The sequence below is a fragment of the Helianthus annuus genome, chromosome 7 (genome assembly GCF_002127325.2).
Source record: "Helianthus annuus cultivar XRQ/B chromosome 7, HanXRQr2.0-SUNRISE, whole genome shotgun sequence".
Classification (NCBI taxonomy): domain Eukaryota; kingdom Viridiplantae; phylum Streptophyta; class Magnoliopsida; order Asterales; family Asteraceae; genus Helianthus; species Helianthus annuus.
In genome coordinates, this window is record NC_035439.2 from 143,004,438 (window position 1) to 143,142,282 (window position 137,845).

General features: G+C 36.7%; 7 protein-coding genes, 5 long non-coding RNA genes and 1 other non-coding gene across 16 annotated transcripts; 8 read left to right on the forward strand and 5 right to left on the reverse strand.

The window, feature by feature from the left end:
• Positions 1-23,133: 23,133 nt before the first annotated feature.
• Positions 23,134-26,872, forward strand: LOC110867086 (long chain acyl-CoA synthetase 7, peroxisomal-like; the record flags this gene model as incomplete). Its single annotated transcript, XM_035975074.1, has 11 exons — positions 23,134-23,211; positions 23,368-23,433; positions 24,095-24,150; positions 24,238-24,356; positions 24,571-24,694; positions 24,790-24,876; positions 25,452-25,555; positions 25,646-25,731; positions 25,989-26,075; positions 26,558-26,660; positions 26,794-26,872. Coding segments are annotated over 10 exons (846 nt in total), but the record flags the coding sequence as incomplete, so codon positions are not given.
• Positions 26,794-27,743, forward strand: LOC110868952 (long chain acyl-CoA synthetase 6, peroxisomal-like). The gene is made up of 4 exons (XM_022118236.2): positions 26,794-26,871; positions 27,060-27,163; positions 27,260-27,313; positions 27,398-27,743. The coding sequence occupies exons 1-4, from the start codon at positions 26,864-26,866 to the stop codon at positions 27,517-27,519; spliced, it is 288 nt and encodes a 95-aa protein (XP_021973928.1). The 5' UTR covers positions 26,794-26,863; the 3' UTR covers positions 27,520-27,743.
• Positions 27,744-28,548: 805 nt separating this feature from the next.
• On the forward strand, positions 28,549-30,062 carry LOC110867422 (retrovirus-related Pol polyprotein from transposon RE1). The gene is made up of 2 exons (XM_022116454.2): positions 28,549-29,599; positions 29,827-30,062. The coding sequence occupies exons 1-2, from the start codon at positions 28,609-28,611 to the stop codon at positions 29,865-29,867; spliced, it is 1,032 nt and encodes a 343-aa protein (XP_021972146.1). The 5' UTR covers positions 28,549-28,608; the 3' UTR covers positions 29,868-30,062.
• A 9,116-nt stretch (positions 30,063-39,178) lies between these two features.
• On the forward strand, positions 39,179-40,037 carry LOC110868953. Its single transcript, XR_002552883.2, has 2 exons — positions 39,179-39,354; positions 39,430-40,037. It is a non-coding gene; the product is annotated as an uncharacterized LOC110868953 (long non-coding RNA).
• A 1,754-nt stretch (positions 40,038-41,791) lies between these two features.
• On the forward strand, positions 41,792-47,338 carry LOC110868954 (coronatine-insensitive protein 1). Its single transcript, XM_022118237.2, has 3 exons — positions 41,792-43,283; positions 45,226-45,697; positions 46,404-47,338. Exons 1-3 carry the CDS (start codon positions 42,787-42,789, stop codon positions 47,196-47,198), a joined length of 1,764 nt encoding a protein of 587 aa, XP_021973929.1. The 5' UTR covers positions 41,792-42,786; the 3' UTR covers positions 47,199-47,338.
• Positions 47,339-51,397: 4,059 nt separating this feature from the next.
• Positions 51,398-52,955, forward strand: LOC110868955. The gene is made up of 3 exons (XR_002552884.2): positions 51,398-51,434; positions 51,946-52,012; positions 52,631-52,955. It is a non-coding gene; the product is annotated as an uncharacterized LOC110868955 (long non-coding RNA).
• A 227-nt stretch (positions 52,956-53,182) lies between these two features.
• On the forward strand, positions 53,183-54,727 carry LOC110867087. Its single transcript, XM_022116226.1, has 3 exons — positions 53,183-53,638; positions 53,735-54,305; positions 54,414-54,727. The coding sequence occupies exons 1-3, from the start codon at positions 53,183-53,185 to the stop codon at positions 54,725-54,727; spliced, it is 1,341 nt and encodes a 446-aa protein (XP_021971918.1).
• A 9,814-nt stretch (positions 54,728-64,541) lies between these two features.
• LOC110868956 (transcription factor DIVARICATA) lies at positions 64,542-66,412 on the reverse strand. 2 transcript variants are annotated; one of them, XM_022118239.2, is made up of 3 exons: positions 66,238-66,412; positions 65,479-65,829; positions 64,542-65,024 (listed from the first exon to the last, which is right to left on the reverse strand). In XM_022118239.2, the coding sequence occupies exons 2-3, from the start codon at positions 65,814-65,816 to the stop codon at positions 64,730-64,732; spliced, it is 633 nt and encodes a 210-aa protein (XP_021973931.1). In that variant the 5' UTR covers positions 65,817-65,829; positions 66,238-66,412; the 3' UTR covers positions 64,542-64,729. The 2 variants fall into 2 exon arrangements, with proteins under 2 accessions (XP_021973931.1, XP_021973930.1); XM_022118238.2 differs by lacking the exon at positions 66,238-66,412 and having other exon boundaries at positions 65,479-65,879.
• Positions 66,413-68,102: 1,690 nt separating this feature from the next.
• TRNAR-CCU lies at positions 68,103-68,175 on the forward strand. The gene has a single exon. It is a non-coding gene; the product is annotated as a tRNA-Arg (tRNA).
• A 1,016-nt stretch (positions 68,176-69,191) lies between these two features.
• Positions 69,192-73,317, reverse strand: LOC110868957 (sedoheptulose-1,7-bisphosphatase, chloroplastic). 2 transcript variants are annotated; one of them, XM_022118240.2, is made up of 8 exons: positions 72,976-73,317; positions 71,807-71,926; positions 71,510-71,695; positions 70,950-71,031; positions 70,587-70,808; positions 69,849-69,949; positions 69,681-69,752; positions 69,192-69,583 (listed from the first exon to the last, which is right to left on the reverse strand). In XM_022118240.2, exons 1-8 carry the CDS (start codon positions 73,090-73,092, stop codon positions 69,305-69,307), a joined length of 1,179 nt encoding a protein of 392 aa, XP_021973932.1. In that variant the 5' UTR covers positions 73,093-73,317; the 3' UTR covers positions 69,192-69,304. The 2 variants fall into 2 exon arrangements, with proteins under 2 accessions (XP_021973932.1, XP_035831271.1); XM_035975378.1 differs by having other exon boundaries at positions 72,960-73,307.
• Positions 73,318-88,160: 14,843 nt separating this feature from the next.
• LOC110868959 lies at positions 88,161-90,557 on the reverse strand. The gene is made up of 4 exons (XR_002552887.2): positions 90,112-90,557; positions 89,887-89,982; positions 88,778-88,870; positions 88,161-88,681 (listed from the first exon to the last, which is right to left on the reverse strand). It is a non-coding gene; the product is annotated as an uncharacterized LOC110868959 (long non-coding RNA).
• Positions 90,558-98,613: 8,056 nt separating this feature from the next.
• LOC110867423 lies at positions 98,614-99,517 on the reverse strand. Of its 2 annotated transcripts, none has more exons than XR_002551590.2 (3): positions 99,204-99,517; positions 99,063-99,136; positions 98,614-98,949 (listed from the first exon to the last, which is right to left on the reverse strand). It is a non-coding gene; the product is annotated as an uncharacterized LOC110867423 (long non-coding RNA). The 2 variants fall into 2 exon arrangements; XR_002551589.2 differs by having other exon boundaries at positions 98,615-98,949; positions 99,063-99,130.
• Positions 99,518-108,100: 8,583 nt separating this feature from the next.
• On the reverse strand, positions 108,101-109,699 carry LOC118480487. The gene is made up of 3 exons (XR_004862926.1): positions 109,532-109,699; positions 108,566-108,810; positions 108,101-108,136 (listed from the first exon to the last, which is right to left on the reverse strand). It is a non-coding gene; the product is annotated as an uncharacterized LOC118480487 (long non-coding RNA).
• Between the last annotated feature and the right edge of the window lie 28,146 nt (positions 109,700-137,845).

The window sequence follows — 137,845 nt, forward strand, 5'->3', positions numbered from 1 at the left end:
ACTGAAATACTGTTATTGAGTATTTTATATATTGACTAGAATACATGTAGATTTATTATTTTTTTAAATATGATAATTTGAGTCTTTATCTAAATGCATATGTACACATTTGTATACTTAAAAAATCTGGAGATATATGATAAAATCAAAGAAAGAGCAGTAGAGAAAAATAAACTATGTTTTTATACTATATTTCCATTTTTTATTATTTTTTATGGCATCCTGCATTTTCATTGAAACGCAATATACATACACATGCTTATTCAGTTCATACAGTTTTAATACAATGTTGGTTTTGAAATGAACGAGCCTTGTTCAATATATTGATTATATTATATAAAAGTTCAAAATCTTACTAAAAAAAACAAAATAAAACGACAATAAAATAAAATTAATAAATAATATAATTAGCGCTGGCAATTTCAGACACGAACACAAAAACACGACACGACCTTAGCAGGTTCGTGTTTGACCTTTAACATGTTTCATGTTTCAAACAGGTCGACATGATAAGACATGTTAATTTTCGTGCCGAGTTCGGGTTTACCTATTTCGTGTTCGTGTCTTAATAGGTCGTGTCTGACACGATAGGCCAGACTTAGACTAAACACTCCACCCTCCAGGGCGAGTTTGTGTCTTATCAGGTCGTTTCATGTCTTAACAGGTCGTTTGATACACTTGTAAAGGGCGAGTTTGTGTCTTAGCAGGTCGTTTCGTGTCTTAACAGGTCGTATCATACACTTGTAAAGGGCGAGTTTATGTCTTAACAGTCGTTTCGTGTCTTAACAGGTTATGTTCATGTTACATGTTCATTATCAGGGAGTTTTTTTCTAAAAGAGTGTTGGTCAAAAAAGTATTTACCAAAATTGTGTTGTTTTAAAAATATTTACCAAAATGTTGTTTTAGTTGTAAAATTCAAGAAAAATGTAAGCTACAAGTTTATCACTCCTAATTTCATTGGAGAACTTCAATTCATGGAATAATTACTGATTTAATTAATTTTTTAACATGAGAAATTTGTTAAAATATAAGATTTTTTTTGTTGTCACTAACATGAGGAATTTGTTAAAATATAAGAATGTTTTTTTTTTTTTGTTATTACATTCTCTAGTTCACCTCAAATATTTACTCAAAATTGTAATTTCACTTGTACTAACAATGTTATTTTTTACTATATGATGAAACAGTGAGTCTATAAATCGATTAAAAAACTGAGTTCGGGACTCAGAATTCAGTTCGGATCATCAGTTCATTATCGTGTTTTAAACAACTCATTATTCGAATGGGACCTGAAAACAACAAAATATGAACGGGACGGGACGGAACCGAATTTGAATAACAATTTTGAATCCAGGTTGCAATTAGCCCACGTAAAATACAAAATCATATGAAAAAAATTCACATTATACTTCTTTACGTACCTGCGGAACCTCAAATTAAATCATTCTCACGCTAACAAATGAAATATTACTTGTATGTGTAAGATTAAATATATTACATATTGATATTTAATCTATAGCCATCATAATCATTTACATTATAGAGATCAAAATATATTAGAACCTATTAAATAATTAGTTGGTAATTGTTGATGGACCATATTACCCTTATTAACTAATTAGGTTTCCTCCGGGTGCTTATATAAGGAGAGTTATGTGGAGGTTAAGGGGTTACTCAGTTACACAATTACACACATCCCATTAGCCATAACATCATAATTCGACCTCCTCTCCTATAGCCGATATCCCTTTTCGGTTTTTTAAGTCCCCATCATCAGTTAGCATCCTAAGGATGAACCAGATCACGATGACAAGCATGTCGAACTCCATTACTGGATTCTCCAACGCACTGTCTGCTATAACAGGTATGTTTTACAGTTTTCCTTCATGCACAAACAGAACTGAACCAAGATGTGGTATCAGAGCATATGTTGATCAGTCAGTTCTGTTTTCGTATCCGTAATTCTGGGATTGAAACTTGGAAAACGGATTTTTTACAACTTCAAAACCGTCACAGCCGGTTTCGAGTCATGAAGATCGACTCGAGATCATTGTTTTCGGAAAAAGATTAATCAAAGGTTCATTCGAAATTAACTAGATTATGTTTTAACCGAAGTCTTTTTAGAAAAATTATTAATATTCAGGTTTCGGGTTCCAGAATTTATGTTTTATGTTTTTAGGGTTCATCATGTTCTTATGAAAATTCGAAAATTCTATTATGTTTTGGAATATGATTCGGATTATTAAGTGTTTTTCCTGTTTTTGATCTGTTTTTGTCCTCTAAAGATTTTAGAAAACTGTTATTAGATAAACGGTTACAATCTTTTCGAAATATGTTGATAAAATTAGATCATCTTAAAACAGGAAATAATATCTCATAATCCCTTAGATTTCGAATTTTCAGTTACGTTATCACAATTAACAGCTGTTGACAGGAAGCTTCGAGATCATCAGACTACGACTCGAGACCATAGGGTCTCGACTCGAAATCATCAGGTCCTTAAAACCTTCACAACTCGAGACCAACAGATCTCGACTCGAGACCATAAGGTCTCGACTCGAAATCATAAGGGTTTAAAGGTCTCGACTCGAGACCATAACGACATAACTCGAGACAAAGGTTACGACTCGAGACCATAACGTCATAACTCGAGACAAAGGTTGCGACTCGAGACCATAACGTCATAACTCGAGACCATAAGGTTGTGACTCGAGACCGTGGTTGCGACTCGAGACCTCATCATGACTCGAGATCTCATAACTCAGTCGAGACCTGACTCGAAACCTCATTATTTTATGCTGTTTAAATGTGAACTAAGAATTTTTTCGGGTAGTTTGCTATTAAATAATTGGTTTTGTAATTATTTAGTTAATTAATCAGAATCAGCTAATGTTTTGCAAAACCAAAATAGCTTAACTTGAATGAGCTCCTGATGTATCATTTCTGGCCAAAGCTGACTTGATACATCTACTTATCATTCAAGTATTACGAAAGCTATGTTAAGTGTGCATCATAAGCATGAATGTCTTAATATCTGGCCAAAGCTGATTTAATTCTTTCATAAATGGCATACTTAACAAGTGCATAATTAAAGTGATTGTTTCAATTTCTGGCCAAAGCTGATTTGTTACAACCGAGTTTTGTAAGGGCCAGGGGATTGTAAACCAATACACCATGACTGGTACACCTCAGCAGAACGGTGTCGCTGAAAGAAGAAACCGTACCCTTATGAACATGGTGCGCAGTATGTATTATTCCTCTGGACTGAAGCGTTAAAAGCAGTTGTTCATATACTCAATAGAGTTCCTTCTATGTCTGTCCCTAAAACTCCTTATGAACTTTGGACAGGAAGGAAACCGAGTCTTAAATATATGAAAGTATGGGGCTGCATTGCTGAAGCAAAACTTTACAATCCTTTCCTAAGGAAACTTGACCCTAAAACAGTTACCTGTTTCTTTATCGGGTATCCTGAGAACTCTAAGGGTTATCATTTCTATTGTCCTTCCCATGTCACCCGTATTGTTGAAACCAAGCGTGCCGCGTTCCTGGAGGATTTCAAGGTCAGTGGGAGCAGTACCAACCCTTACGAAGAATTGTAAGAAGTACAAAGACGCGGGGGGGAGAGACTCGTCGCTTACCATTACTCCGATTACTCCTCTTGTACCCAATGCAACTACTACACCTGAAGCTACCGCACCAACTCCAAATTCACCTCTACAATCAGAACCCATTATACCTCATGACGAAGGCACATCAAACGCTCAAAACCAAGACAACGCTGAACCCGATAATCCACTCAGGAGGTCATCTAGGCAAAGAAGGCCTACTAATTGGGATGATTATGTTACCTACCTGACTGAAATGGATCCCGGAAAGCTCAATGATCCTATCTCTTACAATGAAGCCATTAGCAGTGATCAGTCTTCTGAATGGAATAAAGCGATGATTGATGAGCTTGAATCCATGAAGAAAAATGACGTTTGGGATTTGGTAGAATTACCCAACGGAGTCAAACCCGTAGGATGCAAATGGGTGTTCAAAACAAAACTAGATCCGAATGGGAACGTTGAACGCTACAAAGCGAGATTGGTTGCAAAGGGCTACACTCAGAAAGAGGGAATTGATTATCAAGAGACGTTTTCACCTGTCTCTCGTAAAGATTCATTAAGGATCGTCATGGCCCTAGTAGCTCATTTCGATTTAGAGCTGCATCAGATGGACGTTAAAACCGCTTTCCTTAATGGAGATTTGGACGAAGATGTTTACATGAAACAACCTGAAGGCTTTAAACCTAAAGGTCAGGAGCATCTAGTCTGTAAGTTGAAGAAATCCATTTACGGGTTGAAACAAGCATCACGTCAGTGGTACCTCAAGTTTGATGAAGTCATGAAGAGGCAAGGTTTTATGAAGAATCAAGTGGATCAATGCACCTACCTCAAGATGAGTGGGAGTAACTTTACTATACTTGTCCTTTACGTAGATGATATTCCATTGGCAAGTTATTATAAAAATCAAACTGAATGCTAAACAAAATGCTACTAATAAAAAGAACAAATACCTTGATAAAATATTACTAAATAAAAATAAATACTTAAAATGTTTCAACTATTATTCATCATAAGTTTCTGTTAATATATCTAAATTGATTAAAAGCGTACATTATATAAAGTATAGGGTTGAAGCCGGAAATAAAAAAAATGAAAATAATAACATAAGAAATTCGTTTTACTATTAATCATGACTTTCAATTCATATATATAATAATAACTAGGTTATGACCCCGTGTATTACACGGGTTGATTAATAAAAACGATATATTTTATTATTTGTTAATACTTATTATTTTTAATCTACTCTTAATAGTTTTGATTGAACATATATGATAAATTCATAAGTTGTCATTAATAACATTGAATTTTATGGGACAAACCTCTAATAACATTGAATTTCATGGGATAAACCTCCTAAAATAATAAAATAAAAAACAAAGTCATCAAAATTCACACCAACAAAACTTGGGAAAAGTTGAATTAAAGAAAGGAATGTTGGATTTTAATAATCTCAATTATTCGTTGTTGCCCGCTAACAGTTCCAATTTAAAAAATAACCACTGGTTGTCCCAACTATTAACATGTTGGCTTCTAAGAGACCCTGACTAATAGAACCCTAATGTTGTTAGTCGCCGATCGCCGGAAAAACGTTTTTAGCCGGAAAAAAGGTTCCTAAAGGTTCGATATAAGGTTACAAAAAGGTTTGGGTTTCAATTTCAACCAATCAGTAGTTGATAGCCAAGGCCGTGTTATTAACACTTGGGCTGATATCATTAACCGTGCTAACCTTGGTATGGAAGTTATACATGAATGCCATGGATGCTTAGTGGGTCATAATGAATGACCAGATTCCAATTCAAATGGAATATTTCAACTAAAGCAATGAGATGCTTAAAAATAATATATTTTTATTTAAATCTTATTAAGTAATATTATCTATATCTATTTATTTAAACGGGAAAAAATAATTGAGATCACCTAATAGAGCGACATGTGTCCCCCATATGATTTACTTTATTATATGTATAGATAGATGTATAATATTCACTTTTTAATAAAATAATACCAAACAAAATTACAAATATAAAATCATTGATTTTACTAATATACCATGGTAAAAGTTTTAAGTTTATTAGAGATAATTACATCATCGAAAAAAATAAGAGTAAATTTGTATATTATAAATAAAAAGTAGGTATCGGTCAAAAAGAAGTAATAATTTGGGTAAAAGGAAACTAAAATTGTAGCTATTATATGACACCTTAGGTAATATAAACAATAAAGGTAATATGATATAGAAAATCAAATAAATAATATTACAAATGAATTTGGGTAAAATGTTAGTGCATGCATCTGTCGACTTCGTCTTGTATCGAGTCTTGTACTAGATATGTTTGATCAGGGCACGTTGTATGAGAAAATAGGAAAGTTTTAGGTTAAAAGAATGTGATTTCGCTTGAGATGGTAATTCCGCTTGAAATGACATTGGTCAGTTTCAAGCGGAATCAACAGCAATCATATTCCGCTTGAACCATTTCAAGCGGAATCAGATATCTATATATAGGGCTTGTGTCATGTAACACTCTAACTTAAAATGCCCAATATTTATACCGACTAGATAAGAAAGATCATAATCATTTAAAACATTTAGTACATAAGTGTTTGAAAACTACCACTAAACTTAAAGGACACATAGGTAATCTTTTCATTACAAAATTATCACAAATGAACTTCTAAGACAAAAGTGAAGATCATCTTCTTGAGTGTGTTCGGTTCATAAGTCTTGTGTTGATCGCCATCTGCTTGATTGACTTACTTGAAAGCTGGAAATTTAACAAAACAATAATGTTAGGATCCTTCAAATTTCACATAAATAAGTGTGTGCTTAAAACGAATTCGATATACGCAGTTTTGCAAACCAGACAATTTTGGCAAGGCTCCACCGTAAATTACGGTGGTCACCGTAATTTACGGTGGGCGCTGGGCGTTTATGGTTCCACCGTAAGTCAGTAGAGAATTGCCGTAAGGATTTACCCTACACCGTAAATTACGGTGGTACCGTAATTTACGGTGGCTTCTGCATATTCTTCCTGTTTGCTGTTTTGACCCGTTTATACCAATTTCTGCACTTTTCGGCCATAAAAGCGCAGCACGGGGCATTCCTTTGCAACAAGCACGACCCGTTTTGGATCCCTTGTTTCAACACACACGCTCCCATTATCGGTTTGCGTGATACTAATATTCTTCCCATTACCCGACACACGGGTTTATGGTCTACGGATGAGGTACTTCCGTTACCCGGTTTGTACCCATCAATTTTAACTCGTTTGGGGTTGCCATTATGAAGTCCCTCATTTTAGACAACCAAACCAACACGATTCTAATTTGTTCAAACTAGCAACCCATTAATATGAAAACTAAATCATCAATATTATAGTAGCGTTAACTACGTACCTTAGAGCTTTCCCTTTTGGCGAGCGTCCGCACTGGCTTGACTTCCCGACGCCTCACTCGTGTTGCCTAAAACATACAAGCCAATTATCATTAGAACCATTCGGCTCATGATTAAGCTTGTTACTTTACCAACACCACATTTGTGTCGATCAATGTCTTTTAGGCATTTTATCAAGCATCTTGTGTGCATAATTTCTTACAATTTGTAATTAAGTTTAACATTCATCATTTAGCCATGGCAAACATCAATTTAAGCAATTTCGCTAAATTTTTACATCAATAGTTTCTGAACCTTGTTCATAAAGCTTGAATTACTCTAGGATACATCAAAATCCTAATGTCTCATACTTTTCTACAAAAAACCCACATATCACCTCTAATGGTGATCATGAACTTTACAAGAATTAAACCAAATTTCAACAAGAAATCTACTAGGGTTCATCCCTATACACTATTTCAATTAAAACAAACATCATGCATGCTCAGATTTGAACCTCATGATTTTATCTAAAATCTAAGGTAGAACCAAATCATGAAATTTTGCATACCTTACGATCCCTTAGTCAAGGTGATCACAAATCTATATTCAGATTTCAATTCGGACTCGATTTGAACCTTCAATTGATGGATTTTGTGAACATTAGGGTTTGAGGGGAAATCCCCTTTGTTGCCTGCGTTTTGATCGATCAAACACACACTTAGGTGTGTGTTTGGTGTGTTATTTTTACTAATAATAAATTAAGTTCCAGAATTGACAAGTTTGGTCCCTCAATTATACATGGGCTATAGAACAAGGGTTTTTAATTATACTTTGTCATATTATGTTAAGATTTCTACTAACTAGGTTATCTTTCCTGGTCTTTTATCTTAACTTACTACTGGTATTTAGTTTAAAATGTAACATTAATATTTCCGGGGTGTTACAAGTCATTCGAGCGAAATTAGTCTGAACAGTTCTTGAAAATCATACCGAGGTGTTGCCGGTTTGATTCTTGCATGTAATCGGTGTTATATCAATCTACAAGGTGTTTAAAGTGAATTGCAAGCTGTATCTAAGTCTGTTTCTTGTTTTCCGCACCTGAAACAGATCAAAACTTCTCTGAACGACTCGTTCGGGTCAATTACACGATCCTACAAGTGGTATCAAAGCACAGGAGGAGGAGTTCTACAGATTACAGCTGATTTTCATTGTGTTTTCTGACTTCTACACCTTCTTTTCAAAAACTTCAAGTTTTCATGGTTAAAATCGGCCAAATTTTTCACAGACTGTGTAAAACTACATATTAACAAACCCTTGAAAGTTTCACATTAAAATTCAGCTTAAAAATGATTAAAATGGACCTTCGGTGTTATTCCGCTTGAACGAGCAGCTGTGTTTCCGCTCGAATTGGCCTTATTTCGCTTGAAGATTTCAAGAGAAATTTGTTATTTCGCTCGAGACTGTGTTGATTCCGCTTCGAAGGACCTATTCCGCTTGAAAATTTTCAAGCGAAATAATTGATTTCGCTTGAAATACCTGATTCCGCTCGAAAGGTCTTATTCCGCTTGAATTTCAAGCGAAATCAGATCATTTTGCTTAGATTCCTTATTCCGCTTGAAACTACTGATCTCGCTTGAAGTTGTCTTTTTCAGTGATTTCGTTTGAACAGGTGTTTGAAAGGTTGAATTGAGATATTTCGCTTGAACTTGTTGTGAATCATGAGTGACGAATTTTACAACGCGTTTGCCACATCTTCGATTAATCCGGCTTCCATTGCTCAAAACATGAATCTGGAAAATGAAACCGGAACTACACAAAAGCCCCCGAAGCTAATGAGCATTGAGGAGTACTACGGATGGAAAGATCGGTTCGAAAACTGGGTTCAAGCTAACCATCTAAGATCGTGGGAGTGTATATTGAAGAGATATGTTCTACCACGTACTGAATTGCAAACTGAAAAACAAATTTCTGAGTTTAATGACAAAGAACGGGAAATGTACAGAGCTGAAAAAATTATGATCAGTTTACTTCAGCAAGCTATCAAAGAAGACATCTTTGTGTTGCTACAACACGACAAGACCTCAAAATCAATCTGGGATGCTCTTAAAGTCAAGTTTGAGGATAGTGAGAATATGATTAAAAGCAAAAAGGCACTGCTCAAGAAAGAATTTGATCTTTTTACAAGTTTGCCAGGGGAAGATACAAAGAAGCTAATTGAAAGATACTGCCACTTAGTTCGATCCATGTCGATGCTGAGCATAACAAAAGATCGTGAAGAGTGGGTAGACAAGTTAGCTGATGCTTTACCTCAAAAAGAGTGGGGTACTTACTTGATGATCTTGAAGAACACTGGAGTGTATGATGGGTTAACAATTTCTCAGTTCATCGAGAAAATTGAGGATCAAGATCTGGAACAGCAAAAGATTGCGAGGATGAATAATCCGAGTAGTCAACAAGACGTAAAAATGTATTACAAAGGCAGTGTTCCAGAAGTTGAAAGAAACCCGAAGATTCAAACTGCTTTTAATGCTAGAAATTCATCAGAAAATATTGATCAGAGTTCTAAAAACAGCAGTGGTTTCTCTTCATATCCAAGTGTTAATCCAAAAGATAAAACATCAAGTTTTCAGCATCAAAGCTCAAAAAGTGGAAATGGTTGTGTGATACAATGCAATATTGCTTTGAACCTTCCTGATGGTCAAAGTTTTTCTGAAGAGGTTGCGAAAGATCACATGGCATTACTTGGTTCCGTGCTTCTATCTTATGAAGGATTGGTTGCAGGGAGAATCGGCAATCCTATGCTAACAAAGGAGGATTACGATCAGATAGAAGCTGAAGAGATGGAACTAATGGACATCAAATGGTGTTTAGCTAGTGTCCTTAGAAGAGCTGAGAAGTTTAAGCTGATTACTTGAAGAAATGACTTTCTTGATGCACATGTTTCAACTTTGGGTTTTGATAAATCTAAAGTTACTTGTTTTCGATGCAGGGAGAAAGGTCATTTCAAAAGAGAATGTAAGAACAGAGAAGCAAATGATGCAAAGAATCCATTCGGAAAAGATGACTACTACCGGAAAGCCATATACCAACAAGTTGGTCAGCAACAACAACAAGAACCACAAGTGGCTCATGGTAGAAAAGTGATTGAGGATTCAAAGAGAGCATGTTTGGGGAATCAAGAAAGTTTTAACTGGAACAAATACATTTCATCCGACAGCAAAGCATGCCTAATCAATCAAGATGATGAAAGGCTACCTGAAGCCTTTAGCTGGGATATGTTTACGGATGAAAAAGGGAGAGTTTAAAGCGTTCATTGCCAAGATTGTGAAAGACCAGACATGTTCACCGAATGGATGAAATCTATTGGAGTTAATGTGAAGAATGAAGATGAAAAGTCTATTTCATCTAATGAAAGTTCATAGAGTTCTGAAGAAAGTTCAGAAAGAGAAGTTGTTTTTGATCAAACACCATCTGATTCTGGTTCTTCGGATGATAGTTCTGACAAATCAGTAGAGTTTGATCAATCACCAACTGATGACAGTAGTGATGATGAGGAAGAAAAACATATTAATATTGCAAAATCTCATCTCTCTCCTGAAAGTTTTCATTTTTATTTTGCAGATCGCTTGAAGAAGCTGAAGGAGAGAAGAGCAGCAAAAGAGCAAAAGCAGGAGAAATCTGAAAGTGTTGCTCAAGAAGATGAGACTGTTCAAAATGAAGAAGTTAAAATTGTTGCTGAGGAGGTTGATGAAGCAGAGAAGGTGACTGAAGCTGAAAAAGTTGTTGAATCTGAAAAGATTACTGAAGTAGAAAAGATTGTTGAAGTCATCAAGCCATGCTCAAAGTGTCTTGAATCTTGCAAAGATTGTGCAGTAAAAGATGAAAAGCTGGCTGAGCTAGAAAAGATGAAGGAACAATTACTGTTCAATCTCAACTACGTGAAGGAATCTTATGATGTTCTGCATAGAACAGTAACTGGTCTTCAAAAGACAAATTCTGAGAGAGAAGACGCTTTGACCATGATGAACGCAACAATGATGACGAAGCAAAAAGCAATCAATCATTACATTGAAGAAAATGCTAAGCTGAAGCAAGAGTTGGAGTCTGAGAAAATTGAGAATGAGAGGATCAGACGTTTAATACAAAGTTATTCTAGTTCTGATTATCTTATTGATCGAATTTATCTGACTGTTGCAGGTTTCGAAGTATTCAAAGATGACAAGCCAAAGAAGAAAGATACTGGTAAGAAACCGACTGTTAGCTATAACAAGTGTCCGCCTCCAATCTGGGAAGGTTATTCTCCCAGAAAACCAAATGAGGAGCAAGTCGAAAAAGCAGTCAATATAAAGTTAAAAACTGATACAACTGATGAATTATCAGAAAACATTGACGTCACGTTCACCTCGTCTGACACTGATCATGAGTCTGAGTTAATCAAAAAGGTGGTCGATCAGGTGTTGGATACTGATGAGGAGTCTGAGTTAAAGTCTGAGTCTGGAGGGTCAAGTTCGTCAGTCAACAGTTCAAAACCGATGGTTAAACGGGCATACAGTAAAGAGTTTTTGTTATCAAAATCAAATTTGGATGATGAAACATTTGAAGTGGCATATACTTTAAATGATTCGGACAAATTATATTCTGACAAAAAGTTTCCGATAAGAAGTGTTCGTTTTGACATGATCAAAAAGGTTTTCAAAATGACAGAAATTGATATTTCTGAAATAAAAGATTTAAATCTTACTGGAAAACCTAAAAAATACACTTCAAGAGTACAACAGCGATTAAACAAGAAAAAATGTTACAATTCTGGTTCTGGTTTTCAAAAGAAACCAAACCATAATGGTAATTTCAAAAAGAAAGGACTTGGTTTTATTCACCAGAAAATTATAAAAATGAGAAAAATTCTAAAACAAAAACAAAATTTGTTTCAGGTGGAAGTGCTGAGGATGAACAGAAAAAACCGTTCTGGAAACAATCAAACCAGGAGTTTCTTGCCGAGAAGAAAAGAAAAGGAACTAGAGTGTTTCATCCAATAGAGACTCGAATCTGTTTCAAATGCAATGAAGTTGGTCACATTGCATCAATTTGTTCTCAATCGGCAAAACCAAAACAGGGAGTTTCTGAAAAATTAAAAGAAAAGGTTGTCGATGTTGAACCACCAACTGAAAAATTCAAAACTTTTGAAAATTCTACTTCTGAAGTTGGTGAGTGTTCAAAGAAAAATTTTTACAAAAAGAAAGCCAAGGACAACCAAGTGTGGATTGTCAAGAAGTGTGATGTAAAAGTCGGCGATGATTCTGGTTCCACAAAGCCAAAAGAGCCACAGGTTGAGATCAAAGAAGAGAAATCAGTATCTTCAGTGAATGATGATGATTTTCCATCACTGAAGATTGAAAAAGTTAAACAGAAAGTTGGTAAGGTTGAGATCTCGGATCAATTTTACTCCGAGAAGAAAGAGTTTGATGTCGAAAAAACATTCAATGGGAATGTTAAGAAAATTTTTGGGAAAATGGTCGAGGGAAAGGCCAAAGGGGTTAAAGATTTTTACGCTACAAAGAAAGCAACTTATAACCCAACTGAACAAGAGTTGAAAACACCCAAGGTTGGTCAGACTTGGGTGGAAATTCTTTTCCCTTGAAAAATCTGACTTACCGGAGATCCCAAGTTTGTAATCGTGGATCAGGAATCGACATCTTTCTTGATAAAATTGTTTTTGTAAAGAAGTTTAAAATTGTTTAAAATTTTACAGGTTAAGTGTGACTTGCCGGAGCTTCCAGGTTGGTAAGTGTGAAGCAGGAATCGGCATCTTGATTGGTAAAATGGTTTGTGTAGATGTTTTATTCCTACATGTGGTAAAAGTGATAAGACTTACAAGTGGTACAGAGGTTTGATGGTGCATACTTGCAAGTGGTAAATCAGGGACATTAAATTGTACTTGATTTATTACAAGTGGTTAAAAATGAACAAAATGATGAACCAGTCCCTACAAATGGTAAAAACAAACGTATTTTCCGGAAAAATCATTTTGGTTAAAACAAACTTAAGTGTTTTGAAATCATAATGAGGAAATAGTTTGTTGAAAGGGGGAGTTCTGATTGTTTATGCCAAGTGAATGGCGAATTGAAGCAATTCGATATCGGTTGTCATTTTATTTGTATAGTTTGTTTTTAACATTTGTTTCTACAAAGTGGGTCAAGAGCTCAGTTTGTTTTTCAAATTTCTTTAAATGTGTTTGCATTTTAGGGGGAGTAAAATTTTCAGAAAATCCAAAAACATTAGAAAATTTGAAAAAAAAACCCAAAAACATGATAAAATCAAAATGAGTTTTGGTGTATAAAAGAGGAAATGATAGTACATCAGTGGACTGTCACAACATGCTAAAGAAATGGAAAGATAAAATGTGATAAACAATCTCACTGATGATATGCCAGTAGGTTTTTGCACATTTAGTAGATTGTGACGAGATATAAACCTAAAGATTCAAACTTGCTTATATCGTGGGGAACAACTTCTTGGATATATGGCTAACCCCTGAAATCTTGTTTGAAAGGTCCATCTTTCTGAGATACTAGGTCTTTATACTCAGTGATATCTAGGGTATTATTCCGGGACTCCTGCTGAATGGAAATTCTGACCTAGTCCCCGTATAATACTTTCCGCAATGCTTGAAATACAGCGCCGTCCCCAGCAAAATGATGAAACAATAAAATTGATAATCATTGCTGTTGAAGAAAAGATCCTCTAAAGGGGACACACTTAAAGTCGAACCGTCATCTCTCTGCTGAACGGAAGTTCTGACCTGAGCTCTCATGGTTTCGCATCTAACCCCTTTACAGATATCATCTGTGGTATACTCACCTGTAAGACTGAATATTAGGATCTAGATATGAGAGTATATTCAAGTGGTGGGACACTCGAATAAGTTTAAGTTCTTAAGACATTAATCTAATATCTCGAAACAGTTGAAATTTGTGTGAAGATTTAAATGGATCTATATACTGACAATCTAGGTGCATTGTTTAGAACTTAAAATGAAATGAAGCTTAACGGTGTTGGTGATTTGTCTCAAAAACTGATATGATCCTCTTACACAAACTCACAAAAATATTGTCTGTAAATATTTCTTTATTTCTTTAAAATCAAAAATCCAAAAAGATTTTAGTGTGTTTTAGCATAAATTTTGAAAAATACAAAAAGATTTTTGACAACTGGTGTTGAAAAGCTGATTTTCAAAAGTTCCAAGTGCTAAACATAATGACATCTTTGTGAGAGGAAGTGTACCATTTGAAACAAATGTATTTTAATCAAATTTTCAAGTGGTTCATCATGAATATAGTTAAATTTGAGGAAGAGTCTATATACCTGAATTTGAAATTGTGAAGTTTACTTTGAGGAAGAGATTGTGCAGGTGTAAGTCTGAGCCAGGATGGTGATTCTGAGCTGGATGAGAGCCAGGGTACGATCTTGGAACAGCATCAAAAAGTGTTTGGATATAGAAAAGCCAGGTTGATCGATCCTGAGAAGCTTGTGTTTAAAGAGCCATGTTCCGATACCTGAAGACTCGGTGGACAAAGTTTGAGCCAGGAAACGATCTTGAACCTGTGAAAGCCAGACTACGATCCTGAAGCTGATGATGCTGATGAACTTAAGGAATGCAAGCACATCGTTAGGGGGAGTCTGTTGATGCTGATTGAAAGAGTGAAGCCCAAAGACGGATCAAGACTGAAGTTGCAAAGACTCGACAATGTAAGACTCGTCAACATCTGAGGGGGAGTCTGTTAGTGCATGCATCTGTCGACTTCGTCTTGTATCGAGTCTTGTACTAGATATGTTTGATCAGGGCACGTTGTACGAGAAAATAGGAAAGTTTTAGGTTAAAAGAATGTGATTTCGCTTGAGATGGTAATTCCGCTTGAAATGACATTGGTCAGTTTCAAGCGGAATCAACAGCAATCATATTCCGCTTGAACCATTTCAAGCGGAATCAGATATCTATATATAGGGCTTGTGTCATTCGAGCGAAATTAGTCTGAACAGTTCTTGAAAATCATACCAAGGTGCTGCCGGTTTGATTCTTGTATGTAATCAGTGTTATATCAATCTACAAGGTATTTAAAGTGAATTGCAAGCTGTATCTAAGTCTGTTTCTTGTTTTCCGCACCTGAAACAGATCAAAACTTCTCTGAACGACTCGTTCGGGTCAATTACACGATCCTACATAAAAGGAAACTAAAATTGTAGCTGTTATATGACACCTTAGGTAATATAAACAATAAAGGTAATATGATATAGAAAATCAAATAAATAATATTACAAATGAGAGGTATACATTAAATCTATCTACTATAATAAAAAAATCAAGTTTTGTACACGTGTCATTCATAGAAGGCATCCTTAAATCTATACTTATCTTATATTAACTAAATAAATAAATAATAAATTAATATTAAATCTTATCATACTTTAATAAAATATTATCCTCAAATCTAAATTGTTAATTTAATATATTTTTAAAATAAATACGTCTCTTTCCTACTTATCTTATATTAAATATATAAATAATAAATTAATATTAAATGTTATCCTAATTTATTAAAAATATAACTTCTTTTTATTAATTGGTATACAAAATTATATTTATTCAACTCGTGTAAAACGTGGGGTTTTTAAAAATATAACTTTTATTATTAACTATACAAAGTTACATTTATATAACACGTGTAATACACGAAGTTTTTAAAGATATAACTTTTTATCATTTGCTATGTAAAATTAGATTTATTTAACACGTATAATACACGGGGATTTTAAGGATACAATTTTTTTATTATTTGTTAGATTTTTCAACTCGACTATACACGGGTTTTTTAAAAGATACGACGTTTTTAGTATTTAATATACAAGATTACATTTTGGTAGATTTTTCAACTAGATTATACACGGGTTTTTTAAAGATACGACGTTTTTAGTATTTAATATACAAGATTACATTTATTTAATATGTGTAATACACATGGTTTTTAAAGATATAACTCTTTTTTAGATCTATTCAACACGTGTAACATACGGGGTTTTTAAGGATGTAATATTTTTATTATTTGGTAGATTTATTCAACCCGATTATACACGGGTTTTTTAAAGATACGACGTTTTTAGTATTTAGTATACAAAATTACATTTATTTAATCTGTGTAATACACATGGTTTTTAAAGATATAACTATTTTTTATTATATGATATATAAAATTACATTTATTTAACCCGTACAATATACGAGGTTGATAAAAATATAACTTTTTATTATTTAATATATAAATTTATTCAACCCGTGTAATACACGGGATTCTAACCTAGTTTAAACTAAATAATAATTATCTATAATTAAGTATTAAACTAAATAATATTTAGTAGCTAAAATTTATCAATAACTTTTTAGTAGGTAACTTTGAACTTAGGGGAATTTTGACCTAAGAAAAGTAACAAAAAAGTTTACAATATAAGATTTTAAAACCCATTATAAGTTTAAAAATTACCTACTTAAAAGTTATTGATAAATTTTAGATGAATCTTGAAAATATTCAAAAATTAGGTTCGAAGTTATGAAAATTTGATTATTTAAGTTTTTAATACTCTATTTCATTGTACCCTTAGGTTAATTGAACTAGATCAAATGGTTGGTTGTTTTTTGGGTGGGGAGTTGGGTCCAAGTGATAAGTTATTGGGATTAAGGTGTTGATCACTTTGAGGTCAATGGTTTAGGCTCGTCAAAAACATTTGTGTAAAAATTTACTGTTAAAAAATGGTTGGAATTTACGTAAATATAAGTTGGAATTTTGTCACTACTTAATCATAAGGCCGCCCGGGGCGGTGCGTTATTTTATCACGAAAACAAAAGATAACGCGTGATATCCACCCCCACAACAAAGTTCCACGCGTGATATAATCACGGTAAACCCATTTCGTTGATTTCAGGGCCGTGATAGTTTTTTTGTAAGGGTAGTTGTTGGTTGGGGGGGAATTATTGGGTGTGGTGGTGAGTGATGGAAAACTGGTTGCTGACATGGCGGAACATGATTGGATATTGTGAGTGATAAAATTTTATCACTAGTGACCACCCCCTCCCCTAACCAATAAATTAGTGATCATAAGATCTAAAATCCATCATACACTTCTCAGCAAATAACTATTTGTATTTGATCCTCCCTTAGTTCATCTAATACTATTGTGATCATGTTTATAATTAACTGAAATACTGTTATTGAGTATTTTATATATTGACTAGAATGCATGTAGATTTATTATTTTTTAAATATGATAATTTGAGTCTTTATCTAAATGCATATGTACACATTTGTATACTTAAAAAATCTGGAGAGATAAGATAAAATCAAAGAAAGAGCAGTAGAGAAAAATAAACTATGTTTTTATACTATATTTCCAGTTTTTATTATTTTTTATGGCATCCTGCATTTTCATTGAAACGCAATATACATACACATGCTTATTCAGTTCATACAGTTTTAATACAATGTTGGTTTTGAAATGAACGAGCCTTGTTCAATATATTTATTATATTATATAAAAGTTCAAAATCTTACTAAAAAAACAAAATAAAACGACAATAAAATAAAATTAATAAATAATATAATTAGCGCTGGCAATTTCAGACACGAACACAAAAACACGACACGACCTTAGCAGGTTCGTGTTTGACCTTTAACATGTTTCATGTTTCAAACAGGTCGACATGATAAGACATGTTAATTTTCGTGCCGAGTTCGGGTTTACCTATTTCGTGTTCGTGTCTTAATAGGTCGTGTCTGACACGATAGGCCAGACTTAGACTAAACACTCCACCCTCCAGGGCGAGTTTGTGTCTTATCAGGTTGTTTCATATCTTAACAAGTCGTATGATACACTTGTAAAGGGCGAGCTTGTGTCTTAGCAGGTCGTTTCGTGTCTTAACAGGTCGTATGATACACTTGTAAAGGGCGAGTTTATGTCTTAACAGTCGTTTCGTGTCTTAAAAGGTTATGTTCATGTTACATGTTCATTATCAAGTTCGTGTCCGTGTTTGTAAAAACTCACACGATAAGATTTTATATCACATTCGTGTTTACCTATTTTGTGTTCGTGTCTTAACAAATCGTGTCTGACACGATATGTCGGCCCTGAATATAATTGATGAAGAAATTTAGTATTTTCTTGGAATAAAATGTCAAATAACCACAGCAACGCCCTATATTTTTAAGCCAAAAAGTGTGAGTGTGAAAGTGATGTCCTTTTTTATTTAGAAGAACTTCCTTTTAGCTTTAGTTTTAATTATTAAACTTGTCTATATAGTTCTCATGAGGGATATTTCACAAACAAGTAAAAATAGTAATTCCAGTTTTAAAAATTCATTTTATTTGCTCGAGTGGCTATAAAACAATTGGTATAAATTCTTGAGGACATGGTCTTTTTGTTGATTTGAATGTTTCAAGCATTTTTCTTACTTTACATCCCACCGTAAACATATTTCGACGATAAACATAATGCGTATACTAAGCAGTATACCAAGCAGGTGTTCGTGTGATGTGACGGGGACACAAACATTGATAATCGCATAACATGTTAAGTTTTTTAAACTAAAAAATAAACTATAGTAATATCCCCATCTTTAATCAATTGGCCGATAGCACTCCTAACTTTCGATTTGTAATACAACACTCCCAACTTTCAACTTATTTTCCTCTAGCACTCTCAAACTAGTTGAACTCTAAGAGCATTCACATCTATTCCACCATATTTTCACCCTAAATTATACTAAAAAACACTGCAGTTTCTCTCTCCTGTTCAATTAAATAATATTTTTTATACTTTTATCATTACCGTTTCTCTCTCCTCCACTCACAACCACTTTCAAAATATATTAAAAAATTATAGGGGGTGAACAGTGTCCCTTCAAATATACAGATGAACAGTAACATTTTCTATCTCCTCCACTCACAACCAGTTTCTATACTCTTTATCATGGTTGTAGAAATCGCTAGTCGCTAGTCGGTCGGTGAGGTGGGGACTAGCGATTAACCGGGGATTAACCGGGGATTAATCGGATATAATCGGGATTAATTGGAATTAATCGAAAATTAATCGAGATTAATCGATGATTAATCGGGGATTAATCGGTTCCTAGTCGGGATTTTTACAACCATGCTCTTTATATTATAAAAATCCCACTCACACCATTTGGTGGAATGGATGTGAATGCTCTAACCTAGTTAGCTAACGTCAGATGCCACATCACTATTCAAGTGCCACAATAGATGTCACGTCAACAAAATTGCCACGTCGGATGTCACATCAGCAAAAAACTAACTGGGTTAAGGTTCAGTTAGTTTGGGAGTGTCAGAAGAAAATAAGGGGCTTAACACTAGTTAATCTTAACCGTCTAAATTATGTAATGATCAATGGTTCAAGAAGAGTTTGCGTTATATAAAACACATTTTTGTTTATTTGGGGTTTAATCAACTTATTGTTGTAAAGAAATACATATATAAAAAGTTATAGAACAACTTGATCAAGCTATCTTTTTCAAATTATACGAACGATCACGAATTCACGACAAAGAATTTAAACCCATATACCATTTTGAAACATTCATTATCCTCCTTTTATTAAAGTTTCCATTTTTAAAAGAATTGTTCAAAAAGTAATATTTATATATAATTTTCTGTGCTAAAAACAAATTGATTAAATCATAGTCAGTTAATGCATTCAGACTAGCCCAAATGAGAAATTAGATGTTTCAATATCCTCCTTTTATTAAAGTTTCCATTTTTAAATGTTCGAAAAGTAATATTTATATGAGTGGAGATACAATAGGAGAGTTTATTTGGCTAGGAAGGATAGGAAGTGATCTTGACCATCCATTAAGTTAATCAAGGACTAAGATTAAATCAGGGAAATTGAAAGGAAGAAAAGAGGCGCGTGAGTTTGTTCAAGGGCATTCTTGTCAATCCAAGCCAATAGTTTCTCTCTCATCCAATTCCCCCCCCCCCATTTTTTAAACGTTAATAACTCTTTCATACGACATTATTTTTTTATAAAAATTGCACCAAAAAAACGAGCGTTTTTTATCTTTAAAACGAGTATACTATTGCTATATTTAAAAAAAAAATTAAAACCCAGTTGCGTAAAACGCAATAGAAAACCACCAGTTACGTAAAACGCAATGAAAAAAAAAAACCTAAAAATGACATTTTTCTAAAACGCAATGCACCAAAAACACAAAGAAATGACTTATTTGTAAAACGCAATGGCCAGAAAACACACAGAAATGTCTTATTTGTAAAACGCAATGGCCAGAAAACATATAAAAATGTGTTTTACCTAAAACGCAATGCACCAAAAACACAAATAAATGACTTATTTGTAAAACGCAATGGCCAGAATACACACAGAAATGTCTTATTTGTAAAACGCAATGGCCAGAAACCACATAAAACTCTCTTATTTCTAAAACGCAATGGACACATAAAACTGTCTGTCACTGTGAACTGTCTGAATTGTCTACGAATTACTGTCTTCGAAATGAGCCAATTTCTGGAAAATTAATTTTTCTGATGCGTTTTTAGTACAGCAATTTAGGTCAGCTCAACCCCAGCCAGGGGCTTTGCCCCTTGGACCCCGCTAGGGGCTGCCGCCCCTGGGACCCCGCTACCGGGGGCTGCCGCCCTCGGACCCCCGCAAAGATCGTAAAACGCAATGACTAAATCAAAAACCCAGATCATGAAAATGAAATTAAAGAATTTTTTACATGGATTGAAGCCGATTTCTTCATCAATTGACAAAATTTGAATGATAGAAACACTTATCAACGCTCGAATCGAACGAATCGAGTGATTATCTCCAAAATCACCTGGAAAACGAGATTTTTTTTATGAAATTAAACTGGGTTTTCTTCAAAAAAAAAGCTGAAGAACACGTTGATCGGGTTCTGAATCATTGATTGGTGATGAAAATCGCACTATAATGTAGTGATTATTGAGATAGAAAGTGAAGAAATAGTTGAAGATGGTGGGTTTTGAAAATGGTGGGTTTTTGAATTTACTGGGTTTTGAAAAAGGAAGAAGAAGGAGTTGGATTGACTAAAATACCCTTTCTCTTTATTTTAAAATTTGCCACATGTCATAATCCTATGGCTTCCTATCCTTCCTAGCGAAAATTAACTTTCTATTTGATCTTTTCCCATATTTATATATATTTTTCTGTACTAAAAACACTTAAATTGACTATAAAAACAAATTGATCAAATCATTATCAGTTAATACATTTAGATTAGCCAAAATGAGAAATTAGAAAAATAATTTCAAAAAGAAAAAGTAAAGGTCAAAATTTGTAACTACTATATAAAATATAAAACATAAACGTCACTACCAAATTAGTTTTTTTTTTAAATATTTTTGATAGCAACTTTTTACACTTAAATATCAACTATCATTGTACTTGCAAAAATTATAACCCCGACACTTTATGAGGGCAAGCCTCATACCACTAGATCACTAGCTAATAGGTATTTTTCAAATTATATGAACAGTCTCTATGTTTTTGAGGGAGAAGTTTTTTCTTGCTAATTTAAATTCAAAAGTATAAATTTAAAATTAATTTACCCTTTTACGAAGCGTTAAGATTTTTATCTTTTGATTTAGTAAAGAAACATCCCAATTGGAGGATATTAATATAACTTCTTGTACCTAGATTACATTAGTATGTGTTTAATCACATTTAAAATCACTAAAGAATATGGTCCCAAATAAAATACAATCAACAAATAATATGGTCATCAAATAAAATACATTCAACAAATTTCATTTTCAGTATGATGGTCGTAGACAATGTTGATCAGTGAAATAGGCCCACTAATAATCAAGTTTAGAAATAATAAGTAGGCCCACTTGTGAACAAAATTAGAAAATAATAAACAGGACCACTTATGATTAAGATTCGAAATAACAAATGGGCCCACCTGTAATCATAATTAGAAATAAGGGGGCGTTTGGTTCGTGGAATGATTTGGAATTGGAATTGGAATTGGAATTTGTATAGGAATTAGAATTTAAAGGAATTGGATTTGTAATTTAAACAATCCACTTGGAATTGGAAATTGTTGGAATTGGAATCTCAATTCCATTTTTGTTGTGTTTGGTTTTCAAATTAATTGGAATCCATCACCCCGGCACCCACAACCACCAGTTCGGGTCGAAGCGGTTCGATTCGAAACGGTTCGCATCGAAACAGTACGGGTCGAAACTGTTCGAGTCGAAACGGTACGGGTCGAAATCGTTCGCGTCGAAGCGGTATGGGTCGAAACCGTACGCGTCGAAGCGGTACGGGTCGAAACGGTTCAGATCGAAACCAGTATAGGTCGAAACGGTACGGGTTGAAACGGTGTGGGTCAAAGATTCCAATGAATTTACTTTAATTCCTTTACATATAGGAAGGATTTTGAATTCCTTTAGTTAAAGGAATTTGAAGGAATTCATGCCTAATTCCAATTCCAATTCCATTGTCAACCAAACACATGAAGATTGGAATTGGGATTCCAATTCCATCAAATTCTGTGAACCAAACATCTTAAGAGATGGAATTCAAATTCCAATTCCCTTAAATTCCATTGAATTACTGCGAACCAAACGCCCCCTAAGGGTGTTTTCAAGGATTTTTAATTGGGTTTCGGGTTATTCAGTTTTTTTTTATAGGAAGTCTACCCGTAACCTAACCCAAATAAAATTCAGGTTGATTTCGGGTTATTCATTTTGGTTTTACATGGGTTGGGTTAATCAGGATAGGGGTTTCTAAGTACAAGTCGCAATCTATACTTTACGATTTAACTTAATATGATATTCAATAAATAAAACACACAAAATCTATTATCTATTATATATAATAAACATGTTAAATAAGGGCTGATGTGTCATGTTATAAGGGCTTGGAGAATGAGGTGTCATCACCATAGGGCTTCTTGATATTGATTTTGGCTCCAAAAACTTCCATGTGATTTCCCCTTATTTCGTGGGATCCGAATGGCCAAAACCGACCCACAAAATCGGATCCTATAATACCCTTCTTTTTTCTCATTCAGCTTCTCACTCTTCATATTTTCTCTGAAACCCTAACTACACTCTCTCCCTCTTCTCTATAACCCAAACTACAGCCGCCTTCACCAATCTTCCTATCATCATCAAGGTTTGTCATCATCATCGTTCAATCCCAGATCTTCATCATCCTATTTTTAAACCCTAAAAACCAAAATCGTATTTCAACAAATGGATGTTTGTTGTTATTTCTATAACTTGAGAAGATTCTTGATTTTTCTGGATTATTTTTGTGAAATTGTTTCAGGGTTTTAGTTTCTTAAATCATCCAAATCTCCGATTCAAATCTCAGATTCTGGTTATTATCATCGAGGTATCAATCGCCTTTCATGTTTCTCGGTATTTGATTTCCAAATATTTTTTTTTTTTAGATTTTGATTTCAAGGGTTTCAAATGAGTTATTAGTTTTTCTGGATTAATTTGGTTTCTGAGATTGGTTTTTGATTCAAGGGGTGGTTGAATTTGGTCTAAAGTTGGGGCATTTAGTGGGTGTTTATTGTTATTTCTACTCTTGGAATTGAAGTCATAGATTTTGACTAAAAAATGGAAGTATAATTAAATATAGATGAATGAGGTCAAATGTTTTAATTTTCAATTGAAATCATATACAACTTCTTTACAATTTTGAAAAACAAAATCTTAATTGTTAATATAATGGCCGATGAGAGCGTGAAAAGAGAGACCGGATTGATGCAAACGTTGTCGTATTGTTGCAGAGTACACCACTACAGTGTTGCTTAACAATGGCAAACTTCTGGTAAAATATGCTGGTTGATTTTAGATACATTTGTAGCGGTAATTGGTTTAAATTTTGATTGGAATTTTAAGTTTTACTATGGGTTTAATTTTGATTATTAAGACTGGGAGATAAAGGTGATTATGCATATACCATTACTGTGAGGTACTTTTTTTTTTGTTTACAAGTAGTTTATTATGTGCATATTTTAATCTCATACTAACAACGATAAAAATAGATTCGCCCGATTAGCAATGGAAGTTCGTTACCTGGTGTCAGGGATTTTCTTAAAGTGTAAGTTAGTTTTCAATATTTTATTATCACAAAAGGTCATATATTCATATTATTAATTATTTTAACAGAAAACTAACATGTTTTCAGGTGCTTTGGTTGTCCTGTATCTGAGGGGTATGGAATGACCGAGAGTTCTTGTGTTATAACGTTTATGAATGTCAACGATGTCACCTCGGGTCACGTGGGCGCTCCTAATGCTGCTTGTGGTCAGTTTTTTTCTTTTTCAATAAAATATTAGAAGCTATAGTTTGCCATTCTTTGAATTATGAGATGAATTTAGCACAGGGTACTTCAGTTCTCACTAATTTAGTAGGAATGTTGAAACGTATAAAAGTATGAAATGTCAATTAAAGTCTCGATCATATGATAACAATAATAATAAAATTTATATTCTATTTTTTTAATAATTTCTTGTTTCAGAAGTAAAGCTTGTAGATGTTCCGGAAATGAACTGTACATCCTATGATCAACCATATCCTCGTGGAGAGATCTGTGTGAGAGGACCGATTGTCTTTCAAGGCTACTACAAAGATGAAGTGCAAACGTATAATTAAGTCTTGATTACCCTCTTCTACTTTTAATTGTGTATCTTTAAATGTGTGTATTATACCGAGTTTTGTGTTGATTTAATTTGATCAGGAGAGAAGTAATCGATGAAGAAGTATGGCTTCATACCGGAGACATAGGATTATGGTCACCTGGAGGCCGCTTAAAGATCATTGACCGGTAGGACATGTCGGTTAATGGGTCTAATAGATTCAGGTCAAAATGGGTCAGTTTTATATGGGTCAGGTTGAATCCCTTATATCAAAAGATTTTTATTTCTTTTATAGTAGTTAATGTGTGAAAAAATGATTACAAAAACTATATTTATTTCTATGATAGTTTAATTCTTTGAACATAATGATCTAGGAGGTTTTAACTATATGCTTTGTTTGACCCGTTAGAGATAACACGCAACCCAAATCCATTTGTAAGTAAACGGGTCGAATTTGCCACCAACAGGATTATGACCTATAAGTATTTTATTAATTATATATTTTCTTATTATCAGGAAATAGAATATATGAATGGGTCGAATTTGCCACCAATAGGATTACGAGCTTTGAGTGTTATATTAATTATATTTTCATAATATCAGGAAAAAGAACATTTTCAAATTGGCACAAGGAGAGTACATAGCTCTCGATAATTATATATTTTCTTATTATCAGGAAATAGAATATATGAATGGGTCGAATTTGCCACCAATAGGATTACGAGCTTTGAGTGTTATATTAATTATATTTTCATAATATCAGGAAAAAGAACATTTTCAAATTGGCACAAGGAGAGTACATAGCTCCCGAGAAAATCGAGAGCGTATATGCGAAGTGCAACTTTGTGGCACAATGCTTTGTTTATGGTAAGAAATTTAAAGATTTATTAATTTGGTTATATCTTTGTTAGTTGTTTCATATTTCTTAAAGTTTTATTTATTATTGGTTGAGAATAGGTGACAGCTTCAACTCTTCTTTAGTTGCTATTGTCTGTGTGGACCCTGATATGCTCAAAGCATGGGCTGCTAAGGAAGGAATAAAGGTGACAATTTATATTTATTTTTACTTCTGATCTTAATAGAAATTGAACGGCAGATAATATATGTTTAAACAAAGATATGATTAGGAAATAATTAAACTTCATTTGCATTTAATATGTTTTATATATTTGACCAAGACTTCAATTTCCCGCACACTGTTATAACCCTATTCTTTGAACCTACACTTTGTTACAAAAATTACAAAAGCTTGAATTTTTTTTTTCACATTTTATATTAAAACTTATTCTATGACTTGTAGTTTGAAAGTTTGGAACAACTGTGCAATGACCCGCGGGCAAGAAAAGTTGTCCTTGCCGACATGGATGCAGTTGGAAAGGAAGCTCAGGTAACTCTTCTCTGCTAACTTTCTTTTGTTCTATCTCATCAGTCAAATGTGATTAGTAAAATCAAATTATTTCAATAATATTATTTTTTTAAATAAAAGGTGTAAGGGGTTTTATGCATTAAAATTAGGCGTTGGCCAACATTCGATTCATATGACATGTTTCCTTTTTACCTATCTTTTTTTTTCTAGATTTTACCTGTTCAATAAGAGTATTTGTTTGGCCCTCCATTAGATTACTTTTTTCCCATTAACTTGCTTTTACAGAACGCTATTAATATCTTTCAAGAGTTCAACTAAACATAAACCTTACTGTATTATTCTTCAAAGGTATGACTACTCATTTTTCTTTTTTCAAGTAGCCTAGGTTGTGTTGGTTCTTTACTTTGGAGGGCAATTCATAGTGTGATTGTGATCCAGAGTCTTCAGTGAAATTAGTTTGTCTTTCAGCAATCGTACTAACAAAACTTTTTGGTCTCTGGAAGAGGTGGTATGGGTTCGGACAATTCCAATTGGCATTTTGAGTTGAAATATGACCGGCGGGTTGCTCTCCCAGTAGCTGGGCCATGGCCAATAGCCCATTATAAGGTTTGTAGATATCCATTATTCATTAAGTTTTGAAACCTCAAGTGGGACTGCGTTTGTTTATATGTGATGTTATATTAGTTGGTTGTCTTAAACACATATCATATTACCTTTTGTGTTCCATCTTGTATTATAGCATGGTGTGGTCGTCATAGATGAAAAGCTATACACTGTTGGTGGATGTCGTGATGGGAGGCAGTTAGCTGATGTTTAGGTATTGTATCTGCAATTGGACAAAATTTTAATAAGAAAAAGTATTCATCAATCGTATAACCGAACAAGGAATGATGGGTGTTGAGTATTACAAGATTTTGCGGGTTGACCAGAATATATATGTTGAATTTGCCACCAATAGGATTACGTGCTTTGAGTGTTATATTAGCTATATTTTCATAATAACAAGAAAAAGAACATTTTCAAATTGGCACAAGGAGAGTACATAGCTCCCGAGAAAATCGAGAGCGTATATGCGAAGTGCAACTTTGTGGCACAATGCTTTGTTTATGGTAAGAAATTTAAAGATTTATTAATATGGTTATATCTTTGTTAATTGTTTCATATTTCTTAAAGTTTTATTTATTATTAATATTGGTTGAAAATAGGTGACAGCTTCAATTCTTCTTTAGTTGCTATTGTCTGTGTGGACCCTGATAAAGGTGACAATTTATATTTATTTTTACTTTTGATCTTAATAGAAATTGAACGGCAGATAATATATGTTTAAACTAAGATATGATTAGGAAATAATTGGCTTTGGTTGCTTCTTGCTTCAAAAGAATTGGTGGAACTTTACTTTAGAATTGATATTGGGTTAGAGACCCTGTATCTGTTGATGAATGGACTTAGACCAAGACGCTCATGAATGTGTTGCGGGGCACGGTGATTGATGAGGCTAAGTATCTGTTAATATGGTAAGTTTTGTCTTTATTGTGATGATGATGGATTCGCGACATAACGTCAACTCGTAATACATATAAATCAACAAATATCTCAGCAAGCTTAGTATCGACACCAAAGTTTATATTATATGGTATCGACACTAAAGTTTATATTATATATTTAAACACTTATAATTTGTTTTTTTTTTTTTTTTTTTTTTTTGTAGAGCGAACTCAATTTACTAAAGGAAGGATTTTGGTAACTCGAATGATATGCATCTTCAAAGGGACTCGACTATCTTTAAATTGTATATCCACTGTATCACTAATTTATGTAACATGAGACTTTGTATTTTATTTTATTTATACACTTTATATTTATCTTAATAGTTTTCTTCAACCCGGGTTGCCACCCGGGTGATAACCTAGTATCATATAAAAACACCCCCAATATATATTTCGTTCTAACACATGATGTAAAAACATATATTAACTAGAATACATGAAATAAAATAAGCATTAAACCAAACTGTATTAACCAATCACATAAACTAAAAAGAAAACGTTAAATTGTATCAACCAAACAGAATCTTTTTAATTGCCCAAACAAAACACCACGTTCACAACAAAAACAAAACATATGGGATAAAAACTAGACTTTTCTATTGATTATGTATGTATAACTGACATTTTTTTATGTAAATTTGGGTTAATTAGGTAACCAGATTAACAATTTCTTACTCGATTACCAAATCGAACACTGGTTTTGGGTTCCATGTTGTTCGGGTTAATCGGGTCACACTATAATTGGGTGTGGGTTAGTTTTTAAAAGATAATTTCAATCATCTCAATTTTCTCCTACAATCTCTCCTACCATTGACAGTTTTTTATTTTCTATATTCAATGTATTGAATAGTAGTTATTACCTTCTATGTATTTATAATTGTAAATTGCTATATAATATACTGTACATATCTCTCTAAAATTAAGAGAGAATTACACAATCACATGGTATCAGCCTAATCGGTCCTTTCTTCTCTTCCTCTGCACCAATTTTTCTTCCTCTTCAAGCCATGTCAACCACTTCTTCCTCCTCTTCTTCCAACACCTCTGATCTCAAACTTCCCATGGCCACTATTCTTCACATGCTCACTATCAAACTTTCTTCAACCAATTACCTCTATTGGCACAACCAAATCATTCCTCTCCTCGCGAATCAGGGACTACTCGGCCACGTCGATGGTTCCGTTTCTCAACCTCCGAAAACAATTACCGCTGACTCCAAAGAGCAGCCTAACCCTGCCCACGCAGCCTGGTTCATCGCTGACCAACAAGCTGTGCTTATCCTCAACTCCTCATTAACCGAGGAGGCCGTCGCCGAGATACTCGGCTTATCCACTGCTGCTCAAATCTGGACCGCTCTCAAGGCGGCGTATAGCAACACCTCCCTTGAACGGATGCATTTACTCCGTGATAATCTTCGTCAATTAACCAAAGGTTCATCCACCGTTGCTGAGTCCGGTCGCAAATTTAAAGCCATTTGCGATCAGTTGTCGGCTATCGGTCACCCCGTAAGCGACACCGACAAGACCCACCGGTTCCTTTGTGGACTTGGTTCCACTTTTGAAAGCTGGTCTACAGCCATTCGCACCGCTCGCGACCCGCTCTCTTTCCGTGATTTACTCACAAAAGCCGAAAGCCAAGAACAATTCTTACACACTCTTCACCCGCCTACTCCTGCTCCGGTTGCATTTGTTGCTCACCAGCCAAGAAATCGGTCTCCCGGGTCTTCCACCAATCGATCTAGATCTGGATCCGCTTCCTATTCTCGAGGACAGCATCAACCGAACCCATCCAAAGGCCCACGCAGACCACCACATTGTCAATTATGTCGCACTAATGGACATTATGCAAACAAGTGTCCCAAGCTATCTTCTTTTGTGGCCTCTGCCTCGGGTGATGAAGGACTTGCTCGTGCCTTCCATGCCCAATGCCATGTTTCAGAAGATGGCCCTGATTGGACAGCCGATACCGGCGCCGATCTTCACATGACCAATGATGCTGGTAATCTAAACTCCTTTTCAAATTATACCGGTTCTTCGTCGGTTGTTTTTGGCAATGGTAATTCGTTACCAATTTCTCATAAAGGCCATGTCGCCATAAACAAAAACGTTAAATTAAACGATGTCTTGGTTGTTCCATCTATAACTAAGAATCTTCTTTCCGTTAGCAAGTTGACAAATGATTATCCAGTTGATGTTCTTTTCTCAAATTCTTTTTTTGTGATTCAGGACCGGAAAACAAGCCAACCTCTCGCTCAAGGTCGGTGTGAAAACGGTCTCTATGTGCTTCGGGACAAGTCTTTTGCTTTTGTTGCTTCCACTTCGTCGAATAAAGCCTCTTTTGAATTATGGCATAATCGTTTAGGGCATGTTGCCTTTGATACTATTTCTGTTTTGAAAAGACTTGGTTATTTATCTTTTACTTCTATTTTACCTAAGCCAAATGTGTGTTCGCCATGTCAACTTGCTAAAGCTCATAAATTACCATTTCACACAAATGAAAAACGTGCTTCTCATCCTCTAGATCTTGTCCACTGTGACTTATGGGGTCTTTCACCCATCACTAGTAAGGATGGTTACAAGTATTATGTTGTGTTTGTAGATGATCACTCTAGATTTTCATGGCTATATCCTCTTAAAACCAAACCTGAATTCTATTCAGTTTTTCAAACTTTTTTGCGCCTTGTTCAAACACAATTTTCGAGAAAAGTAAAGGTTTTTCAAAGTGATGGTGGTACGGAATTTGTTAATCAAGTAGTGCGTAAAATATTTGATGAAAACGGCACTTTTCATCGATTTTCATGTCCATATACCGCACCACAAAATGGCCGTGCCGAAAGAAAGCACCGCCATATAGTCGAAACCGGTTTAGCCATGCTCTTTCATGCTCGTGTTCCCATTACTCATTGGGTTGACGCTTTTAGTACCGCTACGTATATCATAAATCGCTTACCAACAAAGGTATTAAAAGAAAAATCACCTTTCGAGATACTCTTCTCAACGACACCCACTTATACCAATTTTCGGGTTTTTGGATGTTGCGTCTATCCATATTTACGTGATTATGCCCCTCACAAACTAGCACCCCGTAGTATTCCTTGCATTTTTCTAGGCTATTCTCCTCAATACAAAGGATACAAGTGCTTTGACCCGGCATCTTCACGTACGTATGTAACCCGACATGCTCGCTTTGACGAGACATTCTTCCCGTATGTCTCCGAATCGTCTCATACTTCCCTTGCCAACCTGTTTCTTTCCACTTTTCATGAACCCACCTCCTTCAATCCATCCACAACTCCACCTACCAAATCGCAACCCACTCACCAAACCACATCTATTCCCATACCACCTTGTTCTCTGTGCAAAAATGACACCACCACTCATTCATTTCCTAACCCCACCTCATCTGAAACTTCTCCTATACCCGATCCTATTCTATCAAATACTAATACTCCATCACCTTCCCCCATGTCTTCCCCTCCTACAAACACTTCACCACATACCTCTCCATCAACTTCTCCTACCCCATCTCCACCACAGCCTACTGCCCCATCATCCTCGGCCCAAACGCATCCCATGGTCACCCGTTCAAAGGTTGGCACCTTCAAACCAAACCCCAAACATTCCGCCTATCTTGCTAATGCCATGCACTCATGTCTTCATGCTTCTCTTCTCACCAATACAGTTCCAAAAGGTTATAAAAGTGCTTCTAAACATACGCATTGGATGCATGCAATGCATGATGAGCTTAAAGCCCTTAACCAAAATCGTACTTGGACCCTCGTGCCACGGCCCTCATCCACAAATGTCGTCGGTTCCAAGTGGGTATTTCGAACCAAATACCACTCTGATGGTACTATTGATCGTCATAAAGCTCGCCTCGTTGCTCAAGGCTTTACGCAAATACCGGGTCTTGACTTTACTCATACCTTTAGTCCCGTCGTAAAGGCGTCTACCATTCGCATTGTTCTATCTCTGGCTGTCATAAATGGTTGGTCCCTCCGTCAACTCGATGTGAACAACGCTTTTCTTAACGGGCTCTTATCTGAAACCGTCTATATGGAGCAACCTCCCGGCTTTATCGACCCTCGTTTCCCAAACCATGTTTGCAAACTTAACAAAGCCCTCTATGGTCTCAAACAAGCTCCACGAGCTTGGTTTCAAAGGCTTAGCTCCTTTCTTTTGTCCTACGGTTTTCAATGCAGTCGGGCCGACCCGTCTCTTTTTGTTTTTCACCATGGCGATTCCATTATGTACCTTCTTGTGTACGTGGATGATCTCATTCTTACGGGCAACAAACCCACATTGGTTGCTGCTTTCACGAGCCGTTTGCATCAGGAATTCGCCATCAAAGACCTAGGATCTCTGACCTACTTTCTCGGCCTTGAGGTGATTCATTCTGACACGGGTCTCTTCCTTACGCAAACTAAGTATGCTAATGATATCCTCAGCCGAGCAGGTTTAACCGATGCCAAACCCGTCCATACTCCCCTTTCCACATCCGATACCTTCACCACGGCCGGCACTCCATATTCTGATCCCACCCTCTATCGCTCTCTCGTTGGAGCTCTTCAGTACTTGACCATTACTCGACCCGACTTGGCATATGCAGTTAATCAGGCTTGTCAACACTTACATGCACCCACTATTCAACATTTTCAATTGGTCAAGAGGATATTAAGGTATGTCAAGGGCACTATCTCTCATGGGCTTGTTTTTACGCGTCCTACGACTTCATCTATCTTAGGTTACTCGGATGCGGATTGGGCACGGTGTATTGAAACGCGTCGATCAACCTATGGTTACTCAATTTTTTTTGGGAGGTAACTTGGTATCATGGAGTGCTAAGAAACAACCAACGGTTTCAAGATCGAGTTGCGAGTCGGAGTACAGGGCTATGGCAAATGCGGCAGCGGAAATTGTTTGGATTACTCATTTGTTACAGGAGCTTCATGCGCTTCCACCAACACGACCTACTCTCCTTTGTGACAACAAAAGTGCATTATTCATGAGTCAAAATCCGGTGTCACACAAACGTGCAAAGCACATCGATCTAGACTATCACTTTGTTCGAGAGTTGGTTATGTCCGGGAAATTACACACTAAGTTTGTTCCTACCAAGCTTCAACTTGCGGATATCTTTACAAAAAGCTTACCACGGCCTCTTTTTGAGCAATTTCGAGACTTACTTCGAGTTCGTCCGCCACTGTTTCGCTTGCAGGGGGATAAAAGATAATTTCAATCATCTCAATTTTCTCCTACAATCTCTCCTACCATTGACAGTTTTTTATTTTCTATATTCAATGTATTGAATAGTAGTTATTACCTTCCATGTATTTATAATTGTAAATTGCTATATAATATACTGTACATATCTCTCTAAAATTAAGAGAGAATTACACAATCACAGTTTTATTCGGGTCGGTTTTTGGATTTCGGTTTTAAAAAAACCCATCACTAGTTAGAAATAAGTTAAAGAACTCTACTCCATTATTCCAATCTAGGGATTACAAATGAACGGGTTCAGGGTGGGTATTCGTAATTCCAGGCTCATATTTGATTGTAAAACTATATCTCATAGTCGATCTCATACCCCACCAGGTACCCTATTATCAATTAGTCGTCGAGTAGGCCTATTAGTTTGCTAAATAATGCATCCAACGTTTCTTTACCTTTTTAAGAGTGACCGCCTGCTAACCTTCTTTGTGTAGCTTTAAATGTTATGGTGTGGGCATTTTATATTAATAATATAACATAGGGATGAGCATTTGGTACCGGTACCGATACTGTACTGATTATTTTCAGTACCGGTACTTATTTTTTTCATTTTTCGGCATCGACACGGTATTTTGTTTGATTTATCGGTAAAAACCAGTACCGGTACCTATCTTTGTTTTTCGGTATTGGTACCGGTCCGGTTACATGCTCATCCATAATATAACATCTAATATAATAATATATTTTAGCTACATTTTACATTAAATATTATAAAAAATTATTGTGTTTATTAATAGCTATAATTTTATAAACTTTATTTTTTAGTTATTCTCATTCTACTTTTATCAATAGTTCATTAGTAATGTATAAAACTGTAGGTAGTTTTTTTATTATTCGATAAAACTTTAATTTTTTTTTTTTGAGTTTACACTTATTGTATTCTCCATCTCTCTCTCTCTTCCTCTCTGTCGCAAGTGCCACGCTTCTCCCAACATCTCTTTTGTGTGTCGAACTTTTTCTTTTGCTCTGATCTTTTTCCAATGGATGCCTAATACAAACACACACACATAGATAGATAGATTAGGGCAAAATTTCCCATTTTTTGGTCGTTGTTGTCAAGTGTGACGGTCGTAATACATGTCATTGAAGAGTTGTCGTGATGCTTTTGCGGTCACGCCGCTTTTAGATCTGTGGTTGTTCATATGCCGTCACTATTTGGCGTTAAAGAGTATTATTACCTTTTAAGTTTTATGTTTATTTTCTCAACATCGTCCATTTTCCTACATTAAGAGCATTCTCATCAAAACCATCAAAATATGTGAGGGGTAATTTTTATATTATAAAGGGTATAAAAAATGGTTGTGAGTAGAGGAGAGAGAAAATGTTACTGTTCATCTGTATATTTGGGGGGACACTGTTCACGTTCACCCAGTATAATTTTTTTAATATATATTGAAAGTGGTTGTAAGTGAAGGAGAGAGAAAAATGTAATGATAATATTATTTAATTGAAAAGGTAAGAGAAAAAGTATTTGTTTTTAGTGAAAATATATTGATATATGAGTTGTCTTTTAGTGGAATGTATGTATAATTTGATGGATTGGATGAGAATGCTCTAACATCTTCGTTGTTTGCTCTTGAACCGGGTGTTTGGTCTCCTGTTGTTCCAATTGCCCAAGTATGTTAGACAAAATGTATTGTTTAGGATATGGAATAGAATATATTAATTACAATGTTATCTAAAATATATGTTAATAATGATTGGATAAAATATCTAAATATTAGACAAAATGTATTATTTAGGATATTGAATAGAATATATTAATTACAATGTTATATAGAATATAATGACTGGATAAAATCATAAAATATCTAAATAAGATTATTATGTAGGTATGATTTTCGTAATTGAGTTATGATTTAATTAGGTTTCATTTCTAATTATCTTAATAGTATTAACATAGATAGTTGAATAATATTGCATCATATCTTACAACACTTTAATGCAAAGAAAAGCACATGTAAGTGGTAATCAAGAACGCATAGACACATAGTAAATAATCTAAAAAAACAACCAAACCCTAAATCCTCATATATATAGTGGCCGATCACAATCTAAAAATATTCAAAAACAATTAAAGATGAAAATACTTATTAAAAAAATACTAAAAGATAATAACGAAATCTTAATCCAAAGAAATCTACTTCCCATTTTTTCCGATACCCTCATTCTTCGTTTCGTTGTCTTGCTCTTCTCCTTGATTATCCAATGGCCCACCATCATAGCTTACGATCTCCGCCTTCAATCCACAACCATCACCTGTGAAATTCGTTGTTAAACTTCCTTTAGACCCAACATAACCTAATCCTCTAAGAAGGTTAGTACCCGAGAATGCTCCTGCATCACACTTTACATGATTTATGCAAATATCAAATCTACACGATATGTTATAAGCATTAAAGGCACTACACAATGTTAAGTATTTACGACTTGTGTAAAAGCTATAAAAGCACCAATAAATCACATATAATTCATGTACCTAATGGATCTTGTCTCCAGCCTTCTAATATCTTTGCCAACATCATTCCTAATACTACAAAAAAAAAAAATTATGGTTTTTTTTCTTAGTATGTGTACAGTGATTAAAGACATCTATCTTTGAATTTTCTATAAACTTTTAATTCTATTTTGATACCTAAATTTGTAAATTCAAAGAAAACAAAAAGTTTCATACAATTCAAGAAAACAAACCAAAGTTTATAAAATTTAAGCTTTAATGTTAATAAAATTATATCTAAAACTCAAGCATTACATTCATCATCCTAATCTCATACAAAAATTAAAACCCCTTATTTTATAACTTAAACATGTGGTGTGAACTTGATTTGAACAAATATTGAAACATGGAAGATGGTTTTCTTAACTCCGCATATTTTTGTATTATGTTTATGTGATGTGATGTGTTCTGAAGTTGCAAATTACCTTAATTGTACTTTTATCTTAGTAATGATGTTTATGGTATGTAGCTGAGCGTAAGGGTTATATGATGTCTGCAACTAGAGGAAACAAAATTGATCGGTTGGTCGAAGATTAAGTTCAATTCGACCCAACTATTACAAAACCCATAACCGAAAAACCATAGAAATTGGCTTAAATGAACCATTGGTTTTTTTGGTTAAGTTATACCAGGTAATTCATTTACAATTCAGTGTTTTGATTTTTTATGTGTCGCCCCTACACTTTAGTAATTTATACTCAAGCAATACCCTATAAAGGGGTAACACCTCGACTACATCTTATTTGACGCACTTCAACCTGAAATATCAAGCTATAGTTACAACTTTGAAGCCCCATACCCATCTTCAGGGTTACGTCTACTTAACCCCTCATCCATCTTCGAAGTTACGAATCCAGAACCTAATATCTACTTCCAGAGCTACGACTTGAAGACCTCACATACATCTTCGGAGCTACAACTCTAGAAGGACACTTATACGTATAAACAATCACCAAATAAGCTAACTCTCATCCGGAGCATGTTGTGATAACATACTTGTGGACATATAATGTTTTGAACCCCAGGAGCCGACCAAAATGACGTAGTGCAGTACTCACGATCAAAGACTAGAAGTTGTATAGCAATAATAGGCGTCGACACCCAATCTACTCTAAGGATACTAGCATGAATGCCATGTGGCGCTAAAGTACAAACTAGTGATGAATATAAATATTCGTCTTCTCCTACATATGAGGTTTATGGAGTGTTGATCTTTAGCAAGGGCAAGGTGGGTGACTCCTCATAACCCATTTTCCTTGCGGGCCCAAATTATTTTAAATTCATTTTCACTACTAGAAAAAAGATCTTTAATGACACACGAACAATGACACACACTAATTTTATGACATGCAAAAATGTGTGTCATAAAAAAATGTCATCATTTGTAAAATATGAAGGATTTATGACACACATTTTTTTGTGTCATAAAAACCGTCATCTTTTCTTAAATTTGAAGAATTTATAGCACATATTTTTGTATGTTATGACACACATTTTTTATGTCATAAAAATTGTCATCTTTCCTTATGCGAGTTAAATTTTCGTTTCCCTCCTTTACACCCATTAACTTATTTCAATCTTTAAAATTTTCCTCCTACTAAAATTTATTCCCTTGTAATTCCCGCATAAATTTTTCACTTAAAATAAAATAATTTTGAAATACATTACATGAAAGTATGAATTTTTAGTAGACTAAATTGCACAAAACAACCTTTATGTTATACTTAAATTGCACTTCATACATTTTACTATGAAATCGGTAAAAACCAACCTTTGTGTTCATATTTTACTACAGGGGCCAACCTTTACCACTAACCTCGTTTGTTTTCTTGGTTAAGTTACCTCACATGCAAAACATGTGAGGGTATTATGATCATTTAACATCCTTACATTTTTTATAATAAACAAAAAATAATTATCTAGATTGTCTTCACCAGTCCGTTCAAACAAACCCCTAGTTTTAGGTTTGATACAGGTTTCTCTATTATTTCTTCTAGATAAGTCAAACCTCAAATTATACCACCATTACTATCCTGGTTCTATCTCTTTTGTCACAACAAACAAACCATAAAAATCCATCACTTACAAATTACAATATAGTTGATATTTTTTCTCGTAACAAGCCAAACAAATACCGACAAACAACGCCGATACATGTACCATATTCGTTTTTATGGCTTTATCGACGTGGCTGTATAAGATTCGTTAAACATAGAGTTATATTCAGAATCATGTAATTTTTTTGGGTATCGTAACATATATTGAGTGCTAGCACTGAGTAACAGGAATTGTTAAAAATGGACCTTATTGATTCAAATCAACAATCACAGAAACTTGATTGTTCAATTTTGCCAAATAAGAACGCAACATGCCATTATGTGTTAACCACATGGACTATAAATTGTAGTGTACTCTAAAAATTTTTATATATTTTAAATATTTAGCATTAAACGTGTCTATGTTAGCATTTGTATAGGCATGTAAAGTACATAGAATTAGAGGTGTAAACGAGCTGGGCCGAGCCCGAGCTCGACTGGGCTCGAGATTAGCTCGTCATGTTTTTATGAAGCTCGATCTCGAGCCTACTAATTTGAGCTCGAGCTTGGCTCGCAAGTAAGACCCAAAGCTCGAGCTCGGCTCGAGCTATTTTAAGAGCAACCTCAGACTAGCTAAAAACTCGGCTCGTGCTCGCTTCAGTATCGCTTAAACGAGCCAAAGATTGGCTCGAGCTCGGCTGGCCAATGTTATCATCATTATCTATTCATATAAGAGTAAACTGTCATTTTAGTCCCTGAGGTTTGGTCACTTTTCCCACTTTAGTCCAAAACTCAAACATTTTGCATCTAGGTCCCTGTGGTTTCAGTTTTATTGCCCTTGTGGTCCAAAAGTGAGATTAGGTCATATTTATCTTATAAAATCCTGCTATTTTGTCCTTTTCTCAGGGCAAAATGGTCATTTTTAATTAAAAAACTCTCTCTCTTAACCATCTATATATATTTAAGCTCATATCTCTCTCTTAACAAAAACTCTCTCTAGACCCTTTTTTCTCTAAATCTCTAAACCCTCTCTTAACAAAACTCTCTTTCACCACCAAACACTATACCACCCATCTCGGATCTGTTTTCCGGTGGCGTCCTCCCGTGGAGGGTGATGTTTGTGGCGTTGTGGTTTGTTGTGGTGTGTAGCAGCAGGGTCAATGAGGTTGGTGTGGTGGTTACGGCGGCGGTGGTGGCCTGCCCGGGGGTGGAGGTGTTCGTTAGTGGTGGTGGGTTTCGATGTAATTTTTTTTCTAGACTTTATTATTTCTATTTCTATACCTTTCTTTATGTTTAGTGTTTTAGTTTGATGTTCCTTTTTTTATTAAAGTTATATTTAAGGTAACGTTTAAGTTTTCATTTGCAATTAATTTAAAATCAGCCCATCTGGCTGTCCAATTTAAATTTATTTTTATGCTTTTCGATTGGTGTAAAAAACGTGTCAATATTCTTTTGAGTTTATTTCTTTCGGTTGGTTGTTCTATTAAACCAGAATAGATATCGAACGCAACCCCACAACGTAACGCGGATAATCTCTAAGTTATTGAAAATAATAGATAAAAGTATAGAATAATCAAGTTTGAGAATAATTGAAAATAATAGATAAAAGTATAGAATAATCATGAAAATTATAGATGAAAGTATAATGGTTTTTTTTTTATATTTTCAAGTTTAACCATAAACAAACACAGGGCACACGGATCATAATCTTAACCATCATTTATATAAAGAAATGAACAATCTTGACCGTCCATATTCCCATTGTCAGTTAATATCACACATCCATCTCAAAGCCAAAACCAAAAACAAGATTTCTAATTTCTTTCTCCCAAACAAAACCAAGTCAAGTCTTCCCTTCGCGATTCCCTTCTTCGCCACTAAGTATTGAAAATCGAAGATGAACAGAATGTTAGTGCTCGAGTATTGAAAATCGAAGATGAACAGAATGTTAGTGCGTGTTTGTTGTTTAAGTTATGCAATTGGTTAATACCTTCGATCTGATTTTGTTATTATGTGTGTTAGATTTCTAACTGAGTATTGAAGATCGAAGATGAACAGAATGTTAGTGCTCGATCCGGTACCGATCGTGTCGGTGTTAGTGTTTGAGTCCTCCTGGTAGATCTGAATGAAGTCTCACACGAAGCTTTCGTTTTTTGCTACTACCGCCACCAAACGACTTCGTCCATTACCTCATCAGATCTAGTGATGAAGATACAGAGATCGGGTTAAAGTGTTGTAGATCTGATTCGAGATGCTGTAGATCTGCCATGGTTTTCATTTTCTTTTTCGTTTTTTCTCGATTCAAGCCATAAAACTTGGATTACATGATGGTAGCCAACCGTTGGGCAGGAGAGACACCACATTAAGCGAAGGCCAGAGTTAAGCGACGACCGGTGACCGGTGTTGGGAGGTTTTACCGGCCAGCGGCTCCGACACCTCAATTTCGCGTGGTCTTCTGATGGAGATTGTTCAATTTGATTTGATGATATCTTGTAATGAAATATTGTTAATGTTAATTTTGTATTATTTTATGAAATATAGTATAATATTTGTTAATATCATATAAAAAATGTTGTGTAAACTTAATTGTTTCGCTATAAATGTAATTTATTTTGTATTATTTATCAAAATTATATTATAAAGTTGATTATTTTGTTAAATATGTAATTTATTTTGTATTACGAGACATTAATTGTCTTTTAATGTGGAAATTAGTAATTATAAAAAATATATAAATTTTATAAAAAAACAGGTAAAATAATTGTTTTTTAATGTGAAAATCAATAATTCTAATTTAAAAAAAAAAACAGGTAAAAGCATGACACGCATTTACGTGTGTCATCTTCAGTTATGACAGGACTTTCCTTGACACATATTGTGTGTCGTACATGTGTGTCGTAAATTTGTGTCATGAATGTGTGTCATAAACAAATGACACACAAAAGCATGTCATCTTTATTTTATGACGGGGGCTTCCTTGACGTTCTTTCGCGTGTCATCTATACCCTTTAATGACACACATTACGCGTCATTAAAGGTTTATTTTCTAGTAGTGTTTATGTATTTTTATATATGTAGGTAGAGGATCCTGTAAAAAGTGCTCAAAGTGTGAGAAGTGTAAGAAGTGTATTATAACACTATATATAATACTATATAACACCATATAAACACCGTATAACAATATGTAACAACATATAATACCATATAACACTATGTTACACTATATATCATTATATAACAAATATAACACTATACATCTATCATAGACATGCTATCAGACAACCTATAGTGTTATATTTGTTATATAATGATATATAGTGTTACATAGTGTTATATGGTATTATATGGTGTTACATATTGTTATACAGTGTTTATATGGTGTTATATAGTATTATATATAGTGTTATAATACACTTCTTACACTTCTCACACTTTAGGCCCTTTTTACACTATCCTTACCCTATATATGTATACACATTTTTTTAAACAAAACCTATAAAATTAAAACTGAGTATTATTTACCCAATATGATTTCTAAAGCCACTAATAGGTTAGTTCTAGTCAGACGCCTCATTCCTTCCGCATTGAATCATCAGTCCTAAACCCTAAAGAAGTATTACTCACACATTTAGGGTTCTAATCAAATTTGATATTCCTAATCAATTTATTATAAGGATTAAAATTCTTTAATGTGATCTTGTTCAACTTTGATGATAAGTTTCAACAAAAAAACATATGACTTCGAATTAAAAGTTTATAAAATTAAATCCGTATTTTTAAGCATAATACATAATAAATACATACATACATAAATAAATAATAATATAACAGAAAATGACGAATAGAGTAGGTATAAGTATTAACAAAAGGTACGATGTGACACATACGACAACAAAAATAATATCTAGATCCATATTTATTATAAAACTTTGAGTTAAGTGCCATTTTAGTCCCTGTAGTTTGAGTCATTTTATCAGTTTAGTCTAAAGGTTTGAAACGTTGTCATTTTAGTCCAAATAGTTTCAGGTGTTGCCATTTTAGTCCACTAGCTAGAAGGGTAATTCGATCATTTTATATGGTTGTATAAAATGACAGAAATGCCCTTCTAGTTAACAAAATAAAGGGATGGAGTTAGCCAAGTGGACTAACATGACAACGTTTAAAACTATTTGTACTATAATGACAACGTTTCAAACCTTTGGACTAAACTGACAAAATGATCCAAACCCTAGGGACTAAAATGTCATTTAACTCTAAAACTTTTGTTGAAATACAATATAAAAGTAAATTTGGTAAATCTATATTATCCTGAAACACAAGAAATCTTGTTGTTTGCAGAGTTGCAGAATCTTTGGCTATTTTCCCCAATAAACCATTGCCACCATCTTAGACTAGAAGGTATGGGGGCCGGCTTGGCCCGGCTTGGCCCGGCGCCGGACCCCCACACCGCCCCCCTCTTCCGGCTTCCGTCACAAACGGCGACCCACAGCCGGGTCCGCCGTGCCTCCTTCTTCCTTTTCCTCTCACATATACCTATACATATATACATATATATACATAAAGGGGTTCATCCCCACCCCCTAGGTCCATCCCCTCCAAGCCACTCCTACGTGGCGCCTATGTGGCGGCTCATCCCCTCCAAGCCCATCCAAACCATACCTTCTAGTCTTAATATCTCCATCTTCTTCACCACACACACCCACTCTCTCTCTCTCTTACTCTTTCTCTCTCTAAAAGTTTCTTGATTACAGAGCCTTTTAATCAAGCTTATCCATTTTATCTCCATACAAACTCCTCCAACTGTCACCGTCGGATCTCTTCCTCTCCGATTTCTCTCTCTCTCTCTCACTCCTACTTTCTCTCTCTAGGTTAATCTTTCCTGTTTAATCTCCAAGATTCAGTCTTTTCATCTGGGTTTGTGTAATCCAATCATGGGTGTCACTTGATTTGAAGTGGGTTTTTGTTTTTTTCTTGATTTGAAATCTGGGTCTTGTGAAATCCTTCGTAAATCACTGTTTTTTGTTTCATTTATGCTAACCCAATCAAGAATCTTGAAACGTGATAAAGTTAGGGTTTTTATTTGATTTTTTTTTTGGGTATTTTGTTTCCTGAAATCTTGAAATTTGGTCTTGTGAAATACTTTATAAATCATTGTTTCATCTTCCGTTTATAGTTACCCAATCAAGAATCTTGAAATTTAATAAAGTTATGGCTTTTATTTGATTTTTTGGGGTTTTTTTTTTTTTTTTTTTTTTAATTTCCTGTCTGCAAAATACCCTTTTTTGAATTTTGAATTGGGGATTCTGTTTCTTGAAATCTTGAATTTTCTTGAATTTTTAATAATTTTATTCTATTAAACCATCCGAAATTATTTACGGAATGACAGATAAACGGGCAACAAGCTGCAACGGCAGTCAGCGTGTTCACGGCATGTCAGACGTCGTTTTTGAGTGCGTATTAGCGTACATAGACGACTCACGTGACCGACAATCGATATCATTGGTCTGCAAGAGGTTGAACGAACTCGAAGCGCAGACGCGTAAGCACGTGACAATAGCTTTATGTTACACAGCCACACCCAAACAGTTACTGAGGCGGTTTCCGTTCGTTGAGTCGGTTAAACTGAAAGGGAAGCCACGGGCCGCCATGTATAATTTGATACCGGAGGATTGGGGCGGGTTTGCTACGCCGTGGGTGGAGGAGCTTTCGAAATCTTTTAGTTGCTTAAAGGGTGTGCATTTTAGAAGGATGATTGTGAAAGATGAGGATCTTGAATTGTTGGCACGTGAGAGGGGGCATGTGCTTCAAGTTCTTAAACTTGATAAGTGTTCTGGATTCTCTACTGATGGGCTTGCACATGTTACTCGTTCTTGCAGGTAGTTTTGTCAGTTTGATTGGTAAAGATTTGGTTTTTTTAAGTGTTGTGTGAATGTTTTTGTGTGAATTTGACTCTAGGTGTCAATTGGATTGGTAAAGATTTGATTTTTCAATGGTTTATGTGAATCTTTTTGTCTAAAGTAGTCAACTTAACTCTAGATGTCAATTGCCCATGGGTTTATAGCCTAGTGGCATCTTGGGGTGGGATAAAGCTTTGGGACCAATAGGTCCTCGGTTCGATTCCCACAAGGGGGGTTTTCTCATATTTATTGGGTTTCCTCCTGAATTGGTGTATAGGCATTATGCCTAGTGGAGATGGATATGATCGGGTGGTTCCGCTGGTGGCACGATGATACTCCAGTGGTCCGTCAATGATCCAAATTTGCCGTTCAAAAAAAAAAAAAAAAAAAAAAAAACTCTAGATGTCAATTAGAATGGTAAAGATTCAATTTTTCAAAGGTTTATAGGAATCCTTTTGTCTAAATTTGACTTTAATTGTGAGTTAGAATGGTAAAGGTTCAATCTTATGATGGTTATACTTATATGAATCTTTTTGTCTAAATTTAACTCTAGATGTCATGGTAAAGGTTCAATCTTTCAATGATTTATGTGAGTCTTTCTGTGTAAAGTAACTCTAGATGTCATTTAGAATGGTAAAGATTCAATCTTTTAACGGTTATGATGTTATATAAAATGGTAAAGATTCAATCTTTAATGGTTTATATGAATCTTTTTGTCTAAATTTGACTTTAAATGTGAGTTAGAATGGTAAAGGTTCAATCTTATGATGGTTATATGAATCATAGTTGTTAAAAGCCATCGCCTCTTGCGTCTAGGCCCATTTTTCAGGTGAGGCGAGGCAGTTGCGCTTTAAGTCGAGGAAATTGCGCTTTAACTCCCCAGGTGATGATTCAGGCGCACATTCCAGCAAGATTCCTAGATTCCGGAGAGTTTCCGGCTAGATTCCGATAAGATTCTAGCGAAATGTCTACTTTTAATCAAGGAAAACTACTTTTCTACACTAGTACACTAATATTTTGGTACTAATTAGATGATATAAAGTGTTACATAATAGACTTTGTTTATTTTATTTGAAGAATAGTATTCTTTTTCTAATACATAATATATTTTTTAAAAATTTTCATTATGCGCTTTATTTTTTTCAGGCCCTCGCTTTTTTTGCGCTTTGCGCCTAGGCCCCAGGCGAGGCCTATGCGCCTTGAGTGCGCCTAGTGCCTTTAATAACTATGATATGAATCTTTTTGTCTAAATTTAACTCTAGATGTCATGGTAAAGGCTCAATCTTTCAATGGTTTATGTGAATCTTTCTGTGTAAATTAACTCTAGATGTCATTTAGAATGGTAAAGATTCAACCTTTTAATGGTCATGATGTTATATAAAATGGTAAAGATTCAATCTTTTAATGGTTTATATGAATCTTTTTCTGTAAATTTAACTCCAGGTGTCAATTAGAATGGCAAAGATTCAATCTTTTAATTGTTTATATGAATCTTTTCCTCTAAATGTAACTCTAGATGTCAATTAGAATGGCAAAGAATCAATCTTTTATTGGTTAGATGTATCTTTTAGTCCAAAATTTAACTCCAGATGTCTAGATTTGACTTATAGTTTATGCTAGAGTAAATTACGATTTTGGCCCCTATGGTTATATCACTTTTACCCTTTTAGCCCAAAAAAGAATTTTTTAACATTTGAGCCCCCAACGTCTTTTTTTTCTAATCCTTTTCGCCCCTAACACTAACCCAATCCATTAAATGTTAGGGGCTAGAAAGGTTAGAAAAAAAGACGTTAGGGGCCAAAAGGGTTAAAAAAAGACGTTTGGGGGCTCAGATGTTAAAAAATTCTTTTTTGGGCTAAAAGGGTAAAAGTGATATAATCACAGGGATCAAAATCGTAATTTACTCTTTATGCTATTACAGGAACCTTAAAGTCCTGTTTTTAGAAGAAAGCCAAGTGATAGAGAAGGATGGAAACTGGCTACACGAGCTCGCCTCGAACAACACTCAACTCGAAACACTAAACTTTTACATGACCGATCTTTCACTAGTCAGTTCCAACGATCTTGAGCTAATAGCGAAAAGATGCAAGTCTTTAGCATCGGTCAAAATAGGCGACTGTGAAATCTTGGATCTTGTTGGTTTCTTTCGCTTCGCGGGTTCGCTTGAAGAATTCAGTGGCGGTTGCTTTAACCACCATGCCGAGGAGTATGCTTCTCTAGCATACCCCCAAGGATTGCGTCGGTTAGGTCTTAATTACATGAGTACCAATGAAATGCCCATCGTGTACCCCTTCGCCTCACGTCTTAAAAAACTCGATCTCCTTTATGCCCTTCTTGACACCGAAGATCACTGCGTGTTGCTCCAACGGTGTCCGAATTTAGAAGTTCTTGAGGTACATACATCTCATTGTTTCTTTTTTCGTTATAGTTGTTAATTGCGAATAGTGGATGATAGCGACCAGCAACCTATACGCTATGTAGCGATAGCGATGAGATAGCAGGCACTATTTTGTGTTTTAGCGATGCGCTAGAAGAAAATTTTAGGATTTTTTTATCGTATATTATATCCAAATACGGTGTTTCCATACATATATTTAACAAAAAACCTAAAATCCAAGTATTGTATACCTATATTTTATCGATATTTAGAGTAAAAAGCCAAAATCGTTCCGGAAGTTTAGTCATTTTTGCTTGTTCCATCCAAAATGACTTTTTTGTGCTTTTGAGTCCTTCAGGTTTGCGTTTTATTGTCATTTTCATCCTTGAGTTTGGCAATTTATTGCGACTTTTGTCCCTCGAAATTTGGTTCTTAGGGATGAAAATGACAAGATTTCAAACTTTTTGGATGAAAATAGCACCTCAGGGACGAAAGTCGCAAAAGTGGTCAAACCTGAGGGACGAAAATGCCATTTTACTCCGATATTTATATTAAAACCAAAAACAAGAAAAAAAAAACTGGAATCCCGCTATTTACTCGCTTTGGAGGCATCAAAATCAGATAACGATGAATGAGCGCTATTAGCAACTATGTGACCGCCCCCCCCCCCCCCCCCCAAACCCAAATGAACTAACTTAGAACTCAAAATTTATGCAAAACAGACAAGAAATGTGATTGGAGACAGGGGATTGGAAGTTCTAGCATGCTCTTGCAAGAAACTAAAGCGGCTAAGAATCGAACGAGGAGCCGATGAACAAGAATTGGAAGACGAAGAAGGCGTTGTTTCTCAAAGGGGATTAACCGCGATAGCCCAAGGTTGTCTCGAGTTAGAATACATTGCTGTATACGTATCCGACATCACAAACGCCGCACTAGAAACCATGGGAACGAACTTAAAAAACCTCTGCGATTTCCGTATGGTTTTACTCGATAAAGAAGACGTTATTACCGATCTGCCACTCGATAACGGAATCCGTTCGTTACTAAGTGGCTGCAACAAACTCAGAAGATTCGCACTCTATCTTAGGCCCGGAGGGCTAACCGATGTGGGTTTGACTTATATCGGTCAACACAGTCAGAATATACGATGGATGTTACTCGGGTATCTTGGCGAATCGGATACCGGGCTTCTCGGGTTCTCTAGAGGCTGCCCGAGTTTACAAAAACTCGAAGTACGAGGGTGTTGTTTCAGTGAAAAAGCGCTTGCGATGGCGGTTTTACAGTTGCGATCGTTAAGGTACTTATGGGTACAAGGGTATAGGGGATCTAGCACCGGATTTGATCTGTTAGCGATGGCCCGACCGTTTTGGAATATTGAAATAATCCCGCCACGAAAGGTTAGCTCGGGAGAAGGTAAAGAGCTCGAACATCCTGCACATATACTCGCGTATTACTCCCTTGCTGGACCTAGAACCGATTTTCCACCTTCGGTCATCCCACTTGACTACATTGGTTAATAGATTTGTACACTTGGTTTTGTTTTTCGTTTGGTTTTGTTGTATCGAGTAGTCGTATTGTTAGTTTTGTTACTGTTTGTAATCGTTTGGTTTGGAGACGGGTGTGACATAAATTTACCATCTTGATAGATTTTGCGCGACGGGTGAGCCATTGTCACATAGCATAGCATGCATACACATAAAGAACAGACAGGGTCCCGCCCTGTTTTTTCGCTTCGTAGTGAATAGGTCAAGGTCCGCCACTGATATGTGTATGCTAATTATAAATATGTGGATCTTGAATGTGTAGATGTTAGTTTTCTTGTTTGGGTGATTTGGCTATAATGCCAGTTATAGCATGAGACATACAAACAAGCAGAAAAAGAACAGAAACAGAAAACAATAAAATAAACAAAGATAGTGTTCGTATAATAATTCAAAGGATATTTATGAGGTGATTTATAAGCCACAATAATACTTCATGTCACAATCACCTTTTTTAAATGATTTTACCTGTCTCTTCAATGATATGAAAGGTAACGGTACCTCGTTTATAAACTTGTTTTGTTCGTATTCGTTTGTTTAAGAAATAGGCACCCGTTAATTTCTTAACTGACACGTTGGAAGGAGATCTACCCTTTAACCAACCGACATTCTGGTCTTTGGATGTGTAGGAGGAAAACATGCCTGTGTGGATCTAACACGGGGTTCCCCTACTTGTGGGCTTAGGGGGTAATGCTTTCACGGTGGGTCAAGCTGCTTTAAAGGCTGCTTCGGGTAAAGTGACTGTTGATGCAACAAATACAAGACCAAGGCCTGTAGCGATATCTCCGGGGTAAAAGGGTTCAAGGTTTCGATTAGCCTAACGTAGGTCATGGGGTCCCCCACGTTTGTAGCACGTGGAGGCGGATCACTTTGTTATTATTCACTTTGAATTCTGGATTGAAGGGTTCAACCCAGAATGTCTATGTTAAGTGAGATAATATTGTAGTGAGCCGAGAATAGAACAAGCATGGAGCAAGTTCTAGAGAGGAGAAGTAAGATCAGAGATCAAGGGTGATCTGAGTTGATCTGGAATGGCTGGAATGAATGACAAGATGCTGTTATTTATAGGGAAAGAATCTTCTATAAGAGGAAGCCTTTGACCAGTGATCCTTGGCTACAGTGAGGGACTTGCCCATTTGGGGGTTGAAGGGTTTAGACATGCGGACAAAAGAGTGTTCTCTGTGCACATGTTTTGTCTATGCAGAAATGGTTCACATGTTAAGTGTTGATGTGACCGGACACTGTGTTTGTCCTTTTTATTGTTCACCTGAGTTCGCGTGTATTGAACCTCTCAACCTTTTAACCTTTTAAGCTGTTATGTATATTAGTTATTTTATTGAGATTTGGGCTACCCCCGTCATCAGCCCCCCAAGTCAGAGGTGTTTGGGATGTAAGCTCAAATGCTTTTGACTTTTACACATTATTTTTTATTGCTTAAAGGCTTCAAGGCTTTAAGACGTTTGAGTTTTTGAGATTTGAATTTTGGAATGATAGTAGATGTGATAGGCTTCAAGGTTTTAAGGCTTGAAGGCTTTAAGGCTTGAAGGCTTAAAGGCTTCAACTTGTCTCACTCAAGAGGAAGTTTAGGCTTTTTGTAAAGAATGGGGGATCGATCTAAAGTTTAATCCGGTGGCTCTGGGTTTTGGCAAATCGATCGATTAGTGTCCCGTTGGTTCGATTGCTCTTTATTGCTGAGTTTTCCAACTTGCGTCATCCGTTTTCAGTCTTTGTTCTGAATGTTTTAGAGTATTATCGCGTGTCATTTGGTCAGTTGCGTCCTCGAGGTCTTGCTGGGACTTTACATTTTGAGGTCTTGTGATAGGGTATGCCCATCATTGTTGTTCCGATGTTTCTTGACGATTGGGTCACGTTTGAGACATCCCAAGTTGATGTTTGTTTGACTTCCTCAATGGTTACTACCGTTGGTTCTTGTAAGGACCGATTTTTCTGGATTTCTGAGTCCATTGTTTCCTTCAAGCTTGTTTGGAGGCACCCTGATGCTATGTTAAATAAGCTTAATCCATTTGAGTCTGAACTAGATAGTTGGTTGTTAAAAGCCATTAGGAAGTGTCCTTCAAGGCTTCGTCCCTTTCCTGAACACCTTTTAGTGTTGATGAGTGTGAGCACCTTGTGGGACAAGCCGGATCGTGACCCTGTGCTCATGAGGTATGATCAGGGTATGATGTTTTGCCTTATGCTTTATCAAGAGTGGTGATACCTGTGATGTTGTGTTTGGGGATGTTGAGGCTACCTCCAGCAAAGATTTTGTTGCCAGAGGTGCTGAACACAGGTTCGAGGGTTCAAGCTATGTGAACGTTTCAAATGGCAAAGGCTTTACTGGGGTCGGTGCTTCCAAAGCTTCTAGCCATTGTTTAACCTGACGTGTGTTAAAGGTAGCTGACCATCCATCGGCTTCTGAGCCAGTGGAACTGAGCCATGACGTAGATGATTCAGACGACTTGGAAGTTGTGGTTGAGGGAAAATAAATAAAAGAAAAGACAAGGAGTTGTCCTTGGTGATTGGTAAGGAGAGTAAAGCAGCGGGTAAGAAGGTTGTGAGCTTGAAGGGTTTCGGGAAGGGTGGTGAAGGTTCCGTCACTGTTAATCCAGAAGAGGTTTATGTGCTGGATTGGAGGGTCACAGTTGGTGACAGCTTCAAGCCTTCATCCGTTTGTGAGGATGTTCTTACCCATTTTGCTCCTCCTACTGTTCGAGGTTCTTGCTCATCTATGGACAATGAACTGATGATTTCGAAAATGATGATGGGTGCTTGCAACCTTGCTACCTTGCTTCTTGAGGGTGTATCCCGATTTCGAAAAAGGATGCAAGAATATGAAGTATTTTCGAAGAAGAGGGATGAGATGAAATCTTCAATGGTTGCTTTGAAAGAAGCTGAGGGCTACGCTAAGAAGGAGAAAACATTGTTGTTTGAAGAATTTTAGGAGTTTTCTTCCCGCACAGGACTGATATGGTTGAATTGGAAAAACTCTTGGGGGCTGACAAGGTTCAAGTCAGGGTCGATAAGGCTGCCTTGGAGTTTTAGAAAATAGCCTTATTAGAGGAGAAAGAAGGGTTAAAGGCTTCACTTGCCCATGCAACTAGTGATAATAAATGGCTCATTGAGCATGGATTTCAGCAAGTGGTTACCTATCTTCTCCATCCGTCGGAATTCAACAAAGTCTTGGGTGATGTGTACACCGAGCTTCTTGCTCATGGGAGACACCAAGGTTTATTTGCTGGTTACAAAGCTTTGTGAACCTGGGGAGCCTCAGGAAAAGTCTTCTCTTTTTCAACTCAAAGCCTTCTTCAAGGAAACTGTTTTGAAGGTAGGGCATATTATTTACCCTTATGTGGGTGAAGTCTTCAAGTGTTTTGGTAAACCTTTGCCTGTCTTGTAGGAGCTAAAACCCAAGGGCCTTAATGAGGTTGTTTGTAATGAAGTGTTGGTCCCTCTCGAAGAAACGTCCTTGCTTCGGAGATAGCAAGGAAACGTGTTCTGAAGGTGGTGAGGGCTCAAAGGGTTCAAGCCTTGAAGCCTCCGAGGCAGCGGGTGCAGTAGGGAGGAAAAAAGAGGAAGGCTAAAAAGACCCAAGATGATGGAGGTTCGAAGAAGGATGATGCATCAAAGTCTACCATCCATGACGTTGTTAAGTGAAGAAGAAACCTTAATTCATAGCTTTCTTAGCATGTCGAACAATGTTATGGGTTGTTTGTTTGAACATATTTTTATTTTAAAGGAATCGTCTAGATCCCTTGGTGGTTAAAGCCTTGAAGGCTTGTGGACAATGTTTTATGTTTGATGGCCAGTTGGCCCTTGCTATCTTTAACTTATCTTGCTATGTTGTTGTAACATCCCGAAAATGCGAATTCATAAATTTAGAATTTTGGTTTGCAAATAAATTAGTAAAATAAACTATCTAGTAATGACCCTAACCAAGTTAGTTGGTGACATATGAGTAGTTAGGGTTGAAAACAAAATAAAAACAAAAGACAAGGGACCAAATGTGCCTAAATTGAAACAAATTTTAATAAAACAAAAAAATATATATCTTAAACACACACGTGTGTGTGAGTTCGACCAGGCAAGGGGAAGGGGGCGCCTGAGCTCTCCAAAACCCTAACATCTACAAAACAATCAAATTGAAGGCTCAAATCTGATCAAAAACGAAATCTGAACATAGATTAGTGATCCTCGTCACAAGAGGGTTACAAGGTATGTAAAATTTGGTGTTAATTCCTTGTTTGAAATTTTGATGAAATTGGGAAAATCTGAAATTTGTGGTTGCATGTTTGTCTTATGACGAATTAAGAACAATATAGTGTCTAGGGACAAACCCTAGACAAATACAAGTTGAAATCATGTGAAATTTTAGTGAAGTCTATGAACACCATTGTAGGTGATTAGTGGGTTATGTATAAATTGATAAACACTAGGGAATTGAGTATTGTTCTAGTGTAAATTTACAATTGTGAAGTGATTTCTGAATTTTAAAGGATAAAGTTCATGTAAAATGGTTGATTGATATGAAACTAGGGCAAAGTGATAAGCTAGAGACTTGATATTTAATCATGTAAAAATCTGCCCATAAAGTGTTTGTGAAAATGCCTCAAAGAAGGCTTAAAACTGAAATTCAAAGTTAAAACGCATAATTATGATGTTTCGGTGTATTATGCGAATTATGATTTAAAGAGAGTTCTAAATATGTCATAAATGAACTCTATAGGAAAGGACGCAGGAGCGTCAAGTGGACAAGCGAGTGGCGAACCACGTTTGAAGGGCCTACTTTGAAGGTATGTAACTTAACTCGTTACATTGGGTAATTTAATAACTAGCATATGTGTAGTTGAATTTTAGAATAGAAGTCGAGTTGAATTAAAGCGATAATGTTCGCTATATTGAATAATAGATAAAGAATTGGTTAGATCGCGTTGGCAGTCATCAAAATGGAGGATTTCATAGATGAGCCAAACGGGTCGAATAATCAAATGATGCGTGGTTAATGCATTGTAGTATGATCACTCGGACATTGTTATTGTTCGTAAAAGATATATTAGAATACGAGAAATCAGTTTATTGGTTGTTAGAATGAGAAATCTCAGAATCGAGTTTGGGCTAAATGGCCAAATTAAGCAAAACAGGGAAATGCAGTGGCTACCGTAAATTACGGTATCCACCGTAATTTACGGTAGGTACCAAAATGTTACGGTGGATTCCTCCTGATTTATGGTGGAACCAAAGTTACCCAGGAGCTACCGTAACTTACGGTGACTACCGTAAGTTACGGTAGAGCCTTGGCATTCATGTTGAATTTTGCAAATCTTTGTTAAACCGAATCCGTTTTAAGCACAGTTTTGATTATGTAATGTTTCTAAGAACTCTAATATTAATGTTTAATGTAAACATTTCAGTTTCTAGGTGTTGCAAATCTACGGATGGCGATCAAGCAACTTGTTGAAGAACCGAACACTACTTTTGAAGCTTCCGCTATTTCATAACTTTGTTAAACAATGTTACTATTCCTTTTGAATATAAATTAGGTCGGGAATGTTTTAACTAGTCGGTTCTTGACTAGTTTTGATTACTTCAAACTTTGTTTTGGTACTATGTTTTGACTTAGGTACCTTTTATATAAATCCTATGAATTTTTATTAAATTCAAGTAATAAATAGATGGGTGTTACAAGTTGGTAATCAGAGCTTAAGGTTGTCAACAAAGTGTTCGGTTCAAGCTTGATCAATCGTTCAGTAAGAATTAACTTATTATGTTAATAAATTATGTCTTATGTAAGAATGAGAAAAGAATTGATGTGCATGGGAAGAGCGTGTTAACACACTCAAACCCGGAAAGTGCATTAAATGTGAACGGTTGAAGCAAGTTGAGAACTTGGCTAAACCGAAACAAATGAAGCAATGTTATGAATGAAATGTTTAACGTTTAAATGTAAACATTTCAGTTTCAAGATGTCTGATGGAAACGATGATAATTCGGTGCAAACAAGCACCGAACAGATGAAAGAAATAATTGCCGAAGAAGTAGGGAAGGCAATTGAAGGTAGTCTATCCGGGTTTATAGACAAGATTCAAAGCACGGTGTTGTCGCTTGTCGAAGAGCGAGTCAAAAGGTTGGAGGATAGTGTCAACCTTATGAAAGACAAAACTGGAGAACGCAAAGGGTGCTCATATAAGGAATTCATGGCGTGTAAACCGCCAATATATAACGGGGAGGTCGACCCGATAATATGTCAAAGATGGTTGAGTGACGTCGAAGGAGTGTTTGAACGAACCCACTGTGACATAGGTGACTTTGTTGCTTACGGAACTGGTCAATTGGGAAATCAAGCCAAGGATTGGTGGGGCAATAAAAAGAAGGAAATGGGAGGCGAAGCGGCAAGGGTCATGACTTGGGATGAGTTTAAGGTGCCGTTCCTTAAACACCATAGTCCCAAAGCAGTTATCAACAGGATCAAAGAGGAATTTATCCAATTAAGACAAAAGGGAGAATCAATTGATAAGATCACGGGCATCTTCATGGATAAGCTGAGGTTTTGTGACGAGTTAGTCACCACTGAAGAGCAGAAGATATACTATTATTACAACATGTTGAGCGCTGAATATAGGGAGTTTATGACTCCTTCAAAATACGAGACCCTTACCGAAATCATAAACGTTGCTCGGGAACGGGAAATCGAGTTGAAGAAACAAGTTGAAAGAGGTGAGCGAAGGGCACAAGATGTGAATCCAAGCCCTACAAAGAAAGCCCGAACTGGAGAATCGGGAAAGAAGGTTGATGCTAAAGGCGGGTCGCCAAGTTGCAAAATATGTGGAAAGGGGCACAAAGGTGAGTGCCGCTTTAAAGACAAGTCGTGTCCGGTATGTGGGAAGACGGGACACACTGCATCGCTATGTCCCGGAAAAGTTTCCGTTTGTTACAAATATTATCAACCCGGCCACAAAAAGTCTGAATGTCCCGAGTTGGTTGGAAGGAGAGATACAAAAGAGTCTCCAGCAGAAACTCCCAAAGCGAAGGCTAGGTCCTTCCAACTTACCGCGGCTGAAGCAAAAACAGAACCCGATGTGGTCTCAGGTATATTCACGATTAACTCAATTCCTGCATGTGTATTGTTTGATACGGGTGCGAATAAATCCTTCATTTCACATGGATTTATTCGACATCCTTCATTTGTATTGACAGAATTATCTATGCCCTTAGAAGTTGAAATAGGGGACAACAAAAGCTTTATAGTTTGTGATATTTGTCGAGGCTGTAAATTAAATATCGATAATGAAGAATATTCGATAGACCTAATCCAGATGTCAATGGGAGAATTTCAAATAGTTGTTGGGATGGATTGGTTATCTCGGCACCACGCGAAGGTCGTGTGTTTTCGTAAGGAGATAAAGCTAACATCTCCTAGCGGAAAACACGTTACAATCTATGGCGAAAAGGGAGGCAACCCTACAATATGCTCGATGATAAAGGCTCACAAGCTCATCAGACATGGGTGAAAAGCATTTATGATATACGCGAACGAGCCCGAGAAAGAATTACCAAGAATTGGAGACGTACCCGTAGTGCGTGACTTTGAAGATGTATTTCCGGATGATCTACTGTGAATGCCGCCCGAGCGGGAGGTGGAGTTCGGAATCGAATTGATTCCGGGCGCGAAACCCGTAGCTAAAGCACCATACCGACTCGCGTCGTCGGAATTACAAGAGTTGATGTCACAAATTCAAGACTTGCTTGTCAAAGGATTCATAAGGCCGAGTGTGTCTCCTTGGGGCGCACCGGTACTGTTCGTGAAAAAGAAAGACGGAAGCATGCGTATGTGTATCGATTACCGGGAGTTAAACAAACTCACGGTAAAGAACCGATACCCGCTTCCGATAATAGATGATCTATTCGACCAGTTACAGGGTGCGAATTAGTTTTCAAAGATTGACCTTAGATCGGGGTATCACCAATTAAAGGTCACTTAGCCTTAGGATATTTTTAACAAAAAGATACAACCTCTATCCTATGTATGACATTCACTTAGAGTATTTTTGGTTCGTAAGCCAATGTTGGGGCTTAAGTAACATTTGGTGTAGGCTGTTCAAACCCGTCTATGAGACATGATTTTTAAGATTTCTCTGAGTCTCATGGAGTTGTATTGATTTAGGAACTCACCCCTTATATAGGTCCATTCAACCCTTGAACCTATTGAGCGATGTGGCCTGGGAACTCATCCCCTTACATGGCCCTTGCCATGGAGTTTCTTGCTAGGTTCTCAACCTGATTATAGGATAGTGTAACAACTGCCACTAAAATCAATAATTAGGACGATAATTAGTCAATAAGAAAACCCTAATTGAGACACCCAAATAATTCTACACTAGCCCTAAAATTTTCAGAATGATCAGAATTAGGATCAGGACCCCTAAAACTCGAGGGGGGCAAACCCTAGTTGAATATTTATCTATTAAAATCGTTGTTGAAAGCTGATTGGCCAATTGTTTTGATTCACCCAAGCTAGTCCCGAGCCTAGGCAGCCTATAATTAGACTGCTTAGCTTACGGACCGTAAGGGGTCAGGCATACGGTCCGTAAGGGAGTCCCAAAAATTACTATAAATAGCCGACCTTGGGACTTGCACAGAGGAGTTAAAACGACGTAAAGTTGCTGTCTGTACGTCGAGTTAAGGCCATAATACCACAATTAAACATACACGATCACGAGGTGCTGCCGCAATCAGGGTAATAACTCGATCGCTATTACGATTCAACGTCCGATCGATTATAACTATCCAACGATTGTCCGAGTGCTGCTCAAATTGAGCTTGTACTTTGTTATTCATTGTGATTTCAACTTGAATGTTTGAGTGCTGTTCGAATTCGAACTATGCTCTGTCATTCGTTGTGAATCCATTGAATTGTTAAGTATCTGGGTTTAATCTCGTGAATTGACGTAACTGCTGAATTAGTTACTAATCCCGTTTGTGTGTGCATTGTTATTTAAATTAGGTTAGAAGGCTAATCAGTAAAGCTTATACTCTGCTCGTAAATCTGCAATGTGAGTCATTCCTCTTTTATAAACTCTTTTCTCACAGGTTGTGAGTCATTCTCTTTTTATCAAACTGTTTTACAAAACTCCAAGTTTTTTTCAACGTTATAATTACAGGGATTAAGTCTATGTAATCACCAAATTACAGCCGGTATGTGGGGTTTTGTATACATTACTTATTTCCCGTCACACTTGGACAACGAGTTAGCCAAGGGGTGATCTGACCACAGTCACAGACACCATTTGGACAACGAGATAGCCAATGGGTAGTCGAGTGACAAGTACTGTGGGTAGTTGGTTTGATATCAGAAACATTGTAATTCCCCTTAATACTGTAGATTATAACAAATGTGTCGTTTTCAGCAAAATGAATGATTCACTCAGTATTTCCCCGCTGACAAAACCTTTTTCAAACATGTTTCAGGTGATCTGGTATGAGCAAAGAAAAGTGCCGTGGAGCACTCCCAGCTTAGAAAAGTGGCTCAATGTAAATAAATAAATGAACATGTTTTGAAAATAAAGATTTCCCTGAGAAATCACATTATTGTAAATTTCGGGAATTTATCCCTAAGTTATGAAACGAGCAGTTTAAATTATTAAAAGATCCTGTTTTAAAAAGACTTCCGCTGTCGCCTAAAAATTAAATACCACGGGATTCCTGTCCCGCGGCTCCTGAAACGGGTCAAACCGGGTCGGGGGCCGTGACAGATAGAAAGACAAATTTTGATTCATCGTTCATTCATTTCAAAGTACTTTGATTACTAGGGGAATAGAACAACTTTTGAGAACTATTTGTAATACGTTTTGGTTAAACATGGAACCTTTTAAGGTTTTTGCCATTCCAATGACGGGGAAGCTTTTTGCCTTGCGGACCTGCCAGCTTGTATGATCCCCCTTTGTGGGCTTTAAGGATAGTGTATGGCCCTTCCTACTTAGGGCCGAGCTTTCCTTGGCTTTCTTTCTTACAGGCCTCATTATTTCGAAGCACAAGGTCCCCAGGCTTGAAGCGTTCATGTTTCACCCGTGTATTGTAATACAATTCCATGTTTGCTTGTACCTTGCTTTTTGTATGGCTGCTTGTTCACGAGCCTATTCGAGTTGTTCCAAAATTCAACATCATCTCTTTCTTATTTGTCTCGAGGTCGATGTTAAATGTTCTTTGTGTTGTTACTTCGATTTCAGCTAGGATTACAGCCTCTGATCCAAACACTAGGCTGTAGGGTGTTTTCTTGTGGCTCGTTTTCTTGGTTGTTCGAATTTCCAATAGCACATTGGGAAGCTATTCGAGCCAGTTGTTGTCGTATCTTCCCAATCGAGATTTAGTCCTTTCAACAATGTTGTTTTTTGTCCTATTAACTTGGCCATTGGATTGTGGGTGAGCTACCGAGCTGAATACTTGGGTTATTCTGAACTCCTTACACCAGGAGCTAGAAGTCTTCTCGGCAAACTACTTCCCGTTATCCGTGACTAGTACTCCTGGAGCCCAAAACGACAGATTATGTTTTCGTAAACGAAATCAATGACATGTTTCCCTGAGATTTTTGCCAATAGTTTTACTTTTGGCCACTTGGGTGAAGTAGCCCACGGCTAACAATAAGAACTTGACTCCTCCTTTGGCTGGTGGGAATGGTCCAACAATGTTCATTCTCCACTTACGAAATGGCCAAGTCGAGGAGGTGGGAATGGGGTCATGTTTGGTTCTTTTGGGTACCAGAGCATGTAACTGTCAAGCTTCACATTTTCGCAGTTGTTCGAAGGTATCTCGATGCATGGAAGCCAAAAGTATCCGAGCTTCATCAACTTTGACACTACCGATCTTGGGCCACGATGAGCCCCACATATCCTTTCGTGAACCTTTTTAATCAGATATTGGCTTTGTTCTGGGTCAACGCATCGTGGTAGTGGTGCAAGGTATCCTTTTTGTAAAGGATATCTCCTTGTAACACATACTGCCTTGACTTGATACGAACCCTTTTAGCTTCAGTCTGGTCATTAGGTAATTCACCATTTTTGAGGAACTTTTCAATGGGAGTCATCCAATTTGGCCCTTCTTTAGTGATCACATCTTGGACCTCAAGTTTTTTGGATGGATGGGGTTTTTAATACCTCAATTAGTACCTTCTTGGTGAGGTGGGCAAACGTAAGAGATACAAGCTTGCTTAGTGTATCAGTTCTCTTGTTTTGAGATCTTGGAACTTTTTTGATGGAACATATTTGAAATGTGTTCATTAATTCCTTTGATTTCTCTCGGTACTAATACATGTTGGGTTCTTTTTCTATGTAGGTGTAATTGTCTTGGCTTGAGAGAGTTTGTGAGGACATAAAGCTTTTGACACCCATATTTTTTGCAAGCTTGAGCCCAGCAATCAATGCTTCATACTCAGCTTCGTTGTTTGTATTCTGAAATTTAAGACGAAGGGCATAGGTGAATTCCAATTCGTTAGGATCAATTAGAACTAGCCCTGCTCCTGACCCTTCAATGCTGGAAGCTTCATCGGTAAAGAGCTTCTAGGTATGGGGGTCGGAGGGTTCAGTGGAGGCTGTATTGACTTCCTTTATGACTTCTTTAAGGATTTCTATGATGAAGTCAGCTGGGACTTGGGCTTTAATAGCTTTTCTTGGGACATAGGTGATTTTGTGTTCACCTAGTTTTCACAACCCATTTGGCTAATCGTCCAGATTTTTCTTGTATTTCAAGCACATTTTTAAGAGGTTAGTCCGTGACCACTTGTATCGGGTGTGACTGAAAGTACCTTCTAAGCCTTCTAGCCATTTGGACTAGGGCTAGAGCAAGTTTTTCCGAAGAAGAATATTTGATTTCTGCTAATTTTGAAGTTTTGAAAAAGTAAACGGGTATCTGAACTTTGTTTCGTTCAATGATCAGAGCCGTACTTATGGTCTTTTCAGCAATCGAAAGGTAGATAGAGGTTGTTCCACATGTTTTCTTAGCCAAAATGGCTGGGAGTGAAGCCAAGTGTTGCTTCATTTGGTTGAAGGCTTCCTTTTGAGGTAAAATGTTTCAAAGCTGTTAGCTTTCCATCGAAAGTCCTTCTTGTTAGCACATCACTTGAGGGTTGGCTTTTATGTTTTGTTTCCACATGATGTGCCCTAGAAACAAGCACTTGACTGGATTAAGTTTCATGTTGATCTTTCTCGAGTTTTGTAAGGTTTCTTGTATGTCATCGAGCATTTGGTATTTCATTTTGCTCTTGATCACCAAATCTTCAACATAAGATTTAATGTTCTTGCCGATTTTTTGGGCAAACGCTTTGTTAACCAGACTTGATAAGTGGCACCTGCATTTCTTAAATCAAAAGACATTTTTTATACCTTTATCAGTGTGAAATGCGGATTTTTCTTCATCTTTTTTTTTTATTATTAGGATCTGATGGTAACCCTTTTAGGCGTTAAGAAAACACTTGAATGGGAAGCTTGTGAGCGAGTTACCCTTGAGGTCTATTTCGGGCAGCGAGTAACAATCCTTTGGGCATGCTTTGTTCAAGTCTTTAAAATCGATATACATTCTCCAAGACTTGTCGGGTTTTCGAACCATTACGGGATTGGCCACCCATGATTGATACTTGACCTCTCGAAGGATTCCGGCTAGAACAAGCATTTCCATCTTTTGTATAATGGGCTTATTATCAGATGAGATCCATAACTCATGTTTCAACAATGCTATGAGGGATGCCGGTCATATCTTCGGGGCATCAAGTGAATACATAGTGCAAGAGCAGATTTTCAAGGTATGAGAGGGTTTTATTGTGAAGGTTAGTGTTTACCCTTATCCCCTGTTGAGGATATTTTGGGTTTATGTCCAACCCTTGTTCATCGTCTTCGTCCTTTCTTGAGCTTTCCCCTTCAACCACAAAAGCTTCTTAGGTAGGTTGAAGGGTTTCTATCCCTTTTTCAGTGGGAAACTTCACAGTACCTTGACCAACTGAAACTGCCATTCCGAACACACTTTTCCCTAGCCTTCCTATGATGATATCATAGTTGGAAGGGATATTGATCACCGCAAAAGTGAGTTCTTCGGTTCGTCCCTTTGGTTTCTCGCTGAACAAACATTATTGGTTATTTGGCCTAAAGGCTTGATAGGTATGTCTGCGATACCTTCGATGGAGGATTCAGACTGCTGAAGCTTTGAACGTTCATCGTTGCTGAGAGGGTTAAAGCATTTCTCAAACATGATTTTGGTGGTTGCACCGGTGTCAATGTAAGCCTTTTGTGTCTTGATGGTTTCTATGTTGGATTCCATCACCAGAGGGTTTGAAAGCAACTCTCCTTATGTTGATGTTCCCATGCCTTGAAATGATGGCGTTTGTGGGAAGCTTTGTTTTCAAGGTCGACCATGTCTACTATTATTTTTTTTTTCAACCATCTTGTCCTTGACCCCTTTAACCAAGTGAGCCAGTTTGGACTCGACAGTTTCTTCGATCCTTTGTTGGAAGAAATCATTGGTATGGTGACCTTTCTATTCGTGAAACTTACCATATTGGTTTGATTTTTCCGATCTTTTGTTTTTTGGCAAGGGCTGAGGAAGGTGGAAGCTGTGTTTTACCTCTTCGGTTGCCAAGATCTCTTGCGGAGTCTTGGTTAAGGCTGTATAGTTTATGGTTTTTTCTCGGCTTGGAGGGTTCCGGCCTTCTGGAATCCGAACCTTTGAACCGTTTGTCATAAGAGCCATACTGGAAGCTCTAGTTAAGAGTTCTCTCTTTTTTTTTCTTTGATGTCTACAGCTTATTCTCCTCGAATGTGGGCATTAGCCTTTTCGAGTGTTTCTTCAAGGGTTTTGGGCATGCATTTATTGAAGTCTCTTGCGAGATATTTGGAATTTATAGCATTCATGAACCCTGTAACCCTAATCTTTTCATTAGCGTAAGTTAAACCTTCCTTCATGTACCTGTCGGTGAAGTCTCTGAGACTTTCATCATCTCGTTATTTGGTCTGGAAGATTACCGTGGCGTCATTGACATGCCTCTATTGTTATAGGGAACTTTTGCTAAGATCATCAAAGGTCTGAACACTTCGTCCAGGAAGGTCATTGAACCATATGCGTGAAAACCCTTCAAGGGTTTGCATGAACATGAGACAACATTCGGAGTTGGTTCATTTTTCAATTCTTGCAGTCCCGACGAAGATTTGGAGGTAGTCTTTAGTACCATGATGGCATCTTTATCTGGGTTTGAAACTCGTAATCAACGATTTGTTGGGAGAATCAAGACAAGTTTGTTGGGCTTGTAAGGTTTTGAGAGGTCTTCTACTACCCTTGAAGCTGGGTTACCGTTTGAGGTACCCTGGTGAGTGGTTGGCACTTGGTTGATGAAGTTAAAGCTAAAGCCTTGAAGGCTTTCTGTGTCATCATCCAGCTTTCACGTGCTGCAAAGGAAATTGTGCCATCATTTGTGTCATCAGCTAGGGCATAAGGTTAAATCTTTAAAGACTTTCTGATGGTACCAATAAAAGATGTCATCATCTGTGTCATAAGGTTAAAGCCTTAAAGGCTTACTGTATAAGGCATTCCCATGGATGTGTTCATGATCATACCACGAGCCGAAGGCAGGGTGGCCATGGATTGTTTTCATGAAGTAACAATGGGAGGGGGAACACTTGAAGTTGGTGGCTTACCATAATTGATCAAGAGTGGTTTTATGCCCCATAGGTGCACCGGTTGTAACGGGTTGGGAGGTAAATAAGGGAAAAGCGGTTGGACTTGGCCTCCCCGAAAGCTAAAGGGCTTGAGTGTTTGGTCTGTCACACTAGGACCAGCTTCAAGGTAAGATGTGGCTGAACGTGAGCTGCTAAAAGGAAGAGATGGATGGCCATGTGATAATGAGGGTTCAGACCCCTCATAATTTAGTCTTATTCTCACCATTTTTCCCTTTCTAAGCTCACATGCTAGTTGAGAAGAAATCTCAGTTGTAAGAAATTTCTAGCTACTGACTCGGGTGTTAGATCTATGCGTTCCGGTGTATGCATTACATCGATTTGAGTAGGTGCAACCCCTGACCAAGATGGGTTTGTGTTTGAAAAGAAGTGAACTTCAGGAACATATCCCGGTGGAGTACATCCGGGAGTAGAAAGAGGTGTAGATAGGATAGGTGAGATCCTACCCGAATTTGGTGTTAAATCGGTGTTGTTAGGCACTTGATTTACCTGACCGAGAGACTCGCTTTCAGACATGATGTAAAGAGAAAATGGAGCTACACAACTGGTCTTTAAGATAAAGTAAGCGGCGTAGCCCCACGGTGGGCGCCAACTTGTTGATGCAACAAATACAAGACCAAGGCCTGTAGCGATATCTCCGGGGTAAAAGGGTTCAAGGTTTCGATTAGCCTAACGCAGGTCATAGGGTCCCCCCACGTTTGTAGCACGTGGAGGCGGATCACTTTGTTATTATTCACTTTGAATTCTGGATTGAAGGGTTCAACCCAGAATGTCTATGTTAAGTGAGATAATATTGTAGTGAGCCGAGAATAGAACAAGCATGGAGCAAGTTCTAGAGAGGAGAAGTAAGATCAGAGATCAAGGGTGATCTAAGTTGATCTAGAATGGCTGGAATGAATGGCAAGAGGCTGTTATTTATAGGGAAAAAATCTTCTATAAGATGAAGCCTTTGACCAGTGATCGTTGGCTACAATGAGGGACTTGCCCATTTGGGGGTTGAAGGGTTTAGACCTGCGGACAAAAGGGTGTTCTTTGTGCACATGTTTTGTCTATGCAGAAATGGTTCACATGTTAAGTGTTGATGTGACCGGACACTGTGCTTGTCCTTTTTACTGTTCACCTGAGTTCGCGTGTATTGAACCTCTCAACCTTTTAACCTTTTAAGCTGTTATGTATATTAGTCATTTTATTGAGATTTGGGCTACCCCGTCATCAGTGACCAAACACGAGAAATCATGTCTTGAAACCAGCACGTGTTTATCCCATTTGCTTTTGATACTTTTGGTTTTCTAGCGCCAGAGGCTGTGAACCTACATAGTCGAGTTCAAAGGGTCATGTATAGTTGCGAAGCTCATAGAATATGGACGAAAACAAGTATGTTTGTGCGACTTTTGGATCCAAATTTTATCCTAGCGTAATTATGGCTTTGACGGGTTTTCGCTATATTATGTACCCATTTCTTTTATAGAAACACATTCAAACACTCATTTGTTTTCAATTATTGGCAAATTTATTTTTTTTCTCAAACAACTTTTGTGTTGCCACTCTCGCTTAGTTCTAATTAGTGTTTACTTAGAAACAGTCAGACTGTCAATCAAAATGTGAACCACTCACACAACTGGTCAAGTTGAGTGCTTTTGAACCGTCTTCATCTGGGTCGGTTGGTTACCGGTCGAATTGGCGAACTGGGCCAGTGATTCAGCCAGATTGTGAGTGTATATATATTTATTATGCTTCTAAAAACTAAAAACTCATTTACTAATTTATATACTACTTAAGTCTCCGTGTGTATATATATATATTACATATTTGCATGCAGGGGCGGACCTAGGTTATGCACAAGGTGGGTGGGTGCATCCCTTGAAAAAAAAAATAGTGTATATTTTAGGCAAAAAATCCGACCGCACCCCTTGAAAATATGCTTGAGCCACTCATCCGCACCCCATCAAATAATTATTGGACCGCCACTGTTTACATGCTCTAAATTTTATTAGCATTGTAGATTCACGTAAAAAAAGTAGTTTCATACTTTATTTTGAATAAAATTATTAAAAGAATATGTCCTGTTCGATTATGAAAACATTGTTTTTTATTAAAATATTATTAATCACCTTTTTACCAAGACAGATCTATACCAAACAATGGTGATTCACATATTGCATTTGATTCCATTGAGCACTATCTAATGTCGCCCATTGAAAAGTCCAACTCCTTATTATGTATTTTTTCAAAATTTAGACATAATTCTATGTGGGCCATCCCCACATATTCTCAAAATGGAATTAAACGGTGGAACTAAGTGCTCTATCATGCAAATTATTTCAAGTGAGGGCCTTTGTCACACCCCAATACAACTTCTTTTCTTTTTTCATAAAACAATAAATAACTAATAATATAGAAACTTTTATCATATGTATGTTGACTCATAATTGAGTTGCTATAGTTATATACTATATATATGGTGGTGATATGATTTGGAAAAAAAATTGGTTTAAGTGTAGAGTGAGTAGTCGATGACATGGCGATCGACCCGAATAAACTATGCTGACTCAGTTTATCTATGTATCATATCACATGTCAATCTATTGTTTTTCTCATGATTGTTGATCACAAGTAACAGTACAAAACCTGTGTTCATGTTCGTATTCTGGCTCATAAATAAAACCTAAACAAACCACTTAGATTTGTCTTTTAAGTGCACAATACATGAGTACAAATCATTTAGACATTGATTTCAAGTGACAACTACAACACAAGTCACAACATAGGTTGAGTCACAAACATAGGTTGTCACATTGTCACCTAACCTTGAACTTGGTACCTAATTGTAGGTTGGAAATACAGGCCAGAATTGTACGCTCGTATATTGATCATCTCGTCGTTTGGTGTGTTGACTAACGGTAAAGATTTGTCCAAGTGGACGGTGGTGATGTCGTGGATGCTCGGTCTCCTCTTTTCTTTCCCTTCGGAATGTTGCCTTGCGTAGTACTTTTGTGCATGACTTGCCACTTGTGTTGGCGTTTTGGTCACCACAAAGTTGCGAGAAATGTTTCGCCAATCTCCTTTGCCATGAACTTGTAGACCCATCAAGAATCGCCTACAATACATCAATTACAAGTTATGTTAACATTGTTAATGATAGAATTCGAAGCAATTTTGATAAATGATATTTTCATAGAGAGAGATTGCAACCCGGTAATTATGAAAGTAAATATACAGGGGTGGGTTATCATACAATAGCCCCTTAACGTGCGACGGTACACAAGTAAATTACACATGTTCATTTTTAAATTACGCACCGTTACAAAATTCAAATCCCTAATGACGCATGGTTTAACTCAAATTACACATAAGTTAATTGGTTTAACTGTTTAAGCCTAATTACGCACGTTATTTTGTGGTCGCGTACCGTCACACGTTAAGAGCTTTTTGTATTTTAAACTTTCACTTAAATATATAAATATAATAATGCGATTATATCCAAATATATACACTTAATAATTCAACTGTCTATCATCATAAACTAAGTTAACTAGAAGATAGAAGTTCACCTGTGTTCATCTTCGGTCCAAGGTACACCTTTTCGCCTTTCGTGGTCAAATGATCTTGACCTGTAAAGCCTATTTGCAAACGATTTGAACCCGTGATCTTGAAGATATTCGGATTTAACGGTCAAGTAGCCCGGATCTTCAACCAAACCGGCCTCTATATTATTGATATCGGCTTTTAACGCCTCATATTGTTCTCTAACTTCATACTCAGATTTCCCTGGAACAAAAGCCGCAACGTTTGACCATCTATCAGGAGTTTCTGTATCGAATATCGCTAGAGCGCTTTCAAACCACTTGTTCTGTTCTTTCGTCCATTTTGATCGCTTGTTCGCCTGCATAGTTTGACTCGAGCTGAAAGCATGCAAAGATGGAGATAAAGTTTCCATAACTACTTCCAAATGTTGTTTCAATACAGAAAAGATATTCAAATACACAAAAAAAAAGTTGAGAATCATTTAACAAGAATCATTTAACAAGAATCAGATCATTAGAATACCCTTTTTATAGATTTAGTAGAACATATTCAAGATTCTTGAAAATGACCCATCAATTCAAGAATCAAGAAGACCTTGAAAAAGATTGAATAGTTATGAAACAAAGTGTCAAATCATAGAATTCCAACACAGAATTTGATAATAATTAAATACCCATATGAAGAACATAATTAAAAAGTAAAATCCATAACAAATCTTGCTAAAAATCATATTATTCTAAAGATTTTCTTGTGTTTTGAAGAGATATTAAAGCATAGAGCTTTACCTCTTGTAGAAGAATCTTGATTGGTTTTTATGTGAATCTTGACTGATTTTGATGAATCCAAGAGTGATTAAACAAGGTGTCTAGAAAGTTGTCAATGGCAGTGTGATTCTGTGCTATTTATATACAAAAGTGTTGGGTAGTTTGTTTGATTTTGAACTATTTAATTTGTCTACTCATATAAGGTTTTATTCTATTATATCAAACACCTTTTATAATTGCACTATAAAGTTAAAAAGATTTGCAAAACAATGACCTCTTTCCCTTTTCATTTTTTGCATTATTATTGCTCCTACCAAAGCCTTTTTAGAGGAGAAAGAAAATTCTAAAACTTCTTTTGTAAACATAATGACAAATATTATATAATACTACGCGTTTTCCCATGCATTTATGATTGAAGCATATTTATACGTTCTGTTTTAGCACCCGTAATATTGTCATGTCATAAGATGTTACTTTTTTTAAATAAAAAACAAAATTGTGAGACAGTTATCTTCCTTATAAACCCACAACAATGTTGCATCGTTGGCACAAACGCCAGCTAACGTTTTTGGAACATGTATAGCGAGTGTATGGAAAAGAATCGAATTGGAATATAAACATTGTCCATGATGTCATTATCAAACGTTAATATTGTTTTAACGTGTAAAACAAAAGGTTATTTAGTGAATTTTATTTGTAAACGTAATGACAAATATTAAATAATACTACACATTTTCCTGTGTATTTATGATTGAAACATATTTATACGTTCTGTTTTAGTACTCGTTATATTGTCACGTCACAACATGGTACTTTTTCTAAATAAAAAACAAACTTGTGACACATTTATCTTCCTTATAGACCCGCAACAATGTTGCATCGTTGACACAAACACCAGTTGACGTTTTTGGAATATGCATTACTAGTGCTCCTAGCATAATAAACATACGATATCTTTAGAAAACCAGAAGCATGGAAAAGAATCGAATTGGAATATAAACATGGTCCATGGTGTCATAATCAAATGTTAACATTGTTTTAACGTATAAAACAAAAGGGTATTTAGCGAACTTTATTTGTAAACATAATGACAAATATTAAATAATACTACACGTTTTTCCATGCATTTATGATTGAAATTTATACGTTCTGTTTTAGTACCCGTTATATTGTCAAGTCATAACACGTTACTTTTTCTAAATAAAAAACAAACTTGTGAGACAGCTATCTTCCTTATAAACCCGCAACAATGTTGCATTGTTGGCACAAACACCACCTGACGTTCTTGGAACATGCATAACGAGTGCTCATAGTATAACAATGATACGATACCTTTAGAAAACGAAATGCATGGAAAAGAATCAAATTCGAATATAAATATGGTCTAACATGGTGTCATTATCAAACGTTAACATTGTTTTAAACGTATAAAACAAAAGGGTATTTAGTGTACCGACAACTTAATGACGAGAGCCGCTTCTTTGGAAGGTCGAAAGGCCAAGCGAGATAACGATTGGACTTTAAAGTACTATTCCAATAGTATGTGAGTGGGTACGAAAAATCAAACGAGGGGCCAAAGTAATCGAACCCATGAGCAATTATTTGAGGCAAATTAGTGAAAGGCAAAAAAGAAAAAGAAAGAGGTCAAGTGGAAATAGCAACGGGTCTTAAAGGTGCATTTACACTTCTTTTTATTACAATGAATCATTTTAGACATGAATCATATTTATATATACGTATGATTAGTACGTCACTTATTCCCGTTATGTCGGAGGTTTTGTCCCCACATGGAATAATATTAAAGGTCTTTCAAAGATATTTATTTTAAAGTAGTAAACTTATTAAATATTGTTTAATATTATAGTTTAGGTACATATGAACAAGTTGCGCCTGTAGCTCAGTGGATAGAGCGTCTGTTTCCTAAGCAGAAAGTCGAAGGTTCGACCCCTTCCTGGCGCGTTTTTTATTTGTTTTTTTTTGTAACTCTTATTTCGGGTGATTTACATAAAAATTAATCTTTTGGACTGTGATATCTAACTCGTTACATTTACAACCCGTTAAACTAAATACGTCGTTTTTATTATGACTGATTTAACACATTTACAGCTTGATTACTAACGGTTTAGCATAAGGTAACAATAGTTATATTTAAATTATGTTCCAACAAAATAGATTCATAGAATGTAAGAACATGTAGTAAATTTATGTTGTTTTGACTAACCCATTTAGACATTTAGTAACACGTGACCCGTTGAATTAAACACGCGTTTAACCCTACACACCATTTACTACGACCTGTTTAACACATTTACAAACCGTTTTAGCATAAGGTAACAATAGTTATTTATAAATTATGTTCCAACAAAATAGATGCTTGACCCGTTGAATTAAACACGTCGTTTAACCCGTTAAATTATACACACTGTTTATTCTGACCCATTTAACACATTTTACAACTTGATTACAAACCGTTTAGCATAATGTAACAGTAGTTATATTTAAGTTATGTTCCAATAAAAATGGATGCATAGCATGTAGTGAATTTATGTTGTTTTAGATTCACTTAGACCATGTGTAGTGGTTAAGAAAAATAATGCCCCCACTATGGGGCATTATCCGACACGTGGCAGTCCAGTCAGCATGAGGCGTTATTGCAAAAGTGGCGTAGTGGGAATAATGCCCAAATAATGCCCCTTCCAATCATTAAAAAAAAAAACAAACTAATTGCTCATTGGCTAGTCAAACCCACTTCTTCTCCCATTGGCCACATGCAAGAATCAATTGGAGCTATTCAGCGTTTTTTTAATAACGCCAGAATCAAATTTTTGAATTTAAAAAAAAAAAAACGCCTAGTGTAATGGGGGGGGGGGGGGGCGTTTTGGGGCGTTTTTTTTTCAATTTTTTTTTAAAAATACCGCCCCACTACGGGTGGTCTTTAACTCAGATTTCATTTCAAACATGATAATAGAGGAATATGCTTGAATAGTTTCATTTTCTTCAAAAAAACATTCTGCCAATACACTCCTTAGGACATCATCTAATTTACATATATGTTTACAAAACAAAGATGATCTCAGGAAGCCCGGTTTTACGCTGAAGCTCCAACAGGCACACCCTTGAGTCTAGATGACCCATATAGCGTCTCTTCAAACCGAATGATCTCATTTTTGGACCCGTATGCTACTTGAGTCCGATCATCAAGATTCACAATAACCTTATCTAACACAGACTGTGTCCCATCACTGCTATAACCTCCAGCATTCTCGATCAATAGTCCCAAAGGAGCCACCTCGAAAAGAAGCCTTAGCTTCGCTTTCGTCGTTGGTGATATCACATTTGTGAATATCCCCTTTTCTTTCACAATTATCTGCAAAAAAAAAAAAAAAAAAAAAAAAAAAAAAAAAAAATTAGAACGGTCCAAATGAGCGAAACATGTAACATGTTTACATAAACGAAGAGATCACCTGGTTAACGTCTGGCACCATTCCTCCGGTGTATCGCAAAGTGTACTTTTCTTTTACGTAGTAGTTGATCAGCTGTACCGGGTCATTAAAATTTATATAAAAATATATATTAAAAATAGAGTTTAATATCAAGATTTGTTGATGAATGAAGCAGGAAAGTTTAAATACCTTGTCGTAATCCGGGTTATCGAAAGTGGCTCTTAAATTTCCAGGAGAAAACATCTTCCCTTCTGATATTTCTGTTGTTTCTTTCACATGTTGCCATTTGCCTGACAAGAAAAATAAAAATTTAGTGACGCGATATGTAGTATTGGACTTAATCGTTTTGTTCACATAACCAAATGGGTCAGGGGTATAAGTGTCTTTTTAGTTACACTAACTTAAGTAATCGATGAAAATGTCTTAAGTAAGCGATGAAAATGTCTTAAGTAATCAATGAAAATGTCTTAACAAGCCGAACGTTTAGAGTTGTTTGCCCCGACCCTTGGGTTCCAATTTATTCATATGGATTTTTTCTTATTTTTTTAATCGGAATTTCAATTTATTTCACTAAAAAAACTTGCCAGGTTACATCAAAACAGAAGGCAGACGGGCAACAAGCTGCGCCGCCACCCCTTTCTGAATTGCAAGCCCCCTAGGGATGAACAATTGCTGTGGATGACCCGTTGGACCCTAGTCAAGAAGTGGATGGCTTCTGGTGCTAAGGAGCCAAAGGTATCAAAAGCAAAAGGGACAAAGACATGTTGGTTCTCTGCGCAAGCTTTAGCGTGCTTATCCACAAGTTGATTTGATTCGGTTTTATTGTACAAACGTGTGAATTTTCGGTGTAATAAAATTTAGTTATTTGATTTTTGTTTAGTCAATTTCAATTTATAAAATTTTGTTAGATGTGGGAAGAATTTTTACCTTCATCAAGAAGAAGAAATTCATGGGTTCCAGGGAAACCCTTGATAGCAATAACATAAGTGGTTCGAGGTCCGTAAATTCCCATGGCTGCAGCCACTTGGTCTCTTCCAGTCACCCCGGTTAGTTTATCTCCGGGCCATACGCCAAAAATGGTACCAACGGTGAAGTTTGTGTCAACAATGCTAGACCCATCAAGAGGATCAAATGCCACACTGAATCCGCCTGCCACATAATATAACGCGCACTGAAGGTTTTAAACATAGATTTACATATGTGACGCCAAAAAACATACCATGAAACGTGTCGTTCAATAACATGATCATGTTCATGACTATATGACATGATAAGTGTGGTGATTGATACCTTCAACCGGACCGCCCATGTCTTGGAGCTCCGGAACTTCTTCAGAGCAAGCATATTTGCAAAAGTGTGAGTGACTCAATGCCTAGAAAATAGTTATTTAAAAAAGGTTACAATGTGCATTTGATTTAAATATAATAATAATAAGGGTGTACCTATTTGCACACCCAATTGCCTATTGGCACATCAAAAAGGTGTTTTTTGTCCTATATGCACACTCTGCAATGTCGAGCTGTGGCCAAAGCGCTGCGTTTTGGTCCGGTCAACCAGACAAAGACTGACGGGTGTCTGACGGGTCTGTTGACCGGACCAAAACGCCGAGCTTTGGCCGCGTTTTGGTCCTGTAAACCAGACTGGTCCGGTCAATAAACCCGTCAGACACCTGTCAGTCTTTGTCTGGTTGACCGGACCAAAACGCCGCGCTTTGGCCACAGCTCGACACTGCAGGGTATGCACATAGGACAAAAAACACCTTTTTGGGTTGGGTATCTACACACTTGGTGTGTAGATAGTTTGAGCCTAATAATAATAGTTACTGAAGTAAATGCAAGTTTGAAACTAACATCAAACAAAAGCTTATCAGCCAACATGTCAACTGCAAGCTGCTCATCACCAAATGAGTTGACACACGCGGTGCCACCACAAGATGCGGTCCTCACTTTGAACGCGATGGTCCTAATCGCTTCACTCATGCTTATCAACAGTCTGATCAGACCCTTGTCTGGGGTGGCCTTTGATAGGAAATCTTCCTACAAGCATTTTACAACTCCAATATGTTATATTGTTATATAAGAATTATTGTGAGTTATTATTATCACTAATATATCTAAATTGTTGAGTTGTTTCCATGCTAAACTCACCAGACTTTCGCCGATTTCGCATTTGGTTATGAGTGAGGAATTTTGTGCCTTTGAAACCTTGAGGGATGATCTTGGAATTACTCGCAAGGCCTCTCCGAAAAACGAGCTTGATTTTAAACTCTGGAAAGTACGGTTACGAAATTAGATGGGTTATCCAATTCATGCATAGACAAAAAAAACGTCAGCTATAAATAGGGTGACAATTTCTGACACGACATGAAACACGACACAAATTATCACGTGTTTGGATTGACCTGTTTAGTCAGTACTCACTCAGTAGGACCGCCGACCCTTTTAACCATTTAGTACAACCCACTGGCCCGTTTAACAAGTTTTCAACTCGTTACAACCCCTAAACCTTTGGACCCAGATTCCTTCATCTAGAGCTTTGATTTCGAATTTCAAGAATTTTCCTCAATTAGCATCTTTAAATTATTCCATTTTCAATGTAAAAATGCATAGATCCTCGACCACATTATAATTTACGCGTTTATTTGATTCATAGGATGTCACTTTAAATTCCAAGATTCGGCGAATATTTTAGATATTCTCTGTCAAAGAGAACTTGATATATTGCTTTGTATATTTAGTAACATTTCATTTTTCTCTTACGAGGGTCCGCTGATCCTCTGGCACAAGAATTTGTTGGAATTTACATACTCTTAATTTACAACATTTGTGTGCATAGAGGTGTGAACTTCATGTTTTGGGGGTTTTTAAAAAAAATTATTTTTCACTTTAAACCCAAAGCTATTTGTTTTTTACTTATAACACCAAAACTTTCATCTTTTGCAATTTAACCTCACAACTTTTGTACTTTCAACTTTGGTCCACTATACTTTTCATAAGCAAATATTTCGTTTTATATTCCATTCTCAATTTTGCGAGTTAACACGGGCGCAACGTCTAGTTCAACGTTTTTACGTCGTCTATTTTTTTTCCCGTGTGATAGGTTAGTCGCAACGCGCGGGTCCTTGATCAACCTAGTTATTTTTTTCTGTATTTTACGTTTCGGTCTAAGTTATTCACATTAATACGCTACAAGTTCAGTGTTGGTGGCCCGCCGCAACACGGGGGTGCTTAATACTGTACTTCACAATATGTATATTTTTGGGTAATATTATTAAGTAGACAAAAACAATGAAAGTGAAGCATACATACATACATACCCTGCTGGTGAATGAAGAAGAAGTGGAGCGTGTAGAAGCATATGAGGAAGTAGTATGTTGTGAAGCAACACTTGGCAAGATTGTCCCACGTGCAAAGCACGCCACTCCTGTCTCCATTTGTTTTAAGCTTCAGACAGAGGTGATTAAGTTGCAGCAGTAGGTGTTTTGTTACTTTGGAAGAATGAGTTCTTCTTCAACAGATAAGCAAGCAGGCTACTAAGCCGTGACACGTGGCAATGGATATATAGATATATGGTTATGATGGACAAGTATGGGGGTGAGGTTTGTTACTCATCTTTTTAACAATTATGTGGCTCTCTTTGTCTCTCATCTCCATGGGATGTCTCTGTTCTAGCTTCTACAATATAATGGTTTAATTATTAGATAAATCCACATTTGGGTATTTTATTATATTATATTGATATTGATATTAACCAAACAAAATCGGTACCGGTAGCGACATTCATTATAGGGTTTTCAGTTTTGGTACTAGTTGACTTTGGTATATTTAGGTACCGTACCGCTATGATTGATACGGTATTCAGTTCATATTATTTCTCATTTTCAGTATCAGTTCAGTACAATACTTGATAGTAATCTCATCCCTACCATATTGCTTTCAACCCAATATCTATAATTTGGGAAAAAGTTTAAGTTTCACTTGATATAATAACCCAACGCATTCCACAAAGTGAGGATTAAATTTGGAGACTAACTTTAAGAAATACCAGAGTGGTGGTTTATTGACAAAATCAAAAGCTTTTAAATACATAGGTTTGCCATTCAAAAGAAAAAATAAACCACCACTCAAAAAAAAAGATATTAAAATAATTACTTGCCATTCAAAAAAAATAAATTAAAAAAAAAAAAAAGAAAGTTACTTTGTAAGATAGAGAAAAAATAATTAAAAAGACTTAAAAGATATTAATTAAATAAAGATACATATGGGTAATGAAATATGGAAGGTTTTAAATACAAATAAAATTTAGACATAAATATAGTTATTTTGTTAAATTATATAGAATATAGATGATGAGGTATTATTGTGAATGCTTAAACATCCACAAAGACGACACATCAAATTTTAAAACATGCATAAAAACACTCATTTTCTCTCTAATGATACATCCTTTCATAAACATTCTCACGCTTTTTTACATCTATTTTTCAAAACCAAATGATTTATATAATAAACTTTTTATAAAATTTTGTATTTTTAAAATAACAGGATACATTAATTTAAAAGTTATGCAGTCATTATGATCGAAGTTTTGAAAAGCTGTATTTTAAAAGGGTGGAATTCGCGATTTTGAAAGGGTGGAAACCTAAAGTTTGGCAATGGTATTTGATCTAGGGATGATAACGGGTCGGGTATGGCTAATCTTAGTCCCATATCTGGTTGTAAAATCTTGTCCCATACATGGCTTATTACCCGTCAGGTATTGGACATCCTTGCAGGCGTCGGGTATAGGCAGTGTTGTAAAAATCGCGACTAGGCGACGATTAGTCGGCGATTAATCGCTAGTCGTCCAGCTACTGAGTAATTTTTCTTAAATCGGTCCATTAACCGACTAGGTCCGACTAGGCACGACTAGGTCCGACTAGGCCAGCCAAAAGTCGACGATTCCAGCAAAAAACCTGTATATTCCGGCCTAAACCTCTAAATTCCGGTCAGTTTCCAACCAAATCATTTGAATTCCAACAATAAATAATGTATACTTAAATAAATGAGTTGAGTAAGATTTAAAACCTAGCCACTTAAAATATTTACCTATAAAAATGTATATATTTATACATAAAACTGAAAATTACATATAAAAAACCCGATCCGATTAATCCCGATTAATCCCGAGTAATCCCGAGTAGTCGCTAGTCCCCACTTCACCGGCCGACTAGCGACTAGCGAGTTCTCCAACCTTGGGTATAGGTATTAGTGTTTTAAAATATACCCCTTGATATTTTTCATGTATCTATATTTGCCATAAAAGTTAAATGAGCTTAGTGTTTTATTAGTTCGGATTTGGATATCAGATAATTCAGATCGGATTTTCGGATACAAATATTTTTGAACAGTCCTACACCTCTCTTATGACAACACCTAGCTCCTACAAAACACCCTACATTATATTAAATGGATGAGATTATTTTTACTACATTAGTTCATTCAACTCATGGATAAACAAATGTAACGAGGAACTTGAATTGGTAACCCCTACGCGTTCAAAGCATTGAGCTCTAGATTAATGCGTCCAAAAATACAACTATCACTTCGTACAAGTAGTAGGTCGTGACAAGGCAGTATGCCGACCTGACACATAATATCCACTAGTATAAGGATGGAGGAGGCGTCATGCACATAATATCCACTGGTATAAGGGTGGAGGGACGTCATGTTGGTAAGAGGTTTAGGGTACTTATCCTAAGCGGGTACGCCGCCGCCGCCCCCTAGGGTACTCTGGGCGGGTTGGGTTTGAGGGTAGTGAGCTCGCTGAATGGAAGGGGAAAGAGGTAGGATCCACTCTTATAGGTGTGTCTGATTGGTGGGTAGGGTAAACGAGTGGGGTCCTTAGTTTTATGGTACACCGTCGCCAATGTTTTTGTGGGTTTAGGGTAGTTGTGGGTAAAAATGAGGTGACAGTGCGGGATTGGTGGGTGTTAGTGTACATAAAGGTGACAACCCATCCACCCTAAATTAACAATTTTTAGACCAAATGCCACGCCAGAAGGAGAGTGCAACGATGTCCTACTATGAAAACTCCTGGAGCTGCAATGGGAAAAGAGTTAGCAAGTCCATACTCTCATTCTCAATATTTTTTCAAGGCCAATACTTACCCTCATGTTAAAGTTAAAGTTACATATAAGAAAAATTCAAGGAGTATTTGTTATTAGTAATAATACAACTTACGTTATTCTTTCAAGTCAATTTTCATTCGCTTATCCTTCTCCGACATCCCTACTTCACTTGCAGCACTCCTTCGAAACAACTTAAAAGATGAAGGTGCAAAATGGATCCAATTGAGGGGTGATTACTAAACTTAAAATAATAAAATTTTCAATATTGGTATACAAACCTCCTCAGTTAAAAACTTAGAATAATAAAATTTTCATTATTGGTATACAAACCTCAATTAAATAGAAATGAAAGCTTAATTTAAAAAAAAAAGCACGAAAATTTGATATTCTCTAATAAGTTTAGAAAAATAAATAAATTTATGCACTAAACTTTTCACAAAGTTTATAAACTTAGGTAATATACTTTAGAGTTAACTTTCGTTTTACTCATTATGGTTTGGTCTTTTAACGGTTTTGTCCTAATCTTTTAAAAAATGTCATTTTCCTTTTTCCTCCCTGATGTTACTAACTTTTCACCAATTTGCTCCCGCCCCAAACAGCATCCATTTTAGTTGTTAAATTTTAGTCGCATGCCCCTCACATGAGGGGCATTCAGTCTTTTTCCTTCCAAGATATTTTATACCCTTCATTTTAAAACCTGAACTTGTTATAACCTGCCATCTTGTTGAAGCTTCAAAAGAAATCCATGGCCACCACCACCACAACCATCCGCAGCCACCACCACCCGCCGCCATCATCGCCATCACCACCATCAGCGACCACCCCGCCCAATACACACTCTCTCACTCGTCTCTCTCTCTGCCTTCTCTATCACCACTGATGTCTGTCGTCATGCAAAAACCGAAATAAACTAGTAGCTAGAGTAAGTCGGATATCGAACCAAGGGAGGATTGTGGAAAATGTTATTATGCTAAGTATTGATTAACTATTACTGAATTGAAAAATCGGTTTGTTTGATTATGTGAAAGAACTAAATTAGCGAACAAAAATTGTGATTTAAATCAATAAGAGAAAAGATGGTTCCTCCAGATTTCAGGTTTTGCAATTAACTTCAACTATGTGTTTAATCGTAACCTACATAGACATAGGTGTTAAACTCGATTAATTAATTGTGATAACCAACGACTAAGTACTCCGGTCAATACATAACGGGAGGTTATCGAATGATTATTAATTACAATGTACAAACCCTAACCCCATGTCAAATATATCCCAATTACTAGAACTCTCGGGAACTGAATGCTTAGAAATTAAGGTTTAAATAAATGTAACTGTTTACAACCAATAAATCAAATCAATGGTGAAAAGCATCGAATGCTTAGATCACCAAATTAAAACGATTGTATCAAACACATAGTATCAATCAACTTACAAAAACCCTCCATCCGGAGGAAACCACAAAAGTTTAGCCGCTCATCTCGCACAAAAGATCTTCAAAAGCTTGAATTGATGAGTAGTTCATGGTTGTTTCGATGATTGTAATGAGAATCTTGATGAATTTGGATGAAAGAAGCCTTGAATCTTCAGTCTTGGAGTGCCTTGATCGACCTTTGAATGATAGATTCGGTAAGATGTGAAGATATGAGGATGATTGATTGAACTTGAATGCCAAAAAGTTGCCTCCTTGCTTCCCTAGTTGATCCTTTATTAAAGAACAATGAGAAACTAGGGTTTTTATCTTATAAAAACCCACCAAAATCATCAAATTTGCGCCCCCTATTGCCCCAGCGTCACCCACGGTTTAGAACCGTGGGCCACAGTTTACATCAGAGCTAGCACAATTACCTCCACTGTGGGTGAAGGTCTGACCCGTGGGTCACAGTATAAACTCACTGTTGTTTTTTTTATCCTTGCAGCCCCATATCGTGACCCACGGTTTGTGTACCGTGGGTGAAAGCGCAAAACATCAGCTCCCCATGAATACCTACATAGAACTTTCAGCATATGTCACTTTTGGTCCCTAGACTTCAAGTTTTCATTTCTCTCACATATAACCATCATATATCTTTCATTTAATGACCCGGGGACCCCTCAAACTTCAATATCTCTTATTTCTTCAATATTTCAACTATAATTAACTTCCAATTAATTACCAAACGGCCCCTATACTTTGTAGAATCTTGTTTCTTGCAAATTTAGGCACAAAGCAACTTCCAATTAAGTACCGAATGGTCCCTGAACTTTGTTCTTTCATACTCCTTTCACTCGTGGGCCTTCATATCACCCGAACAAACTTCAATATTTATCCTCGAGCTGCAATATCCCATCCAGTGCTTGCAACTCCATCTTTATCCATTATAAACACACCGAATTACGTGCTTAACCTGCAAATCACCAAATTCTCGTAGTTACTTCATTCTAAGCAAGTAAACACATCAAATATACATAAAACATCATATTTAGACACTCTAAAGCTCGGGTTTCACCCTCTCCATCACATTCCCACACTTGCCTTTGTTTGTCCCCAAGTAAACCAGCTAGACTAATCACCGTAGCAACAACACCTCTAAACCCCTTAACCGGTTAAACCTATTCAGTCCTAAGTCATACCCATCCCATAGACTGACACAATCGAGATTAACAGTTTGACAAGCAAACGATGCAATTTCAAAAAACTCAAGACTTGTCTATCTAAAACTGACATGTTTGCAATTAGACTCATGCTACACACCCCTTACAATGTACTCTCTTCTCGGGCTAATATCTGAATTAGCGTGTAATGTGCTAGTATATAAAACACTCAAAAAGCAAACATGAAATCCTGTAATCATAGGCTTGTATGACAATCACACCTCCACTGTATCATCTAACTTGGCACATATCAAAAGGACTTTCGGGTTTTGGGCTTAGGGTAAAAGTAGGAAATTATTTTTGGGTTCTTTTTCTCTTCTAGTTGGCTCACAAACAATAACCAAACCGTGATACTTTATTCAAACACAACTTATACTATTGGGTTGGTTTCTACCCAAGAACATAGACGATATTCACAATACTTCTATTTTTGTTCTTTTCTTTCACATATTTTTCCATTTTTCTCTTTTTTTTTTCCTTTTCTTTTCGTAACAGTAACATCACGGTCGGCTTTTCACAATAGACAATGGGCGAACAAACGAAAGGTAGTTAGGCTCAACAGGGCTACTAAGGGAAATTGGTGAATAACACGAAAGAAACACAAACACAAAAGGGTGTAACAGGGGATCCTAATGCCTTTATCATACATGTGCACATGTCAAACCCACAGTCTCAGCGTGCATCAAATCACACAAGTTCTAACACAGAATGACACGTAGCCTGCACTCAACAAATGAATTCATCATATAATGTATCCTATCCGTCTACAGGCTCAAGATCTCACCAAGAAAAGGTAAAAAGGTTACGACATGTAGCATATGCAATTAAAACATGTTACCCCTAGATAGACATCTCTTTTCAACTCATTTCCTATAAAAACACTTGTCAAACCTACCCTCATGAAACTTAAAAGGACAACCATGACAAGGGACTAATCTAGTCTACTACCGGTAAGAGCCTATTAGTGATTGAAACTTTAGGTTTTCGTATCCAATTAGCTTGTTTAAGGCGTTGAAAAATTTTAAAATTTTGAGAAAAATTTTCAATTTTTACCAAATTTCATCGATTTCAATCACATATCAATCTCTTCAAGCTTTATCCACAAATCCCTTCCCGGGCTCCCACATCCCCACACTTGGGATACATTGTCCCCAATGTATGGTGCTTTTAAAAAATATAAACCCGAGAATACCAACCAAACAAACCAATAAGCGGCTAACTCTTAACAAAATTTAAATCAAAACACATTCCCCAAATGAAACAAAGTTTCACACCACCAAATACACGAAAACACACCGAAAATAAAGCGAGTAAATTGTTCAAATAAAGTATAAGAAAGAGCACATGGACCTGAACAAGTCAGAAAGTGCATCATTGATATGACGGACCCGGTGGCCCACCATAAAAACCGCCCAAATGCTCATAGAATAAGCTCATATCAAATATGTCTGCTAGACCCCCTCCTTGCTGCTCCTGCTGTTGTGCAGATGACGACTGAGGCTCTTGATATTGTTGTTGCGCAGGATACTCATACGGTGGTGGCCAATACGGGTATGAACTCTGAAAGTGTGGCTCCGAATACTGTCGCGGGAGCCACATTGAACCGTGTACTTGAGGCATCGGATGTCGAGGCATACCTGGCTCATACGGAGGTAGCTGACTATAATCCACATACGATGGATTTTCAACAATAGGGAGCCCGACATAATAATCCAGATGTCTTCGGGTTTGATTCTTGTCATAAGCTTGCAAATTTAGCTCCATCTAAGCATCCATATGCCTTACCTGATCAGATCGACGCATGTAGAACCCTAATTTCCAAATTTGGGGGTTTTTCTTCTAACGTGAATCTAAAGCTACCTAAGTGCTTTTCCAAGCCTCCTAAGACAGAAAGGTATGATTTTCGCCCTACATTCCTTGTAATCGATGAAATCAAAGTATGGTGAGTTGTTTTGCTTTGCTTTTGATTCTTGCATGATTAGTCATACTATGTTTGATTAAGAGTGTTAGGAGACATACATTGATGAACATTGTTCTTGAATTGCTGAACTAAAAAGGGCAGGGGTATACACATGTTTTTAGATGAACATATGACCATTGATGATGATGTAAGACTTGTTTAAAAGCCGTTAATGATAACAATTCTGAAATTCTTTATGAAGGTAGTGAATCGGACCTTATAGGTGATGATTTCACAAATTAATAAGTATGGTCATGATGTAGAACAAGTGTGGGGATGTTCACGGGAACATACACTTGTTCTTGATTGCGCTTTAAGCCGAAGTAAACTGATTAAGTGTTGTGTTGTTTGGCTAATTGTGCGCAGATGGGTCGAAAAAGAGATGCAGGAAAACAGAAAGCGGTGGAACCTGCCGCACCGGCTAGAGAGAGGAAAAGGAGAGGCACTAGAATCGAAATTAGGGATGCTGAAATGGAGGAAGTGCAAGCAGCGGTCATAGAACCGCAATACGGTCTTGGAGATATTCCGTTTACGGTTCAATGGAAGGAAGGACCACTTAGCAAGATGCCCGCCGCCTATCAACCGGAGTTATATTATGAAAAAATGGGCGCGAAACCGACGAGTAAGGCTAATTTGGCTCTCGAGAAAGTGGTGCACAAGCCCGATTTCAAAGCTTTGGGTTTCCACAAGATGTTAGAAGATCTTGGGTAGGGAGTTGCGATGGAATTTCAGGGTAACAAGAAAGGGGATATTTATTTGAAAAGTGTTTTAGAATGGATGAGCACATTGACAAAGGATGACGGGCCAACCCCGCCGAAGACCACTATGCTAACCGGCATGGTGAATGGGAAGCCGGCTACGATGTCATTTGCAACCCTGAGACAGTTGGCCCCGTTTGATTCAAAGGCAGATAAGTTTTACAATTATGTCAAGGAAAATGATTTGTTTTTGCATCAGAAAAATTTGGCCAGCGAAAGTGTAATGCACCGAGAATTGTTTATGTTGGAGAAGGGAGAAGTTACAATGAGGCGAGACCATCTTAAACCGTTGGTACGATTGTTGTTTAGTTTTGTGACAACGAATGTGACTCCGAGGACAGGTGATAAATCGATACCAAGGTTATGGGAAATACCGGTTTTATATGTTATCCTGACTGGGGAAATCAAGTTCTCTTTTCGGCATTTGGTATTGATGAATGTATGGAGATGCCGAAATCAAAAAGGAAAGAAATTGACACCTCATGTGCGCTTGATCAGTGCATTTTTGGAAAAACAGCAAGCTTTGCTTCCAAAAGAGAAACCGTACAATAGGCCGCATGTGGTTTTCCGACTTAGGGAAGTTTGCTTGCATGAGAACCATCGATACAAGCAAACAAAAGTGTGGCATAAAGTTGAATTCAGTGATAAAGCAAAGTTGAAGATTTTACAGTGGGGTAAGGAGAAGCCGAGTCAGGGCGAAATGGATGACTTAGACTCCAGCGATGAGGAGTTGATAAGAAAAAAAAAGGACAGCTGTAGAACTTGGTGGCGAGGGGTCGAGTGTTTGAGCAGAAGAAATGGTACAGTATGAGCCGAGACATTCGGGTTATTCATGGGGAGTGCTTGACGACGAGATGCAGGCGAGAATAGATAGTAGTCGGCCACCGGAGTATGCTGATTGGGAAATGTGGCACAAGTCTATCTATGATCAAGGGACAAGGCAGGATATCAACAGAGAACGACAGCATGATGAGTTGATGGCGTTCTCTGTTGTTGTTCTCTGTTGACATCCTGCCTCGTCCCTTGATCATAGATAGACTTCTGCCACATTTCCCAACCAGCATACTCCGGTGGCCGACTACTATCTACTCTCGCCTGCATCTCGTCGTCAAACACTCCCCATGAATAAACCGAATGTCTTGGCTCATACTGTACCATTTCTTCTGCTCGAACACTCGACCTCTCGCCACCAAGTTCTCCAGCTGCCCTCTTTTTTCTTATCAACTCCTCATCGCTGGAGTCTAAGTCATCCATTTCGCCCTGACTCAGCTTCTCCTTACCCCACTGTAAAATCTTCAACTTTGCTTTATCACTGAATTCAACTTTGTGCCACACTTTTGTTTGCTTGTATAGATGGTTCTCATGCAAGCAAACTTCCCTAAGTCGGTAAACCACATGTGGCCTATTGTACGGTTTCTCTTTTGGAAGCAAAGCTTGTTGTTTTTCCAAAAACCCACTGATCAAGCGCACATGAGGTGTCAATTTCTTTCCTTTTTGGTTTCGGCATCTCCATACATTCATCAATACCAAATGCCGAAAAGAGAACTTGATTTCCCCAGTTAGGATAGCATATAAAACCGGTATTTCCCATAACATCAGTATCGATTTATCACCTGTCCTCGGACTCACATTTGTTGTCACAAAACTAAACAACAACTGTACCAACGGTTTAAGATGGTCTCGCCTCATTATAACTTCTCCCTTCTCCAACATAAACAATTCTCGGTGCATTACACTTTCGCTAGCCAAATTTTTCTGATGCAAAAACAAATCATTTTCCTTGACATAATTGTAAAACTTATCTGCCTTTGAATCAAACGGGGCCAACTGTCTCAGGGTTGCAAATGACATCGTAGCCGGCTTCCCATTCACCATGCCGGTTAGCGTAGTGGTCTTTGGCGGGGTTGGCGCGTCATCCTTTGTCAATGTGCTCATCCATTCTAAAACACTATTCAAATAAATATCCCCTTTCTTGTTACCCTGAAATTCCATCACAGCTCCCCACCCAAGATCTTCTAACATCTTGTGGAAACCCAAAGCTTTGAAATCGGGCTTGTGCACCACTTTCTCGAGAGCCAAATTAGCCTTAATCGTCGGTTCCGCGCCCAATTTTTCATAATATAACTCCGGTTGATAGGCGGCGGGCATCTTGCTAAGTGGTCCTTCCTTCCATTGAACCGTAAACGGAATATCTCCAAGACCGTATTGCGGTTCTATGACCGCTGCTTGCACTTCCTCCATTTCAGCATCCCTAATTTCGATTCTAGTGCCTCTCCTTTTCCTGTCTCTAGCCGGTGCGGCAGGTTCCACCGCTTTCTGTTTTCCTGCATCTCTTTTTCGACCCATCTGCGCACAATTAGCCAAACAACACAACACTTAATCAGTTTACTTCGGCTTAAATCGCAATCAAGAACAAGTGTATGTTCCCGTGAACATCCCCACACTTGTTCTACATCATCATGACCATACTTATTAATTCGTGAAATCATCACCTATAAGGTCCGATTCACTACCTTCATAAAGAATTTCAGAATTGTTATCATTAACGGCTTTTAAACAAGTCTTACATCATCATCAATGGTCATATGTTCATCTAAAAACATGTGTATACACTTACCCTTTTTAGTTCAGCAATTCGAGAACAATGTTCATCAATGTATGTCTCCTAACACTCTTAATCAAACATAGTATGACTAATCATGCAAGAATCAAAAGCAAAACAACTCACCATACTTTGATTTCATCTATTATAAGGAATGTAGGGCGAAAATCATACCTTTCTGTCTTAGGAGGCTTGGAAAAGCACTTACGTAGCTTTAGATTCACGTTAGAAGAAAAACCCCCAAATTTGGAAATTAGGGTTCTTCGTGCTCGATCTAATTCGTGAGATCCTGTGTGTTTTCGGAGGAAACCAAGGTTGTAGATGTGTTCCTCTTGAAAAAATACTCAAGTTAGAGCCTTGAATCACTTGATTTGATGGAGAAACGAGCAAGTTATGAATGAGAATGGTTATGGAGTTCTTGAAGAATTTGTGAAGAAGAAGAACAGTATCACGTGATTTTGTGGTTTTTTTTTTTTTTTTTTGAACGGCAAATTTGGATACTGACAGACCACTGGAGTATCATCATGCTACCAGCAGAACCACCCGATCATATCCATCTCCACTAGGCAATAATGCCTATACACCAATTCATGAGGAAACCCAATAAATCTGGGAAAACCCCCTTTGTGGGAATCGAACCCATGACCTAATGGTCATAAGCCTTATCCCACCACCAAGATACCACTAGGCTATAATGCCATGGGTACGTGATTTTGTGGTATATCAGAGGTTTAGATCTGAATTAAAGTTTTGTTTGGTGTTTCAAGATGGATCGGGTCCCTCAAATAGTGTTATTTGTGTTTCCGGTTTCGAGTTTTACCCGACCCGCCCTCAGTACCGCTAATGTTGACGTCGTTTCGTGACCCATGGTTCCGAACCGTGGGTCACGGTATATACCTGCTGCGCACCACAGGGATTTTGAACTGTGGGTCACGGTGTACGACGGGGGTCACAGTTTGAACCTTAAAGCAGTGCCTCTTATTCAACCATGGCCTAAGGTGTGTGATGGGACCCATAACTCACGATCACTGTTTCTTTTATGTTTTGTGCACATAACTTCTTCACACCTTATTATGAGTAAACATACATATTTATTTATTTATTATTACTAGTCGGAATGCCCGCGCGTTGCCGCAGGTACTTAAATTTTGTTCGAGTGTGTTGCGTGAGAGGTTTCACATAACTTATGTTTTTAAAATATTACATAAGAAAATTTATCATAGCCATTCAAACAGTTTAAACTAAAAAGTAGTTTTATTAAATAGAATAAGAGAGACTAAAATGAATGTATATTCTACAACAAAAGTTGCTCATCGTGACGCTCATCGTTGTTCTTGTGAAAATCGGATTATCATCAGGAAAACCGTTTTGTTTTGTTTGATCTAATCTGCATATCTAGTTCTGGGGTCTTATATAAAGTGTTGATAATCTTCCTATACTAATAAATAAAAATATTTTTGTACGCATGTCATTCTCTGATGCCTCCTCGCTTTTAATAATAGTATTACATATTAATTTTATACACAAAATATAATATAATATTAATTAATATGGTTAGAGATAAACGTCTAAATTCAAATTTAATTAATAATTATCTATAACAAATATAAATGTATCAAATAATATAATAAGTATAATATTATTTAACATAGTTAGAGATCAAACGATTTCAAATTTAGTTAATAGTAAATTACTTTTTGAGTCCCTATGTTTTAATGGTTTTAACCACTTGAATCCAAAATCAAAAAGTTTAACACCTTGAGTCTCTAACCGCTCATTCACACCGTCTGTAAAAAATTCAAAAAACCTTTTGTAAAGTTGAGTTCTCTAAGTTCTCACAACTCGTAGAAGTTTTTATTTTACCCTAACCATATATATTTGTTAAGATAAAATATATTATTTGGATATAAACAATAATTAGTAATAAAGTATCAAATCACATGTACAAGTAACGAAAATATAACTGTTCTTTTGTTTTACTAAGTTATCTAAATAAGTCATTTCATTAATAAGGATTATATACAAGTTTATAATTTACATTTTTCGTCATTCAACTCGTGTAATACACGGGGTTATAAGCTAGTATAGTATAATACAAAGTGTAAATGGTACAAAATCAAAGAAACAATATAGTGAACACTTGTCATATATGACGAAGTTTATTCTCTATATCTTATTAACTTATCAAATGATGTTATTACAATGTTTGACCAACAATGTCAAATGGTATATTGCCAACTATATATCAGAGAAGGTGTCCTTCATTCTTCTAAGAGATTCAACAACAGACTGAGCAGTGCAATAAGCAATGGCTTGGACTGTGATCATTGGATTCACACCCAATGCCGTCGGGAAAACAAGTGTCCGCAACATACAATCCTTCCACCTCCCATTTCTCCCCCGTCGGATTCACAGCCGACCCCTTTGCTTGGACACCCATTTGACAACTCCCCATTTTGTAAGTAATCGACGTTTTCAAGTATGTTTCACCAGAACCTTTATCTATCGCCAATGCGAATACGTGCACTGTCCTCGAAAATTTCGATATTCGTGTCTTGAAATCGGAACCAGAAACCCATGGCATCAGTGCTGGAAACATACCTGGATGTAAATATATATTAATAATTAGAGGGTGTATGACTCAGGCATTCAAAAATAAGGATTATACAACAATAGGGTCGTTTAGGCTCCCGAGCCTAGTAAAGCAAGTTATGTGAGGCTTGGACTCGCGATCAAGCTCGTTTAAACGTCTCAGTAATCCACTCATAGGAAACCCAAAAACAGTAACCATATCCCAAGAGATAGAGAGGCCCCAAACTCCAAAAACCTTTCCTCATTTGTTATAGAGTAAACTTCCGTTTTGCTCCCTGTGGTTTGGTCACTTTAACGGTTTTGCTCTAAACCTTTAAAAATAGCCATTTTACTCCCTGATGTTTCGGTTTTTTTGCTAGTTTGCTCCCTGCCTCTAACTTCATCCAAATTGTTTGTTTTTCCATTTTGCTCCCCGCAGGGAGCAAACTGGCAACAAAACCAAAACATCAGGGAGTAAAATGGCTATTTTTAAAGGGTTGGGGCAAAACCGTTAAAGTGACCAAACAACAGGGAGCAAAATGGAAGTTTACTCTTTGTTATATGAAACTCGAGCTCGTCTAAAGTCAGCTCGATTAAGACTTTTAATGAGCTGATGTCAAGTAGCGTCGTAGTGGTCCGAATCGTTTATACCATTAGAGTAACACATTCATTATTTATAAGACTTCAAACCCAAGCATAAGTGCTGAAAACATACCTGGGTGCAGTGCCCATGTTTGTATAACGGCACCATATCCGGAGCCTTTGAAGCCTGCAACCAGGTGGACATAGCAGTCATTATGCCTCCCTTGTAGCTCTTTTTTATGGCCATTAGACTAAAGGGTATGGAGAGGATGGGCTTGGAGGGGATGAGCCGCCACGTAGGCGCCACGTAGGAGTGGCTTGGAGGGGATGGACCTAGGGGGGTGGGGGATGAACCCCTTTATGTATATATATGTGTGTATGTATAGGTATATGTGAGAGGCAAGAGGAGAAAGTGGTCCGGCTACCCCGGCTGTGGGTGGCCGGTTGTGCCGAGCCGAGCCCCAGGGGGGCGGTGTGGGGGTCCGGCGCCGGGCCTAGCCGGGCATCAGCCGGCCCCCATACCTTCCAGTCTTAAGAATGAACCTCGTTATATTAGAATGCAATTGTACAAAAAACAGAGCATACAAACTAAAAAGAAAGATTAATCAACTTTCGAGAGGTCGATTCACGATTGGCTATCCAAAACAATTAAAAAAAACATTTTCCCAGTATAATTACACTTAGGCTGGAGGGTGTGGCTAGGGGCTTTATCACCGCCATCTCAGCGCCACATCACCGCCACGTCACGCAAGGGCTTTAAAGCCCCCTCCTTTAACTTAAAGGGTGTGGCGAGGGGCTTTATAACAAACCCATCCAGTGTGGATGTTATATGATGTGGAGTGACAAGGTCTACGTCTAATGATAATCTAACATGGGGATTAGTTTTGTGTCTGTAAACAGGAAGGGTGTTCCCCATAAATATCTCTTAAGTCTCGGTATAATATATTTAGGGTGCTAATATTCATACACTCCTCCCCTTAATCTCTTTTTATATATACATAGATACATACAAAGAGACAGAGTGAAAAGGGTAGGGGTGTAAATGATGCGCAACGGCTCGAGAGCTACCCGGGATCGGATCGGTAAAAAGCTCGAACGAGTCGAGCTTTAATGAGTCCGAGCCCAAGGTTGAGCCTGAAATATGACTCCTTTAGCTATCGAGCTCGAGCTTTGCATACAAAGATCATTTAGGCTCGCGAGCCTAAACATAATTATATATATATATATATATATATATATATATATATATATATATATATATATATATATATATATTATATAACATTGGTGGGCCGAGCTCGAGCCAAGCTTTAACTCGTTTAAGCTATATTGAAGCGAGCTCTAGCCGAGCTTGGAACTCGTTTAAAATTGTTCTCAAATAATCTCGAGCTGAGCCGAGCCGGACTCGAGCTTTGGATTTTACTTACGAGCCGAGTTCGAGCTCAAAATTTTAGGCTCGAACCGAGCCGAGCTCGAGCTCGAGCTTCACAAAAACATCACGAGCCGAGCTCGAGTAGTGGAAGGCTCGGGCTCGGCCCGACTCGTTTACACCCCTAGAAAAGGGTATAAGAACAAGAATTTAGCGGTGTGGGAATATATAGTACGAGTAGAGTTGTTTAAAAGATCTGACCCGACCATTTTGGACTCGGAACCTCTAATACCTTTACCATTTTACCCTGTAAATTGAGAACCTCGAACCGACTCTTTTTTGCTTATTTGGTTCCGGGTCTAAAAGGGGGTTTGTGGGTGGATTCTTTACTCCTTTGTTTCTTCGGTAAATAAGTTGAGACAATTGCTGGACATAATGACCTAAATTAAGTTATTTAACAAGCATTAGAAAACATTTCGCAAGCCGAAATTTTGTAAATGTAACAAGATTAGTGGGTGCTATAAGATTATAATAACCTGCATAACTTTCTCTAGCAATGTAAAAATTTCTATGCTTGTACGGAGGGAATCTTTCAAACCAGTTAACAAGAAATGCATATGAATCTTTAGCTGCAAATTCACAATACCCAGATTCCAAAATCACCCAAAAAGTCAAAATCAAGAAACTTTAAGCTAAAAAGATCACAATTTTATGCAGTTCAATCAACTAATGTACAACCATAGTTATTAAAAGCGAGCGCTTTTTGCGCCTAGGCGATTTTTTAGGGCAAAGCGCATTTAATGCGCTTCTGTTACCAAGGTAATTAAAGCGATTATTTATGGCAGTTGATATTAATTAGGGAATTTTGTTATTTAATGATAAATGGTTCGTATTTTTCTCTAGGCCTCAACATAAACAAATTTAATGATACTTTTTAATGCGCAATTAATACTAATTAAGGTCTTTTTTTAATGACAAATTCTTGCAGTTAATACTAATTAAGGTCTTTTTTAATGACAATTTTTTCATATTCTCCTCTTTATAAGACCTCAAAACAAACGATTAATGACAAATTTTTCATATTCTCCTCTTTATAAGACCTCAAAACAAACGATTCTAGCAAACTATTAAACTTTTTAATCTCCAAAAAATATTAAAAACCAGATCCTGTAATTTATATTTATCTAATTACATCTGAACAAAAATTTATTATATGCCATTAAAATTTAAATTAATATGTAGAAATCTTTTGTAGTTTTATAAAATAAAAAATGTCTATTTAGTACTACTTTTCTTCACTAACACACTACTCTTTAGAATTTTTGGTACTAATTAGATGATAATGAACATTTTGGTTTTAAGTATTTTGTTATCTGAGACTTTTTAAGTGCTAGTATGAACATTATTGTTTTAGTTTTGAGTACTTTATTCCTTTATTGAACTTTTTAATTTTTTTATTTAAGTGCGTTTTTTTTTTCTCGGGCCCACACTTTTTTTGCGCCTATCGCCTAGGCCCTAATCGGAGCCTATGCGCCTTTAATAACTATGTGTACAACAATCTTGAAAAGTATTAATTAAACACAATAAAATATTTCTGAACAACTCAAAAAGGGAAAACTTTTTGCAGAGAGCTTGTGGCTCATACCGGTTCTTGCATCACCAAAACTATACAGATCTGATGTAGTGTTTGTATATGAATAACCAACTCCTGCTGGTGATTCAAGAAACAGCAAATTTGCCACTGCCAACATAAAGATTCAAGATCAAACACAATATAAACCACAATCAGCATAAAAATTGAAACTTTTTAACAATTACATACATTTATTATTCCAAGAATAAGGGTTCGTACAAAAGTCGATACTCAAACCTGATTATAGGCAACTGAACTCGCAAATGACCACCCAATTCAATCATGGATTCCATCTTAAATAATTGTGGGTCTGAAACGTCTGGGCAGATTCAATTGACGTCTTTAATTCAGTTCAGTTGATTTTAATCATCAAACGTAAGACCATGTGTTAAAACAATGGTATGATGGTTGATGAACAGAAAATAACAAACACAAACAAAGAAATAGCGACAAAACGTGACCAAAAATCTTATTAACCCAAACCAGAAAAGTACCCCCCAAAACCCTAAGATCTTACAATCGTAAGATCAGTATAAAGAGGAACGATACAACCAGAGTTGATGATCATCCACTGATGATCATCTATACCAACAATACACTGAGATCTCTCTAACAGATGAGAGAATCAAAGATACAACGGTGAAAACACCAACAAACCCTAACTATTACAAAGATGATGAAAGTGAACAAATGAGAGATCTAGAACTCTCTGAACTGACACAAGCCCCTTTTATATTCTCGCACTTAGCAACTTGCACCAAGACCCAGATCTTTCACACAAAGCCAGCAATAGTCCTCAAAGTTACAAAATGCCCCTTAGATATTTTAGGCCCTGTAACAAATTATTAAACAACCCATAACAGACAAATAACAACCCAACAACTCAGGCCCAAAGCCCAAACATGACAAACTCAATAAATAACTTGGAAGCCCAAATGGATGACACAATATATCTCGAGACATTTTAACATCCCCCCTTCATCCATTTGGTTTAAACCAGTCAACCAGCCCAAGCTTTTCACAAAAATAACCATGAAGGTTAACACTCAACCCTTTAGTGAAAACATCAGCTAATTGACCTTCAGCATCAACCTTCTCAGTTTTCACAAACCCAGAAGAGATTTTTTCTCTTAAAAAATATAGATCAATCTCAAAATGCTTCGTTCTTTCATGAAAGACAGGATTTGCAGCTATAGAAATAGCTGCATTACTGTCACAAAACAACTGAATGGGTAACTTACAAGTTATTTGCAATTCACTTAGAACATTAACAAGCCAAATAAGCTCACACGTAGCTGAACACATGGCCCTGTATTCAGCCTCACCCGATGACCTAGAAACTGTACTCTGTTTTTTGCTTTTCCAGGATATCAAATTTGATCCTAAGAAAACACAAAACCCAGTTACAGATTTCCTGCTGACTAGACACTTTGCCCAGTCAGAATCAGCATAACACGTTAACAAAAAATCTGCACCTTTTTTAAACATGATACCTTTCCCAGGACTGGACTTCAAATACCTCAACAACCTCAAAGCAATTCTAAGATGTCCTTCTGTAGGACTATGCATAAACTGACTAAGGAACTGAACTGCATAGCTAATGTCAGGGCGAGTCAACGACAAATAGATCAGTTTACCAATTAACTTTTGGTAATTAGTAACATCAACACAATCAGTATTGTTTTCTGTTTTAGAATTAACTAAATTGCTTGGCTCTATAGGAGTAGACACAGGCTTACACCCTAAATAACCGAATTCACTTAATAATTCTAAGCAATACTTTCGTTGACTCAAACACAACCCATGTTTACCATATAAAACCTCAATACCGAGGAAATACTTAAGTATTCCCATGTCTTTAATATGAAAGGTATCACTAAGCATTTGTTTTACTTTATCAATTTCAACATTATCATTCCCTGTTATCACAATATCATCTACATACACTAATAAAATAATAAACACAGAATTTTTTGACAGTGTGTACAAAGAATGATCACAAACACTTTGCACAAAGCCAACACTTAACAACACATTAGTAAGCTTTTCATTCCACTTTCTAGGTGCTTGCTTTAACCCATAAAGAGACTTAATCAATTTACAGACTTTATTTTTTTCTGCTGTAAAATATCCCTCAGGAAGGGACATATAAACATCCTCAGTAATAGCACCATATAAAAAAGCATTATTCACATCAAGTTGGAATAACGTCCACCCATTTTGAACAGCTATACTTAAGACACATCTAACCGTAACCATTTTGACAACCGGTGAAAACGTTTCACCAAAATCAAGACCCTCACGTTGACTATAACCTTTTGCCACTAAACGGGCCTTGTATCTCTCAACCTCACCATTTGCTTTATACTTTATTTTGTATATCCACTTACAGCCTATTGGTTTTCTACCCACCGGTAAATCAACCACTTCCCACGTATTGTTTCTAAGCAAAGCCTCCATCTCAAGATTCATGGCATCAACCCACCTTGAATCTTTGGATGCTTCACCAAAAGAACAAGGTTCACTCAATTTATTCAACTTACTAGTAAAACAATAATTCTCAGCAGACAAGCAAGTATAACTCACAACTTTCCCTATATCATACTTAACATTATTATTAAGAACAAAATCATCAAACCGTTTTGGCAAAACTATGTTTCTAGACGATCTCCTGAGATCAGAAACAGTCCCCTCAGATGGGTGGACCTCATCAGTTGGTACCACAGTGTCCTCTGCCCTCTCAGACTCCATTCTAACACTACTTTCTACACTAGAACCTAAGCCATGACTCGACTCAACTGGACTAGGAGTGGCAGACGTAGAAGGAACTGGTTGCTGATCATCACTGATGGTACCATGAGGCTCAGCAATACCCTCTTCATCATTGGGAGTTTGAGAAAATTCAGTTGTTAATATTTCATATGAGTCAAAAAAGTTTATATGATTTAAGTCTTTTTCAAAAACAGATTTATCTGTTACATGTTTAGATTTAAACGGATAAACATGTTCATAAAACTTCACATCTCTAGAGAAAAACACCTTTTTATCATCTAAACTCCAAAGCTTATAACCCTTTTTTGTATTAGAATATCCAATTAGCACACACTTATCAGCATGATAAGCAAACTTATCTGACTCATTTAGAATGGTACTAAAACATAAACAACCAAAATTTCTCAGATGTTCTAAAGAGGGTTTAAAACCAAACATACACTCATATGGACTCTTACCATCTAAAACCAACGTAGGAAGCCTGTTAATCAAGTAAACAGCAGTCAGAACACAATCACTCCAAAATCTCAAAGGTAAGCCACCCTGAAACATCAAAGCTCTAGCTATGTTTAAAAGGTGTCGATGTTTACGTTCAACAATACCATTTTGCTGTGGAGTATAAGAACAAGATGTTTGGTGTATAATTCCTTTACTATTACAAAAACTGACCATTTGATTGTTTACAAACTCAGTACCATTATCACTACGAAAAACTTTAATTTTACTCTTAAACTGAGTAAGTATAAGTTCATAAAAATCTTTAACATTTTCAAAAACCTCTGTTTTAATAGATAACACCAAACAGCTCTGGAATAATCATCCACCACAGTCAAAAAATATTTATAACCTTCATAACTACTAATTTTATATGGACCCCACAAGTCCAAATGAACTAAATCACCAACACTTTTAGACTTATGTTCACTAAGAGGAAAAGGAACCCTAACTTGTTTAGACTTGTGACATATTTCACATGGACCATGTTGAATTGACTTAATGCCTAAATTACCTTTTAAAACAGCTAGAACTTGATCTGAAGGGTGGCCTAGCCTACTGTGCCACATATTAGACATTAACACACTATTAAAACAAGTATTCACAGAATTACCATTTCTACCAATCATGTAAAGACCATTTTTTTGTTTACCAATCACCAGGATTTTCTTTGATTTCAAATCCTGTAACATACAATTGTCCTCATTAAACAACACAGCTATTCCATTATCTTTAGCAAGCTTATGGACAGATAGCAAATTCACACTATAATCAGGAACATAAAAGACTTCTCTTAACACCACACCATTAATCAATTTTAAATCACCAATTTTAATAACTTTTACACTAGTACCATTAGGATGACCAACAGTTAACCCACATTCAGAAACATCCACACAATTAAACATGTCTTTATCAGTTCTAATCATATGTTGATTAGCCCCAGAATCAACAATCCAGTTATATTGGGTTTCAAAACTTGAACTACTAGAACAACACATATAATTTCCAAAACACTTAGACATATTAACCAACTCACCTCCCATATTTGCCTTTGACTGCTCTCCCCCAGACTTCTCACTCACAAGATCTAACAATTTTGCAATCTGCTCAGAAGTAAATGGCATAGCAGACCCAACAGAACTAGACGAGTTAACAGACATACCAGACTTATTACTACCAACATTGTTAGAATTACTATTACTATTATTATTTTTAGCAAACTGACCAGTATTTCTTTTCCTCATACCAGGGGGATAACCTATGATCTCAAAACAACGGTCAACAGTATGACCAATCATGTTGCAATGGGTACATTTTAGACTTGAATTAGGACCTCTAAAATTTCTCCTAGATGTATTTTGATTTGAAGGATTAGATCTAGCCACATATGACACAGACTGACCTTTTGACCCACTACTAGTGAGTCTATGTGACTCCTCTCTAGATATCAAGGCAAAAGCAGCCTTGACAGAAGGAAATGGTTCTCTTGTCAACAAGTTTGTTCTCACAGGTTGATATACATCATCAAGACCCATGAGAAACTGCATTAGTTTTATCATAGTTGTAAAATCATTGTAGTCCTTGGCAGCCTGACAAGAACATGAAGGCAGCTGCACCATTGCATCAAACTGCTTCCACATAGTTGTCAGCTTATTATAATACTCAGCCACAGAACTACCGTTTTGAGAAATACAATTTATTTTTTTGTACAAATCATAAACAACAGAACCATCTACTTTATTATAGGTCTCTTTAAGATCTGTCCAAACTTCAGAAGCAAGTTTGGAAAAGACCTGTCCTAAAAACAACTCATCAGAAACAGAATTCAGCAACCAAGTTAGAACCACAGAATTACACCTATCCCATTGTGCAGCAAGAACCTCATTATCTTTAGGTTTTACACATTTACCATTTATAAAACCAAACTTATTCTTTGCTTCCAGTGCAAGTTTCATTGCACTGGACCACACAGAATAATTTTCAGTACCTTTTAATTTCATATTAACAATGGTTAAAGCACTTGAGTCACTAGGATGTAAATAAAGTGGATCTCCTATGTCAAGCTTACTGATCAGGGTAACAGAAGTTCCCTCACCACCAGTCATAATGAAAACAAACAATCACCAAGAATGAACAACAACAAATAGACACAATCAAAACAAACACAACAGATAATCACAAACAATCAAACAACCAAAGGCGAAACTGAGTCAGGGACCAGATTCCAGGTTCATCACTCAAAAGGTGTCTGGACAAGCCTTTACTCAGAAGCCACACACTAACCCTAGAAAACAACCAATATCAACAGAATACAAAAGAAATATATGTGCCGGTCCTCACTACCCCGACTTCAACTAATCCAACAAAAGTAAAAACAAGGGATAAGAACGATCTTACAGAGGGTGCAAATATCTTCAATAGCACCAGATCTGTGATTTTCAAGAACCACAAGATCTGGTTAAGAGAATACCAGTAGAACAAGAACTCTTCTGGTTAGTTTGCCCTGAAACACTAAAGTTCCAGAGACTAACGCAGGAGTTTCACAAGAAGAACACCAAACCCTAACTTAGGGTTATAACCACCAAGATCAGATAAAGCACCAACCACAACAGATCTGAGATGATCTGCCTTCAATCACCAGTTTCCAAAAAGAGAAACCCTAAATAAAAAAAAACAACTAAACATTAGACAAGAAAGCAGCGGAACAACCAAGACTCAACACCACCAGGAGCTGAATAGCTCTGATACCATGTTAAAACAATGGTATGATGGTTGATGAACAGAAAATAACAAACACAAACAAAGAAATAGCGACAAAACGTGACCAAAAATCTTATTAACCCAAACCAGAAAAGTACCCCCCAAAACCCTAAGATCTTACAATCGTAAGATCAGTATAAAGAGGAACGATACAACCAGAGTTGATGATCATCCACTGATGATCATCTATACCAACAATACACTGAGATCTCTCTAACAGATGAGAGAATCAAAGATACAACGGTGAAAACACCAACAAACCCTAACTATTACAAAGATGATGAAAGTGAACAAATGAGAGATCTAGAACTCTCTGAACTGACACAAGCCCCTTTTATATTCTCGCACTTAGCAACTTGCACCAAGACCCAGATCTTTCACACAAAGCCAGCAATAGTCCTCAAAGTTACAAAATGCCCCTTAGATATTTTAGGCCCTGTAACAAATTATTAAACAACCCATAACAGACAAATAACAACCCAACAACTCAGGCCCAAAGCCCAAACATGACAAACTCAATAAATAACTTGGAAGCCCAAATGGATGACACAATATATCTCGAGACATTTTAACACCATGTGTAGTGGTAAGCTGGTATAATGCCCCCACCATGGGGCATTATCCGACACGTGGCATCCTAGTCACACTTGGGCATTATAGCAAAAAGTGGCGTAGTGGGGCATTATTCCAATAACCCCCAAGCAATCAATAAATAATTATTATTTTTTATAGAGAAAAGGATTTAAAAAAAAAAAAAAGCTAAAGTTGTCACTTAGTCAATGTGTGTTGGCACAATCCCATTGGTACATGCATGGTCTTCCATTATCACATGCAAACAATCGGCGTTTTAAAAATCACGCCAACATGCATTTTATTTGAAAATAACGCCGGGGCGTTTTGGGGTGTAGTGGGGGGAGGGGCGTTTTGGGGCGTTCTTTTTTCAATTTTTTTTAAAAATCACGCCCCACTACGGGTGGTCTAATTGATTATTTGGTAATTGCTTCCACCGTATCAATCATCGCGTCTTCAATTTACATCGTCATCAATTGACTCTTCAATTTACACCGACTGTTGGGCTGGAGATTTTGTTATGCAAGATTCGTTTAGGCCACAGACATCATTAATTAAGGGCAAATATGGGAGAATAAGATGGAAGATTAGGGTAACAAGCATGACTCTTGAGTAGTTGCCGTCTTAAAAATTGTAATGGAAATTACATTTTTGTCCCACTGAAATGCATTATATATAAATATATATATATATATATATATATATATATATATATATATATATATATATATATATATATATATATATATAATGTAAGTATCTATAGAAAACCCACTTTAATTTAGAAAACCCGGGAAACTCAAAGCTCCCGATGTTTTTTTTTCTTGAAAAAATTTACACATGTTATATACATGTTTTTAAGGGTTTTGGGCAAAAAAAAAAAAACCAAAAAAGCGCCGAGTAGATATTTAAAAAAAAAAAAACAAGTTTTGGTGTAACACATGTTACAAATATGTCAGATGAATGTAACATGTGTTACACCAAAACTTGTTTATTTTTTTTAAAATATCTACTCGGCGGTTTTTTGATTTTTTTTTTGCCCAAAACCCTTAAAAACATGTATATAACATGTGTAAATTTTTTCAAGAAAAAAAAAATATCGGGAGCTTTGAGTTTCCTGGGTTTTCTAAATTAAAGTGGGTTTTCTATACATCCTTCCCCTATATATATATATATAATATGGGGAAGGTTTTATGACTCTAGTAGGCAACCCGCGTCCCGTGCGTTGCGGCGGATTCAATAGTACTCGGCGGAAACATGATACACATCACGCAACTATGCCATCTAGCTATAACTACTAATTGAACTTTTGAAGTCCTCTTTTAGCTTTTCAACCAACTTAACTAAAACATTCTTTTGCTAAGCAAAATGTTCTTGATAGTTAATCTCAGAGACAAGTTTTGGCTAAAAATATTGATACAGGGAACCAACGAAATGGAACAAATATTTGGGGACAATGAGTTATAAAAGGAAGGTTTGGTGAAGTTAATTCTGCAGTTGCATTTTGTTAAATGACTTGTTTTAACCTGTTTTTACCAGCAAACTCATGTCATTTTCTAGCGACCCAATTAACCCTCGTATAACCGGCAACAACAAGCGAATTCGGGTTCGACGAGATACAAATTGGTCAACATATACTTGACAACATGACTTCTGTTGCATCTTACAACGGTACCATAATTGTAGGTCAAGAGAACACAATGCAATAATAATTGTGTTATATGGGCTAAAAGTGACAACTTAGTGATGGATGTAATTTTACAGTCATCAGATATTGTTGGCGGTAATTCCCGACTCATCACAACTCGGTGATGTTAAAGGGTGATGAAGGAGTTCAAGTCACAAGTCGGTGAACTTGAAGGACCAAGTTTGACAAGTAGGTTAAATTGGTCAAGTTTCCTAATTACATTATAATTATATTTGGTAAATGACTTGGTCACCAAGTTAGGGTTATATGGTAATGTCTTGGTCACCAAGTTAGGGTAAGCCTATATAAACCAAGGTAGGGTTAGACATTATTAAGAGTCAAGAGAAGTTAAACCGAGTTATGGTTTTATGAGTTATTGTAATCAAGTTTTTTGAGTTATATTTTCTTGGTTATAATAAAAGATCTTGGAGAGTTATTCCATTCATTCTTGTTCTTGTGTTTGATTATTCGATTGGGACTTGAGATATGAGAGTAAGATCCTCGTACACACAATTTGGAAAGTATGATGTAACTGTTAGTTTATATTCCTCGTACACATCAGCAGTCGCAGTCCCGTTGACTGGACCCGGTTCATGCTGATGTGGACTTGAAGTCGCGACGTCACCATTGCTCTTCTCGGTTTTCATTACGGGTGAGATGGTTTTGATGATTTCTTGATGTATTGATTCTAGTGGTTGAAGGTTCTTTTTCAGCTTGAAACTCGCAGGTTTGTTGGCAATATATGTTTCTACTGAATCAACAGTGTTTTCCTCGATTATCTTGCACATCTGCGATCACAGGTTTAAGTCTAAAAAATTTAAAAATGATAGCAAAAACTATTATTAAACTAAATATGCAGATTTTTTATATAACAATAAAAATATTAAAATTTAGTACTTACGTCGTTATAAAGGCGGCCCACTGCCAAACGATTTGGTTTATCATCACAAGCAGCTGCTGATATGTCTTCTGCAGCTGTACAAAGACACAAATAAGTCATGATTTCACAATTTATCTTTAAATACTATATTTAGACACTTACAAAGTTGTTCAGGTTTAGGCAGGTTGACCAATCAACTGAGTCAAAGTTTCGTTCTGGCTTGCGGGTGGCGGTATGTCTACAACCTTTTGTTCAGTCTCCATATCATCACTCCGGAATCACGTGCAAAAAAAAAAAGGGTAATGCACGGTACCCCTGACCGCGGAGGGGATAACCCCTCCCAGGCCGCCACCCGACAAGCCTGAGCCTGGCAGTAAATACCCTTGCCGAGCCGACCCTTTGAGGGTACTTTGTTCGCCCCAAGGTTCGAACCCGGTACCTCTTGGTAAGAGGTGGGTGTCGGTGGCCAACTGGGCTACCCCAAGGTCCGGAATCACGTGCAGCTTCCATATACTATCGCAACGGAATTCAAAGAACAAAGACACGTTTCTCTGATCCATTCAATGATGAATCCCATCTTAACGAACACACTCGGTTCCACGACACGCCACAAGCCAAACAATAAATAGTATCAAACAAACAGCCACATCAACTGCAAGAACAATACCAACTTGGTGACACCACTTATTTGTTATTGTTTGAGGACTCGACCTGGTCATCGAACTTACTTCTTTTGACAAAGAAAGACCTGCCAAAAGGTTTACTCACTTTAAATTGAATATATGTATCTTCCTTCTTCCTGCTAGTATTAGAAATCTTGTACTGTACATATTTGGGCCATACCACTTTTATTTAAGGTGTTTTATTCGACCCGCTTGAGCCATTTTAGATTAAAAAACACAGCTGAAATCAACTCGTTTGCAAGTAAATGGATCAAAATTACCATTTTTTTAAAACCAAAGTAATGCTTTTGGAAGGAAGAAGTCGGGTCAAAGACTTGATGACAATACCAATTAAATACTGAATTGACCAACAAATAATAATTAATCATACATAACCTGATTTGCTGAAGAGTTTTGCTTTGAGCTCAATAGCAACAACATCAGCGAAGACCAAAGCTATATGCAAAAACGGCCATGTATGAAGACCAAATCTATATGTAAAAGCATTCATGTATGAAGACCAAATCTATATGGAAAGATTACAGGCATCCATCTTTATGGGGTTAATGATAAAAGATTAAAAAGACTACCTACGTTTAAACTACCAAGATGCAACTATAGGAGTGCAAATGAGACGAGCTTGGCTTCAAAGAAAACTCAAAATAAGCCTAGCTTAAAGGAGCTCAAGCCCAAGCCTAAAAACAAGTTTGTTAAATAAACGAGCCCGAGCCCGAGCTTATCGAGCTCAAGTCGGCTCACGAGCCTGAATGAGCCCACTGTTTACATAATTTTTTGAGTAAACTGCCATTTTGGTCCCTGAGGTTTGGTTACTTTTGCCACTTTAGTCCAAAACTCAAACCTTTTGCATCTGGGTCCCTGTGGTTTCAGTTTTATTGCCATTTTGGTCCAAAAATGAAATCAGGTTATACTTGTCTTATAAAATCCTGCAATTTTGTCATTTTCCTCAGAGGCAAATCAGGTCATATTTGTCTTATAAAATATGGTATTTATTTATAAAAAAGAAATGATCATTTTGCCTCTGCAGAAAATGACAAAATAACAGGATTTTATAAGACAAATATGACCTAATTTCATTTTTGGACCAAAATGGCAATAAAACTGAAGCCACAGGGACCCAGATGCAAAAAGTTTGAGTTTTGGACTAAAGTGGCAAAATTGATCAAACCACAGGGACCAAAATGGCAGTTTACTCTAATTTTTTAATCAATATATTAAATATATATTAAAATAATAATAACTAATTTTAAAATTTTGAAAAAATAACTAAATTATATTTAAACCAGTAATTATAATTAATATGAATTAATTAATAAATAACAAACGAGCCGAGCCCAAACCGAGCTCGAGCTTGAAAAAATAACTACACCTTGTTAAAAAACCCTCACCATTTAAGCGCCTAGGCCCAAGGCTCACCATGTAACATTTACAAAAACCACTCTCTTTAACACATAATTTATTTTGAAACATGGTCCCAGAAAATGTACCATTGGCTAGAGCCATTGAGTGTCATTTAGCATCTTCCAGATGTATTTGGGTCGCTCGCATCCTCATCCTTGTTCCATGCAGCATTACAAACGCACATGGTATATAAATAACGGGCCAGTTTGGGTTATAACCTATTGCTCATCGGTCATACGGCTAAACTTAAAAAAGCTTAGCAAATATGGACTTATTAAAGTGAATAATCTAAAGTGATTATTATTTCTATGTATTTTAATCTTTCTTTGCTAGATTAATCAAACACATTCTAACCCATGAAAAATTATCCGCTTTAAAGCGTTAACCGACTCAACCCACCAGACCCATTAACATGGTTATTGATTTACACATCATCAATCAATATCTATAAATAAATGCCACACATGGACAGGGGTTAGCTTTGTAAAAGGTTCAAGGCTAGTAATAAAGGGTATATAAGTGTAAAATTCCTGAAACATAAGTTGAGGAGTCATCGTTTGAATGCGTTTTGGACATTAGACCAGTGTTGTCAAGAAAAACTTACAGCCATGAATCTGATTTATAAACTATAGCCCAACACTCAACCAAACAGAAAAAGAACAGCCAGCCGAAACAGGTCCAAATCGTAACCGGAACATCAAAAACTTGATATTAATGACTCAATCTAGTCTAGCACATACAAAATAACACACCTGGTTGTTTTTTTCTGACTAATTGTTTTCTCTGTTGAGTCCGTCCTATGAGATCTGTTTTTAAAGCCAAAGCACCAGCCTCCAAGTTTGCTGAAGAGTATTTGGTGCACTGGCCATAGTTCCAAAAATGATTTGACTCCATCGTCTTGCTCGAACATGTTACATGAAAAAAAGATACTGGTTCAAATCAATACAGAAAAAGCATCTAAAGCAAACAAATCATAGATCCGCCCTACATAGGCCACATAGTATCATAACACATCCAAATTGAATATAACCTGTTGGATCAGTTCTGTTTAAATGTAATGGAAAACATGAATAACATACCTGTTACAGCAGACAGGCCGGTAGAGAATCCAGTCAGAGATGCCGCCATAGAGTTCGACATGATTGTCAGGATGATCTGGTTCCTCCTTAGGGTGTAAGGTGATGATGGTGAAGAACCGAAAGTAGGGTAGATTTCGGTTATGGGGAGAGAGACGAATTTGATGTTATGAGGGTTTGTAATTGTGTAATTTGTGTAACCCTTAAACTCTCTAATAATCCCCTTATTTATACACCCAAGAGGAAACCTAATTAGTTAATAAGGGTAATATGGTCCATCAACAATTACCAACTAATTATTAATAGGTTATTAATATATTTTGATCTAATATAATATAAATGATTATAAAGGCTACAAGATTAAATATTATATTAATAATATATTTAATCTCACATAACCAGCACCCTGGTCCTGCCACCCTGAATATAACCAAACTGAAGGTCAAATTCCATCAACTCAAAAACAACATAAATATCCTTAAAACCCCTTCGAACTTAAGTAAAATCGACTCACTCGTCTTGAGATTGACTCTCGAGTCAACTAACGCTCTCACAACAGAAAAGATGTCAAAATCTGCAAGAATCCACCATGCAACTCAGATTAATTTAAATTATGCATATTCGGTTCAGTATTAATTTTGAGGTAAATTAGGGTTCACAATTTAAAGGAGATAAAGAGAAGGACACAAACCAGCAAACTTTTCATGTATGAAATCGGGCAATACAATTAGAACTAAATTAGCTATAAAAAATCTGTGGGGGGTAACAGAGTAGAAGAAGATAACTCAAATTCAAACCCAAAAACATACCTCTGGAAGTCTCGACCGGAACCCTAGGAGTCAAATCTAAAACCCAAATCGAGTTCAATACAGGTACCATTTGATGGATTTATACTCCCTTCATGGATTTCAAGTGTATCTCTGACGGTTTGACATAGATGCGAAACGATTCAAGTTGCAGTATTCAATTTTTCATGCGGTGAGGGGATATGGAACAGTCGACCGGGGTGAGGGATGTAAGAAGAAATCATTGATACCTTATTAATAAGGGTAAATGAGGGGCAGATTTGGGAGCGATGATGAAAATTATGGAACTTAGCTTCAGACTTTGAGATGGCGTCTTAAAAAATTGAGGGAAACTGACGTTTCTACCCACGTGAAATGCTTTATAAAGGTTTATTTATTTATAGATTATATTATTACTAGGTTATTTCCCGTGTGACACACGGGTGTAACAAATAAAACTTGTATAAACTTTAAAGCTATAAGTAACTGAGTTTACACATAAATGTAAATAACCGAGATACATAAAATTTATTAGAATTAAGGCACGGACTAAATGAGAATATAAATATATTAAGCAAATATATACAAAGAATTCATAAATTTGTAAATATTGTTTTACTGGTAAATGGTGTTGCCCGTGTTCTATTTTGTAGATCATACGTATGGATTTCGAAAAATTTGATGATTATATCTTTTAGAATTTGTTTTTTAGGTATCATATATTGGATCTATGATAATCCAACAACAACTTTCTAAGCGTTGGTATAAGCATTGTCGGGGGTATAAACTGCAAGAAATAACTTTTTTTTTTGAAAAATAAAAGTTATAAAACACATTAATAATGTATACATGTATAATGTAATATATATCATACCATTTGAAATGTTAGATAAAAAAAGTCATTTCCCTGTTATTTTACATGTATTACATTATATTTTAAAATAAAACTCGTGGATAATAAAAGCATTTGATCTTTCTTATATTTCTTTGTATACTATAATAAATTATATTATAATTCATAAAACCACCTAGTAGTTCAGTACGTTTCAAAGATTATTTTACTGATAAGATTATTTATGTAATAATATAGAACATCGGTAAATGTTTTTATAATGAAGATTAATAGAGTCAAATAACAAAAACAATTATGCAACTCTCCGTATTTATTAATTTCATCAAACACACAACTTTATGATATTTCTTTAGTATTTTATTTATTTAATAAATAATCAACAAATATTGTATTTGTTAATACCTCAAGTTAAAAAGAATAATACTGTGTATTAAATTACTAATAACATATAAACAACTTACAATATATATACTGTTTTAAATATAGAGTTATTCGGTTGGAATGTTGTAAAAAAAAGATAATACCTCAAGTTAAATAATCAACAAAAATAGTAGTTATTACTACCTCAAGTTAATAAGAATAATACCATGTAAAAAGTTACTAATAACAAATAAATAATTTATAATATATATTATTTCACATATAGAGTTATTCGGTTGGAATGTTGTAAAAAAAGATAATGGGTATTTTAGAAAAAAGTTAACTTTAATATAAAAAAAATTATTTACATGGACGTTTTTTTATATGGTTTAATATGAATGAGTTAACGAAGTTGATTAAAATATTAATATGGTCAAACTACATCATTTACCCCTTACTATTTTGACAAAGAACAAAACTACCACTTCATCGTATCATCGTATCGTGATATTATTATACTATTTAATTAATATACTTAAGTCTTTATCTTCAACTAGAGGGAAGGCCCGTGCGATGCACGGCATGACCAACAGTTAGTGTCCTTCAAAACGTGATAAGAGCTTGCACCATAAGCCGACCACACAAAATGTAAGGCGTGCATAGCACAGGAAACTTTGTTTGCGGAATTGTTTAAGAACAAACATGTATACCAAGTCTAAAAACATACATTACAGGGAAAAAACTTAAAGGAGTTCACAAAGCTTCCGGTTTTATTCAATAATTCACGAAATCTTCTGCCGCTAATGCATGGCCATGTAGTCCACGTTCCCCTTAGTAGTTACCCACAGAATCATCCGAATCAGAACCTTCATAAGTATCACTGACGACATAATCGGTGCTCATGTAGCGTCCATTGACACTTGTGACATCCCACTTTCGGCAAACCATAACCTTGATGGGGCCGGTACTCCCTTCACGAAGGTCAGCAAGGGCCATCTGGCAGCCAACACCACTTCCTGATGTATTCATATTAAGAGAGCTGGACATTTTCGTAGAGTAGCAAGGTTGAATATGTACCTACAACAATAGAGAAGGGGGACATTATATAATAGACATTCAGACCATTCATCTCCCTAGTAAAAACCGTAGAATAATCAATGCAATTGAAAAATCCTATTAGTTGCATTTAATTTACTTAAGCATTTGAAGAGTCACATTGATGGCGAGGATAGTTGTTACCACTTTGCCTTTTGGCTAATAAGATTACTTTGCCTTTTGGATTTTCTAACTCAAGAATTCGAATTCTTAAGAGTTATTGACAGGATATGATGTTGGCTAATAAGAATACTTGAATTAGAAAATCCGAATTCGGCATGTTCAGTATAACAGATCCGAATTGGTTTTTATAAACACATGTAAATTAATTATGCTTGTCTCCCTAACTGTTTAATACTTAATACTAAACAACAATTACCAATGTGGAATAGTCTAAAGTATTGCAAGTTATAGGTATTCGTACTTAAATAAGATGTGCCAATATCAGTTTAAACTAAGTTCTCAATTCAGCAATCTAACACAACAGACCGATGAAAGTTTTAAGATATCATGGAAAATAACAAAAGAAGTTCTAAAACATATAATGAGACCGTTGTCAAATTAAGGAGCATCTAATATGGATTTCTATTACGTTGAAGCCCTGCCATTTCCTCTAAAAACATTAAGCTTATCAATCACATCTAAACTAACAGTTTCCAAAAGAAAATTTAACGTTTAACTATGTTATCAAAATTCACGATGTTGGATTCATTCGAAAAATAATTTGTATTATGTATACCTCTTAAAAAAGACCTTCTGATGATGCGAGAGCAACTTCGATGAACTGTGCAGGTTCAAGATGTCGATCTTTACAAAGAAAATAAACAACAACGTCCTTTTGGCTCTTCTGCTGCCACTTCGACTCCATCTCCTGCGTTGGATCTGGACGTCGCTGCTGATTTTCACACAGGCATTTCATCGAGCACCTTGTATGCAAATTTTGAAAGAAAATGAAACAATGCAAAGTGACATTCAATTTGGCCCCATAAGCATAAGTTTATAAAACAAATCACTAAATACTGTATTAACAACTTTATAAAACTTTAAATTTTATAAACTACATTATCTATATATATTATATAAAAGATTATACTAAAACATGAGGACTCACCTTACAAAGTATAAACCGGTAGCTTCCATCCACAAACCAATACAAAATGGGTATCCTCAGATTCAATAAAAAAACCGTCGAATCTTCCACAGATCAAGATTCAATCAATCGAAACTCCTACAACAAAAAGTTAAGGGTGCATCGAATCTTCCACGGTTAAGGGTGCACCGGGCTTCCACAGCATCGTTCCTGATACCAGAAGAGGTGGTGCTATCATGAGCCGGGGTGGACCAGGTTGGCTCATCCCTGAGAAGTATAGACGAAGCTCCACAGTCTTGATAATCACCTGCATTGCTGTCGCCAGTCAGGGTTGAGAACGAAATATTAGACAGTTGTGTCCTATAGCACGGGTTCGGTTCTGTTTTACAGCTCCTTAAAGAGTCACCCGACGCTGCATTACTGCATGCCGGTTGAACCCCGTTTTCATATCCGGTTGAGGACTCCTGAAACAACATAGCACGATGATTATATGTTAACGCGATTAAAATTTCAATATCATACGATTAATAAACAGTGACTATGATACGTTTGCAACAGATGTGTCCATAGTACCAAATAAACTATCGATTCCATCTTGTGCAAAAAGATTTTCGGGATCGTTATTCCCTACGCCAAAGAGTACTTCGTATTTCTCGATACTCAAGTCAACTTCATCCATACTGAAGTCATCACGGAATGCAACATCCATGTACTGCTCACTCCCCTTTGTACCTGAAGTCTGCAATTAATTCAAGACACTGTAAATGTAAACCCTATATTCTTATTATGTCAAGATCTTGGTTGTAAACTGCACGCATCAGAAGCGCGTAATGTGCGGTGCGGTAATGAGATCGCATCACGGCAACTGACGTGATTCCATGATGCGACTGATGTGACGCTTTATGTGGCCTGTATTTGAACAAATTAGACCACCTATCGAACAAAGCTGACCAAAGATGACGGGAATATCTTATATTTTAGTGTTTATAAGTTAACAGGCAAAATATTATCCATAACATTTTTTTAGTATTTTTTTATAATAACGGACGCCTCGCATACATGATGTGCAGGTAGGCTTTTGGCTCAAAACGCACGGCTTTTTAAAACAAAGGTCTCCAATTTTGAACTCATAACCGAAAATACAACGTAAACCCAACTCAATTTACCTTGAATGTGAACGAATCGTTTGGATCGGGTTGTTGAATTACATTTTGGGCATCATTATTCTCAACTGGTTACTAATAAATCTTGACCACTTTGGTACTAATAAATCTTGACCACTAATAAATCTCTAAAATGGATGAAAACATGTCCAAGATCAACCAAAAAACAGTTTGTATAACTTTTAAGTTATCCGAAACAACCTGTAGACGACGATCCAAAAAACACTTTGATTCGTTAATCAGATTCAGTTAATAACACTTTCAATCGTAGACGATCCGAAAGGTAAAAACATGACTGAAATTTACCGAAATATGGTTGACTTACGAAAGAGTCAATATTGAAATCAACTCTGAAGCTGATAATTAGTATGTTCAACTAACGAAAGAGTCAATATTTGGCTTAAAAGAAACTAATTATTGAAAAAAAATGGACTGACCTGCACTTGACTAACTCAGTTGGGGTGGCCAAAATGGCAACAGCAACTCCAGCACTGGCTCCAGCAACCACCTGCTGGTTCACGGTTAAGGGTGCACCGGGCTCAGACCTCAAAAGTGCTTCCATGTACTGCTCACTCCCCTTTGTACCTGAAGTCTGCAATTAATTCAAGACACTGTAAATGTAAACCCTAGATTCTTATTATGTCAAGATCTTGGTTGTAAACTGCATGCATCAGAAGCGCGTAATGTGCGGTGCGGTAATGAGATCGCATCACAGCAACTGACGCGATTCCATGATGCGACTGATGTGACGCTTTATGTGGCCAGTATTTGAACAAATTAGACCACCTATCGAACAAAGCTGACCAAAGATGACGGGAATATCTTATATTTTAGTGTTTATAAGTTAATAGGTCAATATATTATCCATAACATTTTTTTAGTATTTTTTTATAATAACGGACGCCTCTCATACATGATGTGCACGTAGGCTTTTTGGATCAAAACGCACGGCCTTTTAAAACAAAGGTCTCCAATTTTGAACTCATAACCGAAAATACAACGTAAACCCAACTCAATTTACCTTGAATGTGAACGAATCGTTTGGATCGGGTTGTTGAATTACATTTTGGGCATCATTATTCTCAACTGGTACTAATAAATGTTGACCACTTTCGTACTAATAAATCTTAAACTAATTATTGAAAAAAATGGACTGTCCTGCACTTGACTAACTCAGTTGGGGTGGCCAAAATGGCAACAGCAACTCCAGCACCGGCTCCAGCAACCACCTGCTGGTTCACGGTTAAGGGTGCACCGGGCTCAGACCTCAAAAGTGTTTCCATGTACTGCTCACTCCCCTTTGTACCTGAAGTCTGCAATTAATTCAAGACACTGTAAATGTAAATCCTAGATTCTTATTATGTCAAGTTCTTGGTTGTAAACTGCACGCATCAGAAGCGCGTAATGTGCGGTGCGGTAATGAGATCGCATCACAGCAACTGACGCGATTCCATGATGCGACTGATGTGACGCTTTATGTGGCCAATATTTGAACAAATTAGACCACCTATCGAACAAAGCTGACCAAAGATGACGGGAATATCTTATATTTTAGTGTTTATAAGTTAACAGGTCAAAATATTATCCATAACATTTTTTTAGTATTTTTTTATAATAACGGACGCCTCGCATACATGATGTGCACGTAGGCTTTTGGGATCAAAACGCACGGCTTTTTAAAACAAAGGTCTCCAATTTTGAACTCATAACCGAAAATACAACGTAAACCCAACTCAATTTACCTTGAATGTGAACGAATCGTTTGGATCGGGTTGTTGAATTACATTTTGGGCATCATTATTCTCAACTGGTACTAATAAATCTTGACCACTTTGGTACTAATAAATCTTAAACTAATTATTGAAAAAAATGGACTGACCTGCACTTGACTAACTCAGTTGGGGTGGCCAAAATGGCAACAGCAACTCCAGCACCGGCTCCAGCAACCACCTGCTGGTTCACGGTTAAGGGTGCACCGGGCTCAGACCTCAAAAGTGCTTCCATTTGCCCTCTAACTGTATACAGAACAACATTTAGAGCTGCCACAGTGGCAAGAGGGGCACCCATGCCTTTGTATAGACCCCGTGGACCCTCTGCTGCTATTGTTTGTTTAACGGCATCTATTGCACCAGAATATCTAGGGAGCTGACCCGGTGGAGGTACGGGTTGACCTTGAAGTTTGACCTTGATGGTATCAAAAGGGTGTCCAACTATCAACTGTGTCGCCCCTCCTATTGTTCTGGTGGTTAAGTCCTTCGCTACATCCGCCATCTGCGAGTTCGTATGAACAAAAAGAAAATGAAAAACACGATATGTTTGAAAAGTTTGATTTTTTTTTCACTTAAACTCACTGGTTGTCTGAAAAAGTATGAAACTTCAATCAAAAGTCATCAAAACATGTCCTTTCGGCTCTTATACTGCCACCCGGCTCCATCTCCTGCGCTGGCTCTGGCCGTCGCTGCTGATTTTCACACAGCCATTTCATCGAGCACCTTGTATGCAAAATTTGAAAGACAATCAAACAATGCAAAGTGACACTCATTTTGGCCCCATAAGCATAAGTTTATAAAACAAATCAGTAAATAAAACATCTCTGAAGCGCATAACGAACCTGTATCTAAATCTGAAAGGAGCTTCAATCGCAACAAAAGCTTCGCTACAACACATCGTTCGTCAACCAGTCTCTTTCATCATCTAACTTGTTTTGATTGTTGTTGCTAATTAACTCCCATAACAACCATAGGGACACTGAAAGGTATCCCTTGAATTTAAAAGAAATAAATGTAACGTTTTACAAATACGAAGTTAAATCAACCTTACCGTTTACTCATTTTTGTTTCAATGGCATCAGCATCCACTGCAATTCCAAAGTACGCCAAGACAGGGTGCAATGATACGTGCGGGAAGGTGACGATTCCATACCCTTTTGGAATTGTTGCGGATTGTTCTCTCAATCAATGGTACATCGTTGATTGCAACAACTCCACACCATATCTGTCTGCATTCAGCCACCTAGAAGTCTTGGGGGTAAACTTGGAAGATCAGATAATCACTGTTAGTACGCCAAAAATCTCTGATTCCCAAACTCCTTGGAATAGCAATCTGACCATGATTATCGATCTGGGTAAGAGCCCCTTCTTGATTGATTATTAGGGACATTGAAAGCTAGTGTGGTGATTTGGGTGGGGTTGAGAGAGATAGGGACCAGAGAAATCTGAAAAGTCAATCCTTATTTTGAATAAACTTTTATATAATCATAACTAATCATCATCAATTATCATCAATTAATAATCCTTAAACACCAATCATTATTATATTAGTGGAGAGAGATAGAAGAACCCAATTTAAAACAGCCATAAATTTAGGTTTTAAAATTGAACTTATAACTAAACTTTAGATTATATATAGATGTTAGGATATGAACTTTTTGTATATTAATATAAAAAAACAAATTATTTACATGGACGTTTATTATATGGTTTAATATGAATGAGTTAATGAAGTTGATTAGAATATTAATATGGTCAAACTACATCATTTACCCCTTACTATTTTGACAAAGAACAAAACTACCACTTCATCGTATCATCGTATCGTGATATTATTATACTATTTAATTAATATACTTAAGTCTTTATCTTCAATGTTTGGATAAGAACTTTTTGTATAATCTCTTGTTGATAAAGTTTTGTAAATAAAAATTGAATATATTAAATGGATATCTCTTCGTATATCTCATAAATAATTATTTAATTTTAATGGACTAAAAAATAGATGTCTCCAATAAGTGACATGTGTCCTATAAATGGTTTCTTTTATTATATAGTATAGATTTTTATTTTATATTTATTTATTTATTTATTTATTTATTTATTTATTTTTTTGTTAAGTTTTTTTTTATGATTGAAAAGAGATGTTTGTAGTATAAGCTTATGAATTTTTTTTTTTACCGACTAAATCGAATACTCGAATACTTGCCCGCTCCACCTCCTTAAAAATTTTGTGTCGTCCTCGACACGCAACCTAATTCAGAAACGTACCTGGGCATTTTCAACGTCCCCACACTTGCTTGAAGCTGTGGGTATACTCACAAATAAACTCTTTAACCATTTAAAAACAACGAAAAACAAAGAAACGAAAACAAAGGAATTACGTACCGAACATCCGGGTTGCCTCCCGGTAGCGCTAAGTTTTAGTCTTCAGCCGGACTTCTCATGACCCTCAGTCGGTCGTGTATTCCGGCGAACCTTCAAGAAAGCTCACCTCCTCTGGTAACGGGTTCAAATCGTCGCCGTCTAGATACGGTTTCAACCGATGACCATTCACTACTTGTCTTCGTTGGTCCTTCGGATACTCGATTTCCACATCTCCATAGTGTCCGACTCGCGTAATAACAAATGGACCGGTCCATTTGCTCCTTAGCTTACCTGGAAAAAGCTTCAAACGGGAGTTGAATAACCAAACTCTTTGACCTACCGCAAACACCAAACACCTCAGCTTCGCGTTGTGCACCGCCTTCATCTTATCTTTGTATGCGGCCACTGTATCATATGCCTCGTTGCGTAATTCCTCCAATTCACTTAGCTTCAACAACCTGTGGGCACCTGCATCAGAATAGTCAGTATTTACCTGTTTAACAGCCCACAAAGCACGATATGCGATTTCTAAGTATAAATGGCAACCTTTCCCATACACCAAACGATAGGGTGTAGTGCCGATAGGAGCTTTATAAGCGGTGCGATATGCCCGTAAAGCGTCATCCAATTTAGATGACCAATCCTTACGATCAGTTCGCACCGTCTTTTGCAAAATTTCCTTAATTTGCCTATTCGACACTTCTACCTGTCCACTCGTTTGTGGATGATATGGTGTAGCAATTCGATGGTCAACGCCATACCGTTTCAATAGTTTACCAAAATTAAAGTTTTTAAAGTGGAATCCTCCATCACTAATTATAACCCGAGGAATCCCGAACCTAGAAAAAATGTTTGAATGGATAAACTTGCAGACAACGGTATAGTCGTTTGTCTTAGTGGCAATGGCTTCAATCCAATTTGAAACATAATCAACTGCCACTAAGATATATAGATTACCATTCAAATTGGGAAACGGCCCCATAAAATCAATTCCCCAAACATCAAAAATATCAACAACCAAAATTGGTTGCATTGGCATTTCGTCCCTTTTTGAAATCCCACTCATCTTTTGGCAATTGGGACAATGTTTAACAAACTCAAACGCGTCTTTAAACATGGTTGGCCAATAAAGATCGGCTTCAAGAACTTTATGGCATGTCTTCTGTCCGCTAAAGTGACCGCCACATGCAGATGAGTGAGCATGCTGTAATACTTCCAAGAACTCTGTCTCGGGCACACATCTTCTAATAATCTGATCAGCACCAATCCGGAACAAATCCGGCTCATCCCAAATGTAATTCTTCACTTGTGACAGAAATTGCTGCTTCCTATGCTTATTCCATGCATCCGGTATCGTACCTGAAACAAGATAATTTGCAAAGTTAGCATACCAAGGTCCGGAACTCGCAACCATTATAAACTCATCAGGAAAGTGCTCATTGATCTCGGGTGTGAACTCCTCCACTTCAACCGGTAGTCGTGACAGATGGTCAGCAACTACATTTTCACACCCTTTCTTGTCTCTGATTTCGAGATCAAATTCTTGCAATAGTAGGATCCACCGAATCAGTCTCGGTTTGGCGTCCTTTTTCTCCATTAGATACCTGACTGCACTATCATCAGAGTAAACAATTACTTTGCTTCCACAAATATAAGACCGGAATTTATCCAAAGCATAAACAACGGCAAGCAACTCCTTCTCCGTTGTAGTATAGTTCAACTGAGCATCGGAGAGGGTTTTGCTTGCGTAGTAGATAACTACCGGCTTCTTATCTACTCGTTGGCCAAGTGCAGCCCCAATAGCGAAATCGCTTGCATCACACATTATTTCAAATGGTTTTGTCCAATCAGGTGATTGCAAGATTGGGGCTTGTACTAGTTGTTCCTTTAATACATTAAAAGAATTTAAACATTTATCATCAAATTCAAACGGAACATCTTTTAACGATAGGTTACATAAAGGTTTTGTTATAACACTAAAGCCCTTAATAAATATACGGTAAAAGTCGGCGTGTCCTAAAAAGGAACGAACGCCCTTCACATTAGTCGGGGGAGGTAAAGTAGAAATGACTCTCACTTTGGCTCTATCAAATTCTATCCCCTTACTTGACACGACATGTCCTAACACTATAGCCTCTTGAACCATAAAATGGCTCTTTTCCCAACTGAGCACTAGATTCGTTTGGACACATCTCTCTAATACCCTAGATAGTTCATCTAAACATGTATCAAATGATGACCCAAAGACTGAAAAGTCATCCATAAATATCTCTAGGGCGTCCCCGACCATATCTGATATACTCATCATACACCTTTGAAAGGTGGCCGGGGCATTGCACAGCCCAAATGGCATTCGCCTAAATGCGAATGTGCCATAGGGGCATGTGAAGGTGGTCTTTTCTTGGTCATCAAGGTGGATAGCAATCTGATTATACCCTGAATAACCATTAAGAAAGCAGTAAAATTTCTGACCTGATAATTTCTCGACAATCTGGTCAATAAAGGGCAAAGGAAAGTGATCCCTTGATGTGGCAGCGTTCAGCTTCAAGTAGTCAATACATACCCGCCACCCGGTTACCGGCCGAGTGGCTATCTGCTCGCCATTATCACCCTTGACAATTTGAATGCCTGCTTTCTTCGGCACCGTTTGTGTCACAGCCCCCGATCCCAAGTTCCCGGGAACGGGCAGCCGTGAGCCAGTTTCGGTGGTATCACATTTATTTATCCAATTTGGCAGCGGAAATTTTCATCAGGACCGTAGTTAGGAAATATGTTATCAGAGTAAACCACCACATTTTATAATATTAAACACATGGGTAAAACCCAAGTTTTCAGTACATATAATTTCATAGGGGTACACCCTATTTTATTTAAGAAAAACATCTATTTCTTTTTAGGTAACTTTATTGCCACTTTTCCAAGCCTTCAGTGCTGTCCAGCTGGTTTCTATTTGGCTTTCACATTTTGTTACCTGAAACACGTTTTAAAAACATTTTGTCAGTGGGAAATACTGGTGAGTGAATCCCAGTTTAATCAAGTTTAAATAAAACCAATTTGCAGTATTGAGGGCACATCCGCAATTACATTTGTTTCCGAGACATCACAATTAACATCAGTGGTACGGTCATACTCAACTTATGGGATGTTACCACGCCAGTAATCAATTTTGTATACAAAACCCCAACATACCCACTATAATTGTATTCTTTACAAATACTCAATAACTGCTTTGTATATATTTAATTAAGTGAGGTTTTGTAAAAACAGTAACCAAAAAGGTTTACAAAAAGTGGATCAACTCACAAAAATGAGTTCATAAAAAGAAGGATCACTCACATTGCTGTTTTAGGTTATCCTTTAGGGTTTCCTGGTGAATATCTATAATTTACACAAATGCACGTGTGTTAGTATAATAACCCATTTTAACATTAGTAATACCCTCCCCGAGACGGCATTCCAACGACTACGTCGGGCAGAACCACGACAGCCGTTACGGAACCCTAGATCAATCGGGCAGCGTATCTAATACGTCTCCAGGGGTTATAATACTTACATCGTAGCAGAACCTCGCTAATTAGGGGGTATAATGCCCGGGTATAATAACGCCACTACAGAAAATTGAGATTGAAAGAAAGAAATGAACGATCGGACTGAAGGCCCGTTGCCTTCTATTTATAGGGCTGTAATTGCGTCTTCACGCGGCCCGCGTTAAGAATGGGCCAAGCTTACGCGGCCCGCGTCAACTCTGGGTCAACGCGTAGCTTGGCTAGTAGGCTTGTCGGGTGTTGGGCCACGTGGCCGCACCGGGCTTTGCCACATTCTAAAACACTTGCGGCCCGCATCAACTTAAACAAAATCATACGCGGCCCGCATGAACTAAAGATTTCAGCGGAGTCCGGTTACACCTTAATGCGGCCCGCGTTAAGTTGAGGTGAGGTCCTACGCGGCCCGCCTCAACTTAAGATTTAAGGTTTTTAATTTATTTTATATGTTATATTGTATTTTGGGCTCGGTTTTCACATACGGGGTGCATATAAAGACATATTGAGACATTTTAAGATATATTAGGGGTGTCAGAACTATTTTGAGGGTGTTGGTTTTATCGAGGGTTATTACATCCTCCCCACCTTGTTTTAGAGCTCGTCCTCGAGATCTACTGTGGATATTTCTTTTGCATTTCTGATTCAAGCTCCCATGTGTACTCAGGTCCTCTTTTGGAGTTTCACTTTACTTTGACCAGAACTAGTCTCTTGTGCTTGAGATTCTTAATTTTCCTATCTTCAATCTGTAGAGGCCTCTCTACAAATTTGAGTTGTTCATTTACCTCTATATCCTTGAGAGGTACTACGAGTGATTCGTCAGCTAGACACTTTTTGAGATTAGATACATGAAATACGTCATGTATTCCTGCCATTTCCTCTGGCAGTTGTAGCTGGGACTTAGCTTTCCTCTCTTGATGAATCTTACCACTCCTTTCCAAGGAGAGACTTTTAACAATACTTTGTCACCTACCTGAAATTCTAATGGTTTACGTCTGTTGTCAGCGTAGCTCTTCTGTCGATCACGTGCTGCTTTCAGTCGTTCCTTGACTTGAATAATTTTGTCAGTAGTTTCTTGTACTATCTCAGGTCCAGATAATTGTTTTTCCCCAATTTCTGCCCAACAGACTGGGGTTCTGCACTTTCGTCCATAAAGTGCTTCGAATGGTGCAGCGTTGATACTTGTATGATAACTGTTATTATAAGAAAATTCTATCAAAGGTAAGTGTTCGTCCCAATTACCTCCGAAATCAATTACACAAGCTCTAAGCATGTCTTCCATAGTTTGAATTGTCCTTTCACTTTGCCCGTCTGTTTGAGGATGATAAGCGGTGCTTAGATTCAACTTAGTTCCCATTGCCTTTTGGAAACTTGACAAAAAATGAGAGGTAAATCGGCTATCCCTATCAGAAACAATTGATAAAGGAATGCCATGTAAAGAAACAATTTCATTTACATACAATTTAGCTAATTGTTCCATGCTAAAGGTTTCCTTCATTGGTAAGAAATGAGCTGATTTGGTTAGCCTATTTACAATCACCCAGATTGTATCATTACCTTTTCTTGTTTTGGGTAATTTGGTAACAAAATCCATTGTTATCAATTCCCATTTCCAAACTGGCATTTCTAATTGTTGTAACAAACCTGAGGGTTTCTGATGTTCAGCTTTAACTTGTGAGCAAGTTAAACATTTAGAAACATAGGTTGCTATATCCTTTTTCATTCCTATCCACCAGAAATTTTTCCTTAAATCCTGGTACATTTGATTATTTCCTGGATGCATCGTATATTTAGATTTATGGGCCTCTTCTAATATACGGTGACGTAAATTTCCTAATTTAGGTATCCACATTCTCTTTTTATGGAACCTCCAAATTCCATCTGTTCCTTGTTCTAACTCCTTAATCATTCCTTTTAATTTTTCAGTATCCTCCTTGATTACTGATTCTTGTGCTTTTCTAATCTGATCGTTTAAATCTACTTGTAGATTTAATTTAAGAGAACGTACCCTTTTTGGCTTTTCGTGATACTTTCGACTTAAAGCATCAGCCACCACATTGGCTTTTCCTGCATGATATTGGATATCACAATCATAATCACTAAGTAATTCCATCCAGCGTCTTTGTCTCATATTCAACTCTTTTTGCCCAAAAACATACCTTAAGCTCTTATGATCTGTGAATATGGTAAACTTACTACCATAAAGATAATGTCTCCAAATTTTAAGGGCAAAAATTATGGCTCCTAATTCCAAATCATGGGTTGAATAATTCTCTTCATGACTCTTAAGCTGTCTAGAGGCATAAGCTATAACCTTTTGACGTTGCATTAATACACATCCATAACCTAACTTAGAAGCGTCACAAAAGACCATAAAGTCTTCAGTTCCTTCCGGTAACGCTAGTATGGGTGTATGGGTTAATCTTTGCTTAAGAATTCTAAAGGCTTCTTCTTGTTTTGGTCCCCATTCAAACTTAACAGATTTACAGGTTAACTTAGTTAAAGGAATGGCTATTCTAGAAAAATCTCGAATAAATCTTCTATAATAACCGGCCAATCCTAAGAAACTTCTAACCTTAGTTGGCGACTCAGGGGTTTTCCATTTGGTAATCGCCTTGATCTTTGTTGGATCTACATGAATTCCTTCATGGTTAACTAAATGTCCGAGAAATTGTACCTGTTCTAACCAAAACTCACACTTTGAAAATTTAGCATAAAGCTTTTCCTTTCTCAATAAACTTAAAAGTAAGTGCAAGTGCTTTGCATGTTCTTCTTTACTTTTAGAGTAAATGAGAATATCATCTATGAAGACAATTATGAATTTATCCAAATATGGTTTACATATTCGGTTCATCATGTCCATAAATGCGGCTGGGGCATTGGTTAAACCAAATGGCATGACAATAAATTCATAATGACCATACCTTGTTCTGAATGCGGGTTTAGGAATGTCCTCTTCCTGTACCTTTAATTGATGATATCCTGATCTTAAATCGATTTTAGAGAAAAATCGAGCTCCTTGAAGTTGATCAAACAAATCATCGATCCTCGGTAATGGATACCGATTCTTAATCGTGACTTTGTTTAATTCACGGTAGTCAATGCACATACGCATTGATCCGTCCTTCTTTTTGACGAACAATATCGGTGCTCCCCATGGCGATGAACTTGGTTGTATGAATCCTTTCTCCAATAATTCGTCTAATTGTTTCTTCAGTTCCTGCATTTCGACGGGTGCCAAACGGTAAGGTGCTTTGGCAATCGGTGTTGTCCCTGGTAGCAGATGGATTCTGAATTCCACTTCCCTGTCTGGCGGTAGTCCTGGCAATTCTTCTGGAAAGACATCTGAAAATTGGGACACTACTGGAATGTCTTTTAATTCTTTTTCTTTAGTGTTAGTGATTATAGAAATCAAATACACTATAGATCCTTTTCTTATACAACTTGCAGTTTTCATCACTGAGATTAATTTAGTGGATCTAAATGGTTTATCTCCTTTAATCGTGATCTTTTCACCTCTTGGTGATTTTACTTGAATTAACTTTTGATCACATAAAATACTGGCTTTATTGGCTATTAACCAATCCATTCCTAACACAACATCGAATCCAGCCAGATTCATTGGGTAAAGGTTTGCAATAAATTTTTGATTAAAAATTTCTATTCTTGCTCCCTGCAAGATTTCAGAAATTCTAACGGTTTCTCCATTTGCTGTTTCTACTAGACATTGTTGTGGTAGTTTAGTTAATGATTGATTTAGGAGTTTGCAAAACGAAGTATTAATAAAACTTTGGTTTGCACCAGAGTCGAATAATACTTTAGCAAAAATATCATTAACTAAAAACGTACCAGCAATGACGTCCGGGATCATCTTGGCTTCATCTGCAGTTAGAACAAATGCTCTAGAATTTTTAGGATTCTTGTTGTTTGCAACTGGAGACAATTTCGGATAATTTGTCCTGATGTGACCTTTTTCTCCACAATTGAAACACATTCCGTTACTGGATTTCTTCTTGCAATTCTCTTCCTTGTGTCCTGGGGCCTTGCAAAAATTACAGTAAGTGGAGCATTTTCCAGAATGCTTCTTCTTGCAGTTTCTGCAGTATGGTGCTGAGGTAGAACCTACATTTCTACGGTTGGAATTCCCAGAATGGAATTCTTGAGTAAGCCTTTGGGTTAGGTTTCTCCTCTGGTCTTCTTCTCTAGTTCTCACTAGTTCATTAGTCAATGTATTGGCTAGTTCTACAGCTTCCTCTATGGTTTGGGGTCTAGCTGCCTTGACTACATGTCTAATCTCTCCAATTAATCCGCAGATATAACGGGAGATTAACACTGGTTCAGGTGATGCAAGGGTTGGTACTATCCTAGCATATTCAAAGAATGTGGTAGTGTAACCCTTACTGTCTACCCTGGCCATTCTAAGATTCAGAAACTTATTTGCTATTTGTTCCTTTTCATTGGGATGGCAGAATTTCCTTTCTACCATATTTTTGAACTCCTCCCATTCCATGCTATAAATTCTATCACTTCCTCTTGACTGGAGGATAGTGTTCCACCATTCTAAGGCTGCGTTTTTAAATAGATTTGAAGCAAACATTATCTTATCTTCTTCAGCACACTTGCTTATTTTCAGAACAGCCTCAGTTTTCTCTATCCAGCGTAGGGCTGCAATGGGTCCTTCATTGCCCGAGAATTCTATTGGTTTACAGGACCAGAATTCTTTGTAAGAACAACCATATGGCATGGTTCTTCTTCTTTTGGGAATGGGCGCTTGAAGTATGGGTCCATTGTTCACGCTGTGTTCCGGTTCACTTGGTCGTTTACTGCTATGCTTACTTTTATTATTTGCTTCTTGAACCGTTTGAACAATAAATGGCATTGCATCTATAATTCCTTGTGCCACTATGTGTTGAACGGCACTATTATCCATTTGGTTTCCATTGTTATTGTTGTCCGGATTCTCATTAACCACGTTAATGTTACTCTGGTTATCGTGATTCAGATTATCTTGATTTCCCTCGTCGGCCATCTGAATTTTAAACATTTACCAAATATTAATATCACAAATAATATTTGAATATAGCCAATCACATGACACACACTTTTAGCCAAAAGCGTCGAGCATTGCGACTTTTACTCTATTCGTATATTATGCATCATTACACACTAGTACTGAATTTAAAATTACAATACCGACTGAAATGTAAAGCTACAATACTAGTAGTATGCATCCGTAGTTTTTTTTCTAACACATACACACATATATTATTATTATATTTACTAATACCGTTTCCACCATCACATTTACTGATATGGATTCATCCAAAAATCCATATTGCGCTCATCGTATTTCCATACGAGACGCTCTCCCACCTGTCGCATTCTCTCACTGTTTTTAAAATTTCCTCACCGAAAGTCCTAAGTTCTTGGACATTTTCTGTACTCATTGGGGGTGCAGGTTCTAGGACTGGGTTTGGAACCTGTGGTGCGGGTTCCTGATATGGAGGCATAGGGGCCTGGTATGGGTATGGATTCTCTAAAATTTCCCTAACATATGCATCACTAATGTTGTAGGGGTCTTTAGGATCTAACCCTGGGTAGGCTCCTAAGTGGAACATTGGCACATTTTTCTGTATTGGGTTTTGTTGCACGTAGTCCCTAATTTCATCCCACCAGGGGTCATAATTTGGGTCTAGGGGGTTTGGTGCAGGTACCCTAGGTATCTCCTCCGGCCCACCCTGGACGGAATCGGGAGCCGCGAGCAGTCCAGTGGTACCGGTGATTATTTTGAAAAACATTGCAGCGGAAATTTCATCACGACCGTGAGTTAGGAAAATATCAGAGTTTAGAAACACCGGATTTTATTTAAATGGATGGAATGAATTCCAAGTTTTACAAAGGTAGCTTTTAATAAAAACAATATTTCTTAATTTGATTTAATTAATAAAACAAGCCACTTCTTGATGCCTTCGGTGCCGGATCCAATTCTTACTCCAATATACTGTAATTACCTGAAACGCGTTTTAAAAAGGTTTTGTCAGCGGGAAATACTGAGTGAATCATTCTGTTTTCTAAAACGACCCGTTAGTTATAATTTACAGTATTAAGAGCGATTACAATGTTTCTATCAACCAATTATCAAGAATGGGTATTTGTCACTCGATTCATTTCTGTGACTGTGGTCATACCACTATTGGGTCCCGTTGCCCTAATAGTGACGGTGTACTCACACAGAGTAATAATAACTCACATAGAGTAATATTCACTCACATAGAGTGATAATAACAGTAATGTGCACAATACCCCACATACCAGCTGTAATTTGGTGATTACAAAGACTTAATCCCTGTAACTATAACCTTGAAAATAATTTGAGGTATTGTAATATTTACTCACAAACGGTGAGAAAACAGTTTAAAAAGAAGAATGACTCACTTTATAAGCATGCAAGATTGAGTTAACAAGCTTCTTGATTCTACTTCTTCCGATAATTAAGCATGCACTTTATTATTCTGGATCTTCTGATGATTTAATGGTTTGTTTGATTGTGAGTGTGTAGTTGGGAGTATTTTTGGTAGTTATATAGTTTAACAGAATGGAATACGTATTTGTGTAAAACCCAAATCAAACCTTAACGATAGTCACGAGATTCGAACCTTAACGAAATTCACAAAGTGTAACACTTTGGATTCCGTTTACCGAAATCACAAGGTATAGTACTTTGGCATCCGTTTAACGAACTCACAAAGTATAGTACTTTGGCATCCGTTAGTTGGTTCCTGAATCGATCGGACAGAACTTCGCTTTGGTGATTATTGGTTATAACACCAACGTATAGAGTAAAGAAGAAGAGAAATGAGCAAAGGAAAATGAATTCCTAAGCTTCTATTTATAGGTAGGAAAAGGAAACTTCTAGGAAGTTTCCCTTGTATTTCTAGGAAGTTTCCTATAGCTTTTCTAGGAAGTTACTTATGCATTTTCTAGGAAACTTCCTATACACAGATGTCTATCCTCTTACACCTTCCTAGCACCTTCCTTTGATATTATCTATTTATATTTATATATATATATTTCTGATTAGTAGATCTTACTTAGCTTAATTAATCTTGCTTAACTTAATTAATCATACTTAGCTTAATTAATCTGGTTTAGCTTAATTAATCCTACATAATTAATACTGAACCTAATTAATGGATTAATTAACCTACTCAGTTAACCTAGCTGCTAAGTTTATTTAACTATTAAGTTTACTTAGCTACTAAGTACTCTAGCAGTTTCCTGATTACGAGTTCTAATTTCTAGACACAATGGAACTCGTATTAGTGTACTAACTCAATTCAACTTTAACGACAATCACGAGATAAAACCCTCACAACGATTTACAAGTGTAATACTTAACAATTCAGCGGATTCACAACGAATGACAGAGTATAGTCCGAGGTCGGACAGTACTTCAAACATTCAAGTCGAAATCACGATGAATAACAAAGTATAACTCAATTTGAGCAGCACTCAGACAATCGTTGGATAGTTATAATCGATCGGATAAAGTATCGTACCAGTGATTAGAGTTATTACCCTAATAACGGGCAGAGTTTAGGGATTTAGAGGGCAAAATCCCGAGCTATTATTTACAAAAATAAAAGCTGACGGAAAGAAAAGAATTGAACAGCGATTGAGTTAATACCCTGATTGCGGCAGCATTTCGATACCCGTGTGTGTTAATTGTGGTAAACCGAGTATAACTCAGTACGTATAACGAATTCTTTTGTCGTTTAAAAGACAGAATTCAAGTGCCAACCCCCTCTATTTATACTGAATTTTTGACTTTCTCGCGTGTCGCGACAGGGACACCTGGTCCTGTCGCGTGGCGCGACGGGTAACATTTTAGGGTAGGGTAGGTTCGTGTCCCAGTAGGCTTGCTGAGTTGACAGTTCGACGAAATTTACGTCCTACAGCAAATTATGAAGATAATTATCAGCTAGGTTTGTCCCCCTCTGAATTTTAGGGGCCCTGATCCTGATTCTGATTGTTCTGAAAATTTTAGGGTTTATGCAGAATTACTTGGGTGTCTCAATTAGGGTCTCCTTATTGGATAATTATCATACTAAGTATTAAATTTAGTGAGAGTTGTTACATTCTCCCCACCTTAATAAAAATCTCGTCCTCGAGATTTGGATTATGATATTTTCTTGGGTTATGTTTCTTCTTTTAATTAAGAGAAACAATGTATCGTGGAATGGAATCAAAGGATATTTTGAGGGGTTATGAATTTTGAAAATAGGAATGATTTATAGAAACAATTGGATTCAATATCCGAAATGAACTTACTTTGATCAATTGAGGGAGATTCTGAATTGATAAATATCTATTTGTGAATGGAAGTATGGAAAATAATCTGTTAATGATTTAAATAAAAACTGCGAAATGGTACTAGACAACAGAATTTTAGTGTATCGTAATCTGAGTACATAATTGTACCAAGAATATGACAAATCAAACGAATGACTCATGAGTAGGGTTTAGCACAGGCTACAAATCTATTCGGACGCTACAAAGTGTTTGTAAAGAATTCAATGATGACCGAATAAATTTATTGTTTTTGAATTTGAGAGTTTCAAGGAGGCGAATCTGGATATTTCAAAAGATGAAATGTTCAAACGAATAAGATGAAATGGTATATATATATATATATATTTTTTTTCAAGGTGATTGGGTTCAAGCCAGAAGATATATGATCTATAGAAAAATGAATGTGAAGAACTTTTTGGAATTAGTAAAATTCTTTGTCAGAAGAAAACTTACCTTGATTGGTACCTAGGGAAGACTTAAGATTGACCGGTTCAAAATGAAATGAAAACAGGAAAATGATTCGTCAAATATTGAATTATGATATGAAAAAAATCAATGTGCTGCGATAGGTGATTTGTAAAAATACATGAAAAGACAATAAAGTTAGTGTATTTTTGTCTTAATACATAATTGTATTAAGATGATTTTAATCAAATGTTTGATTAAAGATAGGTGATATTTTAGTTATTAAATATCTTTTTATGTTATCATAAAGTAGAATAATAAATATAGATATGTTTGAAATATCAAAATCCGTGGGAACTTTTGACAAAATAATGATATAGGTTTACCCAATATTCTAGAACTCATGATTATTATTTGTAAAATCAAGTGTGTTTAATTATAAGGTTTTATAATAAGGTATTTTAAATCATAAATGTTTATTTTAATATCAAGCATACTTAAATATTGGTTGGCGTAAATAACATTTGATATTCTAATATATATATACATAAAATTTCTATAAGTATATAATGGTGGTGAAATATTAATCAAGATGATATTTATTTATAATATGTCTTGTTTATGAATACTTAGACGATTATTTAGGTAATTTTATTCGTCCCTTTAGTTGTTTTATGAAAATATGTTTTCTCTTTACAGTACGAAAAATATTTTTACATATAATTGAAATTTATTAAATAAATATAATGACTTAATTTATGTATATTAAAGAGTTATTATCATGGTTGAATATTGGTTAGTGCTGCCTTGTTTAAGCATAGGTGGCCAGTCCATGCCTAACTAAGGCTATGCTATCCAATACCTGTCTTGATAATAATCTTAATACCTAAAATAATATTAATACCTACTATTATTAATATTTATCAAAAATAATTAATTTACACGAGATTAGCGAAATTTTCCAATTTTGTGAAAAATGTTACCACAAGGTGATCGTAATCAAAGAAATGATTTAATGAACTCGAAGACTAAACAAGCATGTTATGGTTCACGAGAATTGAAGTGCTCGTTGGGACTACTTTGAATATGATGGCTTCAATCCATCATATGGGACTTTGAATTGAATACGAAAATGCGAGCAAGTTCAAACAATTGAACTTTGGTGTAAACAAAATGAGTTCAAGAAAGTTCTGACATGGTTACAACAAAACCATGTATACCATTAAAAGGAAATCGAGTTTTTCAAAGGAAAAATTTATCGATCAAATATCAAAGAGTAATCATTTTGCAAAACGCGGTAATGCAAAGATCAAGTATAATGAAATGATATTTGAGGTTGGATAAAACAATAATTTGGAATGAAGCCTTCCTAGGGTCTTATAACTCATATGAACCACATGCACAACAAATAGTGTATGGATTTACCAAGAAACGAAATAGATCACTATTTGCTATTATGAAAGAATTCTTTATGGTATGATGACCATTACAAGAACACGAAAGTCAACTTATTATAGGCAGAAGTCAGAATTGCTACGAAAGGAATATAAGAACTTTTATCTGAAATTTTGTGTGATAACCGTTGTTACGTGACAGTACCAAGGAATGTCAAATGAAATGAAATGAAATAGGGAATTTGCAAAACTATATGACTTCTTTTGTAGTGCTAATAATTATGACCCAGGTTAGACTATGCACCGATGATTGTGAAATCTTGTTCCAACGTACCTCAGCGAAATGTAGATCGTTTGTAGGATCACGTGGCAAAGTGCTTCGTTTTGATTAGTAGTTTTCTACTGACAGAATTAGTATTGGTGTCATCGTGCCCAATTTATACTTTTCAAAGTTCTTGCCTTGGAAAGTCGTGTGTGATATATTTCAACGTCTGTGGACGTATATTTTAAGTTTCATGTGTTTTCTTGTGCATTAGCACAACTTTATATGTTTCTTACTTGTGCATTGTAAATTTTTATACTTTCGATGATATCCCATCTTTAAAGGGTTCTCATTGTATGAGTTACGAGGTAAATGATCAAACAAAATAATGTTTGATATTGGAAAAGAGATTCCTGATAAAGAATTCTAGACACGGATGCTTGTGCTTTATTTCAATTTGTCAATTCTTATGGTTTTTTGGAATTTCCTTATAGATATACCTATCTATATAATCACATATTTCACATGCTGAAATAAACATACCATTTATCAGGTCAATGTATTTAACAGACTGATATTTCCAAGAACCACTCAGGTATTTGGTCATGATACTATTTAGGGAAATCTTGTCACTGATTTGACATATCATTTACCCCGTCTTATCCGGTTTGCGCCGGAGCGGTAATCTCAATATGTCCGGACAAGCTGGAGAGTCTGCTACTCTATACCCAGTTTTGCCGGAGAAAATTTTCTATTTCCCATAAATAGTATCTTTTCAAAAAGTGCCTCTTTTATTAGGGCTTTTATCCAGAATCAAGGAAATTTGTATTCCCATAACATCTCTTATTCTAGACCAAATAATATCAATTAGCAAGAATAAATAGCAATTAAGTGCTATTGCCTGCTAACCGTCATACCAGTATCCATTACATTATACTTATATAAGTAATTTACCTTAAAGTTTATTTTAAGGCAAAATTCTTAAGTTCAAGTCTAAATACCATCTGGAGTGCTATCAAATAATATTAAGTTTCTAATTCTCCATTTCACTTAGGTATTATTATAACACCTAATGGTGTAAACCAGTGGCTTAGCTTATACTAATGCATCTTTTCTTATGTTCAAGTCTAACTGCTATCAGCTGTGCTATCATTTAATAGAAATCTCCTAACTCTTTTTATTTAAGCTTAAGTATTATTATCACAACACTTATAGGCTTAAAGCAGTGGCTCTGATACCACCTTCTGTCACGTCCCCCGACCCACCCTGGACGGAATCGGGAGCCGCGAGCAGTCCAGTGGTACCGGTGATTATTTTGAAAAACATTGCAGCGGAAATTTCATCAGGACCGTGAGTTAGGAAAATATCAGAGTTTAGAAACACCGGATTTTATTTAAATGGATGGAATGAATTCCAAGTTTTACAAAGGTAGCTTTTAATAAAAACAATATTTCTTAATTTGATTTAATTAATAAAACAAGCCACTTCTTGATGCCTTCGGTGCCGGATCCAATTCTTACTCCAATATACTGTAATTACCTGAAACGCGTTTTAAAAAGGTTTTGTCAGCGGGAAATACTGAGTGAATCATTCTGTTTTCTAAAACGACCCGTTAGTTATAATTTACAGTATTAAGAGCGATTACAATGTTTCTATCAACCAATTATCAAGAATGGGTATTTGTCACTCGATTCATTTCTGTGACTGTGGTCATACCACTATTGGGTCCCGTTGCCCTAATAGTGACGGTGTACTCACACAGAGTAATAATAACTCACATAGAGTAATATTCACTCACATAGAGTGATAATAACAGTAATGTGCACAATACCCCACATACCAGCTGTAATTTGGTGATTACAAAGACTTAATCCCTGTAACTATAACCTTGAAAATAATTTGAGGTATTGTAATATTTACTCACAAACGGTGAGAAAACAGTTTAAAAAGAAGAATGACTCACTTTATAAGCATGCAAGATTGAGTTAACAAGCTTCTTGATTCTACTTCTTCCGATAATTAAGCATGCACTTTATTATTCTGGATCTTCTGATGATTTGATGGTTTGTTTGATTGTGAGTGTGTAGTTGGGAGTATTTTTGGTAGTTATATAGTTTAACAGAATGGAATACGTATTTGTGTAAAACCCAAATCAAACCTTAACGATAGTCACGAGATTCGAACCTTAACGAAATTCACAAAGTGTAACACTTTGGATTCCGTTTACCGAAATCACAAGGTATAGTACTTTGGCATCCGTTTAACGAACTCACAAAGTATAGTACTTTGGCATCCGTTAGTTGGTTCCTGAATCGATCGGACAGAACTTCGCTTTGGTGATTATTGGTTATAACACCAACGTATAGAGTAAAGAAGAAGAGAAATGAGCAAAGGAAAATGAATTCCTAAGCTTCTATTTATAGGTAGGAAAAGGAAACTTCTAGGAAGTTTCCCTTGTATTTCTAGGAAGTTTCCTATAGCTTTTCTAGGAAGTTACTTATGCATTTTCTAGGAAACTTCCTATACACAGATGTCTATCCTCTTACACCTTCCTAGCACCTTCCTTTGATATTATCTATTTATATTTATATATATATATTTCTGATTAGTAGATCTTACTTAGCTTAATTAATCTTGCTTAACTTAATTAATCATACTTAGCTTAATTAATCTGGTTTAGCTTAATTAATCCTACTTAATTAATACTGAACCTAATTAATGGATTAATTAACCTACTCAGTTAACCTAGCTGCTAAGTTTATTTAACTATTAAGTTTACTTAGCTACTAAGTACTCTAGCAGTTTCCTGATTACGAGTTCTAATTTCTAGACACAATGGAACTCGTATTAGTGTACTAACTCAATTCAACTTTAACGACAATCACGAGATAAAACCCTCACAACGATTTACAAGTGTAATACTTAACAATTCAGCGGATTCACAACGAATGACAGAGTATAGTCCGAGGTCGGACAGTACTTCAAACATTCAAGTCGAAATCACGATGAATAACAAAGTATAACTCAATTTGAGCAGCACTCAGACAATCGTTGGATAGTTATAATCGATCGGATAAAGTATCGTACCAGTGATTAGAGTTATTACCCTAATAACGGGCAGAGTTTAGGGATTTAGAGGGCAAAATCCCGAGCTATTATTTACAAAAATAAAAGCTGACGGAAAGAAAAGAATTGAACAGCGATTGAGTTAATACCCTGATTGCGGCAGCATTTCGATACCCGTGTGTGTTAATTGTGGTAAACCGAGTATAACTCAGTACGTATAACGAATTCTTTTGTCGTTTAAAAGACAGAATTCAAGTGCCAACCCCCTCTATTTATACTGAATTTTTGACTTTCTCGCGTGTCGCGACAGGGACACCTGGTCCTGTCGCGTGGCGCGACGGGTAACATTTTAGGGTAGGGTAGGTTCGTGTCCCAGTAGGCTTGCTGAGTTGACAGTTCGACGAAATTTACGTCCTACAGCAAATTATGAAGATAATTATCAGCTAGGTTTGTCCCCCTCTGAATTTTAGGGGCCCTGATCCTGATTCTGATTGTTCTGAAAATTTTAGGGTTTATGCAGAATTACTTGGGTGTCTCAATTAGGGTCTCCTTATTGGATAATTATCATACTAAGTATTAAATTTAGTGAGAGTTGTTACAACAAAGATTCCTTCTTCCGTATCAGCAGAGTACCCTGAGAGGGCAGGCTGAGAAGAGGAGGTGCCTTCGCTCCTAGGCGAACCAGACAATTGACGATACGCGTCAGAGGGTCCTTGGTCGCTCATACTGTAAACTAACAAATAGTCAGATAACACATAGCAAGTAAATAAAATTATGCACGTATTTCCGTAATTTATTTCCTAACATTTTGAATTTTGATGTCAGCGGAACACTTCTGTGGCTGAATCAGTGGCATAGCTCTGATACCACCTTCTGTCACAGCCCCCGATCGCTAGTTCCCGGGAACGGGCGGCCGTGAGCCAGTTTCGGTGGTATCACATTTATTTATCCAATTTGGCAGCGGAAATTTTCATCAGGACCGTAGTTAGGAAATATGTTATCAGAGTAAACCACCACATTTTATAATATTAAACACATGGGTAAAACCCAAGTTTTCAGTACATATAATTTCATAGGGGTACACCCTATTTTATTTAAGAAAAACATCTATTTCTTTTTAGGTAACTTTATTGCCACTTTTCCAAGCCTTCAGTGCTGTCCAGCTGGTTTCTATTTGGCTTTCACATTTTGTTACCTGAAACGCGTTTTAAAAACATTTTGTCAGTGGGAAATACTGGTGAGTGAATCCCAGTTTAATCAAGTTTAAATAAAACCAATTTGCAGTATTGAGGGCACATCCGCAATTACATTTGTTTCCAAGACATCACAATTAACATCAGTGGTACGGTCATACTCAACTTATGGGATGTTACCACGCCAGTAATCAATTTTGTATACAAAACCCCAACATACCCACTATAATTGTATTCTTTACAAATACTTAATAACTGCTTTGTATATATTTAATTAAGTGAGGTTTTGTAAAAACAGTAACCAAAAAGGTTTACAAAAAGTGGATCAACTCACAAAAATGAGTTCATAAAAAGAAGGATCACTCACATTGCTGTTTTAGGTTATCCTTTAGGGTTTCCTGGTGAATATCTATAATTTACACAAATGCACATGTGTTAGTATAATAACCCATTTTAACATTAGTAATACCCTCCCCGAGACGGCATTCCAACGACTACGTCGGGCAGAACCACGACAGCCGTTACGGAACCCTAGATCAATCGGGCAGCGTATCTAATACGTCTCCAGGGGTTATAATACTTACATCGTAGCAGAACCTCGCTAATTAGGGGGTATAATGCCCGGGTATAATAACGCCACTACAGAAAATTGAGATTGAAAGAAAGAAATGAACGATCGGACTGAAGGCCCGTTGCCTTCTATTTATAGGGCTGTAATTGCGTCTTCACGCGGCCCGCGTTAAGAATGGGCCAAGCTTACGCGGCCCGCGTCAACGCTGGGTCAACGCGTAGCTTGGCTAGTAGGCTTGTCGGGTGTTGGGCCACGTGGCCGCACCGGGCTTTGCCACATTCTGAAACACTCGCGGCCCGCATCAACTTAAACAAAATCATACGCGGCCCGCATGAACTAAAGATTTCAGCGGAGTCCGGTTACACCTTAATGCGGCCCGCGTTAAGTTGAGGTGAGGTCCTACGTGGCCCGCCTCAACTTAAGATTTAAGGTTTTTAATTTATTTTATATGTTATATTGTATTTTGGGCTCGGTTTTCACATACGGGGTGCATATAAAGACATATTGAGACATTTTAAGATATATTAGGGGTGTCAGAACTATTTTGAGGGTGTTGGTTTTATCGAGGGTTATTACAGTTTGGGTTGGACTCACCCATGCACTATCTGAAATGGGATATATGATCCCATGGTCCAACCACTTGATTACCTCTTTCTTTACTACTTCTCGCATGTTAGGATTAAGCCTCCTTTGTGTATCCCGTGCAGGCTTCGCATCTGCGTCAGTAGTAATTTTATGGATGCAAATAGAAGGACTTATACCTTTTAAATCAGCGAGAGTCCACCCGATCGCTGCTCGATGGGTCTTCAGCACCTTTAGTAGTGCTTCTTCTTGTTCTTTCTCCAAATTAGCTGCAATAATTACCAGGAGAGTTTGGTCCTCTCATAAGAACGCATACTTTAAATGCGCGGGCAGCTCTTTCAATTCTACATGTGGTGGGCTAATTAGTGACGGTTTCAACCCTGATGAAATCTCAGCCAGAAGGCTCTCCACTTGATGGGACCATGGAGGCCTTCTCTCCTACAACGCTTGCACCTCCAACTTCCGAACTTCTTCTTCTAAATCACACATGTGATTTTCTTCTACCCTGTCACAAAACAAACAAAACTCGGGCACCTCATCCTCGACATGAGGATAACATCCATCTATGATATCTGCCATGAAACATTCATCGCTTTGAAACATGTCAGAAACGTTAGAAAACACATTCAATCGGACCTTTCTATTACCAAATGTCATGTCGACAGTGCCGATGCGACAGTCGATCTAAGCATGTGCAGTGGCTAAGAAAGGTCGGCCCAAGATAACATTTGGTTGATTGACTTGATCAGCAGAGACATAGTCAAGCACCAAAAAGTCAATAGGAAAGTAGAATTCTTCCACCTTAACTATCACATCGCGAACTATCCCTCAAGGAAGCTTAGGGGTCAAATCTGCCAACACAACAGTTGTGTCAACGACGCAATGGACCAAAATCATATTGGTCGTACAAGCTTCCCGGAAGGATACTCACGCTAGCCCCGAGATCCAACAACGCCCTACTCATTTTAAAATTACCAACTTGTATTGAAATTAAAGGCGTCCCGGGATCCCGTAGCTTAGGTGGAAGGACCCCATTCAATACGGCACTAACTGTATCAGTGAGATCAACTTTTTTAGGGACTTTGTGCTGCCGTTTTTGAGTGCACAAATCCTTAAGATACTTAGCATAAGCCGGAACCTGTTTAACGGCGTCAATTAAGGGTAAGTTGATTTTTACTTGTTTAAATACCTCTAAAATTTCCTCCGGTTGAGGTCCCCTTTTATTGATTATTTTCGTATTACCCGGATCCTTCAAGGCTTCAGGAAAGGGAGGTAGAATCGGTTCCCCTTCCTTAGCCTTGATTGGCTCAGAAGTTGTAGCACATGTGTTTTTAACGTTACTTTTAACAATGTTTTGTTCCAACTCATCGTCACTCTCACCATTTTCACCTAAATCCTCCACCACACCATCAACGGGCTGTGGTGAGGTGTCGACCTTTTGATAATTCCTACCACTACGTAAAGTACTTACCTGGCCGACTGGACTGCCTTTCTTTTGATGAGCGGGATTTGTTGTTGTATCACTTGGTAATTTCCCACTATTCTGCTTTAGCTCCTTCATCTCGGTTGCAAGTTGGGCCATTTGTGTAGTTAATGATTGAACGACCTTATCTCGCACCTCATCCTTTTGAGCACGATTTTGTAACTCAAGCCTTTGATTTTGTAAGTCAAGCTGAATTGCTTTTAACATCTCCATCATATCATTATTCCCTGAAGTGTTAGAAGACCCAGTTGGTCCTCTTTGATCGTTTTGGTAGCCACCCTGAAAGTTACCTTGAAATCGGTTCTGATTGAAATTTCTTTGACCACCAGATTGATTGTTGCCTTGAAATCCCGGATTTAGCTGATTATTCGTATTCCCATAGCTAAAATTCGGGTGATTTCTGAGGCCCGGGTGATATGTGTTGGACTGCATGTTGAAATTTCTTCCACCACCCCCGCCTTGCACAAAGTTCACATCCTCAATTTCACCATGAATGGTTGGGCATTGATCCGCTATATGCCCTAGATCTCCACAATGTCCACACAACAGAAACTGACCACTTACCTCCGGTGGATTCTCTACTGCTCTTACTGTCGAATGTCGTGCACTTCTAGAAGATTGAGCTTTGCGTTTTGTCGCCCTTGCGATTCTTTCTAAATATTCCCAATCATCCTCTTCGTAATTCGTTCCAAAAGTACCATTGGATATTGAATTTACATCCCTTGCATCTTCATATGTTAGGCCTTCGTGGAATGTATTCATAAGCTCCCACAAATATATACCATGATGTGGACAGTTCTTGAGCATCATTTTGAAGCGATTGAATGCTTCGTGAAATAACTCACTGGGCTGTTGTCGAAAACCCTGAATATCCCTACTTGCGTTGTTAGTACGCAAATGAGTATAGAATTCATCTAAAACTTGTTGCTGCATTTCACCCCATGTGAAGATCGAAGCTGACAGTAGCGAATGGAACCATTGCTGCGCTTTGTCTTCGAGTGTGAATTGGAAGAGTACCAACTTCACATCATCAACGGAGAAACCTTGACTGTTGATTGTGTTACAACGTGCATCATATGCAGCAATGTGTAGATATGGTTCTTCATGTGCGTGACCATGAAACTTAGGCAGACTGGATATTGATTATGTTCGTACTTCGAATGACCGCCCTCCTTGTAATTGCGGGATCACAACCAGTGATGGGTTGTTAGCTATAGCAGGCCTGAAGTGGCTCTCGATACCTCGAACTGGACCCTGATTATTTCGCCATGGAATACCTTCCGGTAAATTCACCGGTCGGTGTAAGTTTCGCGGTAGTGGTCTTACCTGACCCGGCATCTGAGGTACCGGTGGTGGTAACGGAATATCCACAACCGGCCTTCTCGGAACAGGTTGCTGATTGATTGGGTCAGGTTGATTATATTGCTGTTGCATCGGTATCAGTTGCACCTGTGGTTGTTGATATGGAACTTGTTGTTGCTGCACAAATGTTTGATAACCCAGTTCCCTTGATTAACTCCTTCAAATCCACCTGCCTCAACTGTTTGCCTCTCGTAGGTACCCGTATTAACCACTTGTCACTCGTTTTGACCAACGTAGTTATCATATTCCTCAAAGCCATCGTCGAAATCCCCTGAATTATTTCCTTGATCATAAATGGTCGATCTGTAAAGATATGGCATTGGCTGACTTTGCTGTGAAATAACCGGTCGGGTGGCTGGCGGAATTGATGTTGCATTAGGTGCTAGAGTCTGACTCGGTGATGCAATATCATCGGGAATGATTCTAACATAAGGAGACGAATGCTGTAAATTGACAGTCTGGGTTGCAGTTGGGTATTGAAGAGATGTTGCTTGGATGGAAGTTGGTTGAATGTTATCAAAGTTTGGGAAAAAGGTTGAGAATGATGGTACTGGAGATGTAGAGGTAGGTTGTGTAGACTGCGGTGGTGGTGGTGGAACTGGTACGGTAGTGTTTGGTGAAGGGTGGGTAGGTGTTGGTGAAAATTGTTGCTGTGGAAGTGGGTCTTGCGGTTGTTTCTCCGGGGTTGCTGAGTTCTCCATTGTCTTAGATGTTGGTATAGGTCATTGTAGAATCTTGTTCTCACGATGTAGTACTCGCTTTGTATGCTTTACTGTTCTCTCGAACTCTGGGTCGAACACTAATGGTGATGACTTCCCGGAATTCCGAGTATGATGCATACACTTCCTAGATCACCTGCACAAACAAAAACAAGAAAACCTCGCGTAAATCCGAACAAAACAGAACAAACTAAAAAGAGACAATATTTTTGGATTTTTGTATATTTAACTAAAACTAGAACATAACACTAAGCACTTTGCGCACGCCTCCCCGGCAACGGCGCCATTTTGATGTCTGTCGTTAAGGACATGCAAAAACCGAAATAAACTAGTAGCTAGAGTAAGTCGGATATCGAACCAAGGGAGGATTGTGGAAAGTGTTATTATGCTAAGTATTGATTAACTATTACTGAATTGAAAAATCGGTTTGTTTGATTATGTGAAAGAACTAAATTAGCGAATAAAAATTGTGATTTAAATCAATAAGAGAAAAGATGGTTCCTCCAGATTTCAGGTTTTGCAATTAACTTCAACTATGTGTTTAATCGTAACCTACATAGACATAGGTGTTAAACTCGATTAATTAATTGTGATAACCAACGACTAAGTACTCCGGTCAATACATAACAGGAGGTTATCGAATGATTATCAATTACAATTTACAAACCCTAACCCCATGTCAAATATATCCCAATTACTAGAACTCTCGGGAACTGAATGCTTAGAAATTAAGGTTTAAATAAATGTAATTGTTTACAACCAATAAATCAAATCAATGGTGAGAAGCATCAAATGCTTAGATCACCAGATTAAAACGATTGCATCAAACACATAGTATCAATCAACTTACAAAACCCTCCATCCGGAGGAAACCACAAAAGTTTAGCCGCTCATCTCGCACAAAAGATCTTCAAAAGCTTGAATTGATGAGTAGTTCATGGTTGATTCGATGATTGGAATGAGAATCTTGATGGATTTGGATGAAATAAGCCTTGAATCTTCAGTCTTGGAGTGCCTTGATCGACCTTTGAATGATAGATTCGGTAAGATGTGAAGATATGAGAATGATTGATTGAACTTGAATGCCAAAAAGTTGCCTCCTTGCTTCCCTAGTTGATCCTTTATTAAAGAATAATGAGAAACTAGGGTTTTTATCTTATAAAAACCCACCAAAATCATCAAATTCGCGCCCCCTTTTGCCCCAGCGTCACCCACGGTTTAGAACCTTGGGCCACAGTTTACATCAGAGCGGGCACAATTACCTCCACTGTGGGTGAAGGTCTGATCCGTGGGTCACAGTATAAACTCCCTGTTGTTTTTTTATCCTTGCAGCCCCATATCGTGACCCACGGTTTGTGTACCGTGGGTGAAAGCGCAAAACATCAGCTCCCCATAAATACCTACATAGAACTTTCAGCATATGTCACTTTTGGTCCCTAAACTTCAAGTTTTCACTTCTCTCACATATAACCATCATATATCTTTCATTTAATGACCCGAAGACCCCTCAAACTTCAATATCTCTTATTTCTTCAATATTTCAACTATAATTAACTTCCAATTAATTACCAAACGGCCCCTATACTTTGTAGAATCTTGTTTCTTGCACATTTAGGCACAAAGCAAGTTCCAATTAAATACCGAATGGTCCCTGAACTTTGTTCTTTCATACTCCTTTCACTCGTGGGCGTTCATATCACCCGAACAAACTTCAATATTCATCCTCGAGCTGCAATATCCCATCCAATGCTTGCAACTCCATCTTTATCCATTATAAACACACCGAATTACGTGCTTAACCTGCAAATCACCAAATTCTCGTAATTACTTCATTCTAAGCAAGTAAACACATCAAATATACATAAAACATCATATTTAGACACTCTAAAGCTCGGGTTTCACCCTCTCCATCAACCACCCACAATCACCACATACCGCCGCCATCACCACTGACAATCAACCTCGCCCAAGATTGTTTCAAATCTGAAAAGGGGTAATGAGCTCTAATTTGGGGGCTAAGTTTTGCTCGGATCCAGTGAAGAGAGGCTAAGATGTACTCAGATCCAGCGAAGAAGGGCTAAGGTTTACTCAGATATAGTGAAGAAGGGGCTAGTAATTATGGAAGTGATGTTCTAGATTTAGATTAAATTGTTAGCCATTTGTATTTGTGCGCACCGACACTTGAATTTTTGGTTTGAATATATGTGTTTGGAATCATTTACATACGTACTGTTTGAAATTATTTACATACGAGCTGTTTGAAATCATGATGAGTGTTTACATATAAACTTTATAAATTATTGGATATTGAAGCATGTAAAATCAAGTCATTAAACGGTGTGAATATGTGGTTTAGAGACACAGAGAGAGGCGGGGTGGTTGGTGTTGGTGGCAGCTAGTGGTGGTTGATGGTGGTGGCCATTAGGGTTTATAAATTTAAAGTATAAAATAAATTTTGAATTAGTAATAATATGATTTTATATATATAATATACATATGGTTAAATATTTATTATTTCAATATATATATATATATATATATATATATAATTACCAAAATGCCCTTCTAGCTAACAAACATATTGGATGTAGTTAGGGTCACAAAGCAGAGTAGAGAAAAAGTAATAGGGTAAATTACACTTTTCGTCCTTTATGTTTGTAGTGGGTTGCAATGGATGACCTTTAACTTCAATAATTACAGTCACAATTATTTATTTAGAAAGCTCATTACACCTTTCGTCCTTTAAGACTGACCAGGTTAAAAATTTAAGTTAAATCCATTCACTTAAAGGTATCATGGTCATTTCATGCTTTTATTTAAATTTTTCTTAATAAATAAAACAAAAAATTACATATATAATATATCTCCCCCAATTCCTAACCCTAATCACTCATCCATCTCCTGCTTCTTTCTCCCTCTCTCCACAACAAAGAATGGAATGAAGTTCATCAATAGGCATTGAACATTCAGAGGAACACAAAGCAGCATTAGCAAAGGCTGCTGCACTCGAAGTTTCAGAAGTTTATTCGCCCAGCGAATATGGAACCTTTCGGAATGTTCCAGAAGACACTCCTCCGATTGGGTCATCAAGAAGGAGAGAAAACTGGGATGAGTTAGCGGGTCAGCTTTTTGAGACTTTTTGAGACTGATGAATCGGGTCAAATGGTGTTGAAGACCAATTGGTATTGAAAAGTAAACAAAAACACTTTTTTAGAAGAATATATACAATTGAAAGGA

Excerpts from the sequence above, each read along its gene's own strand:
- LOC110867422 (XM_022116454.2), top strand. The coding sequence starts at position 28,609 with ATGTCAACCACTTCTTCCTCCTCTTCTTCCAACACCTCTGATCTCAAA. Across the intron at positions 29,600-29,826 it reads TCACATGACCAATGATGCTG|GACCGGAAAACAAGCCAACC; the intron begins GTAATCTAAACT and ends TTTGTGATTCAG.
- LOC110868954 (XM_022118237.2), top strand. The coding sequence starts at position 42,787 with ATGACAGATAAACGGGCAACAAGCTGCAACGGCAGTCAGCGTGTTCAC. Across the intron at positions 43,284-45,225 it reads CATGTTACTCGTTCTTGCAG|GAACCTTAAAGTCCTGTTTT; the intron begins GTAGTTTTGTCA and ends ATGCTATTACAG. Across the intron at positions 45,698-46,403 it reads CGAATTTAGAAGTTCTTGAG|ACAAGAAATGTGATTGGAGA; the intron begins GTACATACATCT and ends TATGCAAAACAG.
- LOC110868957 (XM_022118240.2), bottom strand. The coding sequence starts at position 73,092 with ATGGAGACAGGAGTGGCGTGCTTTGCACGTGGGACAATCTTGCCAAGT. Across the intron at positions 71,032-71,509 it reads CTGATAAGCTTTTGTTTGAT|GCATTGAGTCACTCACACTT; the intron begins GTTAGTTTCAAA and ends ACTATTTTCTAG. Across the intron at positions 69,584-69,680 it reads TGGTGCCAGACGTTAACCAG|ATAATTGTGAAAGAAAAGGG; the intron begins GTGATCTCTTCG and ends TTTTTTTTGCAG.
- LOC110868952 (XM_022118236.2), top strand. Across the intron at positions 27,164-27,259 it reads GGCACAATGCTTTGTTTATG|GTGACAGCTTCAATTCTTCT; the intron begins GTAAGAAATTTA and ends GGTTGAAAATAG. Across the intron at positions 27,314-27,397 it reads CTGTGTGGACCCTGATAAAG|GAAATAATTGGCTTTGGTTG; the intron begins GTGACAATTTAT and ends AGATATGATTAG.
- LOC110868956 (XM_022118238.2), bottom strand. The coding sequence starts at position 65,864 with ATGGAAACTTTATCTCCATCTTTGCATGCTTTCAGCTCGAGTCAAACT. Across the intron at positions 65,025-65,478 it reads TGGACCGAAGATGAACACAG|GCGATTCTTGATGGGTCTAC; the intron begins GTGAACTTCTAT and ends GATGTATTGTAG.
- LOC110867087 (XM_022116226.1), top strand. The coding sequence starts at position 53,183 with ATGTCTGATGGAAACGATGATAATTCGGTGCAAACAAGCACCGAACAG. Across the intron at positions 53,639-53,734 it reads TGACTTGGGATGAGTTTAAG|ATCACGGGCATCTTCATGGA; the intron begins GTGCCGTTCCTT and ends TCAATTGATAAG. Across the intron at positions 54,306-54,413 it reads AGAACCCGATGTGGTCTCAG|AATTATCTATGCCCTTAGAA; the intron begins GTATATTCACGA and ends TTGTATTGACAG.